Here is a 144179-nt window from a genome sequence, read left to right as displayed (position 1 = left end):
CAAGTGAAAAATAGAATAAGACAGTTTAAGGTAAGATGAATTGTACTGCAACTAGCTAGGATATGTGTTTTTAAACATGAAAATGAGATATTACATCTTGGATTTAAAAGTACATCACACATGGTTAAGTTTCAGTATTTAGTGTTTTTATCAATGAATTTATTATGAAAAGGAAATGGTGTGGTAATGAAAACTGGTGTTAATGAAAAGCCTAGAAGTACCATCACTGCAAATGGGAATATCAAATAAAAGAACTTGGCTGAACCTTTAGACTGGGATTACAGAGTGGGAGAGAATTTAATAGGGACTGATAGCATTACAAACTAGATTTGCCATTACAAGATTGCCATTACTAGATTGCCATTACAAACTAGAGATTTATCATGAGGAAAGGAGAGAAGAAGAAATGTGTGATGATCAATCACAGTCCTTTAGGTACTGGTAAAAAAAAAAAAATAAAAAAAAATAAAAAAAATCTAAAACCTACCAGATTAAATATTGCCACTGCATATAAACAAGTATTAACTCCATTGTACAAGCAGCCATTACAGTCCCTGTGGGAAACCAATTGCAACTCTGGTTACCTCATTTGGAAAAGAAACAACCAAAACAACCAAAGCCACGAACTCCAGCAGCTGTAGGTGCAGAGGAGGGTCACTCAGAAGGTCAGGGACTTTCTGTTATTTTGTGGGAGACTGGAAAGAGCTTGCCTGTTCAGTCTGCCAGAGCAAAGTTAGGAAGAGACTAGAGAGGCTGCTTTTGTGCAAAGTAGAGCTGGGGGTTAGTGCAGTACAGCATGAGGAGCTAAGATCAAGGGTCTCCATGCCACAAAACCAAATGGGCACAGCTCTCCATGGAAAAATCTAAGATGGGATTTTGGAGAAAGTTTGCATCCTTCTGGATATAACTAAAGTGGCTTAGAAACTGGGCAAGCATCCACATCATTTTTAATATAGAACAAGATAGATTTATGAATAGGTTTATGCAGCGTGATCGCCAGAGATAGCAGGGGTCTGGATTTGATGACTCAGAGGTGACACAGACTTGCAGCGTACTGCGTGTTCCTCCTATATTACAGGGCTAGAGGGGGTCAATTTATTTCTTTATTTGCTAGCAAAACACCTATTACAAGCCATGCAGTAGACTGTCCGGGAAGAATAGGAAAAAAAGCATGCACCCACCAGCTCTGCTCTCTCAAGAGACTTAGAATAAATGGTGTGGGATTACAAGGGAATAGACTGAAGCTTGTCAGCAGGCAAGGTCCTTTGAACGTTCCTCAAAGCCATCTTCCTCCTCAGAAGTTGGTTTGAATATCTAGATTTATTTTAAAGCTGCTTTGCTCCAAGTAACTGAGATTCTCTCCTCTTTATTTTTAAACTTTATCCTGGATTCAGAAAATGCACATTACTGAACCATCTGTATTATTCTCCTACCACTGCTAGATTCCAGGAATTTGGGGTTCTTCTGACTTTTTTTCTCCAGTAAAGCTAGTGCCTTTACTCATCCTTTTTCTATCAAATAAAGTAGATATCTTAATAAAATGCACCTGAACTGAACCTGACTATGGCAAGGAGCAGGGGAGGGAAGTTCACAAAGCAGAAAAATATTCGCTTTCCACAAGGTTTCTCCATTGTGGTGTGTCCTTGCCACCAAACTGCTTCTTTTCTCATTGCAAGCTGAAGATACATATTTACATTTTTATTTATTTATTTTTTTTTCTCAGTGTTAGTGGAGGGGTAAATGACCCTATCCTCTGCTTTCTGGTTAACCCAGTGATACCTTCCTGACACCTGAGTGTCATTCTTTCCACTGTTTCCCCCTAAAAAGGATGCCAAGATATGAAGGAAGAAACTAAGAAGGACTTTGCCATGTGCGGGAAGTGTAGTGGTGGTGAGCAGTATGTTCCAGTGAAAGCTTGACTTGGTGCTGAAATATTTCTCAGTGTACACGTGAAAGGTGTCTCTTGATGCAGAGCCTTCTTGAACAAAGGTGCTTAGCCAGCCACCTGAGACATTTCTTTGGTCATGTCCATGCTGGAGTTGCAGCAGAGGCCTACTTGAGCTAGGATGAAGTTGCTCAACAGCACCTTGCTCAACAGCAGGGCTCCAGTTTAGGCAATGCTGTGCTTATGCAATCTAACTCATTCAGGAGGATCTGTAGCCCATGATGAGCTCCTTGTTACTGCAGCTAAGCTGCTATCAGTCATGGCACAGTTGGAGCAGTGACTGTGTTACAGACATTTTCTTTGTTTGCAAAGCGTGATAAAGTTAGGCCCACAGCTGGTGCGGGGAGGCTGCAGCATGGAGCCTCTAACCCCCTCTGAATTTCTGATTGATGGAAGGGCAATATACTTGCACTGCTTGCTAATGTCTGTTCCTGTGATGCCATATAACAATAAATTGAGTTCTGCATCTTCTATTTGATAAAAGTTGTTTATCTCCAGCTGAGATGTTGGACTTGATTTATATTAGACTGCTTTTTCTATTTCTAGAGTTATCTACAAGACAAACCACCCAGGGAAAGGAAAAAAAAGCTTCCCCCACCCCCCCCCACCCCCCCCCCCACCCCCCTTTTTTGTTTGTTTCTTTTAAGGTCTTCCTCACTGCCTCTTTATACAAATGCTGGAGAATGGACTCAATTAGGATTGTACTGTAACCCAAATTTTAATGTGTGTTCCATCAAAGGTCATTGAACACAGGACTGCAAGAACACATGGTTAGGTAAGGCCTTACAGCATTTCTTAAGGAGGTTTGGTTACCTTCCCACAGGCTTTTACTGATGGACTACAGCACTGACACCAGTTAAATGTTCCTGGGGCAGTTCTCTGATCCTGAAACCAAAAGGTTTACACTTTGAAATTCTCCTGCCTTGTCACCATGGATGCTTCCATTGAACATGTCTGTTGGTAATGGTTCTTGGCCTATGTGAACTGCCAGACCACACCTGGGAACCCTTTGGGGAGTGTTGATGGACACAGAAAAACCCAGGCAGTCATCAGGGGAGATGGCTTAGTGCCCAGTTTTAGTATTGATGAGTTGCTATTATTGACATAACCTACCTCCTGCATTGACAGAGATTTCGTAATCTCTCAGGGTCATCCTACTTCCTTCTCTCCACTATTATCACAAAAAAGCATTCCCTATTACCAGACCTAAATAGTGTAAAGTTAGCAAGAACAACTTTCCAAACTGAACTTCATTAGTATTTTTATTTATTTATTTATTTATTTATTTATTTATTTTTCTCTGTAGATCTCCTTTACTAAACCTCCTATTGCTCAAATTTCCTTGTATTTAATTTGACTTAGCTTCAAGTGCAAAATCCAGGTCTGGACATGGTGCTCCAGGCAACCCTTTGCCAGCATTCTTCATAATGGAGGAAACTCCTTCCCTGTTTCATAACATGTATGATTTCTGTAACACTTCCCAAAATGAGAGTTGTCTTCCTTCTGCTAGACTGCTGTATCTCTACCCATTTGTAGCCCCTGTAAACCCAGCTCTTTCACTGACACACAGCTGTCTAGCTGATTGTTATCCCTGTTGATTTGCTCTGTAATAGCTTGCCAGGAATAGTGCCTTCCCATTTCATTTGAGGCGAAGATGGGCTGAATTCATCTTGTTGATATTGGACAACTACATTGCCAGATCATTTTCATTTTCAGATCTTCCACAGCTTTTGCCACCCTATAGCTGATCATTAACCAGGTTACAGTTCTTCTTTAAGTAAGTAATTAAAATATAGAGTAGAATGAACAGAGGAGAGACTCACAAGGAGTCACACTCAAAATGTCTTCCCACTCTGTCTCTCTGAGTGCGAACTGCTTTTATGATGTTTTAATCTAGACCTGATTTCCTAAGGTAGCTGTGGAAAGGTGTGCCAGACAACCCTGGAATTCGTCCCCTAGCCCAGGCATGTTGTAAAAGCAAAGTATATTCTTATCTTTTTCACTGGGTATGCATCCCAACCTGGAAAGAAAATCCTTTTCCTGCACAAGTTTCTTCCTGCAGGGAAGAGGCAATCTGGATGTGCAGTTACTAGTTCCAAATGTTCATCCTGGTAGACACCTTAGAGAATGTTTATTTGGGAATTTCAGTTAACACATGTTGTGTTATCTGCCACGGGATACAGTTTCTCATTGCAGAAGATAGCTGGTTTGTGTTTTCTGTATGTAGTAATGTTGTGGTTGGAGCTGTGATCCTCTGAAGATCAATCTTTTCTAAATTACAAACTTTGCTTGCCCAAACAGGTAACATTTGTAAGCAGGGGTAATATCTTATATGAAATTGGCTGATATAGCTCCTTTATAAAATAAATTATTACTATAACAGTAAAAAGAAAGGAAGAAAAGAAATTGTTTTCGTGCTATTATGGTAATGACTGCATTAGAAATGCATACAAAGAGCATCTCAGTGACTTAAGCAATTGCTCATGTAAACTGCTAGCTCTCACATTACTTTTATGGCTTTTCTCTTTTCTATGCAGTGCTTCTCAAAGTGCTCTAACCCTCTTTATCTGAGCATAGAACCTGGGGCCTTTTCCCCTGCAGTAGAAGGACTGTGAACACTATGTTCACCCTCCCAGGAAGGAAAAGGCAGGCTGCTCGTGACCATTGGATGCTCACTCCAAGTAGAAACCTGTTCTGTTAGCAATGACTCTCACAGGGAGATACACTTTCAGTTTTTCCATTTGCCCTCTAGTTGTCTGTCTGCATTTGAGAAGACCACAAGAAAACACGAGGTCAGTGACCAAGGAAGAGGTTGGCTTGTAGCCTGGTTTGCATGTCACTTAAGCCGTTTAGGATGCGATGTTTTCTCTGATAAACTGGATAGATGGCTCAGAATGAGAAATGGGGCCAACTGAAAATCTGAGGCCATGTAAGAGGCAAGTGGACATTGAAACATTAGTCCACCTCACAGCAAAATCAGTGCAGCATATCTTGACAGAACATTTTCCACATGCTTGTTGTTTATGGGATATACTTAGTACACTAATTGTTCAATACATGCACACCCCTGGGATCTGTTTACTACATAACTGAGACTCAGAGAGAGAGTGTTTATATGCAGCTGCTCTCCAGTGTATAAATCACCTTGATTAAAATATCTGTCACCTTGACAAAAATGTATGGACCTGGTTCTTAGAAACTATGGAGTGCTGATTGTGTGTTGACATTCTTTGGACAAGGCTTTAGTCCATGTTGCTTTGACAAGATTAAATGACAGGAAGAGATTCTTTGCCTATTTCTGTTCTTCTGCCAGCTTGCAGATCTCAGTACACAGCGTGTACTATTTTTGTTCTTGGGATGTGGTACAAACTTAACAAAACTACTAATAACTGCAGTTCACAAAGCTCACTTCCATGCTGTGATGTAGAAGGTGCTATATTATTTCTTTCATCAATTAAACCAGAAAACATAGATTTAAGGGTTGCTAGAAGGCAGGCTTAAACCAACAAAAGCCAAATTGCAATCAAGACATGCATTTTAACTCATTCATGGTTCAAGACTCACACTTAGAGCACTCAAGATGCAATTATGAGATGTTATAATGTAACTTAATCCCCTTTTATTGTTCAGCCACTATGCTGTGACAAAAGTTACATTTTACAATCTATTTATACTATGTGTATATATATATATTTTTTTATTTTATTTTTTCTTTTTCAAAGGGAAGGGCTGGAAGGGCTGTCTCTCTTGTTGGAGAGTTTGGCTAGTCTAGAGTTCTTTATATGGCTACAGTTGAAAAACATTTTCAATTTGGAGCTGTGTGCAAGTGACAGTCTTCTGACACATGCAGTCTTTCTTTCCCATCTAGTCAAGGGTCCCCTCATCATAATGACATACTTCTGTGTACATTGTCTTCTTTAAAGATACTTGTCAAGAATTTACATGTGCTCACACTGGTGCTCTTGATACTGTGCCTGTCTTGCAAGTTAGAGCAGTTTCAATTGTTTGGAAGAATAGTGTTTATGCTCCCTGAATTTTTAACTGATTGATCCTCTGAGCTGTAGGCAGTTTATGGAGGTCCTTGCTAGTCAAATCCAGCTTCTGGTGTCTTGCTCTTTCTTCTTGTAAAAAACATATGAAAGGACTATGAAACTGGATTTCTCAGTAAGATGGGAAAGGAGATGATCAGCATTTAAATACCATAACATACATTCACATGAAAGTTCGTGTACTTCTGTACACTGTCCTGTACATAGTGGTGCAACATTCAGCATGAGGTTTTGTATGGTCCTGCAACTGTGCTGGAGTAGACTGCACATTTCAAACCCTACCTTAAAATGCTGGACCTTGTTCTGTTTGTTGAAATTCCCAGCCCATCACTCCAAATCCCATTTGGAGTGACTGAAGCAGAACTACCCCATTCCTTTCCCTCTGCTTCCAGGAGTTTTGCACCTCCAGCCTTGCATGACTAGGGCTTTGCAGCCCTAAAAAAGAAACAGCCAAGAGGTCCTGCTGGGCAGGGAGTGGCACGGAGGAGGTTGGAAACTGTTGCTTATGATTCCTTCCAGTACAAGAACAGGGGACACCAGGGAGAGACAGAAAACTGCAGGTTCAAATGGCTCAGAAGGGAGCCTTCCACACAGTTCACATGGAAATGAACGTGTGAAAGGGATGTGCTGAAAGGTTGCCCATGACATGCTGATGGGTTGCTTGGGCCTGAAAAGCAATCACAAATCTGCGGCAGAAAAATCCAGCAAGGACTCCTACTTGTAATCATAGTACTTGAGAATATCTGGCTCAGGGAAGTTCCTAAACCACAAATTATTGAGCTTAGAGAGGTATTCTGGAGAAACTTTGGTATAGGTTTATCTTGTTATATACTTCTCCCATTTGCTGATATCTTCTAGCACAATGGATGCAGAGGTAGATCCAAAAGCACAATGATTAACTAGTGGCATCAGTAGCTGATTGGGTATGTTGATTTTAAAGGTACAAAGTTCAGTTTTGGGAAAAATTAAAAAACAAACAAAAGAAGAGATAAAAGGAATGGGAAAAACTCTCCCCATTGCCCAACCATGAACAGTGATGAGGTCTGGGTTGATAGTCCTCCATATGGACTGCCCCCAGAACTGCAGATGTCGAGGATGAAGGTAACAAGGAAAAGATGTGCCTTTTCAGTACAGCTGTATGTTTTCATCAGGACCTGCCCAGGAACACATTCCTGATAATGCTTCAATTAGTGCTGACTGCGCTGTGCTGATCAGATGCAAATTTTGCACACTGATCAGTTGTTAAGCTTCTGTGCACATACACTACTGCAGCAAGCAGGACCTCAGCATTAGTAGTGCTAAGGCCCAAAGGTGTCTTGAGCACTGGCCAAAACGTGGTGTGGAGCAGGAGGGGAGATGAGCACCCAGAGGAGCACTAGCAAGCAAAATGGCAGCAAACAAGGAGATGTCTCTTTGAAGCAAAACAGTGTTCCTGGTTTTCAGATACCAAATAACATTTCAAGGAGAGAGAGAAAAAAACATGTTGTTTTACAGTACTTAAAGGTATTAAATAAAAGAAAAAATGCACAGGCAAGAAAGGTACATTGAACAAGATTCATTTAAACTACAGTGTATATACTGAACTTACATATAATAAAGAATTAACAATCTTAAGAATGAGTTTGCCTATTAATCTGAGATCAAATTAAATGCCCCTGGTTTTCTCTTGCAGAAAGACAATTGGTTTCAGAGCAATTCAAAAAGGAATAAAAAAGTTGGAGTCTTCTATTTTCTTACTGACTGTGCCAACATGAAAAAATCTAGCCAGGCCAACTTGACATTATGCACCATTTGAGCTCCTAGATATTGTTTTATCAAGTGTTTATAATTTCATATTGAAAAGGCTGAGTTTCTGTTACACGAGTGGTACCAGGTGCTTAAAAATAAAATACTTCATCTTTTTAGCCCTATCTCAGGGCTGATGAATTTGAATATTTTTTTAAACAGCAGAAAGGACAGATTCTCACCTTTCTAGACCTTGTGTATTTTCATTCTCCCTGAAGCTTTCTCTGCAACAAACTACGTATACTAAGTATGCTGAAGTCAAAGAGAGAATCAGTGACCTGATCCAAGTGGATGCCTGCCTGTGTTTACCATCTATGTCTGGTTTTACCTTGTGTGAATGTAACACATAATAATATTTGTCTTAGTACAGGTTACAGATAAACAGAGACAAGCTTTTGGGACTAACAGGGTCAATGAGATGCAGGAACACACACCTACATTTGTGATATGCATAAACTATATTTTAAAATACTGTTTTGATGTCTTGGTTTTACAGATTTCACACACTACAATAAAGAAAAGGGGCAAAGATATCTACTTAATTTCTTAAGAATGGTAGCCTTTGGGATTCCTTGACAATTATATCTAAGTCAGGTGAAGGGTTTTATCACAGCTCAGTGATATGAGCTGACAGTTTAAGAATAAGCACAACAGACTAAAGAATCAAGATCCTGGCATTCTTCTGAGTCCTGAGAAATAATAAAGGCAGGGGGAGTATATTTTAACAGGAATAGTGGTAGAAACAGTGGAAATATATATGTGTGTATATATATATATAATTATTTTCTATGTGTTTAAGACAGGATTTTCAAGTATATATGAGGAACTATTGCAAGAATATAGATACATGAGTATATGAGTTACAGAAGTAGTACAGCATGTAGGCAGATAAATTCTACACCTGGCCCTTCTGCTTGTTTGTTCTTGTTTTGACAGCTCCCACAACAGTTGCAGAAGACATTTAAAAATATTAGTATACAGAATCAAGGTGAAATATTAATTCTTTGCTCCAAAGCTGGACAGAGACACTGATAGGAATACATTAACTCCAGTCTTCTTCCAAGCAATGAAGCAGCTGGAAGCTGTGACACACATGAAAGGACAGAACATGGTATATTGAAGAAATTTGTGCTATCTCATGTTTGGAAATAACCAGTCTTTAGCTACTTTTGGACCCAAATTTTGTTGTAGGATTTTCTTTGTTTTCCATCCCATTCTGTGAGTGGCATTTATACCTGTTACCATGTCCAATACTGCAACACAGCTGAATCTTTTGAAAACCCTTCAGATGGCAATAACTAAATCAATAATGTGACCTAAGAAAAACCATAGGTCAGATACTGAGTCCTGAATACACAGCTCTGAATAGGATTTAGGGGTCACAGTGAGCAAACAATTCAACATGAAATTCCAGAGTGGTGCTGAAGCAGAAAGCGCTTAAGACGCTCTTTGGATATGAAAGCAAAGAAATAGCACACCCTAGTAGGATGTAATTTTACCTCAGTACATAGTGTTGGTGAGCCCAGCATCAGAAAAACAGGCTGGGATTCATCAGCACTAGCTTAGAAGAGATTTTTCTCATCCGGAAATAGATACATGAGCTGGGAGAAGATGACTTATCTGCTAGCAGAAAGTGATTGCAAAGGGAACCTCTCAGAGCCTTGTAGCCTGGTGAGATGAGTCCCATCTTTGCTGTCCATGCTTTGCTTGCAGGGTGTTGAGAGGTTGGAGGCTGGTCAGAAGAGGGCCATGAAATGATTTAAGAGCAAGAGAGTTATAGTTACAGGCTCAATCTGTTCAGTTCATCAGAAGGAAAGTTGGAAGTGACAAGATTAGAATGTATATTGAGGAGAGAAAGTACGGACCCCGAAAGGTTCTTCATTTTAACAGACAAAGGCATAAAAGGAATAAATGGCTGCAAGCTCAAGCTTGTTAAATACAAATGAGAAACTAAGAACATTCATTGCTTGTAATCAATGGGAAACAAATTACCAGGATTGGTAGTGGATTCTTAATTTTCAGATAACTTCAAATTATGACTGCGTGGAAGATATACTTTAGGAGAACACAAGTTATTGGGCTTAATACAATCAAGAACTCTTCATTTGCTGTTGCTAATAGGAGCATTAAATCTTTTCAGTCACTGGGGTTCCAGGATGATACACTATCTACAGATCTTACTCTCATTTCTTTTTATTCAAAACACAAAATGTAATTTTGTTGTTTGTTTGTTTTTGCAACAATGACTGCAGGAAGGAAATGTCTGGGAAACTACAGTATAATAAATAAATAAATAAATAAATAGCACATATAAAATGCATTTTCAAATGTGGCTCTACTTCCCCTCAAGAGGCTTGAATCTAATATTTGTTCCAAGCTGAGGATTTCAAGTCCTTCAGCAAAATTCATGCTAATAGATCCCATAGCTTTGGATTCTGCCTCCACCACCCTGACATACTCAAGAATGTCATATTTAAACAGCAAACACAAGAGTAATTCCCATTATTATTCCAAGTGAATGAACTGCCTCAGAACCAGCAGAACTAATGTAGATGCTGTTATATGTATTTATTTACTGCAGTACTTTGTTTCTTCACCACACTAAACTTGCATTTTCCCTCTACCCATGCCACAATAACCCTGAAGTCCCTCAGGTCCTTGCCTGGCTTCCCCCACATTATCTCTAATTTCCCTCTTCCTTTGGACACAGAATAGCCAAAGAGTACTCTGTGTGGTCCATCCTCCCATATCCACAGTACTCTTATATCTCGGTTGTGTCCCTTTCTCTGTGCATGGGTTGACATCACGCATGTGCCTACTGACCAGGCAGCCAGTATGCGTGATGGATTTGTTCTCACCAGGTTGCTGGCAATAATGCTTAGACTCACTCTGCAGCCTTTCCCTCTTTGCAGGGCATTAATTTAGATCTCTCATCTGGCCTGCCACAGACTTTCATGAAATTTGTAGGAAATTCTTTGTCATTGATATCTTACCTTTCTGTCACGCTGGGCTGTAGTCAGCACATGATGGATGGATGGGCCGAGACAGCAAGATCGCATAAACTGTATTCCCCTGGGAAACCAGACCGAAAACACATAAGGTATGTGTTACAGAACACACTGCCTTAACTTTTCTGGCCTGTAAATGTGTTTAAAACATAAATCTTCCATGGGAAATATGCAAGTCAGTGAGAAGCAGAACAGAGTGCACAGAATGAGTCCAGGATGATACACTTAGTGTCTGTACTTCCAGAAAGTTAACTCTGCTTCTTTCCATTGACAAGTACTTCTTAAATATTGATTTCCTTAGAGTAATAACATATTTCATACACCATTAGATATTACAAAAATTCCTAGAAATATAAAAACGGATTTCAGAAGCTTCATTCTTCCACCATTTATAATCTGAAAATAGTTATCAAACTTTTCTTTCATAAGGCTCAAAAATCTGAGTTAAATATAGGGTTATGTGAAATATATTCTTCTTTTCTTTATTGTTGTATTTTTTCCTGAGTATCTTATGTGAATTTTTGTCATCAGCAGGACATATGAACGTAACTGAACATGGAGCAAGTGATAAGATCAGGCCCTAAATCTGCAATGCTGGTAGCTTCTATTCTAAAATTAGAGTTGGAGACAATAAGAGCCTTTGTACAGTCTTTGTACACTCATTTAAATCAAATGTAAAGTAACACTGTTTCAGCTGGACTGAGTTACTACTAGTTGCTCTAAGAATATGTGAAGTATTAAGAATGCAAATAGTAACAATGAAGTCAAAGATATGAAAGTCTGCAGTAGGCTGCATGAAGAACAACTTTACATCAGGAAAATGGCTTTGGCAGACCAACTTTTGCAAATTTCTCTGAAAAATGATTGTTAAAGATGTTAAAGTACAGATAATGAACGCCACTGTGAAGTCCACTTTGGAAGTAATTAAGCCGATGTGCCCTGAAGTTCTTGGAGGAGGGGATAATGAAGCAGAACCTAGAAAACCTAGATAACTGATATAAATGTAACTTGGATTTGAACTGATAAAAAATAATTACCACAGTGTATAAATAAGCCAACTTTCTAGTCTCCTACACAGACTAGATGGCATAAAGGACTATGTAGAGCCAACTAATTTAATTTAGGTATTTCATATTTGCTTCCATATTTTTACATGGCTGTATTTTTTAAAAAACTGTTGTCATGGAAATAAAGATATGTATATATATATATTTTTCATTTTATTTGATTTTTGACAGGCAATTTTATTTTTTTTAAACTAGAATTGTTCTCTCTCTGCCCAATGACCATTTCTTTCCTCTGTCAAACTCATTTTAAGTAGCTAGCAGGGCAAAAATATTTCATGCTAGTGAAAATGGGTACAGTCTCTAACACAGCTGGCATGCTAGCTGATGTTTTCCTAAGAAAACATTACTCTCTGAGGAGAAAAACAGATTATTTATTTATTTATTATACAGGTCCTTTCTATATTGCACATCCTGAGGAATTATGACTTTTTAAATGCTTATCTGTTCTTCTTTATATGATTTAAAAGAAGACATTTGATTGTTCCTGCTTCTGTTGGCTGAGCTAAGGGCTAAAATAAGGAATAAAGAACAGGTACAGAAGAATTTTAAGAGGCTCTACCTACCTGTGAATATACACTCAGCACTGCTCTCTTTTCTAGGTAGACACTAACCAGAAATGTTGGAACAATCACCTGTCCTGCCAAGAATTTTCTGCGAAGTCAGATTAAGTCTAAAGGGCATGATCTGCCATGCTCTCAGCTCTTCTGAGAAGAAAAAAGAAGTTAAAAGGATACAGCTGTAGAAGAATTAGTCAAAAACAAGTGACAGATTTGTTCTGGGATCAAGAAGAGCTATACCAATTGGTTACATGAACTAAAACAGCCCCATCAGGAGCCTACATGAATGCTTAAAACCATTTCCTATGAATGAAGCAGAGTAGGACCTTTGGCCTGGGTCTCCAGTATCCAAGGAGCAACTTCAAATGACTGGGATGATTTTCCCTGTCAGCCTGTTTGGGAAAAGGCAAGAAGCTGACACCAGATCCACCAAAGTATTTAGGCTTTCAGCTCTCACTCAGAAGCTCAATAAACTGCAAGGGTGATTGCAAAATCTTGGCCCCAGGGTAGGAATAACCCAGTGTACTAGTATGAGCTGGGGCTAACTGGTTTGGAAGGCAGCTAAGCAGAAAAAGACATGGAAGACCAGGCGGACAACCAATTGACCATGCACCAGCAATACACCTTTGCAGCAAGGATGGCCATCAGCCTCCCAGGTTGCCTTAGGAGGAACATTTCCAAAGGGTCAAGGGAGGTGATCTTTCTCCTCTGTACAACACAGTGAGATAGGTGTGGAGTGCTGCGATCAGGTCTTGGTTGCCTGGTACAAGAGAGACATGAACATACTCAAAAGAGTACAATGAAGGGCCGTGAAGATGATGAAGGGACTGTAGCATGTGACAGGCAAAGAGAGGCTGAGAGAGCTGGGACTGTCCAGCCTGGATAAGGAAAAACACAAGGAAATCTTAATAATGTGTATAAATACCTGATGAAAAAAATTATAAATAAATAAAAATTATGGAGCCTGTCTCTTTTCGATGGTGCCCAGTAACAAGACAGAAGGCAATGGGCATGAATTGAAACAGGAAATTTAATTTAAATTGAGATTTTTTAAATTTTTATTTATTTATTTATTTTTACCATAAGGATGGCCAAATACTAGCACAAGTTGCCCAGAAAAATCAATGAGTCTCCCTTCTTGGAGATATTCAAAACCCAACCAGACATGACCTACTCTAGTGTAACCTACTCTAGGTGGCCCTTCTTGAACAGGGAGACAATTCCTATTCTGGAGGCACTGGGTAGCCGGTGATCACGATCTTCTCTCCTGGCATTATTTTAGTGTTCCATAGTAAGTAAACTAAAATATAGTTTATCCAATTTTCTGTTCATTTTTCACATCATTTCCCTCTGCCTTTATCTTGGCTACCACAGATTTTCACGTGGAACTTTTCAGTCAACACCAATTAGACAGATCTCAAGCAGGGAAGCCGCGTTAGGCCTAATGCAACACCTGTGATGTGAAAGCATTATATAGACTAAGAGCTGACAGTCCACCCTTGGGAAAATGTGAAAATTGGGCTTAGAGCCTCAGTTTAAACTTGGATTTTGCTTGTTAAGTTCCCAGCAGGTCAGTGATTCAGTATATGCACTCAGATAACCACAGACAAGATATCTTGAAAATGACACCTTGTTACTTGCAGAGTGGAAAACATGGGATGAACTATTAACTTTCCTTCTCCTTCTTCTTCCTATTATTAGCTTAACTAGCTCATTTCTAACTCCTGTACCTATCAAAGGAAGAAGAAAAAATAACAATACTTATGTTCTGCATTATCATTGCTGTGACATGTTCCAAGCACATTCATGGACCAGGTAACCTAGTTAAAGTCTGGTGATAGACTGCATTCAGATGCTTCACAGTCCTTCACAATGCACAAGCAACCTTTTCCATTGGCTCGCCATATACAAGCTGGTGCAAAACCGATAGCAAATAATTTTTAAAAGATGAGAAAGCTTGCACCGCTCAGTGTGTTTTGTTTTCTGTTCTGTTGGTGAGGGATGTGCATCTCCTTCTCATTGATTAATGTTTATTTTTACCTTTGCAGGGACAGCCCTGGGAGTGCAGTCATCCTTCTTCACCACACAAAGCATTTGCCCCCTGTCTGCATTTCACGTTAATTTTAATTTACCTGGCTTCTGCTATGATGCAGATCAGGGGCTTGAGCCCCTGATGCAGGTGCTCAAGCAAAAATCACCCGGAGCCACATTTGGCAGCATGCCTGAGTCCCCATGCAGGTATGGGGAGAGGTGGCTGAGGTGACAGAAGGCACAGCACAAGCATGTCCTGATACTGGGGAAAGTCAACAGAACATTTTTGAGGATCACGTAGCATATATGCAAACATATAGGTCAGGGCTGCTTGTATAAACAGTGAGGCAGTCCCCAGAATGTTGTTTTAAAATGCCTTTGATTTAAACAAGACTAGCACATAGAATCATAGAATCGGGATCATAGGATCATAGAATCATAGAATCATGAAATCACGGTTTGGGTTGGTAGGGACTTAAAGCCCATCCAGCTCCACCCCCCTTCCATGGGCAAGGACACCTCCCACCAGACCAGATTGCCCAAAGCTCCATCCAGCCTGACCTTGAACACCTCCAGGGATGGGGCATCCACAGCTTCTCTGAGCAACCTGTGCCAGTGCCTCACCACACCTGAGTAAATAACTTCTTCCAAATATCTAATCTCAATCTACTATCTATTAGTTTAAAGCCATTTCCCTGTCCTATCTCTACACCCCCTGATGCAGGGTCCCTCCCCAGCTTTCCTGTAGGCCCCCTTTAGCTACAGAAAGGCCTCTATAAGATCTCCACAGAGCCTTCTCTTCTCCAGGCTGAACAACCCCAACTCCCTCAGCCTCTCTTTTTGTAAGAGAGGCACTCCAGCCCCTTGATCATCTTTGTGGCCCTCCTCTGGACTCATTCTAATAGGTCCATGTCCTTCTTGTGCTGGGCACCTCAGAGCTGAACATGGGACTCCAGGTGGGGTCTCATGAGAGCAGAGCAGAGGGGGGAATCACCTCCCTTGACCTGATGACCATGCTCCCTTGATCTTGCTGGTCACATGCTGGGTTCCTTTGAAATATTATGATTTCTGCAGACAACTCATTTGGTGATCTCCAATTTTCCTCCATTGCCTTGCAGGCTAAATCTCTCTTTTGTTGAAAAGTTACAGACCAGATTTTCAAGCAGCTACTTGATTCTGTCAGAAAGGCTTCTTACAAACAAACAAAAATCAAAACTCAGGAAGACTATCAGAGGAGGAGCTTCATGCCTTCTTAAAGAGAGACAGATCAGGAAATTCCTTCTATGGCAAAATCAACTGGATATTTGTTCACAGAGAAACTCATGTTCATCCCCTTCTAAGTCCTACCTTGAACTTGCAGGACTGTATTCCTTAATTCTATTCCATTGCTCCCCTTCTTTTCAAACTCTTGTTTTTGATAAACTGTGTTTATGAAAAAGAAAGTGCAAGCTAGAGCTCAATGAATAATGAAAAGAACTGAATTGAATATATTTTATTTAAACTTTTTTGGGGAAAAAATCCTTCTGTAAGTTGTGAAAGTAATAAAAAATGAATAATGTAGGGAAAAAATATCATTCAAGGCATTGAGTGACTTATTTGAGAAATGGTATTCAATAATTCTTAGGGAAAATAAAAACCACCTCACATGCCAGGCTTCTAACCTGACATACTTCAGCTTTCCTCATAGTAATCAAATCTTTAGATGCTGAATTTGGGACTGCAAGTGGATAATACACCAATGGGCAAAAAGACATGTTGGTAATGACTACTGTGGGAGGTAATTCTAGGAAAATGAGGCCCCATGCTCCCTGAAGGTGATCATTTCTTTTATTTGCCACAATTTTATTATCTTGTGTACTCTCAGAGCATTATACAGAGTCGTCTTCTGTATCTCTGTCCCCTGTATACTTGTGAAATGATCTGGGAAATCCTAAACTTTGTGGCAGCCTTTGGAAAAATCTCCCACTTTGAATTCTTCTTAGTTTAGTATTACGGGCTCTTGACAGACTGAGGGCAGACTTCCTGGAGCTTGACAGAGCAGGAATGCTTATTTAAGTGTACTTGAAGATTCTGTGTTTTGAAGTCTTAATCTCCCTGAATGTCAGTTTTTTATCTGTAAAATATGATCAACAGCCCTTCCTTTCTGCAGTCCTTTTCTGTTGTCTACTAAAACTGCAATGTCTTGAGGACAAGGATTGTCTCTTTTCTATTTATTTGTCTATCACCAAGTGCAATGCAGCCTCTGGATGCTGTCATAAGACATTTTAACAGGGTATTACCAGACTGAACTCCTAGACAATGCAATGAAAATTAGTATTATCCATCATAAACCTGACAATATTACAAAATAAAATGGTGTAGACTGGAATATGACATTGGCCTTTGAATAAACACTTGAGATTTGATGATTGACTTCAAGAAAAGGCTTAGTACGGGACTTGCAACAGACAATGCAGTGGAGCTGTCTATCTGATGTATTTTGATATGAAACTAGTTAATCCCCTGATACTCATTTCTTGTTTTGCTTGTTGATGCATGAGGACAAGATTCAGAGTGTATATGGCTGCTCATCTCTCCTAGATTTCCTTTTCAGTCCTCTACAAAGGATCCTTGTCAAAATTAGGTACAGTTGCTAGCAGCAGGTTGACTGCACTTAAAAGCACATAGTCAGCAAAACCTTTTTACCAAATACATGTGCAACAAGCTTTTCTGGGGATTAATTAGAGCATTTTCAGACCAGGGCTTTAGTGTTGCTAATCAGTGCTGCCCCATTCACCCAACTCATTCTTGAGAAAGGGCTGCAGCCTTAGCTATGGACCAAGCCTTATTACCATTCACAACACTAACCCCCAGATTAATTTTCTCTTTGTTTTCTCATGCACTTAGCTACCTTTCAAACTCAGCATCCTAGCTTAGAGTCTAAAAGCACCTTCCTGACATCAGAGTGCTCTCCAGGGCAACTGCCCACTGGGTCTCTGGGCAAAGAGATCCTTTGGGTGAGCTACAAGAGGGAATTTTGCATGTACCTTAGCACAGAGACATAATATTTCATTACTTCTGATGTTTTCTTTTATATAACCTTCATATGTTTTCTTTTACATAACTTTCTCATGCTTTCTTTTGAATTTTTCTTGCTTGAAACATGACAGATATTTTCTTGGTAGACCCTTGGAGGCCCATAGAGAGGCGAAGAAGATTGTGGTCACTGCTGTTGGCTGAAATCTAATTCTCTTTGCAAATCCTGTTATTTCATATCTACTTCTGAAGTGAGAGGCAGATTCTCAGAGGAAGACCAAAATCTTCAAGGGGGGCAGTTGTATGCCATTAAGCAATAAAAATAGTGCAAACTTCTTAACTGTTTTGTTTGTTTGTTTGTTTTTTATTGATGTTTAAAGCAATTACAGCACTGTCTTGCTATCCCCTGTGCCAATGTGATGCAATGTGTGTTGCTCCATAGGCAGGTTGCTGTAGCTAATTTTCTCCAGCATTTTTCTTTGGCACCAACAGCATCCCTCATTAGTTTCTTTATTAGTACATTTAAATACCTTCTTAGCACCATTAAGTCGGAAATGGCTTTATTCTTCGTTCAGCAGTATTTGTGTTCAACATATTTTCTCAGCACTCCCTATAAGGTTCCTTACAACAGATGTTATGACGCACTTGAAGGAACGTGAACCAAATTGTAGGTAATGGTCCGTGCTTATTTGTTTTGTGTAAACTGTGGTTTCTATAGCTACTGTACATCTGCTTCATGCCATTTGCTGATCATTTTCTGTAGCTGTCTCAGTCTAGATATTTAAAGCATGCTGTACTGATAATGCTCAGCACAGCAATCTGATAATGGCTTGATATGTGAACCAAGTTACAAATTTGGAAACATGTTTGAAAACAGCTGTTAAGTCTACATAGTAATTGTCTATCTACTACAGGCAAAATGGTCATCTCACCAAAAATCGTAGCACATGGAGGTCAGGTCTCAGCAAAGGACTGAAAAATTGAGAGCAATTATGCAAGGTCTCAAGCTGGTGCCTAAACAGGGCTCCTAGCATGGGAAGCCAAAGGCAGAGACAGCAAATCTCTCTGTAGACTGTTCTTCTACCAAAACAAAAAAACATCCCTAGCTGAGGCATATAGTCCTGCTGGGGTCAGTGGAATTACTTGAGACATGCCCCAAGGATAAATTTGACTCTGTTTTTCTACTGAAGTTTTTTCTTCTAGCATACAGTGGTGGCATCCCAGCCTTTCAAACTTTGCCTTTATTAAAGGAGTACCTTTTCTGTACTAAATGCTCTACTTCTCTCTCTTTGACATTGAAAATTTGGCTTAAACTACTGGTGGTGAAGAATGACATTGAGAGCTTTGTTAATTTTCTCTCTTTTTTTTTTTTTTTTTTTTTAATTTTTCCTTCCTCGTGCCAGCCTCTACCAGGCATCCTAGCTACTTTTTCTGGTTTAGGTAGGTTAGTGTGAGTTCATTTTTCTAAGTGTATAGTGGAGGCAAAAAAGCTGAGTATATCCATCCTGCCTTTATATCTTGCTTTTAAGAGGAAGTTGGGCTTATGTGATCTGTTTTTTCAGGTGCTTTATAATTTTTCACGTCAGCTAATTTCATCTGTATTTGACCAAAATGGTACAGATTTCAAAAGTACTACATGTCTACAGATTACCTCTCTTGGCTCTTTTTCCCCCTATAAAACACCCAGACTAGTTCCTCCACTGACAGAAAGGCTGTAACACTCCCAATGCTATGCACCACTGCAACGCTGTGGTATTGACAGCTGAGAATCCACCTGGCAGACAATTTCTGGGAACAGGACTGCTGAAATACTGCCATACACGAGCCTGCTGGTTTGGAATAGTGCTAAATGTTACCTTACTTTCCCAGGTAAAACTTTGGGTGTTCTATTCATTCTCAGCATTTTGTGTGTGTTTTTTTTTTTTTTTTTTTTTTTTTTTTTTTTTTTCAATGAATTTTAAGGTATTAAAGACCTTTTCCAATCTTTACAGCAACACAAGAAAACCTGAATCAGTTACAGAGTGCAAAAGTTTCTTTATATGAGTTTAATAAGCTTATTAATTTATATTATGATGAGAAGGCACCCAGCACATTAATTGCCTTCAGCAACTGTCATGTAATAACTGGCTGGGTTTTATTAGTTCATAATACTGGTCCTTCTGTCATAATCTGACATTATTGATTTTCTACATAAAATGAATAAAAACAAATGTTCCTTGCTCTCCTTTCTCTCCTCCTAGAATTTCAGATGCTCTCTGTATTTTCTTTCAGCTCTGGCAGAGCTCATGGAAAACACAGTTTGTGGGGAAGCGGAAAATGTTTGTTGTGTATCACAGAATCATAGAATGGTTTGGGTTGGAAAGGACCTTTCTGAGATGTTATAGCTCCAAAATAAATGACAAATTACATCCAGAATACAAAGAGAAATCAGATTCTTTAGGAAGTGTGTGAAATTTGGCAAGAAGAAAATCTTACAAAGATGCCACTTGTATGGTAGAAAGAGTTTGATGGAATTAATTATGCACATTTTAATCATGGAAACATGAGTTTAAGCTAAACATAGGTTAAGCAAGAGAAGTCCATCTGGCTTTGCACCCAAGTTAGAAGCATTTAGACCTGCGCTACCTGTTTAGTGCATCACCTTGGGCCATGGTTTGCACGGCTGCAGTGATGATCGTGGCAGGGTTTTTCTCCATTTTGCTCAGAAGTTTAATTTTTCACGCAGGAGAAGTTTCTCTGGCTCTTCTCCAGCAGCTTGTACCATTGATGTGGCAATAAGGCGTGTGACAGGCTTGCTTGTCATGCTGCCAGCAGGAGCTGCATGAATGAGGCATCCCCCAGGGAGAGAAAGGGACGCCGGGTGCTGCAGGAGGGAGATAAAACTCTTTGCTCCTGGGAGCAGCCAAGTGCCACCACAGGGCACAGCGGGGTAGTTCCTGCAACAGCAGCAGGAATGGGTAGGAAATGTGTCACAACTCACTCTCAGCTGCTTTTTGTTTGCTCAGGTGTTTGGTACAGATAGGTTCAGCTGTGCTGGCCATGGTGCTGCTGGTTGCCCCCCTCAAAAAGCAGATGGGCACCAAGGCAAAGGCAACTTTCTTAGAGGAGTCATTGAGCACAGTCAGTGACGGGGCTGTTCTCCAAACTCTCCCTGGACCGATTATTGTCCTGTTTGCTGCTCAAGACAAAGTGTGTTAAATGTAACCCATTTGCTTTTGTCAGCCACTATGTAGTTCAATATGGCAGACTGCAGAAGGGGGCGGGTGAAGCCGATAAAATGGTATTTGCTGCATGAGGTAGCAACATTGACTCAGATGCATGGATCAGATTTAATACTCAGTCTTTCATTTTTCTCCTCCCTTAGCAGCATTGCTTCTAATCATAATATATCATTGGTTATCCCAATATGAAAAGGTGCTAAATGAGGCAATGATTATTATTATTATTATTATTATTTCTTGGATGCATAGAAAATCCTGGCTATCATAGGTATGAATGAATAAAATGCATCATGATGCTAAAGAAGCACAACCTGATTTTATGTCTCTCTTTAAACCAGAATATAGAAAAAAAAATGTTTTTTATATAAACAAAGATAATTCAAATATTTGAAGCAAAAGTTTTCTTCCGTGTACATCACTGATGGATTTAAAGGAATCACAAGGTACTTGCTTGCTGAAATTCCTGACCTCGCTGAAAAAGCATGTCAGTCTAATTTTTTTTTTCATTTCTATTTTTTATAATACCCTACAGGGTATATAATTACAGTTTTATAGAAAAAGCATCCAGGCTATCAGTTATATGTTAACCAATGTTTCAAGAAAAAAGACTATATTGCATTTATATAAATCTCTTCTTCCAGTACTGAGCTAACTCTCACATTTTCCCTGCAGCCAGAGAGACAATGATCCAAAGCGTGAATAGACTTAAATGCATTTACTTCAAGCAAAGGGTTATGACCTGGTTTAACTATATCCTGGAGACTAGTTTGACTGGCAAACATGTCAGAATTTGTAGGGTTGGTGTTTTAATCCTCCAGGCCTTTCAGTGATATCTGATATTATATTCACTTCTTCAGGGCTAATAAATGCCACAGTGGATGATTACCTTTAAATATTATAGCTGTTGAAAGTAAATTATTGATAGGCTTTACCTCATTTCATTGAAGACAGCTTTTACTTACATTACATTGAAAAATAAATAAAATAACAGATGGATCAGATAATCTATCTTCTTATCAATGGAAAAAAAAGGTATAACTGGAGCTGTAGATACTTAATTTGTATGTGTATGCTAAACTGAATTATAAAGCTATTTTTGACAATTTCTCTTTATTCTGGTATTTGATTTTTCAAAGAAATCAATATATTTTTTGTTTCTAGAAAGTAAAATGGCCAGACATACATTGGTGAATCATTTTATGAATTAAATTTGTAAACTGCAAGTAGGTGTTGCATAGCTTAGTATTAAAATGTGTGCTTTCTGGTGCAAATTAGGCAATTTCTTGAAGAAGGTGATTTTTCTTCTCACTGTATATTTGGAAGAGTGTAAATACTGGAAACACATGCATATTTCTACACATAGAAATACCGAAGAAAGGAAAAATCTCTTTCTTACTGTTAGAAAGAAAAAAAAAAATGGTTTGAGGCAGTCAGGAGCTCTACCTTTGCCTAAATTAAGAATACAGAAAAGGAGCCAAAAACCCTTGTTCTGGAAGGAGAGTGAAGTAGCCACCTACATGGTTGGCTGCAGGAGGAAACCTTAGGCTACCTGTAGTGAGACAGTGAAGTGCTTCAAAGTGGTGCTCAAAACCAACTTATGTACTGAGCAGAAAACACACCCAGTGAGAAAACAAGGAAAGAGACAATCTTCCCTCTTTGGAGCTTATGCCCCTGACTCAGAGATGGAGAAAAATGTGTCTCTTCATTGAGGATTTACACACCACAAACCTTCCTTTCTAGCAAGCACAATGCTTGGCCACACACAGTGTTGGGCAAATCCCTTGCTCTCTTGCAGCGACCGGGGGTTACAGCATATAGCTCAGGGGTCAGCATGCAGCAGTATGGGCTTTGCATAAAACTGATGGGGAAGCCTTGGGAGGGCACTGAGCTCTCCATCAGCAGTGCCATTGGGACATCCCAGGAACCTGGCATCCTTTCTTTCAGTGCCAAATCTCTCTGAAACTCCTCACACTCTCTACCATAAATTGGGACTCAGAGCCAGAGCATCCTAGGACACAATTCTAATGTCTGCTAATCTGGGAGAGTGCAATTCATTATTTTAGTACCAGAAGCACTTAGCACAGCATGGAGAATCAAGAATTATGTTTCTGTATTTCAGATACTTACTCTGCATGAATTGTCCTACAAGGAAAAGCAGGAATCCCAATAGATGAAGAGATTTTCCCCTTCCTTTGCCCCTCCAGTGCAATCATATGCTGCCTCTCCTCTTTGAAGGATGCAAGGCTTGCACTCTGTGATTCCTTGCCTTACTGAGGCAAGGGTTTCTGCTCCCCAAACCTACCCTCTGCCTCAGTCAGTCACTCCATGGGAAAACCTCTTGGCTTCAAAGGGTGCAGAAGATTGAGAAGCACGTGAGAAATGCTGAACTGTTAAATCACTTAGTTTCTTTATTCACCCTTGCAGCCTCATTAGATATAATCTAGATTTTTTTCGGGGGGGGGGGGGGGGGGGGGGGAGGGGGGGGGATAGTGGTGGTTGTTTTTCTGAAGCAAACCACTTAGCCCTCTCTTTAAGGAAACATCTACAAACAATTGGCAGAACTTTTCACCCCACTCCAGGACAGAGTATTTGGGTATAAAACACACCAAGATTGTCTCTCTTCATTCATGATGGCCTTTTAACATCACCCTAGCAGGCACTGAACACTGTTCAACCTCCTTCTCACACCCAGGCAGTGTAACAAACCACTGTCATCATGCAGCCAGACCTTTCAGTTGCTACATGGAAGTCACTGGAGTGCGGGGCCAAAGGACAACCCCATGATGAGGAGATACCACATTTATGGTAATGCTGCATTTTACAAAGCTAGGGATTGTGATGCTGTTCTCAAACAGGGGTCTGAGACTTCGAGAGCACCTGCTTCCTCCTTAGCACTTCTCCTGTTACAACATTATATATGGAGAGAAATTGTTGGTCCATCTGTCTGCCTCCCTTCCTGGTTGATACAGGGATGGACAGGCCTTGCACCTGGACCAGTGGCCACAGGGCTTGGTGTCAGGCACTTTCACTGAAAATAAGTATGTGGCAGCTGCAGGAGGAGCAGCCAGAGGAGGCCTGGTGAAACAATGGGGCAGTGTGTGTATGGGCAGTCTGCTCCAGCAGGAGCCACCCCAGGCAGGATGGGCACTGGCCATTCCGTACCTTCTCTTGGCCTGGGAGCAAGCACTGTTCACTGGACCAAAGCCTTTAGCAGTGTAAATGTAGCCACAGAAGGAAATGGTTCAGATGCTCATAGATGCCCTCAGAAGGTGACCATCCCTGTTGATATGACAGGAAGCCTAGAATAGCCAGTGGATAACAAAGATGCCAGAAGTCGTTGAATAAATATTGGCTCCCACATCCCTTCTGGGTGCACTGCCTGCATAGAAAAGCAGGCACAATCGCTGTGAAAAACCTGATTGAAAGCGAGTAGAAATTGCCTCTCCATTTTTTGACTGCTGATGGACAATTTGTAGGCAGTTGTGCCAGATTCTCAGAATAATCTACCCGAGGTTGTGCATTATTAAAATAATTAATCAGACAACTAAACAGCTTTTAAAATTTATTTCCTGTGATATATTTCTTCTTCTGGTATTATAGGCAATTACCTTCTAGAAAGAGAGTAATATAAGCCATGGTGCCTCCGGACACCTTTTTCCCACCATTTACTTGCTGTAAGAGATCAGTTATGCACATCACCAGCAAGGCTTGCAGTTCCTCATATGCATATTGTACTTTCTTAGACATGTCTGCTCTGCTCTCTTCCTTCTGTTTCCTCAGATGTTAGAAACAACAAGATCATATCCCACCTCACAGTCTCAAGGCAGGTAAAAATAACAGCTGCCCTGCCTTCTGGGGACAGATCAGGACACCATTATCTCACATTTCTTCCCTTTTTTTTGTGTATCAGTACAAGCCCAAGTGCTCCTACTCCCATCTTCAACACACACAAAATTGTTGAAGTATTTTTCAGAATCACAGTACTGATTTTATGTACTTCTCAATAACTACAGAAAGAGGCAACCCTTTCAGGGTTTGACATTTCTTTTAACACAGAAGCCCAGGCCTTGTCTCTGTGAGTAGCAGCTCTCAGTTAAGGTTGCAGAGTACTCAAAGGAGGGCAAAAAGAAGCAAGGAACTGCACTCAAGCCTGGAAGCTGATGCTTCCCTTTGGGCAACATCCTATCCATTAACCATTCTCAGTGGTTTCTGGCTCTTGTTGCCTTCTGCAGGTGCTCTGGCAAGCCACCGTGGGTCAGCTGGTGGCTTGTGTGCCAGCAAGGGGCTTGGAGAAACCTGATGGGGAGCATTGCCACACTCAGCAAGGTCCATCAGCTGTGTCTTGTCTCATACAATTCCTCCTGGCATTGCAGAGCAGACTGCTTGCACAAAATGATACTATTTGGCCAAAAAATGAGATGGAGGGGCACAGTTATGCACTCATGTCTGAGCATGAGGGACGGAGGATATAGAACACGTGAGTGCAGGAAAGCACTTGGTGCTGAGCACGTTTTCCTAAGGCTACTGAATCAGACCAAAGCAGCTATATCTAGCTCAGATAATTTGAACAATGAAATTCTGAGCAACTCTCTCCAGTCTTCCTAGAAAATAGTCTTCTGGTCACTTCCTCAGCTATTGCTTTCTATTTATGAGTACATGCTCTTTTGATGAATAATTCAGCAGTTACATTTATTTCAGAGTATTAGACTCCCAGAGGTGTTCAGATGTCCTTTCTCAAATTCCCAGAGCAACCTAAGGAATTCCCTTGGGTCTACTCTCCTTTAACATCTCTGCTCCAAAATTTAATACATGAATGACTTTAAGATTGTAAAAAAAATAATAGCAGATATAATATCTTCAAGCTTGGAAGGATCAAGTTTTTAAATCTATATTATTGGATTCCCTATCAAAGTATTATTTTTGCTCTTGATTTTTCTGACTTGTATTAGTTATATTGGACTTTTTACCCTACAGCTGCTTTATTTTTGCTTTAGTATCTCATTTGAAATGGTTAGTCTTTGAATCATCAGGCTGTTCATGAAACCACACGAAAAGGGTAGCTAGACTGTAATTCTCAGTCTGAATGAGGAGACTAAGCCATTATCAGGTAGTAATAAACTTCTCATTAGGAAACTGATTTTGCGGTTTACTTCTCCCCAGTAGACTCCCCAAGTCTAGCTTTGCTACTGTTCTTGGTCTTTCCAAGGAGGATAATGTCTTACCTTATATAAAACAGGTTAATAGTGAAATACATCCAAAATAACCTGCAGAAGGGAACTCATCACCCAACAAAACATGATGCAGTGATTGAAGAACAGAGCTCTCCTACAATGGTCTGAAGTTTACCACTGTGCCACTTTCTATTGAAAGAGACTGCAGTATTACATCCAAGTTTGGAGACTCTGGAGAGGAGACATCTCCAAACTCTATTTCTCCAGTCAGAAGCATGGACAGGATAAAATCATGCTTGTTCTCTTCTCTGTGAGATCTGCCTGTAGATTTATTTAGTACGAGATGGAGCAGAAGCAGTGCCTATTATTAAGGTGGCTTAATAGTTTGGTGAGCATCCTGCTCAGTGACTGTACAGCAAATCTTTTCTGGGCACTTCTGTCACTGCTGAGAAATGAGTGATGCCACCAGAAGGAGTGGTTTGCCTTTATGTGAAGACTGCTTTGTTGGCTTGGCTGGAAGAGATGATAATAAAATACGCATAACACACCCTGAGAAACACAATATATGGGCCTTATGCTGCAGCAGCAGGATCACCTTACTCCTGCAAAGAGTATAGAAAAGTGTCAGAGGATGTAAGAGGCTACAGATCAAACTTGCTCCATGAGCTACCACAAGAGTGAGAGCAATATTGTACAGAAGATCTTCATCCACTGCACCAGCAGCAGTCAGTGTCAGCTGTAGGACAGGCAGCAGGGCTCCTGTAGGCTGGGATTGGGTATTTCCATTGTCTGAACCAACCCTGTGCTGGAAGCTGTGAGCTTTTGTGGGGGAATTAAAGATAAATTTCTGTGTCTAAAAGCACTCAGAAGAAAAAGGTGAACTGTGAGTCTTCAGCCTATGTTATAAAGAAAGCAGAATAAAATCTACGTAACCCTTAGTTGAGATTTCTCTGACTTAAATTGCCTGCAATACTATAATTTGGGTTTATGAGTATAAGAAATATCCTCTGTGTTATTTTTCACCCCAAAGCAGTTTGTTGTGCAAGGCAATGCTGCTCCCTCGTTAGAAACACGTAGGGGGGCAGTGACAGGTCACACTAAATAAAACTCGGCTGGATTTTGTACTTGGAGTATGATTTACTCTGAGTTTCCCTCATCATCTGCATCAGAAAATGCATGAAATTTCTTCTTTTGTACATATTCAAACTGGCCATAAATTTTTATGGCTAAGTTTACTGATCTTATACAAATGATACCAACAGAAGAACAAAGAGCACTGGTTCTTCTATCAGAGGTGACTCATGTTAGCTAGCAATTTATCATGGGATCTTCTGCAGGCCTATTTTTGGTCTGTTCTCTACACACAACCTTATTGAGGGCTCCCAGGTGTTCTTGCTCAGAGCAATGTGATATTGTGGGGATTGCCCTGAAACAAGGGAATGTGCTCATTAAAAATGATTTCTGGTATTAAACTAAGACAACTGGCAGTGAAAACATCTCCTTGTTTTGACCCTTTTCCTCTTTGTGGAAGTAGGATGCACAAATGTATTTCAGAGTAAGGATAGCATGTTCTTAGAAAGAATGAGTGGAGCCTGGAGGGAGAGGAAGAATTTTGTTTGTGTGTGTTTTCTTCAAGATATATATATATACCTATCTGCATAACTGAAATTGCCTATTAATACTCAGTTTGCTCTGGAGAAATTTTCATTTGTGAGTACACAAGAGGAATTGACATCGACTAATCAAATCAATAAAATGCAGCATCTCTCTGGGTGGATTAAGATGTAATTAAAATGGGATTTCTCTTTTAAAACTATTCCTTATAAATATGTGTCTTCAGATGGTAAAACTCAGCATAAATTGGGCTGGGATATAAAATTCTCTCCTCAGGATACCAGATTAAGAGGTTGAAGTAAATGATTTTTTTTTATAAGGTTTCATTTTACTTTTACATTATTGTACTAAATTTGATTAACTTTTCCAAGCATAATTAAATAAAGTGGATGTTCCATCATGTGCCACAAATTTCAGTACTAAATGAGGAAATTCATGCACCGTATATGTTATTTAACTGTTAAAATACAGATGTTACAGGCAAATAAATGAAAAGAGATCATTTCATGGTTACAAAGGCATATTAGATGTTCCAGCTGCTTGTTTTTATGTCTCTAGGCTCTACCCTTGAAACATGAGGCGTGGTCTGTCTTGAGGCTGGACTATTCAGTTTGAAACTCAGAGACAGCTGCATGTGATAAAGTTGTAAAAATATTTTCAGCAGTTTATCTCCCACCCAGGTTTTAAATGGGAATTACTGTCTCTATTTATTTAATTGCTTTGAAATATTTTAGTCAATAGAAATGACCAAAAAACTTGCTAACAAACAAAAAATGCTAAAGCAAGACAATTACTGCTAACTTTCTCTGTTTTTCCCTTTCTTCTGGTGTACTTCTCACAGGGAAGCATTAAGAAAAAAAAAAAAAAAAAGAAAAAAAAAAAGAAAAAAAAAAAGGAAAAAAAAAAAAAAAAGGAAAACCTGAAAATTCCTCTCTGGAAGCTTTTTAAAAGGGAAGTTATGAATGTTTTATATCAGGTATTATGGTATATCAGGTATATTTATATGAGGGTATTATGTTGTTTCCTCAGGAGGCTAGGTCTCAATGCGTACCTTTCAAAGCTCTGTAGGTTAGTTACATGCTTCCGCATTTGCTGTTTTCATGATCATAATGTCCCCTTTACTAGCCATGAGGCAATGAGTGACAAGGAGAGTAATGTCTTTGGCTGTAAGAGCATCTCCCTTAGAGACTATTATATTTGCAAATGAAGTGATCTTTCTGTCACCAGTATTATTATTTTTTTTAATCTTGCTGGTGATCACCCTGAGAAGTCTTTACGGAAAACTCTCATTTCCATTCTAAAGGTCTTCTTGCTCTAGTCATTAAATTATTAATTTAATTTAATTTAATTATTAAAGTTATTAAGTTATTAAACTATATTTATTAAGTTGTTAAATTAATAATTATATTATTGAGTTATTAAGTTAGTAAATTACATTAAAACATATATATATTTATACATATATATATATAAACTAATGAATCCCGTTTTCTCCCTGAATGTCTGTCATTCGCTCTTTCTCTATACGTTTACAAAATTCAAAGTGGTTTTACATCAAATGTCCAGACACCTTATGCATCAGTCAGAAATAGGAAGAATACTTCTTCTTCACATTTTTTTTTTCTTTTTAATATTTTATACCTGGCTACACTGGGACTGATACCACAGCTCTTTGTCAAGCAAAAGAACTGTGAGTGAACAGAGCTCTGAGTGGAAGCAGAGGCACCTGTGGCCAAGGACTCATCTCCTAACAGTTCCCTCTGGAAAACTGAAGGCTGCCCTTGCTTGGCTCCATGCAATCCCAGCAGACGGCTCTCTGCATCATGTGAGACCTAATTGGGAAGCACAGTCTCCAGATCCCATTCCTTCCCACTTCTCTTACTTTAGTCTCTGTGCTGATATCTTTATTATCAAAACAACACTGATGTTGGAGAGGGCTGGCACAGATTTTGGCCATGGTATTTCCAACATGTGTCAGTCAATAAGGCATAAGAAGTGAATTGCTTTAAATACATCCTGGATACAACTGTGATCACGGACCAGGAATGTTGGGGAGAGGTGAAGGCTTAAGTGTCAGGTCTCGCTGTTCTGAATATGACAGGTAAAAAGTAATTTGATATTACTGTTCAAACATTAATAGTCTTCGTTAAACTTCAGAGTTAACATCCCCAGCTATTAATGAGAATAGCTCCCATCTCTTAGAATTACATCCAGGGAACTCCAGGCCACCCTGCATTTGCAGATGATCTCTGTAACTGTAGAGGAAAGGTATTAATGGAAGCTAATTCATTAACTAAATCATGTAAGCTAATTACGTGGGAGCTTGAAAGGATCTGTGGAACTCCATATTGTGGTTGCATTACTTCACTGAACATTGAACTCTGACTTGTGCATACAGGCTTAGGGCACTAGACTATAGGCAGCTCTTACAGAAAAAGGGAGAAGAAATTTATCACATTTCACAATTATCTTTCCTTTAATGATAAGTTTTGGTTTGTCAAAAAACTTGTACAAAAATACATATAAATTTCATATGTATATAAATAACAATACAGCTTTTACAGTTTCATTTATTAAGTGCTTTAGAAATACTACCAGTGAACAACTCCATTAGGAAATGCTAATGAAACACGAACTGTCCATTACATACTTCACCACTTAAGAAGGTTTTTGTGCATTGTTTTGGAACTGAAGGTGGTGTTTGTTCTAGACTTTTTCTTTCACAGTGACATGAGATGTTGTTTGGACAGTGTATAGCACTAAAGTACGCATGCATATGGCCTATAGGACTGCTGGAAAAGTCCTCACTAAAGACTTTCCATTCACAGAATCTATGTAGTGTATGATCTGTCAGTTCAGTGTAGCTATTGAACTAACCCAAATGCTTTCCTCTCTGTGTCAGGACCAGGAAGAGAAGTTCTTACTGAAGCTACCCTGCAGAAGGGATAAGTGCCTTTACTCCACACGATCCCACAGCACAGGCCTCCTACTTAAGTGTTCAGGCCATCCCTCCAAAAGACAGCAAAAAAGATGTGTCTGTAGGAGTGGGCCTGGGCCAAGAATTGAGTCCCAGGGATGAATTTTCAAGAGAGCAACTTCATAAGCAGGGGCACACAGTCGCTTCAATTGCAGTTTGCCTATGTCTTCAGCTCACAGACACAAAAATCTCCCAAATGCATTAGATGTCCTCTAAGACACAGTTGTGTCCTGTGATTATTTCAGTCTTTCCTAAAAATACGCTTGTGTGTGTGTAATTATGCATGTGATATATAAATTTAAAACATATATATGGAAAGCAAATTAGCATTTATGTTGTAATTTGATGAGCAAATCATATTCACCTCAGTGGTGGAATTTTTAAGGATATTTAGCCATACATAGTACAAGAAGATGACTCTTAGGAATTAATGGGGCCTTTGGGTGATATAAATGTCTAAAAATTTAACATAAATTACATCATTAGAGGAGTACTGTAATTTCATTTTACTAAGAAAGTACTAACAATTGGGTTTAGTATTAGCATTAAATAGTATTAAGAATATTTTCTAGTGATGACTCAGAAGAATTATGAGCTAAATTAAGATCTGCTCTCACAGAACAGAAAATGATCTCAGTTGCCTGTTCTCTCCAAGTCTTCCCCCCTCATGAATTAAGAAACATCACTGATGTGAGGTAATCATAAGCAGAGTATGCTTGAACTATTTGAAGATAATTGAGCTACAGCGTCCAAGGAAAGCACATCTATCTGTTTTCCTTTGGAGTGGATTCAAAATTTACCAAGCACCACTATGAAAGGGAAAGCCAGACCCTACCTCCTGCTGCTATGTTAAGGCTCATTTACTTGGAAAAACAATGCATTGCTTTGTGCGTGTGTCATTCTGAAATTCAGGGCAAGCCTATGTGGCTGGCCAGGAGTACGAAGAGTTTGCTCAGGTATCGGACGTGCCTTTCTGAGCTGCTACCCACCTTCAGACACCTCACGCCCAACTCCCACTGGAGCCTATTATAGCTCCACAGCCAGAAGCAGACCTTGGGAGCTCCAGCTCCTTTGGGGAGGGTAACGCAAGGTGGCTTGCTGGAAAAAAGGGAAGAGACGGAGCAGGTGTGCACCTGCCTCGCTCAAAAGCCTGGTTGCAAGAGCTGCTGTGCACTCGGAAGAGCTCAGCTCCTGTGGAGGATAAATATTTGTTACAGCTAACAGACATCTGCATAAAATTAGCACATTTGGAAGCATGTGAAAGAAAATAAATGAAGGAGAAACACCGTACTGTTTACATTACTTTGATACAAATACTTCACTGCAGACTAGCTACAGCCCTTCAGACTTAACAGTCCAGAGCATCCCACAGAGGTTTCTACAAGGTCTTCTTGCACAGATATTTTTATCAATTTTTTTAAAAGAGGTAAGCTCACGACCCCATTCACTGCTTCACTACTCTGTGGGGATCTGGCTCTGAGCAAAGGTGCTGTGATGACTGAAGGACTGGGCATACATACCTCAGGGAACTGTCTCTCTTTCCAGAGGGGTGGTGGAGTCTGCTCCTTGGAGACCTTCAAGAGCCACGTGGGCCTGGGCAGCCTACTCTGTGTACCTACTCAGGTGTCCCTGTTTGGGCAGGGGCTGGAGCAGGTGGCCTCCAAAGGGGCCTGCCAACCTCAGCCCTTCTGGGGTTCTGGGATTCTGTTTCCAGAAAAGACAGCATAGCTTAACAGAGCAGGGGTTGATGATATTCAGAGGACTCCTGCAGAAAGTGTATTTCTGGAGCAATTGAAAGTACCTGGCGTGTTCTCATCCTCTTCCACTAAAGTCTTTTAACAGCTGCAATCTCAGTCAATAGATAGGGATTCGTTAAAATTATTTCTATATGAGAGTTTTGTCCTTCATTAGGCTTTTCTATATTTTCTTGAAGAACTGTTAGGACAAGAAAGAAGGCTTGGTTGTTGCTGTTCTTGCAAGAGGCAGCATCTCCAGCAGGGTAAATTCTCTCACAAGGAGTTCTGCAACGCCACAACCAGACTTCTCATGTGCATAACATTGCGTTTAAAGCCAGCTCATGTTTCTCTACATTAAACCATAGGGTTTCCCTGGTTTAGTAAGCAGTATTTAGCTGTCTGAGGAATTCTTAGGCCCGTCTCAAAGTATCTCATTTAAAAATCTCTTTCCTGGCAGAGTGCTATTATAATGTTGAGTGCTTTGTGCCGAGAAGGTGTTATTTACTTCATGCTAAGAACTGAAGGAGGATGCCTGGGTGTTGGGGGGTTTGTTACACTATCCCAAATGCACTGGTTTTGTTAAAACAGTAAGTGTACTGAGCAGCTAACAAGAAAGTGTGGTGCACTGCTTTGCATAGCGCTACCATTATTTATTTTGCAGCAACATTTGGATGCTCCTGACAGAGATCTGCAACCCAATGTGCCAGGCAATATAGAAATACGGAACAAAGCTACCCTCTACCCCAAAAAGCTCACAGTAAAAATGACAGCATGCTTCCGAACATATTTTTCTCAGAGCATTTAGAACGCCTACCTACTACTACTTTATAGAATTTTATTACTGAGTCAAAAAGTTATGATAATTTTTGCAGTATTAACAAGTCTCACTTTGCAATATCCATTAGCAAAAATGAAGCTGCAAATGAAATCAGGGTAAGTGTAGTGCCTTTTCTCTCCCTTTTTCAATGGCAATCTTATGTTGTAGTACTTTGTGCCACCAAAAAAGAAGAAAATAAAAAAAAAAAAGGACTGTTGATGGGATTGATGGGCTAAAGGAAGCTCTGAGAGGAACCTAGTGAAAATAATACCATGGAACATTTCCCCTGTCACCACTAGAGATCTGCCTCTCTGAGCAAACTCAAAATATCTCTGCCAAGAGTGATATACCCCCAGGGCTCAAGAACATACCTCCAAATCTTCCATTCTCCTCGTTGGAGTGCCCCAGGTCCCCCTAAGTGTCAGACATTTTTATAGTTTTGGAATAAGGACAGAGCTCCAGCCCTCCCATGTAATCACTCCTTTTGATGTCCCTTCACCTGTACAAAACAGCCACAAAGTCAGGATTACTGGCTGAAAGAGGATCACTGACATTGCAGAGAGACCCTCCAGGATCTGAAGTCATTGCTTCGCCACAAATGGGCAGTGTGACAGCTCCGGGTGATGGAAGGCCATGGAGCCGTGACACAACTTCTGGCACCTCTGTTCTGGCGGCTCTTGAGAGCTGAGAAGCATTGGCCTAATGCAGAGTCCTCTCCTTTACTGCCCAGCACATAGGTGGTGCAGTATTAGGGCAACTCTGCATCTTGAAGTCACCTCTGTGCACAGGGGTACCTGAAAACCAAGACCAACCCTTTCCAGGTATACAACCAAAATGTTACACCCAGATAAAGCGCTAACCATGCTAATACCCTTCCACGAAGCATAAATACTTGCATAGAGTATACCTGTTCTCCTACTGCTGAATGGTATTGTTTCCTGCTAATTATCCTTTGTTTGTTTTGACAAGAAAATGCAAGAATATCCCAGTCCCTTGTTCTTTTTCTCTGAAGGCATACAATCAGACGGAACTACACAGATTTTAAAGAGAAAAAAAATGTCAAAATATTGGCAGCATCTCCATGCTGAAGAAGCAATAAAACCCAAGTGGAGGCAAGGGAGTATTTTGTGCTAAACTATTCACCCAGGATAGGCTTCTGTCTGACTGTTTTACAAGTTATGAATTCTAAAGCTACTCATAAGATGTAATAGATGCTAAAAATTGCTGTGCTAACCTGCACTATCATTCCTGTTATCAAAAGTATTTATTACAAAATTTAACTGCAATAATGAGCTCTAAGGCATTAGACTTATTTCATTAAAAATAAAAAAATAAAAAAATAAAAAAATAAAAAAATACAGTGACCAGAATGTAAATAGCTTTTGTTTACCATTATTTCTAGAAGTCTGATCATAAGATAAAACTGAAATATTAATTTCCAACGAGAACTGCATATCCATCCCTACCTGTGTATAGGAAGCATGTGTTTTCATGCATATATTTAATCTAGAAAGAAGTTATAAATTTTAAAATGTATCATATAAATCTAAGTATATATATATATATGTACTTGTACATAGATATATAAATTGAAAATGTATAAAATTAATTTTATTTATTTGTGTGCTCATGAGGTGAAAAACAAAAGACCATGGGGATGTTTTTCCCTTTTCTTTTAAAGGCAGTAAGAGCAATTCCCAAGACAATGAAGTTGTCTGCACATCTCCCCTTGCACTCCTCATACACCTAAAGAGATTGCAAAGCTCGGATCAGCACATGCTGAGCTTTGGCTGATGCAGAAGAACACTAAAGCAACCCTGAGGTTCAAATGTTGCGTGTCCAGGGAGGCAAGGGGATGAAGTTCATGTCTTTTGTATCTGGATGGTGATCTGTTCCACTCCCCCAGAACAAGGCAGGCTTGGGCAGTGCAGTCTGCTGTGAGAAGCTGCAGTCACAGGCGGGAGGAAGCCCTCTGTGAGCAATACCACGGCACCAGCAATAAAATGAGGGGAGAAGTGGCTGACTGGCAGTTTTGGGTTAGAGAGTTCCTGTCTCCTACATCCTGAGATAAGGATTTGGCAGGTCGGGAGAGTGGTTTTGTACAGTGGGAGGAGGGGGGGATTCAGCCTGTAGGAGATGACAGCACCCACACCTGAGTGCTCTGGATATGGCCTGGCATATCTCAAGGCTCAGCACTGAAGGAAACCCTCGGAAAGGGCCTAAATCTGAAGCAAAACTCATGTTTTACTGTTGAACGAGTTTGTCCTGAGAGCTGGCTTGATCCTACCACCGGGGTGCTGCTGGAGTGCTGCTGCTGCTCTGAGGAGCAGCAGGGATGTCTGCGGCGGCGTGAGCTTAAGAAGGATGCAGGGGGAGTGGAGTTGTTTACTCTGAAGCAATTTAAGACCTTACTTAGTTGGTATGATTTTTGCTCTGTATTTCTTCACTGCTTCTAAACAACTATTTTCCTGTGGGCCTCACCAAATTTATGCACAGTTTATGTTCTATTTCATGATGCAAAAGAAAATTTTAAGACTATTATATTCCTTTGGAAAGATGAACATTTAGGACTAAATCAAAGAGGAGAAGAAAGTGTCTTAAACAACTTTTTCTTTGCAGACAAAAGGCTTTTTGCACAGGAGACAAAACTCTCCAAGCAGCAGGCGTTCCAAGGGATATTACTTTGGATATTGCAAATATCATTTGGAAAGGATAACACCTCCAGGATTTAGGAAATATATAAAACTAGTCAACCTTCTGCTTTAAGTACTAGGTGCTTTAATTTGCTTCTCTCCAAAACATGAGGCAAGGCAGTGCAGACGCTGTCCCTCAGACAGGGTACACGCTCCCCTCGGGAGGGAAGGAGGGAACAACAACTGCTTAAGGCATTGCTGGAAGGCACAGAGTGCACCACAAAGATAATGGAAAGAAAATGTGTAGCACATCCTGGTATCGATATCTGCTGGTGAGCTGGATTAAATGTTGATATGTGAACTAGCTGTGGCTCCAATAATACTCTGAATAAACCTAAGTAACCTGAAACTTCTGAAAGAAACTGCACCTTCCTCTGCTGCAGAATCTTTACCATTGCCACGTCATTCAGCTGACATTACACTAGGTTTTTGGCTCTGCCACATTTCTCTCAAACCGTTTGTTCTGTCAAAGATCTCTTTTCTACTTCTCCCCTCCGAATGGCAGAATAATGTAAAACAATACTGGGAGGGTCCTGAGCAGCTCCTCTGGAGCATCCACGTGGCTCCAGGCACTGCATGCAGCCCCAGCACGTCAGTGTTAACGATGTCCAATGTATAATGAAGAAAAATATATTTCTAAGATAAAATTTTCTTGAATTCTCATCACTAATGCAACTAGTAACTATTATGATTTAAAGATGAGACACTTTTTTGTCTGTTAATTTGACTTTTGCTGTTTGTTTTTTGATTTTGATTTTCTTTCAGTTGTCGTTTGCTCCAGTTTTCCTTCTGAATCAAAAGGCAAACATAGTTTTCTGTGAACTATTGGACAATTTGTATATGAACAAACCTAGAACTGCTGCCAGGAAGCAGGCGTTTTGCCCGTGTCAAAAATATTTCGGATATCCTATATGCTGTATCAACTGCTAAATTATGGGGACGTTTTGTAGTGACTGATACTCAGTTTTGAGGTTTTTTTCTTAGTGGTTAAAACAATGATCTAGCCAGTGGAAGTACCGGTATCATCTGCTCTAAGCTGGTGCACCGCAGCATCATGTGTTTGAAATAGGTCAAATCAATTCATGTTGCTCATTGTCATTTATCAAATGCTATCTGCTATCTCTGTGATTTTCATCAGAAAAATTGCTAAAACTACAAAATCTAGAGCGCTTTATTAAGAACAACAGTAACCCCTACTGGATTGTGACTGTCTCCCTGGAAACCTATGGAATAAAACACCTTGCACTGCTCTGTGGGAAGGCATAGCCTGCATAGCTACCAGGAGAAACAAGTCATTCTTCTGTTTGCAATAAATTTCAGTGTCATCATATCCTGGATTAAATTGGAAATCCTGCTGAATTTACACTTGAGCTTGCTGAAAGACATCTGTTCCTTCTAAATTCAAATTTAGAGCCTTTTTTTTTTTTTTTTTTGTATTTACAGATAAAACCAGGCTTATGCCAGCTAGTTTGTTTCTGTGTTAACACTGACAAGCACGAGGATGTGTTTCTTTATGTGCCTGAAAAAAAGTGCCTTCACATGTGATTATTAATCTAAACAGAGCACCACAACCTGCTGAATGCTTGTCTGACACTCATCTGAGCCCTTGTAGAGTTTATGGGGAACTATAGGAGGTTTTGGGGAGGAGACACCAGAGCCGAGCTGCTGTAAGCTATTGTGCTAGAAGTCTCCTGATCCACTTAAAACAGCACACACACCCATACCGCAAATTCAGCACTCAGTTTCTTTCTGCATGCGTAGGGTTTCTGACAAATGAAGACTGCATAAGCAGAGCTATTTTTGGTGCCATTTTACTATCCCGGGTGTCAGAAAAGTTTGAGTACTGTTTCTGCATATTTATTTTTTTTTTCTAGACTATTTTCTCAAACTGAAATCTTCTTTTGCCTCTGGGCTTCCACAGGAGTTTTCTGGTATGCTGGAAAACCAAATAGAAAGGGGCAGACAGGAAAAGAGAAAGCCATGTGCAAGATAACAACAGATATCACCTACTAACTTAGTGACAAACCTTCAATATTTGATTTTCTTTATTTTATTTGACTTGTTTCATAGGAATTGTACCTTTGCTTACAGAGTCAAAGTAATCAAGCTTGGCACAATAGAGAGGTGATGGAAAAAAGGGTATTTGGATCACAGATGATTAAAAAAGTGAGCTGGAGAAGAGAGAGGATATTTTGCATAGAGGTGTTATGGAGATCTCAATTAAACCAAGAAGCAATAAAGAGCAAAGACTGGGGGATTTGAAAAGCTCTTACATGTATTTATAGCATCTCTTGAGTATATACCGGACACATGCATTTTCACACTTTTTTTTTTTTTTTTTTCCCACTTTCAGTTCAATTCACCTTAAAGAAACAACCAAACAACGTGATTTTCTGAAAGGTGTTCCAACTGCTTTTGAAAACAAAGCCCCTTAAACTACCTTGAAAGCCGAACCCCAATCACTTTAGAAAATGCTTTAGAAAACCTTGGCTGCTTAACCCTGATCTGTGCCAAATTCAGTGCCAGTGCTAGTGTAAATCCCCAGCACTTGTCAGGGGCATACTTACCCCATGTGGACACTTTGATTCCCTTTGCAATGTGTGTGGAAAACTAGGCACCTAACCTAGCCAACAGAAAATACTGAAGATATTGGTGTGGCTTGGACTTTACTCCGCTGTTGTCTCGATTTACATCATATATATATTTATATATGAAAAATATGCATGCATGTATAAATAAAATGAGAATTCTTGTTTTTGATGTTTAAGAGCTCTCGATCTTCTTCAGGCTAACAAAAACACACATTCCTGAAAACACAGAAACAAAAGCACTGGGTAAAACCACTGGCTTAAAGGGACTCCATTTTTTATCTACAGGATTTGGCTACTATTTGTTCTTAAGCTGTTTAAGAGAATGAGTGAAGACACCTACCTGAGGATGAAAAAACAACTGTCAATACAGTAAGTATTTCTCTTTCCTTCTTCAAAACAATCTTATTATGTTGTTCAAATGCCCCAAAGTGGTGTCAGTCCAGGATCACTTACAGCACTCTTGAAAGGAATGGTATTTTTTATTATTTTGATATTTCACTTGCTTTTACTCAATGCTCTTACATTGCCAACATGAAGTATACCCTGGATTCTGTTAAAATGTCTATGTGACATTTGATAATGTCAATTTGACAAATGAGTTCTTTATTGCATAAATGCCCACGATTTCATGCAAAGCTACCGCAGGGTATTCCACATACAAAATTTATACTGGAACAAATGGAGTAGCTAAAGTAGGCTGTGGACAGATATTAAGACAACAGCCTGAAGATAAAATCTAGGATAGATCAGCCCATTCCTGCTAAAACTGAACATCCTCCCCTGTTTGGTGTCCCAAACAATGTGAAAAAACAGCAACAGCGTGCAGCTTAAATACACGGCTAACCAAGTCATCAGGTATACTACTGGGACAGCCCCCAGAAATTGCTCCATCCTGCTAAAATTTCAGACATCTGCAATAGCTATCTATGACAAGATGAAATGACATCTGCCCCCTTGAATTTCCACGTAGTCACAGTCCAAGTACTTACATTAAAAGAAGTTGCAAGAAGAAAATAGTTTGCTACCAGAATGATTTTTTTTTCTTTTCTCTGAAATTTTCTATTCATTCTCTGTTTTCATTCATCCTCTATTTCAGCAACACTTTTCTTTAATACTTCCATCACAGTAAGAAAATGCATGACAACAATAAGAGTGCCTCTACGTTTCACTATGTAAATAGACATTTGAAGACTTCAAAATACACAATTTGATATAGTCATTAAAAACTAAAAATCCATTACTGTTAAATTTAGAATCTGCAATGAACTTGAAAAACAGTAATGCATATACAAAAAAGAAAAAGCTATCAAATCATGTCCAAAAATAACAAGAATGGTTAAATCACAACTCCTTAAATTCACTGACGAAATTTCTTTCTAGAGAAAGTAATCATACTGCCTAGGTGGAAGTTGCTTTTTCACTATTGTGTCATGCAAATTCACAGTACAATAATCACTTTGACCTATAGAGAAAACACTTAGCAAAGACCTCAATATCTATGAGGACTTACAATAATTAAATCAACACTGATAACATATAACATTAATAAGCAATCTGATAGACATTTTATTTTATTGAGGTATCATTTTTTAATTATGAAGTAAAAGTTCAATCTGAAAAACTCACAACAGTTTCTTGCATATCTAAAATGTCTAGAATAGCGAAACATTCTAGAACACTAGTTGGATTTCAAAACTTTTCATCACTGTATGCACTGAAACAACATTGCTAATTTATTCAGATGCTTTCATGCATAATTACAGGAAATCACGAATCTGTTCTGTTATTTTGTTAGTCTGTTATCAGAAAGGAAAAGCTATCTAATGAATACTTTGAAAAATATAAGTAATTGCAAGTATTAGATTATTAACTGAAATACAAATAGTGTCTAAAGTACCATTTTAATTCTCTTAATAGTTCCCTATTTCTATTTAGGATAAGATTGGGAATGCACAGCCTGATTTCAAGCTTTGCCTACACTACAGATGACTTCTGGCATAGCAAGGTTTTCCAAGGATGCAACGACATGAAAATTGTAACGCCGTTGAGAAAGCAAAATTCATTTTTAAGGACATACTTATACTGCAGACCTATATTCCACTTTGAAAAGCTGGTGATTTTTTTTTCCTCCAAGCTGGGAGAGGAGTGCTGTTTGGTTTGTTGTGTCAGTACAAGGTACCACTTTTCTGCTACTGCTAAATTGACTCAAGAAACCAGAGGAATGCATTTAATTCTGCATCAGTAAAGGACCCTTGCCACCCACATGGTTTGTTTCTCTTCTTTAAGCATGTATGAGATATCCAGTAAATGTCATACTCCCCAAACAGACTGTCTTTCCCTCTGCTTTGGTGGGCTTTCATTTAAGTCAAGAGCTTTGCAACCAGCAAGCAGCACATTTATGAAAACAGAGCATGGAGCTGAGGGCCTCATTTAATCATTATTAAATCAGCAGAAACTGAATTAAATGCAATCTTCTATTATAACCCCCCAAAACACCTGCCTTGCAAATATTATAGGACGTGACTCCACCTGTTAGCAAAAACTCTATTTATAGCAACAGGAAGAAATTAGAGCCATACCCATAAACCATGACCATAACATAAAAGATACAGATTTTTCCTGTCGATAGTGTTCTGATTTTCAGTGCTGATATCTCTCTTTCCTTTATAAGCCTCTCCATTCAACTGTCTCTTAAAGAATATAAATGCCATTTGGAAGCTTGAAACCGAAATGCTTTTCTTACCAAATGCTATTTTCCTTCATCATATGCTGAGAATGAATGGTTCTTCTTGAACATTCAGCTGCTAAAGAAAAGGAGCATATCAGATTATCACTCTGTCCACCTCGACAAAGGCTCTTTTTCATGCTAAGACGTAAAGGGAAATGAAGATGCAAAACCATAAATACAGGTGCAGTCAGACTGATTTTTCCACCTGCGCAGATTCATGATACTCCTTTTAATGGATTTCTTGGGAAAATGAGGCAAAAAAAAAGGAAATTATGTAGATGCACAAAGAACAGAGTATACCACAGGGAAAATGCTGGTAGAATAATGAGAGTTGGGATCTTGGCACAGTCATCTTGTGAATATTTTGTCACGCCTGTCTTCAGTGACATCTCAGTCAACAACTGCATATGGGTCTGAACAGGCAGCTTCACAAGCTACCATGTCGCTGGGGATTGCCACTGGTTATTAAAAGGTAAATTACCCAGCATAAAGGTTTAAAGTAGTTGCACAAAGCTTCAAAGTACTTTTTGTGTGTAAAAATTATTGGCAATATTACGGCTTGCTAAGAGTAAAAAACATCAGGTGATCTAACACTGAGCTACCTTGGGTAAAGAAACATTTAGGGAATTTTCTGTTTCTTACTTGGCAACTGGGCGTATAGAAAATATTTACATATGATACATTAAAACAACCTCAATTCCTTGTGTTACTTCTCTAAGAAAGTTTTAAGCTCATTACAACAAAAACTAGTTTCAAGAGAGCAGTTGACCCTTTGACAATCCATCGTTCTTGCTTCTTAGCTGCGTTGCCTTCCCTTCAGATTTACCCACTCCTTTCTGTTTTACTCGAAACGTCAATGACAACTATGTCATGCAGAACTTTGGGGTTTTATGTATACAAAACACATTTTAGAGGCATTTAGTACTGCACGTGTTTTATTGAAGAATGAATGAATAAAACAGCCTGGCCAATTAAGCTGCTCTGGAAATAGTAATCAATTGAAGTTTTAGGTGTCAAAGCAGAATAAAATATGCTTCAGAAGAACCCTTAAACTAATGATATTTTAAATTAAATAGTTTTCAACCAAGCTCTGAAGCACTTTGGGAGCTACTTTTTATATGTCTTCTGAGTACCACTGTAACTATTTCGTAATAGGAAAGGAAAACAAATTTCAAGCACTGGCTATAGAAGGGGATTTAAGACCAAATGCATTATACAAAGCACCAAAGCATTCACTGTCAGTCAAACACTGTAAGAGAATGTCATCCATCACAATATTCACACATGCTAACTGTTATATCCTAACAAACGCACATATAAGCAAATGGAAAAAATAGTTTAAAGTCTCCATCACCAGGTCTCTAATTAAAGTCTATTACAATGAGGTTCCATGATACAAAAATAATAATAATCTTTAGAATAATAGGTGTGGTACAAGAGTTACACTTCTTCACTATACAAATACTCAGTCCAGTGGTGACAGACTGTGATTCAAGTCGTTGCCTATCCTTACACGGTTCTATAAATGCATGTCTGTTACATTAACACATTACAGACCATAGGTTTTCGCTGCAGTTACTTGAAAGCATCTGTTAAGAAAACAAACAAACAAGAAATTGCCCAAGAAATGTCTTTGTTTGTACATATTTTACCTATAACGTTAGAGGAGCATCTTAAGCAATGATGACACTCCTCTCCTCTTGGCACTGTATAGATGAGTGTAAATTGGTAATCTCCAAAATGACCAATACAACACAGCACACTGCATAGCTATTGTAAACTCTACCTTTTTGTATAAACTACTGGATGTATGCTAAGTATGAACAGTTTGCATAGTTGCACAGTAATAATTATTCACACCGGGCTCTTTTACACTATTCTTTAAATATGTGCAGCTAACATTCAGGCCAGCAGTTTGCTTTTAAGAATCCACAAACTTAAATTCATATGCTGTTATTCAGGTATTGCTCATACATTTAAATACAGCAGGAGGAATAGGCTATTGTTGAACACACATTAATTGTAGAATACACTGATTTATCAAAATATTGATTGTACTTAATGTTCTTTTTTACTTTCAAGGGCAAATGTACAAAAGCACATTGAAAAAAAAAATGCTGGTATTGAATAAAGCCCATTTAAAGAAATAGAAAATTAGTCTAAACCAACTTGTGCTACTTGTTTTGACAATATCTGAAGTTACAAGGAGAGAAAAATGCATTTGAATAATACTGATGCCCCAGATAGATTATATTTCTTCTGATTCCTTAAGGACTATTTTATATTTATGAGCTCTTACCAAAGGCATATATCTATGACAAAACTGTCATTTTTGAAAATGAAGGAAAGTTGCTGCTAATTCATAAAATTTTAGAGATGCTTAAGAGCTTCCATTAACAATGACCATAGAAAAAGCTCCACCAATATAGTGACAGATACCAATTTACATTACACTTTCACATTCGGTGTATTTTTTTTCATTAAAAATCTAAGAATGTATTAGGAAAAATGCATTAATTACTAACGGCCATTGGAAGGTTCTTGCTAACCTTTCAATATGCCTTCAGAATTAGTTAGTAAATGATGCATTTCTGAAGTTTGTCTTTGCATGCTTCATATATTTACATGAAAAAGCATTCCCAAGCAAGTAATAAGCATGAGAAATTACACAATACTTAAACATACCTGTTAGAAGTTTTAAGATAAATGCAAAGTTCCATCGAATTACTGAATGTAGTCACTACAGGATCGCACCGAGAGTTTAAAATCAAACAGCAAGAACTTAATTTACTAAGTGCTGCACTGACTTATGAGTCTGAAGCTCACTGACTACACGACTGAGCTGCATTTAATTTAGTTCAGGACCTGCAAGCATATCTTTTATAACAAACACCTCCATTCCGGTACAATTTTCTTTAGCTTGCAAACTCTGCAATTTAATTTGAATGTTTTTAAATTTGGTAGAGAAGAGCTTATGTAAATTCTATTAGCTCGTACCTTCCCAGCTAGATAGACACTAGCATCTGTCTCGACGTTTTGCAGTTGTTTCGGGAGAGCAGACTGGGGCTTTTGTGCCAAGTGGAACTACTCTTGCCGTTGATCAGTGTAATTCTTAAAGCCTATTTCACAAAATTGTCATAAATATTTATGTCTCTAAGCTACATGTTCATACAAAATTTTATTCGGATTACTACCGTAGGGCTATTACTCCAGAGAGTCTAAAGTTATTAACATTCTTAGATGTCCGTACATTTCTCATTAAACAGCAAACTTCAACACAAGTTCTTGTAAGACTGTTTATTGAATTTAATGGTTCAGACGGAGTCTAGATGCAGCTTATATAGAAAAAAAAATGTCTTTTCAGGTAAACTGCAATCAAAAATAACTTAGTATAAAATACTAAGAGACTAACTGAGATTGTAGATTTCCTAACATGTAAAACTATAAAGTATTTGTGCATGCTCACTATTTGATTTCCTTTGTTGTTACAGAGGACTTGTTAAAAGGAGTTTCTTTGTTTTTCTGAGACTCAGTGTAAGTCTATGAAATGGAATCATCGTCATCACAATTCAGATATACAAGACCAAAACTGGCACAGAAGATCGAAATCTTTTTTCCCAAAAAGTTGAGGCAGCTTTTGTTGAATGGTATCTGTGTGTGTATGCATATATATATGTATATATAACATAAACTCTGGTGGCTTTGGAGCATCACAGAGAGAATTCTTTTTTTCTTTTGAGATCTTGGAAAAAGCTTCCCACGAGTACCAACGAAAACAGGTAAGGAGGAAGAGAAGTAGCAGCTTGTTTCTTACATACAGCCCAACACCATGCGCAGCTGCCCAGCATCTCAGAACGAAGAGAGAAGGGTAATGAACATCATGTGGAGGCATATCCCCCTCGTGTTGCAAGCACGTCTGAGATTTCTCTGGGGAGAGGGAAGCAAGCACAAGGGTAAAGCATCAGTCTACGTTTCATGCATAGCTACTGTGCGTTGCCCCGCTTCCGCGGCGCTCTGTCAGACATCCGAGTTGGAGCTGAGGTTTGTTAACCTGGGGTCGGCATTGATTTCGTATCTGTAGTGATATCCCTCCATGTGATCCCTACAGGCATCTCGGATGTTGTGCATCCACTTTTTGATTCCTTTTCGGTTCAAGTACAAAACCAGGAGAAAGATGGCCCCGATGAGAGCCAAGACTATCCCTAAGAAGACGTAGGAAGTCTGTAGCTGGGAAGGCAGGTCTATGGGCACGGAGCAGTTCAGGTCTGAGGCATTGATCTTCAGCAGGGCTTTGCCCTGCATCTTCTCGGGGTGGGCGCAGGTCAGGGCCTCCTTGCCCTCGACCTGGTCGCTCTCCTTGAGCCAGGCCACCAGGTCCTCGATGGCGCAGTCGCAGACCCAGGCATTGCGGCCGAAGCCGATGCGCCGCAGGGCGGGCAGCCCGCGCCACTGGGCCAGGGTCCCGTTCCTCAGCACGCCCAGCGAGTTGTCGCTGAGGTTGAGGCTCTGCAGCTGGCCCAGCCCCTGGAAGGAGACGTTCCGCAGCCCCACCAGCGAGTTGTTGCTGAGGTCCAGGTGCCGCAGGGCGGGCAGGGCACCGAACATGCCGGCGGGCAGCAGCAGCAGCCCGTTGTCGGCCAGCTCCAGGCGGCTGAGGTTGCGCAGGGCCCCTGCCTGCAGCAGGGCGGCCAGCCCCAGCAGGGCTCCCTGGTCACGCAGAGCCCCGCGGAGGGCCAGCTCCTCCAGCGGGCTGCCGCCTTGGCCGAAAGCCTGCGGGCTGAGGGACGCCAGCGGGTTGCCGCTGAGGTCCAGCTGCCGCAGGGAGGGCAGAGCCGAGAGGGCGCCGGCCTCCACCACCCGCAGGTGGTTGCCGCTGAGGTTGAGGGCGCCCAGCTCGGCCAGGCGCTGGGCGGCGAAGGCGCCGGCGGGCAGGCGGCGCAGCGGGTTGCCGGTGATGAAGAGGTTGCGCACGTAGGGCGGCAGGTCGGGCGGCACCTCCGTCAGGTTGCCGTTCACGCACTTCACCGTCTTGGCCGCCTCCGAGCACTCGCAGCCGGCCGGGCAGCCGCCGGGCTGCTGAGCCGAGCCGCAGCCCAGCAGGACGTGCAGCAGCAGCCCCAGGCACAGCGCCCCGCCGCGCTCGGCTTCGCGCCCCGACATCGCTCCGACTCCGGCTCCTGCTCCGGTTCCGACACCGGCGGGCGGCGGCGGCCCGGCCCGCGACGGGACCTTCCCCTCCGGGCGCATTCGGCTCCGGCCGGCGAGGAGAGGAGAGGCGAGGCGAAGCCGGCTCCGCTCCGCGGACCTGCGGCGGGGGAAGGAAAGGCAGAGGGCAGCGCGGAGCCGCACGCCCCCCGCCGCCCCGTGCCTCGCCCGCCGCCCCCGACACGTGGCCGGCCCCGGCTCCGACCCCGCGGCTCTGCCCGTCCACGGCTCACGGCGGGGCGCAGGGCGAGACCCCGCTCCCCGTCCGGGGGCCCCGCGTCCTGGGGCTCCCCGTCCCCGGGCTGCCCGCCCCGGGTCTCCCTGTCTTGGGTCCGCCCGTCCCCGCACTCCCCGTCCCGGGGCTCCCCGCCGCGGGGCTCCCCGCTCCCGGCTCGCCCCGACTGCCGGTGCCGGAGCCCCGTCCCTCACCTCCCGCCGCCGCGTCCGGAGCCAACTCCACCGCCGCCGCCTCCCCCCCGGCCCCGCCGCCAACTCCTTGCCCACCCTCGCCGCGCCTGGCCCTGCCTCCGCTGCCAGGAGAAACCAAGCGCCGCCCCGGCCGGGGGGAGCCCACACCGCGCCCGCCCCACGCGGCCGGCACCGCCGCTCGCCCGGCTACAGACCCCGGTCCCCGCTCCTCTGCCCCGCTCCTGCCCCGGGGCGGCCCGAGCCGGGCACCCGGCGGCACGGAGGGGCCCGCTCGGAGCCCCGCTCCCCTCGGTCCCCCCGGCTGCGGTGGTGCGGCCGGAGGTTTACCTGGCCGCCGAGCGGAGCCCGGGGGGCCCGCGGCCCCGTGCCGTCGAGGGGCAGGGATTGGGGTGCCTGCGGGGAAGGGACGATGCCTGCCGGGGAGACCGGTTGTGGGGAGGAAAGTGAAATAAAAAGGGGCAGCAGTACCGCCAAAATGTCCCGAACAAGCCGCAAAACTAAACGGAGATAAAGCTGGCGGGACCTTTCGAGGCCCTGGAACAAAGGAATAAACCGGAGTGGCAAAGGGACAGCTTGACACTGAAATATAAGTTATACTGTGCTAAGGCAAAAGCCTCAATACCCAGCCACGTGGGAAACACCATTCCCCGCCCCCCCTATATATATCAGAGTTATCTTCCTTCTGCTTTCCTGGCCAGCTAGATTCCCTGCGTGGCCCCTCTGTTCTTTGTTTTTTTTGTCTTCTTTCAGAGTTCCTCCAGCAGGTCCCCCATGATCTGTGGAACAACCAGCTAAAGCCCCAAGTCTGCAGGACCGCTCTCCCCTGGTGGCATGGGGGTCCCACCAGACTGGGGTGTGTTGGATGGGAAGGTCCCAGGGAAAATGAAATAGGGAACAGCAGAAGTGATAGGGATGCAAGGCGGGGTCTTGGAGTCACGAGTGATCCCAAAAGTTTGGGAAGTTGCTGCCTGGATGTGTAGTTACAAAAGCAGTGGCACTACACCGCATGAGTTTTTAGTTTATTAAAGGGAATGTGAGTTCTGGATCCAAATGGCTGTAGTAGTATAAAGCTTAGAGAAGTGGATAGGTAGAGAGCGTCTGTGTTTTGTAAGAGAGGCATGCTTCTCTAGAACACTTTGGAAGTGGAAGTTAGAACACTTTGGAAGACTTAAAAGAAAAAAATAAAGTTGGCCTGTTAGACAACAGTGGAATTTGGTGGCCAGTAAGAAGTTTCCAGGAGTTTCCTGAAAGAAGATAGCCTGTAAAATAGTTAACAAAAAATATTAACAATTCTGAGGTCACACATAGAAAAAATACTTACTGCGTGTACCCATAATTTTTTTTTTTTTTTGATAAAACGTTTAGATACAATGTCAATTTTAATGTAATAATGCAAAGAACAAAAATACAGATCATACTGTGCTGACCAAAATTGTTCTCCTGGTGCTTCATGAGTGTCTAGATGCATCTGCGTCTCTGAATAGAGTGTTAGCTCCTCATGCAAGGAACTCCTTGTTCCATGTTTGTCAGTGCTGCAGTAATGCAAATAATAAATAACAAGGATTTTCCTATTAGCCAGTGCTGAATTGCACCTGCTAACCCTGCTTATGTTTGCAAGAAGAAAAACACTTTTTAATCTGCTCTGTTCTCTTCTTGTTTACATAAAACAGCTTTTCTCTGATGTGTACTCTAAGAAGGAAACTGCTTTCTGGTGAATACAGTTTTATTGAGAGGATTTCCTGGATGTGTTTACAATCTGTGCTTGGAAAGAGAAGAAGGAAAAAAATATAATAATAATAAATATATATATATATATACATGTTATGATTGATTGATTTGGGAATTTGCATTGCACAGCCCATAGAATCTCATCTCTCTCTTTTTTTTTTTTTTTTTTTTTTTTTTGAATAAAGCTTATGCAAAAATTTGTACTGAGATAAACACAGTATTTGAAAAGACACAGTCTGGACTAGACTCAAACTGGAAGACAGTTTACCACAAGCAAATTGTTCCTGTGTCTTTTATTCCTCTGGGTTGGCTGAGAAGTTTCTGTTAACAGGAAAAATCAGTACTCCAGTATTTCAGCTCCCCCAGCCTGAAAATGTGATGCCTGCCTAAAGGAGTGCAGAGAGTTGTAGAGAGAACTGGCAATAACTGATAGGAAAATTTATGCTTCTTCTGTGAAGTGTTTCTACATTGCCTCTGCAGTGCTTGAAGATACTCATAGGAAGTGGCCTTGGAAGGGTGGTGTTTGTGGTGTGCTAAAGTTTATACACCAAATGAGCAATAGCACAGGGACCAGAATTCTTTTCTTTTACCAAAAATATCTTCCCACAAGAAAAGGAAGAACAAGCTGCAAGTTCCATCTGCTTCCTCACATGGAGAGATCCAGCAGGTCCTCCAAAGGATACCTTCTGTTTCCCTTGGGACTCGGCTTCATTTGAAGAAACATCATCAGAATACTTAAAATGGTGCCGTAAAAATACTTAAGCAACCAAATTCTACCTTGAATTCTTTCGTGAATGCTTTATTCCGTACTCACATGCTACACACATAAACATTTATGTTCTGTTTGTCTTAAGTGTTAAGGTACACTTAAATTTATATGGTAGATTTATATGGTAGTTATTGGTTTTTATATAAATTGAAACAATACAGAATACAATCTTCACATTCTTTTTAACTAGCACTTAGTTCCAGACACAAAAACACCCTGCCCTAATGATCTGGTGACCTACTCTGGTTTTCACTGTCTATATGACAAATGCAGGATAAATCCTACGATTATTTTTGCTTCTCTGTGGAAATCATTCAGTCATTAGTCACTATACAAGATAAAACCATGTTTGTATTTTCTTACATACTGTTCATTTTTATGTTGAAGAAACTAGAAGCCAGTCTTATACAAACAATGTCAATTTTTAATACATTGAAAGCGTATATTAAATTTTCCTGGTACTATATGAAAAAAGATTTCAGCTATAAGTAACGTTTTTGTCTTAAAACATAAGTAAATTGGGAATCTCTAATAATGCACTCTTATGAGTTCTGGGGACTCCGGCATCCTTTAGGTGGAGATGGAAGGGATGATAGCAGACAAAGTGTCCTCACCTGAATATAAGCAACACCAAAAATTGTTAAGAGTTATAGAGATACAGCTCACCCCATCAGTTTCCACAAAGCCCATCTCTACTCCTAGTAGTGGTAGTAGTTTCTCAAATGAGGATGAATCTATGGAGACTCACCATCAGTGAAGCCGGCCACCTGAGCTGGGGTCAAGTATTCACTAAGAAAAAAGACCTAGGAGGAGAAGTCGCTGGGATCCAGGCTCTGCTGTTGTGTGCACATCCCTCTGTCCTACTCTGGCTCTGCATGACACACTCTTCCATGTTTGGCAGAGTACAACTGAGAATTCAACATGCTTAAACGGGTCAGGGTAAACGTTCAGTCTTGCTTTATTCTTCCCTTACTGAGGAATGATGCAGGCCATTTACTTTCTAACTTCCTTTGATATATTGCTATATGTATTTAAGAACGGTATTTTTTTTTTCGTTATGGTGTATATGAGTGGGCTTCAGCTGGCATGTTGGTGTATTGGTCATGTCCACCTGGGATGTGGGCAGAGCAGGTTGTCTGCTGGATCAGTGCCCCTCTGCACTGCAGTGACTGCCTTGCTGCACACAAGCACTCTCAGCAGACACTGAGAGCTCAAAATCCCATTTCTTGGGCCAACTTTGTCACAGTTACAGTATGTGAGGGAGGCACCTGGTTGGGTCGAAATGCTGGGCTCCAGCTCCCATCTGCTGCAGATATCTAGGAGACTGGAAGATGGCATAGGTTAGGGCATTTGCAGCTGGGGACAGGAAAGGAGAGCTGAACTCTGTTCTCTCCTGGCTCTGACAAGCAGAGCCCCAGTCTGCAAGAAATCTGGGCCGAAGTGTTCCTCTGGGCCTGCTCGCTACCCACCTGTGGGCAAGAAACACAGGGCAGGAAAACATGGCTGTGCAGGCCCACGTTTTCACAGCTGTGGGGTGCTGCAGAGTTCCCCCATTTGCCCTGGTTTTCTGGTGATCAGTAACAAAAAATGGCATAGAAGAGGCTCAGCAGGTTTGGGAACACAGTGGGTTTGATTCCCCACCATCTTCTGCGTTGTGTTGCTGTCTGTGCTCTGGCAAGGTGAATGCAAAGGGCAGCCTGGCTGAGTTAGGACTCGCCTCCCCTTAGTGACAAGCATGACTGAAAAATCATACTTGTATGCAAGTATGCAGGATTTAAAAGCCTGGTGAATCAGTTCCCGACCTCTTTTCCTCTGTGAACATTGATCCTTTGCGACCTGTCTCTGGCCACTGTGAGGTCTCTAAGCTCTTGAGGTGTGTAAGTTCCTCGTCTACTGAGCTCTTTTGCTTTGCCTTCCCAGCCTTCTCCTGCTTTATCTCAATTCCTCGCATCTTAGGGTTTCCTACGCCTGTGTTATGAAAGGAATGTGTATTTAGGAACTGGAAGGGAATGAGACCAGGAAGACAGCAAGACAGCGTTGTTTTTTCACTCTGCATTTGTATAGTGCATTCAGACAGCTAGGAAGGAAGATGATACTTTCCCTTCCCTCCAGCACCAGCGACTCCACCTGAAATACTGCATTCCATTCTGGCATCCTCCAACTAGAAAAATTACAAGAAAGAGTGAAGAAAGAAAGAAAAGAGCAGTAAAAGTGATTCAGAGGCTAGATGTATGCTGACTTATGTGGAGAGACTAAGTTAACTTTAAAAAGCTTGCACAAGCAAAAGGCCATGGAAGATATCTCTGTCAGAAAGCAGACTGTAAAACTGAGTGAAGAAGGGAGTTGCTTATAGTTAGTTATTCAAGGTAGGGATGATGGGATAAAATGCAGAAAAGAAAACTGCATGACTGGTATAAAATAAGCTTGCCTACATTACAGAGCTGTCTCCTAGCATACTGTGCTACTGGTATTCTATGTTAATTAATTTTAAAAAGTACTTCAGAATTAATTATACAATCTCTGTGCTATATTCAACTGAATAAACCCGTGAAGACATGACCAGTACATACCTGTGTTTCTGCCATGCTGGGAAAGAGTCTTAAAGACCATACCAGCTGGTGAGTGTTGGTAAGTCTTGATGTATGATAGGTAAATCTTGGACTTTTCCTGACCACTTCTTACAGGTTTGGGAATTTCTTTCCCTTAGATCATGGTTGTCAACACTTAAAAATTGTATGCAATTTCTCACAATTGCTTCAATCTAAGAACCTCTTCCTTAGGTCCAATCTTTTTATCCTGTGGAAGTCCACCATTTGTCTTTAAGTCCACTATGGTGAGAAATAGAAAGGTTATGCAGTAACTGAGTGTTTTGAGAGGAATACATATCCTCAATTTTCCCTTTGTCTACTGCTGTGACACTGTGGCCAAAAATCACAATGTCCTCAGAAATTCCATGTAGAGTCTATTATGTGTCCATTCTGTCACTCTCATTCTGATAAAACTAATATCAGGATCAAAATACATCAGCTTTCTCTGTCCAAATTTGTCTGCTTAAAATACAGTAGTTATATGGATTTAATACAATAATGAACCTGATGTGTGTCATCACCAGCTAGCCATTGAAAGTTAATTTTACTGCACTTACTGAACAATTTTAATATCTTTTATGGGTACCACATGCATTTTACATTAGAAATTCAGTTATAATTATGAGCCTGATGTCATAAATGGCTTGAGGTCTGCCCCATTAGGTTTATTATTCATGAATATAAACTGGAAAAAAACTTCAGTCACAGATAAGGAGCCAAAGTCTTGCTCTGGATTTGGAGCAAGAGTCCACCTAGTTCAGCATTTTGCCTTTTATGGTGCCAGCACAGATTGCTGAAGAAAGACTGTAAATTCCATGCAAACGTGATCTCCTCAGTGCTTCCCAGGGCAGAGCTAGAAAAATGTCAGAACATGAGCACTGTTAGCTGATTTTTTTTCTACTTGAAAGATCTTCCCAACAGAAAATTCTTTCTTTGGTGAAAAATGGACAACCTGTCTCAAAAAACAGCTGAAACCAACCCTGTGGTTTGGACAAGAACCAAGGAGCATCTGCGTCTGCACAAAGGCAGGAAGTCAACCAGTGGTGATGAAGAAGAGTTATCAGCCCTCATTCCCATGACCCCCTGGCGACCACCACCAAAAGGCACTGTGCAAGTGCAGACAGGAGGAGTTTATGGAAATGACTTCTTGGAACTAATTTTAATATGAAGTGGGGATAGGTTATGCATATGTATAGGCATATTGGGAAAGTTCATGAATACGTAACTCTTTACGGCATATAACCAAGGCAAGTTGCCGCGTTAAGGTGTGCATGCCTTTGGGAGCTATCCCGTATGTGCCCAGTGCCAAAATAAACCACATACCTACTTTATAACTCATTTGCTTTGAGTTGTAGAGTTCTTCCACGAATCACTTAATATTGTGGATGTTTAGAAAAAAAGCAAATCAGTTAAAATTTTACAACTTTTTTTTTTATTATTTTTTTTCAGTTTCAAGCTCTGAAAGGTTTTGATCTCAGGAAGGATCAAAAAGAATGAAAAAAAATGGAAGTGTAGCAGTGTATCTAATGAATTCGATTACAGTCTGTAGCCAAATAAAGGGAGAGACATGAAAATAATGGGCAAAATTATAATTTAAAAAAAATAATAATTTTTGAACAGGAAGAGAAACAGAAAACATTTAAAAATTATTTTTCATCTGTCTTTCCCTGCCATGTAACTAACACGACAAGAAAAACTATTTGAACATGTTTCTGAAAGATTTATTTTATTTTATTTTTTTGACCATTTGTAGTTATGAAATTCTTTGTTCGCCTGCATATGTTTATTAACAAATATTTATTAATAAATTTAAAACTTCCAGCTCTTACAATTCAACTGATGCCTTAATGCCAAGCCCATTCACTTTAGATTTTGATCTATACATGGTTATCAATGCATTTCAGCTCCGTAGTGTGTGCTTGATATTGTTGAGTAAACTCTTGGGAACACACACCATGTAAGTGCTGCAGATAAAATTGCTGGGTTGTTTCTTTGTTTTATTAGGACTTCCTTGTGCCATACTCACAGGGTAAATGTGCCCTAATGGGTAAAATGGCTTTCTGAAGCCTCCTCCCTTCTTTGGGTGCAGATGACCTCCATGGAACTGTGATATGGACATGCAAGACATCAAAGAATAGTATTAGGGTGAACCATGTGTACCTGCAATTTCTTTTGTGACGATTGAGGAGAGCAGAAAATAACTGAGACTGCTCTGACCGATATTTGGGACAGAACAGTCACAGTCTACAGTACAGACTGGGGCTATCATTCCCCACGTCCCTTTTCCTACTGCTCATACCCCAGAAAGGTAAAAGAAAGAACTGAAAAACAGCTTCCATCTGCTGCTAATCTCAAGGCAACATGAGCATACATGGAGTTCCCACAACTGGGAGAAATCTGCTTGTACAAGATGTTTTGAAATGCTGAATTAAAATATTTTTTTTGTGATCTCATGTTGAAAAAAATAATAAAAAAAGATGTATCGCTTAAAACACAGCAGAGCTGGCAGTGTAACAAGTGCTGGCCTGGCTGAGCCTCCAAAGGTGGTGGTGCAGGCAATGTAGGAAAGATGTTCTTGCTCAGACTTTCCTGCTTGCAGAGATTTATGGCACAAAATTAGATCCAAGCTGACAATAGTTGTTTCTTTTACAGCTAGGTAAAATTATTCTGAAGTTCAGGATGATGATAGCAAGTAAATAAACGTGACATTTTAAAATTAATGTGGTGCCAGGGAAAATGGCCAGGAAACAGTTGTTAACATGGTTAAATCATCTTTAAGTCATACTGAGAAAAAGATCCCACTGAAGTTTTCAGTGCTGGAAATGTTTTATTGTTTTTAATATAAATCTGCTGATGATGGTTATTACCATAACTGGGGATTGATCACACTGGGTTGGGAGGTCTTGGGTTCATTTAAGCCGGGGTCAGGTATTAGGCTGCCAATGCTGTCTTGAATGGCAAACATTTTCAGCATTTACTATCAACTTTACTGTGAAAAACCCAGTTCTTAGTATTTACAAAATACAGGGACATGGCTTGTTACATTTATATGTTCATATTCTAGTGAATAGTACTTTGGCATTAGTGAGGCTACAAGTAAACTTTTTTTTTTTTTTTTTTTTTTTTTTTTTTTTTCCTACAATTCTACAGTCCCAGAAAAGCAGCCTGCTCACTTTTTCACACTTTCAGTATTTCATTTATTCCTTCCAGTCAATTCGTCCTTTCCAACATGCTTAGGCAAACTGCAGACTCACGTATCTTCAAACAACTGCTGCAAGCCAGAACCAGATGAGGCAGGAAAAAAAAGGACCAGGATGCATTCATTTGTTCTTCACTGTGTTTCCAATGGAAACTCAAAAAAAAAAAAAAAAAAAAAAAAAGGTATTAAAACGTAATCTTCTGTTGCTTCTACATAAGATAAAGGTAGCTTTTATATGCTATGACAGCTGAAACTCCAGTCAGTTGGTATTTTGTCCAGCATCCAGTATCAGTGTGAAAAATTCCTCCACTTTGCCAATCTCACGTTGCCAAGTCACAGTTCAGGCTCACAGGAGAACAAAAGCAAATTCAATAGCTGGAAAAATGCAGGAGAAAAAAGAGTGGCCTTGGACAAAATTTCATTTGACGCTGCTAGGAGCTCTGGTGTTGGCTAGACCTGCTTCAAAAGCCTGTATTCTTGTGCTGTTCCTTCAGGAAAGAATACATTTGTAGACCTCAAACCCAGAGGAGCCACCCAGTGGAAAACCAACTACACAATGCCCACTGCCAGAGGCTGATCTTCGGGGCTGCGCTGAGAGCTCTAAGTATCTCAGTTGACTTGTTTTGAACCAATTCGGGTATCTCTACCCTTACACTGAAATGTACAGTAAAGATTCAGGCTGCTTCATTTATGCTTCTGACTTTTGTTTTCAGAAATGAATGACACCTGCCACCCCTCCACCCACTGCTTGATAAGTGTGGTTTCACTGCAACATAGGCTCTTCTTACCTGGCCGTGTGAGAAGTAGCACTTTGGGATCACTCTCTTTGTAATGCTGTTCCTTGAGTTCAGAATGGTCACCAGTCTTTGGGATCTCAATCAGTTGTTCCTGGTAGAAGGATTAATTGGGGATCAGAGCTTTGTGTGTCTTGAGTATCATACTTCATCAAGTTCTGGCAGTTCTCTGAAATGAAGACTCTGTGAGTCCAGCCATGTGGTGGAAAAAGAGCCCTGAGAGCCTCTTAGCTTCCCACCAGGGTGCTCAGCTGTTCCTTCCATTCCTTCCCACGCAGGGCCAGGCATAGCCTCTGCTGACTCCTTTACTTGGGTATGTGTGGTTTGTCCTGGGGAAGTATTCCAGATCACAGCTTGACTTTAAGTGCTATCATTTACCCCCACACAGAGGTTCTTTTAATCGCTTTTATCTTGAAGTCTAAACAAAGAGCGGCATTTTCAGGGATGGGTACTTGTAAAACCACACTCCCTTCCAGTGACAGCATGGTGCTGCCTTACTGGAGCATACACCACACTTTTTACGAGCCAGAGACTTTAGTGCCTTGGTAAAGCAGTAACAGTTCCCCCCAAAAAGGTGGGTCACTGAAGATTTTGTGCTTTGCCATAACTCTCAGCATCTCATTAGTGGTCTCCTAATTCTCTCTGAAAGACAAATAAACCCTGGCTGTGTGATGCCTGCTGATGGAACATTACCTACTTGTATGCTTGTCTGACATGGCACGTGATTATTTTTTAAAGGTGTTGACCAAGTGAATAAAATGAGTGAGTAAGTAGAGATGGAAAACATGTGTAGAAAATCTCTCAGGAAAAGCTTGAACTGGCATTTTAACCAAATGTGCATGTGACAGACAACACTGTGGAATCATGAATGCCACAGGTAATGTGACACTGCAGGTGTTTTTAGTGGGAGCAGGAGCTCAGTAGAAATGTTTTCATCTGATTACACAATTATTCACATTGTAGGCTCAGAATTAAATAGTTTTTCAATTCAGACAGGATGAAGTAATTCCCAGGTTTTTATTTTTTTTAAACTTTTTTTTTTTTTTTTTTTCAGATCCTGATTTTGTGTGAATATGAATTCATGCAGAAAACAGAAAAACAAACAAACAAACAAACAAAACTCTCACCTTAACAAATGTTAACCTTTTGGTTCCAGGAGTTTAATTTATTCAGTGTAAGTAGATAAATTCTTGAGGCAGGGCACTTTTTAAGACTTCTAACTATTTCTAGGTTACAGAGGTACTTCCATCCTGATATTCACAGTCAGCATCTCTACAAGGCTGATTTATACTGGTTGCACTTTCCTGATGACTAGAATAGCACTACTTAAGAAATTAATATGCTATGTATAATATCAAAATATCTCCTTTGGGAATAGGGAAAAAACAGAACTAGCATTTTTTGTTGTTGCTTAAATTTTACTATTCAGCCTATAATGAAGAAAAAAATATATAAATTGGGTTACACTTACTAAATCTCATGCTTTACCTTGCCAAATGTAGTCTCCAAGAAGGTTTATTCATTGTTTAGGCAATGTCTTTAATAGTGAAACATGAATGGGGAGAATGTATCCTGGACTTATTTTTTGGCAGCTTCAACTCTGAGACAGAAAAAAAAAAAAAAAAAAAAAAAAAAAAAGTGTTTAAATCATTTAATCTCAAAATAAAAATAATTTGTAGAAAGCAATACTGATTGTGTGAGAAGGTCAGACAACGTTCAACATTCAACATTCTGTTGAACTTCAGAAGGCAAGAGATCTAGTCATGGCTAGGTAAATCGTAATTGTGTATAGTGCAGATCTTTAGTTGGATGGGGAAGAGAACTAGTTTTTCATTCAATTAATTGAAAAAATAACATTACCTCAAAGTTTGGGGAAGATCTGAACAAACCATCTTTTCTGTGTTTGCATTATGTTTGCTAAAGGCTGAAACTATTTTTTAAGCAAAAATGTCAAGTGAATTTTGTGAGGAGAATTTTTAGTTAAGACCACTATTGACTTTCTACATCTCCGTGGTTGGCTTGTCTACCTGCAGGAATAAAATGTTTCTGGTTCGGGAAAACAGTCCTGTCTTATATTTGCACAATCAGACTCATTTATATTTTTGGATTGGTACAAACCTACTTTCTCATGGATAAAGCCCCCTTATTTTAAAGGAGAATGGGTCCACATACACCTCGATTGTATGTGGAAGAGAGGAGGTCTGTAGTAGAAAGCCTTTGCAATATGGGTATCTTAGCCAGTAGCCTCAGCCACTACACAGGTGCCTTTTTGCAGTACACACTTTCTCACTGGCAGTGACATTTGCCTGCCTGAAACTGGACTTGTTGTGAAACATGGAAATGTTGTTTTCCCATCTACAAGCTATGCTGGGCTGTTTCATGCACTGTCAGAGAGCCTTGGCAATCAGTGAAGTGGTCTCATTCTGTAGTTTTTAAATCAACCAGAACTTCTCATTTTATTAAAATACATCACTTACACTGTCTTCTTTTGTTTTCTATACTGTTTGTTCCCTATTGACCTGCTACAGCTGTTTTCATTTCTGATGCATGCCAGATTGCTTGGACTGTGTATTATGGGACCAACTACTTTTATAGGAATGGATTGCAGTTTTCTCTCTCTCTTTTTTTTTTTTTTTTTTTTTTTTTTTTTTTTTTTTTCTGTAAGCATGTAAAATAAGATACCTTGTTCACCTGTTTCTTACTGAAATATTAATAACTTTGAATATTTTTCATTTTTGATGAGGTAGTTCTTATCATGTTCATTTTTGCTAATGTAGCATTTCTTCAATATCAGATACAGCTGCTATTACAGTTTCGATTGACTTAATTATGGAAAGGAAATAACTCTGCTAGGTCAGAATGGATTTAAAATTACAGAAGTTGTTTGACTAAATTTCAAACTGCTCCATATGTTACATTTCAGTTCCTAGCTGTGTCCCATGAAATGGGCTGCATGCCATTGGGTAGTATCTCTCCAGAGATAGAAAGATCAGACCTGTGTTGGCATTTGTATCAACTAAAATATATCTACTTGCCCCACAATAAAACTTTCCTCTAGGAAAAAAAGGCAATGAATAAGAAAGGATTACAGGTGCTGCTTTCAAAAACAAAAAATAAACAAACAGAAAACCCAGACATCTGCCACGCATTGTTCCTCTGCAAGGCAGTGATTTCCATGCAAGCAGAGTCAGGCTAATGCTGAACTTTTTAAATCATCCCTATCCCTTATGAGTTTCTCCCTTCCACTTCTGGACTTTCTTGGGAGCCTGACTAAATCTGTTCACCAGATAGCATTGCTTAGATCATAACATTTTGTTACTGAAGTTTTTTTTGTTTGTTTGTTTTCAGTATTTTGGTATTCTGAATGTGTCTACAACTTCTACAGCTCTCTGATACTCCATGCTCTGACAAAGAAACTTGTCAGCTTTTAAAAAGGTTCTGCGGCAATGTGGAGAGCATCCTGGAGATAACCAATGTTTTCTTTAACTGACCATAAAGAGCAGCCTCTAGACAATATAAAAGATACATAGATGCATGAAGTATTAATGTTTCATAGCAATCAATAGATTTGTGAACACCGTAACACAGTTGAGTCTTTTTTTTTTTTTTTTTTTTTTTTTTTTTCACTATCAGAACTTCTCCCAGGATGGCTTCAAAGCTTACATTTTGGAAAAGTTGACAGTTATAAGCTTGTGCAATTTATTTATTTATTTATTTATTTATTTATTTATTTATTTATTAATCTATGTCCTTCATAAAGAGTATTACGGTTTATGTGTTTATCCTGAAGACTTAAAATGTTGGTATATTTGGTGGGCAGGGAGGAAACAAGAAAGTATTTTGAGGTGAAACAGCATTAAGGGCCATAGCTGTCACACATTGGTGGGTGACAGTACATTGAGCCAGTTCTGTTTAGGGGCCGGTATAGCATTTGTGTATATAATTAGATTATAAACTGTATCTATGTACATCTGAAATATGTACAAACACCATAAATGAGAACTGCTGCATGAGTACTACAGATACTGGTAAAAAAGACCAATTAGGCATGTGAGAGGGTCACAGACCCGAGCTTTTCCCAGCAGCTCAGCCTCACGAGAGTCTGTCTTGTCCCCTTCCTTTGCTCTCCTCCCTCCCCATGCAAACAGCACAGGCAGCTGGCAGATCAGTTTCTTACTCAGAATCTTTCCAGTACTTCTCTTGCAGCTCGATAGAGGCACTGGGACTATTCTCTCTTGTGCTGAGAGAAGAAATTAGCTCCCTACCAGTTTTTCAGGTGCATGAGGCAGATGCCTAGTGTTTCAGCTATATTGGAATAGGCATTGCTGTGCTTGCTGTCCACAGATAAAGACTGATTAAGTGCCATGTAAGCATGCTAGAGAATGAATCACTGCTGCCTCTGAGAGTGACCTAGCACTCTGCTGAAGGCAGGGGGATCACGATGGTTCATATGCTTTCAGGAAGAAAACTCCTGAAAACATTTTAATGGACTTTCTTACATGAAATACTTACATCTTGGGATCTGTGAAAAGCCGTCGTAAATGAAGTGTCTGAGTCCACTACAGATTGCTTTTTTCTGCTTCCTTGAGTGATGGGAGAATAATAGTTTTGTTTATCTCCTGCTGTCCTAGTTGGCTGGCAATTCCTATTCTCCTTTTCTCTCTAGATTGTTTTTTCCTCCTGCAGGACAGATGGGATACAAAGACCTAATTTTCTCCTGCTTCATATCCCATGCAGCCACTTACAGGTGTGCGTGTAGTGTCACCTTACCCAAATGGCAATGTTTTACAGAGGTATAAATTAGAAGGTACAAGCAGTACAAGCAATATAAAGAGCAAGACAGCAGATAATCAAGTCCCGGCATGAGAGAGAGACTATGTTTAAGTCTGATACCATCTGGACATGACTTTTTGCAAGTGCTTATGAGTTTAAAATATCTGCAGGTGCTGAGGCATCTGAAGGTTCAGTGGCATATGCCATTTTCATGTGAGAAGCATCTGAGTCCCAAATCGGAGATTTACTAGCTGCTAACGGGAGACATTCCGTAAGAGACTGGAGCAGACAGATTAACCTTCCTATGTTTCAGAAGAAACAGCCTTTATAATTTCTATTATTTTCCTCTCCTTTAGCCTGGCCTTTGCATAAAGCCACGCCAGCTTTGGTATCGGGCTATGTGTGAGGACAGGGAAAACGTGGTTGTGCAAGGATGTTGTCTGCACTGGTAACACAGGGCTTTTTGTCAGGAGTTGAGAAAAACCTGTCTGTAATCTGCTCAGGCTGGAAATGGCTGAGCACAAAGCTTTAAGTCACATAAAGGCAGGATGCAGAAAGAAAAGGACCCAGAGGAAGGCTTGTAACAGCAATGTCCTCCAGGGTAACCCGTGAATCATCACACACTGCACATTATCATTAAACCCCATCTATTTGGGTCTGTTTATTACAAAAATCTTGTATTGTGTCTCATCCCTTTCACAGCAGGGCAACACCAATCACTCGAAAACTCCTTAATGTGACTCTAAGCTCCCAATACCACCTTTGAGTATCTTTTGCCCCAGCCTTTCCTTTTCAAGTGCTTTGGTGGAAGAACAGCATAACGTCACTTAGGCTAAAATATGCCTGCACTGGTAAGGACATAATAAAGGTTTTGTTGTGCTGCTGTGTAGCTGAGCCAAGACATAAGACAATGCTGAGGTGAGACATTGCTGAAAACTTTTCACTAAGGGAACCAAAAGGTGTACAAAAATAATTTCTCACAGGTCAGCTCATTAAAGATGTTACTGAAGTATAGGAAAAAAACTGGCTCCTGAATTACATTGCTCCTTTCCTTTTATTTATTTATTTATTTATTTATTTATTTTTGGGGGGGTGGGGCGAGGGGAAGGAGAGCTGAATCAAATTTGCTTAATGAACTTCGACATGAAAAATGATCTTTTTTTCTTCATTTGGATTGTTTGCTACAAAAATAGAGCTGAGAGAGCAAGGAGGGCTACCTTGCAAACAATTAAGTCTAATCACTAGGAGAGAAAAAAAAAAAAAAAAAAGGAAAAATAACACTTCCTACTGCTTCCTACTGTCTCTTCCTTGAGATAAAGCAAGTGTCAGGACCCAGCAGGGCCAGGCAGTGGGAGCCGCAGGCGCTCCCTGGGAGCAGGGCAGGTCCCTTAGGTTTTCTTCTGCCTCTCCACCCTGTCCTCTGCCCAAGATGCTCACTCCCGTGTCCGTGCTGCAGTTTGCTCTGCTGTGCTAAATTAGGTTTGTGAGGCTCTGGTGAAAACAAGATTTGGTCTACTTTGGGTTGAAAAGGAGAGTACTTTTGAAATCCACATCACTTCAGGATGCAGTGTAGGTCTTGTGATGTGGGTCTACAACATCCCCACTGACCTGAGCAAGTGCTTACTGGTTTGGTAAAAACTTAATTTGATCATGCATGTAATCTGCCCTCCCAGGTTTATTCTGTTTAAAAAAGGTTTTAAAAAGCAACAAGCTGATTAGACTGTTTTCAAGAAGTAGCAGCCTCATGTTCTGGAAGCAATTTGCTCCTGACCAAATTCGTGAGCAGCAACAGGGAGGATATATGCACAGATATATTTAAAAGTCTTTAAAAAAATAAACGAAAAAAAGAATAAAAAAAAAAAAAAGAAAGAACAAAGAGAGAGAGAGACTTTTAAAATGAAGAATGAATGAATGCCTCTGCATTTTTACCATCTTTTAAAATTTGAAATACTACAGCTTTTATTTCACTCTTTGAAGTAACTTTCATTAAACTGCTACTTAGAGATTTTGAGCACAAGTCCTTTTATTTGCCTCATTAAAACAGCACTGTGTTTGCTCAGAATGGGATCAGAATTACAGCACGGGGTTGCTGTTTCCCTGTCTGCACTTCAGGTCAGCCTCCTGCTCTGCCAGACCTCCTGAGGCTAGAAATGATCCCGCTGCCTGCAGTGCACCTCGTCAAGAGCTGAGTAATATTTAGCATGAGGCTAGCTGTTCAGATAACCACTAGACCAGACAAATGTGGGAATGTGTTGACACATCTTCATTCAGAACTGCACATGACTAAGGGGCATTTGCAGTTTCCAAGGTCTAGAAATAGGATTGCAGGTTTGCTTTAGATAATCTAGATGCATTTACATGCACCAGATAACTGATGGAGTCCTTCTACTCCATGCAAAACCTGCAGGATAATGGGAAATTTCTTATTTTCTTCCCTGTTGGGAAAAGCAGGGGGAAGAATGGTCCAGTTTATGGGCTCCTTTCCTTTTCCCCTGGCTGCTGGTTATTAGCTCTCTGTCTTATGAGAAGGAATGGGAGTTTCTCACCCAAGCAAGGAAGGCATATATTCCCAGACAAGTGGACCTTGGCAAAAACTAGGGAAGAACTAACATTAAATAGAAATCTCACTTTCTGTTCCCAATTTTGTATCTGTAATATTTGGATAGGTAGTGATTAGGTGAAATGAATTCACTGGCTCTAAATGGTACCACAACTATTTAAAATGGCTAAATACAAAATGAAATCATTTACTTGCAGTAGTCTGAAAAGAATATTCCTTTGTTCTTGTTCAGTACACTATACCATGTTCACTAGAAAAATTATTATTATTATTTTATTATTTTGGTTTTCTTGACTAACTTTGGAGAAGCAGGATGAAAAGAAAGCAAATGTGTCTCGACAGTGGCATCTAGTGGCTAACCACTGTACCAAACACAATGAACATTCAGTAGCATATGAAAATGAATTTTTCATGATGAGAAAAATACTCATAAATTTTCAGTAACCTTGAAGACGGTAGCCACGGTTCTGTGGTGATAAAAAATTTACAGTGTATATTTATGCACTGTAAAGCAGTGGTTCATAAATACGCTGCTGCTTGGCATTGTAGTTAGAATCTGCAGCAGAAAAATCAGACAGATGCATCAAAATTGCTATAATCAACCTTGAAATCCATAACAAAAAAAAAATCAATAATGCATTTATTTTTCAAATAAATATTCTATATATTTCCTGATATATTGTCTGGAATATAAATGTGCATATGCATGACCTTTTTAAAGTGGTCCTAGATGATAGCTGGGTAAGCTGGAATTACTTGAGAGTGGGATTACTTTTTAACACCCCCCTTTCCTCTGCTCTCCTCCATTTTGGCACAGCTTTGTTTTAAAAACTGTAGAAAAAGAAACTTTTCTCATGCCTTTTATATTTTTGCCTGCATCTTCATTTGTACTTTCATTATACACTAAAGCAAGTGAATCTCAAAATGTAAGTAGTGAAACGTTTATTATTTCATATACAGCCTTTCATTCACAGGTTTCAATACAATTTTGTACAAACAAAATCATATTCCATCCTATTTTGCACTGAGTCAGTGATCAGAAACTGGCTCATACAAGGGACGATTTAAAGCAGGTAAGTTAAATTCCTGTTTTGAGCAGTCCTAGCTGAGGAGCCTACTCTCTCTCGGATTTTGTATGGAGACAGATCATGCTGGGAATGAGGAAATATGAACATGCCCCCAGTATCTAACACAATACTCAGTGTGCCACTGGCAGAGCTGGGATTAGCTCAAGAGAAGATCCTTAAGTCCTCGGACACTCAATAAGCTCCGAGTATGAACAAAACAGCAGTGCTCTCAAGTTTTGTTGCAGAATTACTCTGCTAACTCTGAGCTGCTAACCAAATAGTACTGTGGTGTCATCTGTGTGTCACACGAGTTTTTAGACTGTAGATGGCACTGCAAGGTAAGTGCAAGGTGTGTCTACTGGCTGTGGAGATTTCATTCTCTGTACATTCTCTGCAATTCTGTACAAAGGCAGGACTGCTTTCTTATTGCACATAGTTTGCATTGCTTGTGACTGTTTCTGTGTGTCTGGACTAGCATAGTAACATAAAATATACCTTGGATACCAGAAATGCTGTCAAGGTCTAATTTGACACTCTGGAGATCTCACACATTAAAGAAGAGATGTTAGAGTATCTGACATGCCTTGGCTACGCTGGAGTTCCCAGTCTTGCACGGTGAAGAATCTGCTTTGCTGAAACTCGTTGAGTGATAGCTCCTTGGTACTCACTGCATCTTCATTTCCTACTTTACCTTCACAGGGAAGCTCTGAAGCAGACTGAATAGACTTCAGGGAGTCTCCACACGTCACCATCCTCCTTTCCATGCTATTTTATCCTCAGACTTCTCCACATTTTCTCAGACACTATTGGTATATAGAATTCAGTAAACCTGTCTCTCTGATTTAATAGGGTTTCTTAAAGCAAGATGCACATTTGTTTATGGATTTGGACATCCTTTAGTGGTAATAAATATAGCTTTTTTTGAATGTGTGGCTATCTGATAAATATTTATTTATTTATTTATTTATTTTTCATTGCAAAGCACAAGCTTTACCTACTAAAGGGTGCTATAGTGAATCTTCCTCTGTTAGCTTTGTAATACAAATTTCCAAATATTTTATATTCTTCTGCTCTTTTCAAGTTCATAAAGCAAAAAGATCGCTGGAAACTTATTTAGTATCAGCAGTAGATAAGCCTGGAGTTGATTATTTTTTTTTTCAGAGGAGAGTATTACTGCTGCCAATAAGAATTATTACTCAAGGCTCCAGAGGACACTGGTAATAATTAGGCCATCCGAGGCACATAAATAGAAATTTGAAGGCAGAAATCCATCAGCAGATTCTTAGTGTAGCTGAAATGGAAAAAGATTAATTATGTTCCTTTTTGATATATAGTCTGAACTTTTGGATTACTGGCTGATAAAAGTAATTACTATCTTTTTTCAACATTCAGAATCAATTTCAATAATCTGTTATGAGATTGTTACAGTGATAGCACAAAGTGCAGAGTACATTTTTTCTTTACAATGACTTACACCTTCTCCCCTAATTCCTCCATTGACCTAAGCTTGGTGCAGCAGAAAAGGCATAGAACTTTACCTCAGTATTTCAGCAGACTGTTCTGGATGGATGGAAAGGATTCATGGATTGCTGGAAAGCTGCCTAATGGGATAATGTCTGCCCTATAGCCTAGGTTAATCTCCCCTTACCTTAAATGAGTATACACATTTGGAGCACAGTCAATCTACAGCTCCCTCAACAGTCAATGAACTGAGATGCATACTAACACAAAAAAATACACTCTGGAAGCTAATTAAGACTCTAAACTGTTGCTCCTCAGCAAATTATGGAGATGGGTAAGTATACTGTTTTTCCTTTTTAAGTATTAATTTTTCCATTTCTGAGGGATTTTTGGCTACAAGTCTATTCCTACTATAAAAGGTAACAGCAATGGTCAGAGACACATTTTTTCCTATCCGACAATTACATGTTTATTTGTGATAATTCAGACCTTGCCACCATAGCCTGAAACAAAAAGAAAACCAAAAACAGTTCCAAACTCTCAGATGCGTACTACACACTTCAAGAATCCCAAAATCTTGATATATTGGATCATCCACTTAGAAAATACTCTTCAGTGTTTTGCTACAGTCTTTTAATATCCACTGTTTGGAGATGAAGCCTTCTGAAAGGCTTAAAATAGTATATTTTCCACAACGATGTTGTAATTTTCCATTGCTGAAAAACAAAAACAAAATGAACAAAAACAGTAATTTAAACAGAGGTTTGAGTTAGCTTTTTTTGTTTAATTACAAGTTATTTTATTGCCTCAAATCAAACTACATCATCCTGATACTGTGAATTGCATTCATTAGTTGTCTGCTCTTGCAGAGGCAATGCAAGATAGAAGGAATTTCTACTGCTGGCCTTTGAGCTGAAAGCAAGTAGAAAAGCCTCAACAATAAACAGTAGGTAAACTAGTTAATATTCTGCCTTTTTACCAAAATATTAAAACTCCTGCAGAGAAGATCAAACTTTTGCTTTGAAACCCGTTGCTGAAAGACTGTTGGTTATTCTGCCAAGGTTTAGTCTGACCCAATGGACTACATCAGGTCCTATTCACAACTCATAATTATTTTCAAAGTTTTCTGTGTCCCCTGTAGTTTTCTATTTGTTACAATTGTATTTTGAGCTGTGTGAAAGAGCAAGTACCTAAAAGGCACTCCAGCATGTTAGAATTTTTTTTTTTTTTTTTTTTTTTTCATATAGAATTTACCACTGTTGTCTTGGGCCTTGTTCTGTTTTAAGCTCCTTGATCTTTCCACTGTGCTGTTTACCTCTCCAAAGGATGCCTGCCCAAGCTATTCACTTGAATTTATTATTGTACAACAAAGCATTGTTTATGGCTGACTTCAGCTGTATTTGGACCTCTTTATCTCCCCAGATGGTCATTTCTGTTTGTAGGCCAGCTGGCAGAATACTTGTAGCAAGGCCACCTCTGAGACATGTTCATGACTGAAGCAGAAAGAAGCTATCACTAGGAAAGTAATGCATAAATAAACCTCACACAGCATGCAGGGTTAGTTACGAAGAGGAATGACTGCTGGCAAACTGAACCTTTGTACAGTGAAATTCAAAAGGCAGACTGCAAAGTTCACATTAACTGGGGCAGATGGCCTGAGTAAAAAAATGCCTGTGATTCACCTACACACAATTTATACTCAATTTTCCCCAAATTAAACTGCTGCTGAAGAATACACATGAAGTTTTTTTTTCAACTTCAAATGTTTTGTGGTTAAAAAACAACTAGGTTGTTTTAAACTCCTTAATGCTTTCACTACTCTGGTGATAAAATTGTGGCTTTAAATAAATACAGAAAAATTCTGGCAATTGGCATAAACATTAATATAGCCTGTCTTTCCTTTCTGTTTTGGAAAAAGTGATGTGCTTTTTTTTTTTTTTCTATTTTACACTGGGTACTACTTGTCTGGTTCCTTGCTTCCCACCCAAAAAGGCAAAACCCAAATCCTATTCCAGATTAAACTGTAATCTGCACCTCCTATTACATCATCCTTCCCCCCTCCCCCCCCCCAAAAAAAAAAAAAAAAAAAAAGAACAGGAGTTTACTTCAGATACTTTCTAAGTAGGTGATTTAGAGAATTACTTTGCAAGATTGGTATCTGAAATCCTTGTGTACAGGTTTGCTTATGAGACCGCCCTGTGGGTTGGTGTCAAAAGCCTTACAAAGATCAAGTCGTATCATATAAAGTGGACCACTCACAGTGTCAGAGTGAGAAATTACACTGGTTTGGGAATACCCATCTGGATAAAGCCTTCTGGATGCTTTCTCTTAATTCTTTATTTCCTACAGATCCGCAGATGGGTTATTTAATGATTTGTATTTCAGACCTCCCAGAGAGGTACTGCCCTGTCAGCAACCTTGCTCACATCCAGGCAAGCTGCATCTCTTCACCTTCCTTTGGGACAGCCTCAGATGTTGATAATAATTCTCCCGAAATGGTTTTAACATTTTTCTTAGGCAGGGGCCCGCATCCTTTGCCTGTTTCATTCTACCAATCGATAGTGTTTCACGACATCGCAGCCAGCACTTCTAGCTGCGTGGCCACAATTTTCCTTTTCCCATGAAAACTGACATGAAAAACCCCTAAAACACCTCAAACATATTTCCTCCACCCTCTCCTTCCCGACGACCCTTCCCCACACTCAACCCCCGCGGCCGCCATTTTGTTTAACCCTTGCGCGCCCCCCCGTGGCAGCACGGCGGCCATTTTGTTTAACCCTTTCACACCCTCCTCCCGTGGCAGCACGGCGGCCATTTTGTTTTAACCCTTTCCCGCCCCACCGCCGCGACGCGCAGGCCCCGCCCTCTCCCTCCCCTCCCTGTCACTCAATCCGGGCTCCGCCGCGGGCGGGCCAATCAGCGCGCGAGCCGCGGCGGCGCCTCGGCCAATCGCCTGCTGGCTTCTTCAGGGGTGCGGCGGTCACCGTCGCTTCGCCGCCCGTTGCTCCGCTGGCACCGGCCGCCGGCGCCGCCTCCTCCCGCTGAGGTGCCGCGGTCCCCGCAGCGGCCTGGCCCTGCCCCGGTGTCACTGAGGATGAGCCCTCGCGCTGCCCAGCGCGCCTCCCGCCCCGCCCGGCCGAGCCCATTCATCTAGCGACTGGTAAGGGGCGGGCCGCCGCTGTGTCCGGGGGGACCGGGACGGGGACAACCGGGAGGGGGGGGGGCTCCGCTGAGGCAGCTCCGTGGCTGGTGAAGCGGCCGCCGGCTTCTCTACCGCCCCCCACAGCCTCCGCTCTCCTTAGCTGGAGGTTCCCGGCAAGCCTTTGCTGTGTCTGGCCCTGCCGGGGGTGTTTGTCCGCTGCTTGTGGTAGCAGCTCACGGTGTTGCTGCCGAGCCGCAGCTTTGAGCGCCGGGGAGTTGAAATCGCCTGGCTGGGCCACAAAAATGTCAGTGCGTGGCTCTGTTGGGGCCGGCCACCTGATCTCCGGCGTCCGGCCCTTTCCTTGCTGACGTGGTCAATGTGGTTGTCTGTCCTCGGGAACCGCAGCTTGGGGCTTGCAAAAAATAAATATAAAAGTACACAGGAACATCTGATGGGGGTGCTTTGTAACAACGGTTTACTAGAAGTTCTGAGTTTGTACAGAAAAGTCTGCTAAGTCTAAGACTTAATTTATTTCTTTCATGGGGCTTTAAGTACAGTGAAATTCTAGAAGGCACTTTTGGTTCATTACTCTTCACTTTTACTGAAAGACAGATAAACTTAAGATCTGGAGCAGGATCCCAGTGTATCGTGGAAATGGCTGTAACTATGCTTCTGTGTTACCACTTTCTCTGCGTTTTAATTTTTTGATAATGTTATTAAACTGTGTAGTTTTCATTGCTTCCAGAAAAGCGAAGCACAGTATTTCACAGCTTCCTGTTTGTGAACTGTTAATGGAGATACCTCATAATTTCTGACAAACTGAACTTCTCTGAGGTGTTGCAGCTGAATTTAGCCCTCAGTGTTACTTTGGTGTTTGTTTGACAGTCTGCCTTCAATTCAGAGTGTTTGTTAGCAGTTTTAGCGGCAAATGGGCTGGAGTTGTTGGTATTCTCTTAAAGAAAGAAGTTATGTTGAGACGCTGGATCACTGATTGTCTCATCCACATAAGGATTGTGTTGTCCGCACTGTGAAGGCAGAAGTTGCAGAAAGTCTGGAGAACACGTAAAAGCCACCAGCTGCAGGGTTTCTAAGCGGTAGCAGAGAGGCCCCAGCCTAGTAAATGTAGCAACTTGGATCTGCCATGGCTGAGGGAACATAGGGAACCTGTTATTTTATAAATGCAATTGGATTTCATCCGTATCTGTACTTCTAGGCAGGTGACATCTATTTAAAACTTGCCAGGTTGCTTGTCTAGTCCGTTTTGAGAATACCTGTGGGTAGCCTCATTTGTGATCAGTGTATCTTTTGAAAGTGATTCCTGACTTAATCTTTTATGAAGTTTGAATGAATGAGTACTTACCCATTGTCAGGGGTAACAGATTGATGTTTGTTCTTTTTGTAAATAACCTTCCCGTTTGAAGACTGTGGTCTGTAGGAAACACAGCTGAGGGATAAAACAGATCCTGTTTGTTCAAGCTGTACTCACAGGTTGTTTTGTAAACCTTTTGAATGCTAATGGCTCTTTCCACAGTCTTGTGGAAAGTCAAAGAGCTTGCCATGCCCCATTAAAATTATTGAGAAAGATCTGTTTTTATATTTGGGACCATTTTATTTCCAAATCACCTGGAGATGGCATATAGTTTAAATTTCTTAGATTTCCCCTTTTTTGATATTCAGATGCTTTTCCCCTCTCGGCCCCCCCCCCCCTCCCCCAACATATTCAAATAATATTTTTCAAGGGGTTGAATAATCTTGATTGATGTTCAGACTTCCAGCAAATGTGCAGAGGATTTCCACATGGGTTAAATGCTTTGTGGAGATATAACCTCCTGAGTAGGAATTAGTAATCTCGCTCTTCTTTAAAGCCTTGGTCAATGTGCTGCTTATAGCTGAAGGGTGCGTTTGCTGTTATTTATCTAGGAATTCATCTGTCTTCAGTGGGTTCTTGCTATGTATCCTTGGGGATACATTGCTTAATGTCAGTGCTCCATTATCACCTAGCTTCAATTTGCTAGTCCCTTTTATCAGATTCTAAACCACTGCTCTAACGTGTATTGGTGTCTTTAAGTAAGACTTCAGTGATCAGAAGACCCTGGAAAATCAGTAACATGCTAGCAAACAGCCAGTCTTCAATTCTATAAACTGTAATCTCTCTTTTTTTTTTTTTTTTTTTTTTTGATTACTTCACAAGGCAGATTACTTGATTAGGAAAGTTTTTAGGTTTCCCATGCTGTTATGTCTACAGGTCTTCAGTGATGTTATGAAACCACTGTGAATGGACTAACTTGGAGAATATTATTAAATGTCAGCATACAGGTTCAAAAATCAAAAGAAAAGCAAAACACCACCCTGGAAATCTTTAAGAACTCTCAGTACACGTAGAAGGTTGGATTTACCTTACTGAAGTTTGATGTTGCCAGTCACAACTCCTTGTTTAAGCTTCTAGCAATTTATCAAAAGTTCAAACTTATCAAATGATCAAAAGGAGTGAATGAATTTTGCATCTTCTTAAAAGCAATGTTATTTACACTAATAAAAGGAGGGATATTAGTCTTGACAAAGGAAACTCTAGTCTTCTTTCTGTTATGAAAAATAGAAACCATTACATGCTTTGGTTGTAGGAGAGCCCAAACTCAGGTAGTTTTTTCACCAAGTGCATCCTCGATGCAGTTGGTAGTTAGAAAAAAATCAATACCGCTTAAAAATAAATTGAAAAGAAAAAGAAACAGTGAATGAGTGGATAAGGGTAGGTTATGCTAATTTAGTGAGTAAATAAGGTCTGAGGAAATACGTTCCTACTAAAGCATCCAGAAGCTGGGTTTCAAAGCCATATCGCTCTTTTAACAGTCGAGTTACTGTAATGCAGTGCACATGGGAGATGCAAGCCCAGCGATCTGTCCTTGTGGAGCATTGAATTCTCCCTGCTGGAATCTCTTCTTGTTTTCTCTTCTGTGCCAGGGCCATTGTCTTTTGTGCTATTGGGAACAAAACAAAAAAACCACCCAACAGTTGGCACTGCCTTGGTATGGTGTCCGCGTCCATGTTAGCCAGATTTTGCTAGATACAACACTTCTCCTTGTAGACATAATTTCTGATTGTTCGATACAATAGGCTGTCCTCAGGAAGAATCTGAAATACCATAGACGTGAATTCCAGTATCAAATGCGTGCCAGTATCAAATGTATCCTAGGCTGGCACTTTCAGTGTCTGTTTCTGGCAAATGCTACGTAGGTGTTCGTTGCTCTTCTGGGAGCACCCCTGTACTTTTAAGCCAGGTGTGTGTGTGGAAACACTGTCTAGAGAAAAAGGAAGTGCTAATGGAGAATAGGATAGTACAGAAGTGGCTATGAGCAGTCTGTCATTCTCCTTCATCCATTAGTTCGTGATCTCTCTGTGCTGACTGTCAGCGTTCCAGACATCACAAAAATGTTGTTGGAGACGCTCTGCCATGGCTGGGTTTGGCTTCTGAAGACCGTGACCAGGAAACAGGGAGTTCCGAAGGCTGCTTCTATTCTGGAACCTCTCTTCTGGCTTTATTGTTCGGAGATTTATGTTACCAGAATGTAATTGATTATATATTTTCCTCTCTTCTGGGAAGTTTAGATAATGAAATAGCTCAACAAAACCCTTGGACCAGAAGACCCCTAACCCACCAGTACTCCCTTGTAAACAGATTTGATATGTTGCGAGATTTCCAGAGCTCCCTAGTGGGAAGCTGCTTCTGCCTGCTTTGTTTATTGTTCCAAAGATTGACCAGAATCTCGATATTTCATCTCTGCACTCTGATGTTTGCAGGAATAGAAATGTACCATTGTCATCCTTAGTTGTTACAGGATTTCTTAGCTTACTCTGACAGATGTGTAGAATCTTAGTTTCATACTTGGAGGGAGAAGTGACAGTCTTGATCTTAGACCTCTTAAGAGATACACATTTCTGCCTATTTGTAGCAACTCCTTGAAAGAAACAGGAATTTGGGACAGCATGTAAGGTAGAGACTTTTCCATCTGGAGGAGTTCTGACTCTGTAAAGTCAGAGGGCTCCTATCTGTCTATAGCCCTTACACTGGGTAGCGTGTAAAGAGAAATCATTCCTTTAAAGCCTCTCTCTTGGAGGGAGGCTGGCAGCTGAGGTGTGGTGCTGCTTGGCCCTCTCTAGGGGAAGAGCTGAGTGGGAAGGCTCTTCTAGGAGGCCAGATACCGCCAAGGCTTTGTTCCTGCTTTCCAACTGCCTATAGCTTGGCTGTAATCTTTTTAAGTTTTCTTGGGCTGTGAATACATGCATTATACTAAGTAGCTCATGTCTCTTGGGGGAAAATGCAGAAAACCACTTGATGCTGAAATAAAAACGTCTTTGAGATAGTCTGTGTGTTTTTCTAATTCCTCCATTTTGTGTCAACTTTTTTTCTCTAATGAAAATGATAATTAAGAAGAATTTGAATTCCAACCCATTGTATCATACATAAAAATGTTTAAAAGGTGTTAACCTTACTTACATATTTGCCTTTCAATAACTGCAGTGTTAGGAAGATACTAGTGTTATTACACGAATTTAGATAATGGTGAAAAGTCTATAGAAGTATCTGCAAATATCTGCTGGTACTGTACCTATTTTGAGCTTGTTTTCAGTGCTGGTTGTTCAGCTGAGACATATAGCAGAACTAAGCGTTTTGACAGCAATCACAAGATTTTCACACAGACGTGAGCATCACTTCACAATTTTAAAGTTGAAAGGTTTCACTTAAAGACCTACTTCGTATTTCAAGATAGCTGGATCTGATTGTCAACTCCTTTCAGATATTGCAATAACGTGACTGTTATTGGTGTGTCATTGTTGTGGAGGGTTGAAGCCGTGATTGACAGCCATCTGTCTTGAAATACAAGGTGCATGTATCAATGTACCAATATAGTATCTAGTGTTGTAATGTTTATAGAAAAGGAGGGCTGGGTTAGGATGACTTACAAAGAAGTAATTCAGCAGAGTCACATTTCACATAGCTGCAGTAAGTATCACCATAGTGGCATTCATGTCAGGGTTGTGTCTGTTTGCAGACTTTTTATCCTTTTGATAATTGGTTTGTTGTCCACAGTGTTTTGGTGTTTGGTCTCTTAGGCTAGAGCTCAGGTGCTTTAAAGGAGCAGTTTTTCTCTTGCCCCTCTGTTCCTTTCTTGTAGTGGCACATGTGTTTTTGGAGCCAGGATGTACATTCTCTTTTTACCATTTACCTGTGCAGTTCAGTGCTGTAAATAGATGAGTACCGAAAGGGTTGTTAGACATTGGAACAGGCTGCCCAGGGAAGTGGTGGAGTCACCATCCCTGGAGGTCTTTAAAAGACATTTAGATGTAGAGCTTAGGGATATGGTTTAGTGGGGACTGTTAGTGTTAGATCAGAGGTTGGACTCGATGATCTTGAGGTCTCTTCCAACCTAGAAATTCTGTGATTCTGTGAGTATTTGCTGAGGGAAGGCACACCATGGGGCATGGCGGGGCTGCTGCCTTGGGTGGTGGTGCTGTTTCATTCCACTGGGCCTAACAGATTAGTCAGCTTTATTCATGACTTCCCTGAGGATTTTTTCTTTGTGCTTTTTATGTTTATTTTTCTTCGTAGCACTACTAGCAATGTCTTAAAGAATAATATGTAAGATGTGCTTCACAAGGCATGAAGTAAAATTCCTACTTCTTCCACAGCATGATCTTATTGCCTAGTGGAGTATTGATGAAATGTGACAAATTGGTTTGAAGGTAATAATAGCACTTGTGATGTTTTTCCTACAGATGTCCAACTAAGTTTTAGAATGATTGCTGTTTAGAAGAGTGTGTGATGCACTGGCAATCTAAGTCTGAAACATTTCTAAATGTTGCTCCCAGACAGAGATGAGGGACTGAACTATAGGGAATAAAGACTATTTTTTTCCATTGCTCTGAGAAATTGTTTTGAAAGTACCTAGTGAACAACTGTGATCTGTAGATTTCCTAACCAAGCATTTAATCCCTTCCGAATGAAGAGGAAAAATAATCATTGGAGGCTTTGTCATGAGATGTTTAAATGCCCTCGGATTAGAACTATGGGTTATTTTTGTTTGTTTATTCTCTCGAAAGTTTAGATTCCATCACTAGCATTTGTTTTAAACTCTGATGCAATCCATGATCATTCTTAAAACAGGAGGAGGACTGAGATTTCTGATTTTTCCTCCAAAGTCATTTTTCCTTGACATATCTTTTCAGATAGAGGCAGTAGCAAAATGCTGTTATATGTTCAGTGCCTGAGAACAATGGAAGCTGAGATGGACAGGCTTTTGGGGAGAGGGCAAGGAGTGGGGTATGCATGGCTATACCTATGCAGGTCTACATTGACTGCTGAGCTGGAATGATGGCAGATTTTTTTTTGGGAGGGGGGAAGGGAGGTTGTTAACACTTTCATTTATCCATCTTTCATGGTAGCATTCTCTGGCTTCTTTTGGAATATTTTACTCATTGGTAGAACAACTTTAAACTGTGGTTTGAATAGCGAGCAAAACCATCAAGGAGTTTGATGTGATTTAACACACCTTGACTCGTTTTGATGCTTATGCTTGAAATGCTAGTGTGAAGTCTTCTGGGACTGAATAGCAGTTTGCTTTATGCAGTGCACTGGTGATGCATGTACTTCACTTTTTCTATTTTAGATGGTTTTATGTGTAATTTTTATTCTCTCAAGTTTGTGTGCTGTGACACTTAAATTTAACTGCAAGTTTTTAATAGGCTAGATGAGTACTTCTGTCAGGCTTTGCTTACAGTTCTTAAAGTATATGCCAAAGAAGAAAGGTAAAATACATGTAATACATACGTAATAATGAACATGTAATACATACAATATGCTAAAATACAGTAAGCATATCCATAATATCTGCATATGAAAGTATACATAAATAAGTGTGCAGATGTGCTCCATTCCCATTCAATCTAGACCATCATTTCTTCTTGCCAGTTCCAGGAGCTTTCGACCTTTGCCTTGCATGACTGCAGCAGTCTGAATTCAGTCTCTTGTACTAGTCTCTTGTACTAGTTGCTTTTCTTTGCTTTGTTGCTATCCTCCCTCTCACCTTTGTTAGTAGCTCTGGGAGTGGTGGAGAGAAGCCTGCTTTGTGGGGAGATGGGTGGAAGTTCAAGCCAGGGAAGACAACCTGAGGATAATACTTCATTGAAGTTGCCAAAGGAGACTGTGGTGGTCCCTCCCTTTGGCTGGCTGGGACTGAAAGCTTGTGTCAGCCAAGATGTACTCAACACCTGTGTGGGTTTTTTGTTTCATTGTTTTCCCCATCTGTCTTTGCTTTCTGATCACAAAGTAATAATATAATTAGTAAACTGTTAGGGTCCTAAGGAGGCTGGGAAGGAAAGGGTTATTTTTTTTGTTGTTGTTCTTTAGGTTACTTTTTGCAGCAGTTCACTGTGTAGCCTCAGACTTCTGTCAAAGGAAGGGAGGAGGTATTTTCTGGGGTGGGGAAGGGAGTCATGGCTTTTCAGACTGGCTGAATGCCTTACTTAAGCTCAGATGGCATGAGGAGTCAGTTAACCCTTGCCACATTGCTCTTGTAAGCTCTAGTTATGCATTTAAGTTGGTATAGTTGATGGGGAAAAATTTTCAGTTTACTGATCTGTTCTGTTTTGTTCTCTTTCAGGTCTCCCTTGCAATTATGGAGTTTTAGAAGAATAAGGGTGTGTGGAGGGGGAATCCCCCTCCCCACATGTGAGGCAGTTCTCTTTGGAATTTTTTATGGACAATATTTGTTATATATAATGGTGAAATAAGACTTCTTAAAATATATATTTATAAATATTTATTTGGATCAAGTGCCAAACATAAGTTTTCTAATGGCAGCTCAATAAAACTGGATTTACATCCTTGGAGTTACAACTTTTTGAAGGCACTGTGTTGTATACTGAATTGGAGTGCCTTGATATACTTGATGGTTGTTCCCCTTAAGGAGAGGAGCAGCCTCCGAAGTGAAGATGAATTCTCTCATGCCAGACTGCACGTCAAAGTGTCGATCTCTACAGCATGCTCTGGATGTTATTTCTGTAGTAACCAGAGGAAGTGAAGGCCAGATCAAGGCCTTTCTCTCTTCTTACTGCTACAATGCTGCAACTATAAAGGATGCCTTTGGTAGAAACGTTCTACATCTTGCTTCGTCTTGTGGCAAAAAAGGTGTGCTAGACTGGTTGGCTGAGACCAAAGGAGTAGATCTCTCGGCAAAAGACAAGGAGTCTGGATGGACAGCTTTGCACAGAAGTATATTCTATGGGTACATCGACTGTGTTTTGTCATTACTGAAGGTGAGTAATTTGCAGCTGCTGTTTTCCTTGGTAGCTACAATTTTTAGAGTTGTATCACTTCTAGAAATGTAGATCTTTAAACTTGATGGAAAGCCTCTTGAGACTTAGTCTTAGTGCACTGTGATCTCAACATAAACTGATTTTCTTGAAACTTGTCTTTGTATTTACCAAAGGCGTCTGTCTTTGCCCATACAGAAATCAGCACTGAGTCAGGCTCCTTGATCAATCGTAGACTTCCTTAAAGACTGGTTTGTATGAACAGTATCGGCACTAGGATCTGAAAAGTGCAGAATGAACGTGATGTCAGACTAAAGACGTTGCAAAAATAGACCCGTCAGTAATTATACCAATTAGTATTTTTAGAGAGCGTGAAATAATGAGCTTGAAAGGGGTAGTAATTAGCAGTGGATCTTATGTTTGGGAGAGAAGCAGTTCAAGATGCACAGCATTTTATTAAGTGAATCCCCATTTCACTTATATGTTAACCAGGGCTTTCACTCAGTCCCCTTCCTTCCTTTCTTGCATTGCTGTTTTTTCCCTGCTTCTTAACAAGAATAAATACATATTTCACGTGCTGTATTCCTACAGAGAGAAGATGTTTTCTTTTCAAAATAAATGTTTTTAGGAGAATTGTGATTCTGTTCTTTAGAAAACTCAAAGCTGTATGTAAAGTTTGGAAATGTATTCTATCCTCTAACATGTGTCTTTGTCTGTATCTTTGATACTTGCTTATATGTGATCTATGCTGTTTTCCCCAAATGTATTCTTCTTTTCTATCAGTTGCATAAGTGAGTGAGGTTTTTGTGATAGGTGTCTCTGTGTTGATATTCCTCTAAGAAGCAGAACGAGTCATGGAGAGTGCTCTGCCTTCCAGTTCCTTAGCCAGTCTCTCTGCTGTACTGTGTTATTAAGAGCGAGTGTTCTTAAGGTATTATAGCAATGACAGGAAGGGATTATAGAATATAATTATAAAATAGCTGAGCTAGAAAGGGTGATCATCTTGTCCAAACATCTGCATTCTGGTGTTCTAACACCAGGCCAATAATAATATTTTTATACGTTTAAATTGAATTTCTTATATTTCAATTTGTGTACATTGCCATGTGGTTTATCACTGGGTACCACTGATAATACCTCTTCCCCCATCTCCTATCAGGTATTTTTTATACCTGTTGATAAGATTTCACCTCTCCCTCCCCCCAGTAAATCTTCTCTAGATTAATCATCTTGTCTATCTGGTCTGGCTATTTGCATCCTCTTGCTTTTTTTCTCAGCAACTGTGAAGTACTGTTCCCTACTTGTTTTCAAATTCATGGTATTTTTTTTCAAAATTTTCACTTCTCTAGCATATCAAAACTTTTAAAACAAAAAACAAACAAAAACAAACAAACAAAAAAACCGTGACAGTAGAAGAAAATGTATTTTTCAAAGATGATAAAAGCATTTTTGGTAAGTAGTTGCCCTCTTGCTCTTTCTAGATGGCAGTGCTTTACTTTCATTCGGGTGAGTTTCCTCTGTGTTTCCCTGATTCTTATTGCTCAATCAGTTTTCATGCAGTAATTCCTCAGTTAATGAACCACCACAAAATGTGTGCAGCTGAACAGAATTAAACTATTAGTGTTTTGTTGTGTTATTTTTTTCCCCAGATCTACTTAAAATTAACCATAAATATTCTGAAGATTTTATTTTATCAATATTGAAGTTCAATTAAAGATTTATTTAGCTTTGTAAATGTTTACGTGGTTTACTTCAAGCTGTGGAGTTAACCTTAGCTTTTCTTCTCTTCCCCTTCTCTGCTTCTATTTCAGCATGGTGTTAGTCTGTATGTTCAGGATAAAGAAGGCTTATCAGCCTTGGATCTTGTGATGAAAGACAGGCCAATCCATGTGGTGTTCAAGAAAACCGGTAGGAAATCAAATAACTTAAATTGTATTTTACAAGGAGATATATGTCAACAGCATATTAACATATATAGCAGCACAGACGCTATTTTCAGTTCCTGACTAGAATCTTATAAGTTATCAAATACCTGAAGATGTGGTGTCACTGATGTCACAAGACAGTAGATGCAGAATGTAGATGCTGAATGGACAAATAATCACTGGTTTAGGGTGTTTTGTTTTGTTTTTTAAAGGGAGAGTGGCCTGGGGGAGAGCAAGTGATTTAATAGGTTGCCCAGAGACATTGTGGAGACTGACCTTGGAGATATTCAAAACCTGAGAAGGATGTGGTCCTGGGCAGCCAGCTCTAGCTGACCGTGCTTGAGCAGATAGGTTGGACTAGATGGTTGCCAGAGGTATCTTCTAACCTCTGCTATTCCACAATTTTTCTCTTTATCTCAATTCAAGTTACCAGAGAGGCTATCAAGTTAGCAAAGACAATGTCTTTGAATTCATCAGGGTAGTTTACATTACTTCTGTATCTTTTGTGAAAAGAGAGGGAATATGTTCTTGAATCTTCAGAATACATTTAAGGTAAGATAACTTGGTACATTAGCTACAGTCACTCTAAATACAGTAACTTGAAATAGGAAATGATTGAGTAAGAATAACTCATATCACACAAGCTTTTCTTGGACAGGAAACAAGTTTTTCCGGTGTTTTTTTTTTTTTTACTTACTTTTATGCTGTTTTATTATTTTTGTACCCCTCTTCTAGGTTCTTTTCTCCATGTCTCCAAATGTAGTGTGGTTGTACATTGAAAGTCCTTTTCAGCTTTTTTTTCCAGTCAATTTAAGTGGTTTTGGTTCTGCAAATCCTGAATTTCATGTATTAATTTTACATTGCAATGTATTGTGAAATTCTTTAGTTCTTAAAATAGTAGTGCAACATGATCGAATGTGCGTTGGTTTCCTGGATGTCCCTGTAACTGAGAGGTTATTTAAAAAATAATAAAAGATAATGAAGGTGCTTATGGCTTCTGTGCATAAGAGTTTCTGGGAAAGGCTTTTTGCTAAATTGAAAAAGAAAAGCGCATGTAACCTAAGGTGGTAGTAATGATCTTCTGAAAAGATCTACAGTAAATCTACTGCTGTGGAATGCTTGCATTTTATGCAGCTGGGAAATAAATGTGAGTAGTGGTGGTTTTCTGTATGTTGTAGTCAAAGTATTTTGTTGTAGCATCTTACTTTTCATAAGAATATCTTTTTAAACAACTTTTCTCTTCAAATCTTTAATAGAAACAGCAGGAGTTACTTTTCAAATTCAGTATGCATGAAACTGCTATGTTGACAAGCTGCAGAGATAATATTTTTCATTGCAGATCCCACAGAAGTTTACACCTGGGGAAACAATATAAACTTTACTTTGGGTCATGGCGGTCAACAGAGTAAACATCATCCTGAATTGGTGGACCTCTTTCCTCGGAACAGCATTTATATCAAGCAGGTATTCTTGATATCTTGATATTCTTATATCAAGCAGGTATGTCTTATGTAGGCATCTTACTCCGTGAACCTGGAGGGGTGTGTAGGGGGAAGCAACTATCAAAAATGTCATCAACTTTTGAAAGTATACAGAGGAATAAATTGTTGGGTCTGATTTTTATTTTATTTATTACATTTTTTCTTCCTAGTTATTTTTCAGCAAGCAGTCTCCATTGATCTGGCAAGCAGCTTAGAGCAGCCAGGAAATGCTTGACTTGGCCTGCTGTATTATGTTTTTGCTGCTCTACATCCCCATATCCCCCAGTGGGAATTATGGTTCTCTGTGTTTGGTGGGGAGAATGTTTTTTGATAGATATTGATGATTTGCCTTGGATATATGGCTTGTAGATGACTAAAATAATTCAGAAGTGTGATGCTTCTGTAAATGTTTTAGGTTTCTCACTTCTAATGCAGCTCCCGTAGTGAACTGAAGTGGGACAGTGAACTTGTTTGGTATGTGTGGAATTAAAAGTTGTCTTGTGTTGAAAGCAGCTTGTGCTGTTACAGCACTTCTATTAATGTAGTTTGTTCCTAATAACTTGTGACTTCAGTTTAAGAATAGTTTACAGTACAGATTGAACAAGCATTTAGTGCAAAATGCAAAATCTGCAGCAGTTTTAATGTGTTTCTTTCAGCAAATCTGAGTCGGTATTGTTGCCCTTAAAACTGAATCTTTTGGGCTTCTACTAGCCTGCAGGGCCATGCTTGAACAGATTTTGATAAATACAAACTCTTGAAATAAGTTAAGGCAATATATATTAAATTTAAAGCAGGTGTTTTGTGTTCCTTGTGACTTGATATGGTACTGCCTGTGCTGTAATACTGGAATCTTACCCATATTTTCATGAAAAGGTGAATCATAACCTTAGAGAGTATTTGTTGTATCATTTAAATCTTAGCTTTTAAAGAGGTTTACGACACAGGTAAAGCAGTGAAATAACGAGAAGTGTGCCTAAATCTTGTTTTCTGTACGTGAGTAACAAAATCCTGGCAATAGTTTTATAAATTGGCCTACTTTCCTATACTGTGGCCTACACCGTAGTTTAATCTGTTCTGGGGACTCTGTGTGCTGTGGCCAGCCTAGTCATCAGATTTGTATGGAAAGCTGCAGTAAATTCGCTATCTAAGCAGAGGTCAGGGAAATGCATGCAATAGATGCATTTCACTTTCAGTTGAATTCTCCCTTTCTTTGTGAGGTTGTTTGCTGTGGTTATAGTGGTAATAGAAAGAACTCATGTTGGTTAACTGAACTAACTTCAGGGCAGGTTTTGCAGGGGACCAACAGCGTGAGGCTGTAATCATGCCTCTTCACTGTGTTTTTACCTATTCAGTAGCAACAATTTCTCTTTTTTAGTTTGTTAGCGTTCACATGAGTAATTATAAAAGCATGCTAGAAAGGATACCGTAGTAACAGCTTGGATTATTTGCATTTTTGAAAACACTGCCTAGGTTATTTAAGCCTTGGGTTGAAGATTCTGTATTGCAGCATTGGATACGGATTTACGAATTCTGTTTGTATTATGATAAGTTATCTTTAATAAAGTTGGACTTGTTCATGTGGTAGTTTTCACAGGTGTTTTGGGACTATCTAAGAAAACTAATGTGTCCTGTATTCCCCCTGCCCTGCTCTTTTTTTGTCCCTTTTCTTTCAGGTGGTACTCTGCAAATTCCACTCAGTGTTCCTTTCCCACAAAGGTCAAATTTATACGTGTGGACATGGACAAGGAGGACGTTTGGGTCATGGTGATGAACAGACATGCCTGGTATCTTAGTCCTGTCTTGTGTGTAGTCTAGCATGATATTTCTTTGATATCAAACAGGAAGTCTGAATTAGAGTTTCTGTGAGTGTACTCTTAACTTTTTTTTAGTCAATTTACTGTTGATTTTAAATAAAAAACATCACCTTTCCCCACCAAAATAACAGAAGAAAACTGCTACAGTACTAGAAGTGATGTGACAAAGAGTAGAAGAACAAACATTTAAATGTATTATAATTTAAGATAATTTTATACTGAGGTGAAGCTTTTGGGTTAGGTTTAAGTTGGTCCAAAAGGTAGAGGATGCCAGATAAGTGGAAGCAAATGGTTTTCTGCTGGGCTGGTCTTTTAAATAGATTTATGATGCTGTCAGATAAGTGTCAAGACTGGCAGAAGCAGTTCTGTGGAGTTGGTAGCGATGGTAGGGTTGCTTCTTGTTAGACTTGCACGGCTATTAAGTGAACTCATTTGAGTAGCAGTATTGCAGTATGCAAAACCAAAATTTGAGAAGACAGATATGATGGCAATATAACTCAGATTTCAGTATCTTATCCTGTGTACCTGGTAGTGTGTATTTAGTTTACAGCACAATACTTCTAATTTTTAAGAATTACTAATATTGAATATCTGGTAAAACTTGATACTCTGTTGCTGGATGCTATGGTGAAGATTGGAGATCTCTTTTGAACGTTTTTTTTAAAGGATACAGTTCTAGAAAATGAGATTTTCTTTTCAAAGGGGATACAAACTGTTTACAAAATGGGATGTTGCTCAGTCAAATAAAAGAAAATTCCAGGTAGAGGGTATAAAGCGTCAAAGATACAGAACTGCTTCCTTATTCTGTGTAGTTTTCTTTGGATTATCCTGTATTTGGGTGGAAGGGAGAAACCATTATTGCTCACTGTAATTTAAAAACGAACAAAAGATCTAACAGTTAATACACTTTTACCTTCCTCAAAATATAGTTCCCACCCTGATTTCAGAGCAGGTAGTTTAAAATCTCTCCCTTGATAGCAAAGGATGTGTTACACATACCTCATGGAAAGTAATTTGTCTCATTGCATTGGATGTGGTAACTTTGTTAATTAGTATATTGTATTTTCACATTGATTTTCATCTGTATTTCAGTATTTTATGATGTTCTGTTTGTGTCACTGTAGTTAATTATGTGGCCAATGACTAATATAAAACTTTTTTTTTTTCTTGTTTAGGTTCCAAGACTTGTGGAAGGCTTAGTTGGCCACCAGTGCTCCCAGATAGCAGCAGCTAAGGATCATACTGTTGTTTTAACAGAAGATGGATGCGTTTACACGTTTGGTCTAAATACTTTCCATCAGTTGGGTATTCTTCCTCCTCCTGCTAACTGCAATGTTCCCAGACAGGTAAAAATAAAATTAAACCACGCCACAAGTTTTTGGCTGATGTTGTTTTGTTGGTTTTTTTTTGTTTTGTTTTCTTTTAACAGAAAGTGAAATAGAAGATGATACAAATAACTTTTAAAGTTTTTCAGGACCGTAGAATGGAATCTGAGTTCAGATAAAATCTGTTACCATACATCTCAATCTTAAATACTTACTTACCTATGTCCTGATTTACATCTCAGTTTGTAATCTGGAAAATGCTAAAGTTTTTAGTAGCAAGTACAATACAAGCTCCAGTTTACAAAAACCTTTCCCCCCAAATAGTTCTGTAGCTGAAATGGACTAAGAATAATGAGTATCCATTACTTGAGACTAATAATCCTAAAACTTTTTGGATTACTGAATGATGGATCTAAGAGTTTGACGTTAGTGTACTTTGCTGGAAGCACTGATTCTGGAATTGTAGTACTTTGGGAAGAATAGAAACGGGGAGGAGAAATAACCAAAGAGAGCCCATGAGGCTTCAGGAGAGGTTAAATACTTGCAACTTCACTATATTTCTATGCTTGATCTATATATATTTCTAAAGGAAATTAGAATTATTTCACCTTTGATTGAAAAGAAGTTTGATCTGGAGTAAAAGAAGTAAAATAAAATTGTACTGCTAGTATTATAAAAGTAGGGAATAATATTTGGCAAAAGAGCAACAGGGTAGTGTTTTGGGGTGCAATGGGATGCCCTTCAGTTGTGTAATGATAACTGTTTATCCACAGTATTTACTTTAATCTCGATCATCAAGAATTATCTGGAATACCAAATCAAGTTTGACATGTGGAATTAGTATTACAGTGTGTTTAGGGCATTATGGCTTACAAGCTGAAACTTCAATTGACACTTTAGCAGCACCTGAGTTGTCTTTGCCTGTCTTACACGTGTGCTGTGCCGTCCTGTTTGGCATCTTACATATGAAGACAGCCTAAGAAGATTAGATTCTAGTTTTGATGAGATACTGAAAAGAAAGATTTTTTTCATCTCAAGTGTCCCACTTGACAAACTTCTGAAATAATCCTGACTTATTAGACTGTACATGGATACTGTACCAATACTGTATTCTTAATGACTTTGGAATTTAAATGTTGTCAGAAGTTTGTACATGTGAAATTCACCCGTTGCTGCTTAATATTAAGATGTACTTTGGATTTGTGCTTAGGTTCAGGCAAAAAACCTGAAAGGTAGAATGGTGATTGGAGTGGCTGCAGGCAGATTCCATACAGTGCTATGGACTAAGGAAGCAGTGTATACCATGGGGCTGAATGGCGGCCAACTAGGTAAGGTAGAAGTGTTCTGAAAGTAAAACCCAGCCATTAAAAGATGTTACTCATACTAAAGCTGTTGTTTACTTCTTACAACAGAAGCTTGGTTAAAGCTTTCTCTCTTTATTTTTTTTTTTCCTCTTCCAATCTGGTGATTTCAAGCTTCCACACTTCTTTTGGAGAATATTTTTTATTACTGGCAATCACTTGCATTTTGAGATGATGGGAGCTAGTCTGACTCTAGCTCTGGCATTTGAATTCTTTATAATTCATTTTCTTCCTGTGTATCTTGAGTGGTTCTGCTACTGAAGCCATTCAGGAAACAATGTTACTGTTTGTGTTGCAAATTACCCCAAGTCTCATTGATACTGTCCTTAATAAATCATAAACTAGCTTTTATCAATCCTGCCTATGTCCTTTTTTTCCCCGTGCGCTGTAAACAAGCTACTGATAGCTTTTTGTATACTATCTTTTTGAAGTAAAATGCTTTCCCGTTTGTAGATTTTTTTTCAACATCATTACCAGAATCTTCACTTAATTCAATATTATTCTGAAGGAAAGAAAATGTTAAAAAAAATATATATATATATTTTGCCAACTAGTGAACTTCCTAATTTATTGTACGAATGGGATATTTTAATTGCATTTGTCTTTTCTAATAAACAGATGTTGCAGTTTTGGTTTAGATTTTGCATTTCCACACTTCTGTATCTTTGTGCATACAAAATTTAGCTAGCTTGGTACTTACTTAATGGTACTTAGTTAATCTTTGTCGCTTCTGACATCAGGTTCAGACACTTTTGTATTCAATTTAAGATTAAAAAGGCATGTGAAAAAACATGTCTGTCTGAGAAGTATCTTACTATTGCATATTTGTTCTTTTTTTTTGATGCATTTTTGTATATGCATCTATCACATTTCTTTGTGGTTGCGTGTGCTGTTGAGATTCTTCTGATATGCACATGGCCCAGTGCAGGACCATATGGAGACAGTAGCTTGTATCATAAGTGGTATAGTTTTATCAGCTGGGAACCGTGATGGATAATAATAACTGTGGTAATAAACTTCCTCCCTCTATAGGAGGTTTGGGCATAGCGCTACCCTGTCAGAACAGGGCTGCTTTCATCTTTAGAGGTAGATCTGCTGCATATTCCTGGATTTTTGTACCCCAGTCCACTCTGTGGTGCAGACATAAGTGCATGCAAAGCAGGATTGTGCTGTGTACCTTTTCATAGATTATTTGTTTTAGGATTCTTAATGCAGCAGAGCAGTAATGACATGATTTTTTTATGTTTTCGGAGTTCTTACATTACAACTCCAACCTTGTCTTTTCTTTCACATTAACTCCCAGCCTTAATTTATGCCAGTGTGATAGTACTTCTAGTGTCATGAACTGTAATGTGATCAAACAAACGGTCTTTCTTTGGAATGAAAGGCAGTACGACTGTAGAGTCTAACCATATTAAATAGCTGGCCCTGTAGCATAGGTCTTACTTTATTATTTGTATCAGATCTTGAATATTTTCTAGTATGTGTGGTGCATCTGTTACCTGTCTTACTTTGAAGATAAATTATCTAACTACCGAGAAAGTCTTACAGAACTTAAAAAGTTCTTGAAAGTAGCATAACAATGTCCTCTGAATGAACAATGTGTGGAATGTGAAATGATGCTTTTGGGGTGGGTTGTATTTTCTAGGTTATCTGCTGGATCCTAATGGTGAAAAATGTATAACTGCACCTCGCCAAGTTTCTGCTCTGCACCATAAAGATACCTCTGTGTCCCTGGTGTCTGCAAGTGATGGTGCTACAGTATGCGTCACTGAAAGAGGAGATATATATCTGCTTGCAGACTACCAGTGCAAAAAGATGGCTTCAAAGTATGTGTTACTTGTCTAATTTGTCGTGAATTATGAGGTGTGGATTTCACTGTAGTCTTATGCTTGCAACTATTTTAAAGACTTTTGTGTATAAAGTAGGGCTAATACAATGTTTCACCGAGTTTTCTTCATTTGCAGTTCTTACATATGAACCGGAGCCATCCTTTTTTTCTTTGTTATTAGATGAGCCTAAGATCCACTCATAGTACACCGAGGAAGTTTAGAAAAGCATATTAACAAGAAATATTCCATGCCATGGGTTTTAAAATTTTGAAACTGGTATTTCTTGTTCATCTGTTGACCTCAGTTTGTATATATTTGTCTTGGCAGAGGCACTGAAGGTGTGCTGTTGTATTTAGTTATGTTGTTATGATTTTGAGTCAGTAAGTTTGGCTCTGTATTTAATAAAGAACATGTGGATGTATCACGCTACGCGGAGTAATTTTGGTTTGAAAGGGTGACCTTGTGAAGTCATCTGGTCCATGTGCTAAAACTGGAATGTAAAACCTGTTGAAGAAACTAGGCCTATGACTCATAAATTACTATTATTAAATCATATGGTCCCATTCTCTCTGACTTAGTTTACATTAACTATTCAGAAGAGGTGATTAACAAATTTTGACAGCTCCCAGTTATATATTTTCAGCTATGATTAAAATTGTAGCAATATTCATATACATGTGTTAGCTTAAGGGTTATTTTATACTTTATTTTTTACATGTTAAATAACAGTGCTGATACTTGGAAAAACTTAACTCCATTTACTACAGTCTTGTATTAGGAAACTGAGAAGTGTTATCTTGCATGGTTCTGATCAGTTAAAAACAATGCCCCCAAAGAAAGTGAGAAACAGCTTACTGGGATAGAATAGGTCTTTTAATACAAACTGCTAAATAAAACTCTTAAGACTGTAGTTTTTGTAATGCCTAAAATCAAAGCTAAACCATACAGTGGTTTTCACTCATGGAATTTTGTGAAGAACGTGTGGATAGGATGCAACTTACTTAAAAAAAAAAAAAAAAAAAAAAAAAAGGGGGGGGGGGGGGCAAAAAATGTAGTCCACTAATAGTATTTTATTACCAATTGTTAGTTATACCAGCAGGGGATAAGTAAACTTAAGTAGCTGTTCAGTGTCACTACTTCAGCTTTTTTAAATCGTTTCTCTAAATGAGCGAACGCATTTTATCATAGGAGCAATATCTGTACATGAAGAAGAAATACTACTTTAATATTTTGCGTTCTTTCAGACAGCTGAACCTGAAAAAAGTTCTGGTTAATGGGGGCTGCTTGGAATACAAGGTAGATACCCAGCATCTTAAAGAAAATGGGGGTCAGAAGATTTGCATTTTAGCACTGGATGAAGCTGGAAGGGTAAGTTGTGTTCCTAAAATTGTTATTATATAGTAAGCTGCATAAATAAGCTGATTAATAAGAATGAAACCATTTGGGCTCCCTTGGTGAGCCTGTGTTTTGATTTGAGAATTGAAGTGAAACTTACCTTGGGTAGGAATTTAAAATGCATGCTGAAACAATAACCAGATAACTGTATCTTTATTGTTCTACTTTAAACATAAGTTGGTGGTACAAAATCATTCATAGAGAATATGCAATTCATTTAAAAAAAAAAAAAAAGAAAAACCAAACCAAAACAAAACAAAACAAAAAAACACACGAAAAAAAAACTATGGGATGAACTGTGTAAGTAATGTACAGTAGTTTATTTTTAAATTTGTAAACATCTGATGTCTTTTCATTGGAGGTTGAAGCTCTTTTATTTCTGCCTGCAGAGGTGGTTATAGCATGCATGGTCTTTTTTCTTTCCTGTCTCCTTTTATCCTGCATCCCTGGTCACTTTTACACCTTCCAGAAACAGTTTCAGAAATAGCCTCTGACATGTTTGCTGAAAAGCAGCATTTCTGTAGATGAAATGTCCCTTGTATTGCAGAGAAGTTACAGCTAAACCCAGTGAATAGCTTAGGATTTACAGCTAAATGTAGACACTGTGTTTTCTTAAAACTGCAGTAATATGGAAGATTTATTGTTTTCTTCCCTTGTTCTCTCACAGAGGAGTAGTTTATGGGGTACTTCAGTAGCCTTTTCTAGCATAGGTCTGTTCACTGGGAGACCTAAGCCTTCAGTGCCATCTAGTGGCATTTGAGAAAACATGTTGTTACTGAAGTGCTGCTTTCAAGAATGTTGAAAAGTGACTTTGTGTATCAAAATAGAGATCAGTGTGTGTATTTTCCTTTCTCTCCTTGCATTTATTTGAATAGATCTTATCAGTTTATTAGGTCGTTAGTTGTATCAGAGATGATAAACTGCCAGTTCAGTATTTGCTCATATGGGGCTTAGCATCTCTAGCATCTGTATTATTGGTAGTGCCCTTTTGACATTTTTGTGATACTACTTTGACAGAGAGAAACTACTTATCTTCCTGCATCAGTGGAACTGTCAACCTACCTGGCATACTTCCCATGCTAAATGCTGGCAAATGCTAGGATTTGTGATTTAGTGATGTAGGCATTATGGAGTAAAGAGAGGGATGGGATCTTAGTACTTCTTTTTCCTGTATCAACACTTCCTAGTCTAGTACTATCTTCAGGAGAGTGCTTCTTAGCCAAGAGAAGAGAGGCCTTGGAGGGAATCTCAAGGAGGTTCCCTCTGAACATCAGGAAGGTTTTTCACTGTTAAGGTGACTGAGCATGGATGTAGGTTGTCCAGACAGATCGTGGAGTCTCACACCTTGAATATGGTCAAGCCATCTGGCCATGGTTCTGGGCAGCCTGCTGTGGTTGGCACTGCTTGAGCAGAGCACTTGGACCACTGATTCTGCAATGCACGAGAGGGAAACAGTTCAGATTCCTTTGTCTCTTCCTTACGTAGGTATTGACAGACCTTTGCACCTCCTTCAATGGGGCAAGAAGAAAGCCCAACTTTAGCATCACTGATGTCACATCTGGGCTTACTTTCCACAGGATTGTTGCTGTGTGCGCACTTCTTACGGACACCCACGGTACACCTGTGTATGGGGTCCTGCTGTGCATAAAATCATAGAGTGGTTTGGATTGGAAGGGACCTAAAAGATCATCCAGACCCAAACCCATGCTGGGGGCCAGGACACCTCCCACCAGACCAAGTTGCCCAAAGCTCCATCCAGCCTGGACTTGAACACATCCAGGGATGGGGCATCCACAGCTTCTCTGGGCAGCCTGTGCCAGGGCCTTGCCACCCTCTGAGTAAAGAATTTCTTCCTTATATCTAATCTGAATCTACCCTCTTTTTGTTTAAAGCCATTACTCCTTGTCCTATCCCTGCACTCCCTGACAAAGAGTCTGTCCCCAGCTTTCCTGTTGGCCAACTTTAGGTATTGGAAGGTTGTTCTAAGGTCTCCCCAGGTCTTCTCTTCTCTAGGCTGAACAACCCCAACTCCCTTAGCCTGTCTTTATAGGAGAGGTGCTCCAGCCTCTTGATCATCTTTTAGGCCCTCCTCTGTACTCATTGTAGTAGGTCCATGTTCTTCTTGTGCTGGGTGCCCCAGAGCTGAACATGGGATTCCAGGTGGGGTCTCATGAGAGCAGAGCAAATGGGGAGAATCGCCTCCCTCAGTGTACTGGCCACGCTTCTTTTTCATGCCTGTAGTCCTTCATGTTTGTGTTGAATGTTTTCATGTTTTTATTTGTTTGTAGTCTCCGCTGCAGAACCTTGGATGCTACAGAGAAACTTAAGATTTTTGTCAAACAATCAGCAAGAAATGTTTTATGTTTTTGCTCTGTTAGCTTTGAATTTCCCCTGATTTCTAAGCAAACCAGGGGAAAAAACTTGTAAATCAAGAATTGGATTAAGCTTGTTGCTTGACTTGACTTGTTACCTTTTGCTGTCTGTACTGAAATGGCAGTAAAAACTGTCCTGTAAATAAATGTTACAAAGATGTTTAAATAATCAGAGAAGCTTTTCAAATGCCCTTTGTGGGCAAATAGATTAGATATCGTAATAGGGTTTCCCCATTTTACTTGTAGGTTCTTTGTAATAGATGCTCATAATGTTTTAGGATAAGACTTTAGAGGACATTGTTCTCTTTTTATATGTGACTTTGAGGTGGCGTGTTCTTGTGTTTAAAAAATACTGTGTTGTATAATATCAACTGTCTTTATATTGTATGGGTGTTTTCCCATTCTCTGAAAAAATGGTACTGATGTTACAGGTTTTTTGCTGGAAGTCGTCTAACAATTCCATGAAGCAATGTCGTTGGGTGTATGGCCGGCAAGTCTTCATGTCCGATGTTGCTTTAAATAAGAATGAAATGATGTTTGTCACACAGGATGGTGAAGCCTTTACTGGCAAGTGGCTGGAAGAAGGGAAAAAAATGTCAGAAAAGAAAGGTTAGTTACGACTTTCTAATTTGAAGTACTTAAAATCAATAAAAAAAAGTTTGATTAAACTTTTACAGTCTGTTTCTTGCTGCTTGATCTAATGGTACTATGTGTCAAGTTCTTTCTTTTCTACATGGTTGGTACACTGACCACTACTGTTTTCTTTCATCAGTAATCCTAAGGCTTACGCTTTGGTTAACCTTCAGGTGGAGATTTCCAGGAAGAAGAGTACTTCTAAAAAATCAGTGATAGTACAGGTGTCCAGCATAACAATTTTGTCACACATTAAATGACCAGTCCTAGAAAACTAGCATTGAATTAAAAGAGGAGCATGTACTTGCTTGTCATTGCTCAGCTGGTGAAACCTTATTTTGCTTCACAGACCCTTATCTGAAAGTAGTATGGTCTCCAGAGCACTTTCTTGCTTATTCACTTGGCTCATATTGCTGAGAAGAGGTCCTAATGGATTGTTTTTCTGCAAAGAACATACCTCTCTACTACAGGATAGGATTTCAATTGAAACTGTGGTCTCTATTTATTTAGATATCTTAAAAGCCTGTAGATAGCAATGGATCTAGTCCCAACTTGGGATGTATTTGAGCTTTACAGATTTATTTCGTAGTTCTGCCTCATTTGATATCTAGATTCCATCTTTAATTTTATGCAGAAATTAGCTTATCTTTTGACAGCAAGAAAATCCTCTGTTGCTCATTGCAGAGTTGCGTACTAGTTTTGTTCTGTCATTACTTTCCTTTATTCTACATCATATAGTGGTTCCCAAACACCTTTTTGCATTCTTTGTCCTGGTGCTGCTACATATCTGTAGGCACTCTGTTCTTTCTGCTTATTGATGTTCGTTTTGTAGCTTTAGTATCTTTAAGGAAGCTTCAGAATTCAGATCTGTTGACTGGGTGAATGCCTAGTTGACGTTCTGATTGCTTTGTAATAAATTAGAGCTTTCTATGTATTACTGTTTTTTGAAAGTTTTAATAAACATGTTGATATGTGAGCTGAAATCTTCAGCATAGTCCAGACTTTATCAGTGACTGCATCAGTGGACTTAAAAGAAGGCAAGATTTATGAAGATTTATGACTTCTTTAGCAGTTGCACATTTTAATTAGTTTGACCATCTTGTGTTCTTTTTCACATCTTTTTTTTAGCAGAACTTGTATCAAGCCCTCAGAATGCTTCATGTGAAACACCTTCTTCATCCGAAACAAACAGCGTCTATGAAAGAATTCGACTTCAGAAACTTACTTTTGTCCACCGAGCAGTTAGTGTTGCTACAGATCCTAATGGATGCAACTTTGCTGTTTTACAGTCAGATCCTAAAACCAGGTATATTTAAAATACCAATGAATGTATTTCTTCCTCTGTGTGTCTGTGCATGTGATAACAATTAAATTGTTCTGCTTTTCAAACAAGCCTAATTTTCAGCTCATATAGAACTCACAGTATATGTGGTTATCTATACTGCCAGAGAATAGCACTTGTTAGTAATCAGCTATGTTATACAAATGAATAAGTTGAGTTCTTTGAGTAATTAAGATAGGTAGCATTGATATCTTATCTGAAGAGTTTAAAGCAAGCATTTACAATGTAGTTCTTAGTAAGTTCTTAATACACTCTGAGAGCTAAGCACTGTAGAAATTCATCCATTCATCAACTTCTAAATGAAAGAGAAAAGTGGATCTCTGTTTGGAAAAATGAATAGACTACCGAATTATGTTCCTTGCACTCCTGTAATAGTTTCTAATATATCTGATACAGGAGTAGATATTAGCTTTTTTCCTACTGCTTTGAACTGTAATGTGAAATACAGCAAATATTTGTGTCCTGTTGTTGGAAAATTGAGAGAGATCTGAAAATACATGAATACGGGCTTAATTATGAAGATGAAATGCTGGTTTTGATATTCTGAAACATGATGGATTTTACATATGTGGTTTAATAGTCTAAGTAGCATATTATTGGTTCTTTTAGTAAAGAATAAGACATGAAATTGGTTAGTCCAGCAACGTAAGAAAATAATAATAAAAAATTATTAAAAAAAAAAAAAAAAGAGAACACCCTCACAGCTCTTCACTAACCGTACTGTGTAAAATTTTACGGGATTGTAAAAAGTAGATTTTCTTATGGGATTAATTTTTTTCTAGTCTCTATGAAATTCCAAGCGTGTCATTATCAAGTTTTGGAGAGGATTTTGGCAAGCTGTTAAATGAAACAGATGAAATGGACAGCATCCATGATGTGACTTTTCAGATTGGCACAAGAACTTACCCTCTGCACAAATACATCTTGGCTGTACGCTCTGACTTCTTCAAGAAGCTGTTTGTTTCCAGTGATGATCAACTAGACACTCCAGATGTCTACCGTAAAGATGAAGATGCTGTTGGATGTGACCTTTATGTAATCGAAAAAGTTCATCCAGATCTGTTCGCATACCTTCTGCAGTTCATTTACACTGATACTTGTGATCTTTTGACTCACGGTTATAAACCAAAAATCCTGCATAAAGAAAAATCAGAAGAATATGAGAATACTTTAATTTCTAACCTGAACAAAATGAGCTTCGAAGAAGATATCAACAGAAAGTCTTCATTTCAAATTTACAGAAATAATCAAGTGCAAGTTCTAAATGAAAAACAGAAGAACAAGTCTAAAAAAGGCAAAATTGTTGGTGAGGAATCTAACCTCATAAAAATGCTGCAAAGTACTGCAAAAAAATTTGGACTCAGCAATTTAAGTGGAAGGTAGGTGAAAGGAAATATGGTTATATTCTGGCAAGCTCTTCGTGGTGTATTATTTAAGCTGATTTAACTTGTTATTAATGTTGAAGACTAGTTAGGGTTGCTGAGTCTGCCTTTTTTGCTTTTTTATGTTTTTAAGTCTAAAAGCTTACAGCATACGCTATGTCACCTCTTTGAAGCACCGTCAGTTTGTTCTGATCTTCTTTTGTAAGACAAAACATACATGACTTCTTTGAATAATGTCAGAAGCAGACTTCCTTAGTGCAGTCCTGTACTTAAAGCAACATTTTCCAGTAAGCTTCTACACGCTGTGAATGTACTGTTGGCCCTAATTCTAAAGGCCAAGACTCGACATCTGATGCAAATGACCTGACTTTCCAAAATGATTGTCCTAAAACATCTCTTTTGTAAGAGTCAGCGGATCTGATTGAGTTTTGAGTTGATGGATTTCTATGCTGTGGTCCATAGTCTACCACTTTTTTCCACAGACAACTTTGCCTTGTTTTATTTATTTATTTTGTCCAAATTCCTGTTTAACTGATGCACTCTTAGTGTTGAAACTAATGAAAGTGATATCAAATATCTCTAGAATTACATTACTCATTTTTTTTCCTGCATTTGTCTTTCTGTTTTGGAGGAGGTAATGAGCTAGCTGTTTTATGGCAGTTGTCTTCACTGTATTTTTCACAAACACTAGAATTAATCAGCAAAGATGTAAAGCTGCTGCTAAATCTGAGTTTCGAGGTAAAATTGCCATGATAAAACATTTTCTCATTGAAAGTATATTGCTGTGTAATCCACCAGCAACACTCTTACATCTTCCCCATTCCAACTCAAAATCTTTTTTATAAATTAGGATGTTAAAAAGCCTGCGCCGAAACATACATCTCTTCCACACCACTGTCTTTGCTCAGATAACTGACTGGTAGTAGAATATATAACTCTTAGATTTTTGGCTGTGTGATATTGGACTTTGGCCTTAAGTATAGCTTAAGTATAGTGTTCACTAAAGATAAGAGTGCTGAGGTGTAGAAAGGTCAGTTATATTTTACAACTGGCCCTTTGCAGTTTTCTGTGAAAAATTGTTTTAATTCTTTTTCATGTTTACAGTAGTAGCCCACTGAAGTGCTATTAATTCTTGAAACTGTTTTTCTTAATAGTTTAGACTGTATACTAATTATATTACTTATAACTGATATTAATGATTTGCAGATTGGATGGAGTCAGATTAGAAAATGGAAAAATTAATGTTATCAACAGGAAGAATGGGAACAAACTGAAGTTTAATCAGAAGAAATGGTAAACATTTAAAATTAAGTTTTCCTCAGCTCTGCCATCTTCTTCTTCTGTCATCTCATTACCTGTTAAGTGTATGCTAAAGTTGATTAGGTATGTTTTTAGCTTCTGGTGTACCCTTGTCCCCTTCACGGTGATGGGTATTTGGAAGTTCTCTAGATACGCTGATCTGTGATTTGGTAATCTGGGATAGGTTATATATAGTGTATATTGGCTTCTTTCTCCTGTATGTTACTATGTTGTGTTGATTAACTGTCATAGAATACTATTGCCAGGAGAAATCTTGTGGGTAGTTTGACTTCTTGCAAATATGCTTGCTATGACACTGAGATTACATGGATTTGGAAATAAGCAAATGTGTGATGTCCTTTTCTAAGGAGAAAAATCTCTGGAATATATTTCAGTAGAAGAAATTCATTACCCTTATAAAAGGGCTCGTTGTTCTTTAATTCCCTTGGTATGATGGGCTTGAATAGCCTGCTTATGTAATTAATAAAAGCTATGTTGTGCAAAAGTAACTTTTTTTTTTAAAGAAGTAGGGTTACTTTACTTTCAAAATGCTTTGCCAAAGCTTGTAGTAGGTATTAATTTAACAGAAATAACTAACTTAATATAGACCACTTGAGATTAACTAAAATTAGCCATAATTAATTTGGTCGTAGCTGTTTGGAATAGTATTTGACAAAGTTCTGAAGGAAAAACCTGAGATGGGATTACTGCCTTTTGTGAATCTTTTCTTTGCCCAAAAAAACTTTCTCCCTTGAAACTATCATATCTTTACTGTTAGGTTCATTTTATTTAATGTTATTAAAATTCAAATGTACTTTATGTGAAGTCCTAACTTGCTCAAGTAAGAATGTATTTGTATAGTATACAATTGACAGTCTCCTGAACAGTCACGGTTCTGATCCTATTAAATCTCTTCTAGCTCATACGTCTGTGATGTGACCCTGAAATCTTCAGATGGAAAGGAATTCCCATGTCATAAGTGTGTACTTTGTGCAAGACTTGGTATGTGTCTCTCTGTATATTAAATTTATATATTTTTTATTATTTCAAACTGAACTTTTATTGCATCTTCAACTGAAATGCCTTTCTTTACAGATTATTTTCACAGCATGTTAAGCAGCTCGTGGATTGAGGTAAGCTTGCCAATAAATGTGTGTGGTAGTATGTTTTGTAACAGCAAATAAGTGACAGCTTTTCAGTTTTTTCTAGACTAATGTGTCTTCAGTAATGGGGGAAGGGAAGGGCTGGATTCTTGGCTTCTGTTTGCAAGAAAAAAATGTTTGGTTAATTGACATTTGTACTGTTGATTTTGTGTTATGAGAATAATAAATGTAAGAATACATATCAAAGGAGATCAAATTATTACTTTGTTTGCAGTTTATTTTGAGCTAGTTCATAGGTTGATGCTGGCCTGTTCTTATAAGATACTGATGCCTTTGGTTGTATTATCATATCTTTTTTGTGAAAGATTTTACAATATAAGTAGTATGCATTTTTGAATAGCTTTTCACAAGTAGTGAGTGAAAGGTACAGTAAAACTGAAAGTCACTGTGTAGAATCTCTATTTGACTTCTACTGTTAATATAATAGAGCATATCAAGGGCTATTCCACTAAAGTCACCAGATGCTGATTCAAAAGGTGTTGGTATTCTATATGTCTTAGTTTCTATTTGCTAGTTGTCTGTCAGTGTCTTTTTGATCCTGAACATCAGGATTTTACTAGATGCTTCTGTTTAAGCATCTGTATACTATTGATAATTTTTAGTGGATGAGTGGAAAGATGTAGATGGATGAGCGTCTTCTAGAGACTGAAAGCTGAAGCAATGTTCAAGACTTTTTTCTCAACTTTCCGTAGCTTTTTGCCAATGCTTGAATCTAAAAACATGGTGAAATACTGGCAGCTTTTTGCTGAGTAACAGAACTTTACAAATCATTTAAGTTACTGTGCTGCCTCAGTCATCCATGAGAAAACTTATCTGAAACACTGGGAGATAAGTGATTATAAAAAGTGTTGAGCGTCTGTGTTAGTGATGGCTGTATCAGCTGTATGTAGATTGTCAGTTGTCTATTATTTCATAAGCAAATCTAAATCATACTATATTCATAAGTAAATCTTTTGTGAATCAAGTGCTCTAGTTGTTGTATAAAAATCTTAATGTCTGTATGAGTTTTTTAAACCTAAGGTGGGAAATATGTCAGTACCAGTAGTGCATTCTTAAGCAGAAGAAATCTTTTAGTATCAAACTTTGTTTCAGCACTGACTGAAATAAAGAAGTTGTTAAGCAGTGACGTTGAATAAACTTGAACGGTGACAGTTACATGATTTAATGGCTAATGTTTGCTCATATAAAAGCTTTGCCTATGTGGTTAGAATGGTTCTTCAAATGAACAGTTTGATGAGGACCTTATTTTCTGTGGGATTAACAGTAAAAGCTAAATTAACCTTACAATTCTTTTCTTAAGTGGCAACTTGTGATTTCACTAGATCTCCTACCTTGAAAGGAAGGGAGTTCAGTTCTTTACTTTTAAACAGTTGTGGGTAAAATAATTAGTTATAAGAGGATTGTTAGAGAAGACCCTTGAACTGACAGAAAGCACTGAGCAATTTCCTGGTTATGCAGAAGTCTGGGCCGACTTAATTGTTCTGCTTCAATTAGTTCTTAAAGAACTTGAAGAGATTTTGTCCAAGTGCTTAAATAATTGTTTAACATGGAAAATGTGAACCTTTGCTAAATACAATTAGTCTTACTTCTTTATTTTATTCTAAGTAGTCAACTTATTTTACCCTTTTTTTCCCTCTCCTTTTGCATTTTAGGCTTCCTGTTGTTCTGCTCTGGAAATGCCAATCCATTCTGACATACTGCAGATAATTATAGATTACCTGTATACAGATGAAGCTCTTGCAATAAAAGGTGCCAGTAACATATTTTCAACTCAACTGCAGTTCCTGTATGTTTTATATTTTTAAAATAGAAGTTCTATTCTTGCATTAAAGTTTTATGTAGAAAATCCAAATTGGTATGTCTTTATTTTGAGACTGTTTACCCCGAACTTTGTTGTACCTTTTTTTCCCAGTTTGTCAGACACTCCAGTTTCCCTTTTTCCTTCTTCTTTAGCTTTAAAAAATAAATAAATCACTTTATGCTTTCCTATTTAATTCCTTGTGTTGTTAAAATCTCCAACAGAATTGGCAGAGCCAGTACATTTGTCTCCAGCTAAAATCTTGCTGAAGCTCTGTGTATTAGTTGTTCATGACTTGCCCCCATTGTCTGTGATGCTTTGTTTTCCAGATTCTCAACATGTGGAATTCATATGTAATGTTCTTGTGGTAGCAGACCAGCTACTTATATCCAGACTAAAAGAAATGTGTGAAGTAGCCATTGCAGAAAAACGTGAGTTCTTCCACTTCTGTTATAATGGTTCAGAGATGGAAATACACTTTTTTTTTTTTTTTTTTTTTTTTTTTAGATATTAAAGTTCTTGCCTTTTTGTCTTTATCTCAGCATGGAATTCCTTGCTTATATTTCTTTGCTGTGGTTACCTTCTGCCGTTAATTGCACAGTGCTAACTGTTGTTTCTTTAGTTTGGGTGAGGTTCAGGATTAGCATAATCAGTATTTCTTTAAGCTTCCTTTTCTTCATTTCACCATCTTCAATTATTTTTTAAAAAAAGGAAAAAAAATCATAACAAAAAACAGACTTTCATCAGAGCTTTATTTCTGCCAATGTCTGTTCTCTTTTCATTAAATTCAAATTTCTTGTCTTTAAAACATTACAAAATTTATTTTGTTTCTATTTCTGTCCTTGCATTGAGTTCTCCTAGGTATTCTGTTTAGTTGATGCAATAGTGTTCCTACATGGCTATGAAGTTCTGTCTCTTCTAGAAAACATTAGATGTTGCTCAGCTTCATATGCAAAGTCAGCATACAATTTTTGCTTGTCATTTCTTGATGACTTCCCTTTCCCCCCAGCTTTTTTTTCCTCTCTCCCACCTAAAGGGAGATATGGAGATTAATGAAGAGTTCTATGCTCTGTATATGAAACTTGCAGTTTTTAACTTTTTTTCCCCTTTATAGTGATCCACTGAATTTCAATATACTGAAATTAATTCATAGGTAGGACCTCTATATTTCTGTGAAGTAGCCTTTGCATTCAAGCTACTATGAAGTTATGTGGAGCTTGCTGTAGTTTATGACTATTTGAGCATTAGTGTTTTTTCTAGGAAGGAAAAACATTTCTTTTCTTGATGTTTAACTTGTTTTTGCTGTGCAACAAGTCTGAAAAAATGCTACATGAGATAGCAACATTTTCCAGTTCGCTGTGATTCTATTTAGGGTTGTGGTGTAGTGGGGAATATTGGTGGTAGGGGGATGGTTGGACCAGATATCTTGGAGGTCTTTTCCAATCTTATCCAGCCTTCATGATTCTATGAGTTTAGTTTGTTGTGTTTTCTCTTTGCAGTTACTTTAAAGAATGCTGCTGAGCTGCTGGAGTTCTCAGCCATGTATAATGCTGAACAGTTAAAACTGTCCTGCCTGCAGTTCATAGGACTCAATATGGCAGCTTTGCTTGAAGCAAGGTAAGGAGAGACGCATACATGTTTGTGTACTAGCTGTGTAATTCAGATATTGCAAAAAGGCAGCTTTTGCAAGAACTAGAAGGAACAGTTACATGTTGATGTGCAACTGAATGCTGCTCCTGTAAAGGAAGGCTCATTTTTGCCAAACGGAGACAAACTAATTACATATCTGTATGTACTCTACAAGTACAAAAAACTCTTACAATCTTGCATGAAAAGCCTGAATTAGAGGGAGAAACTTCTATTTACATCTTCATACATATGAAGTCATACCCAGTCATTAATAGGTAGCAAGAATTCTGATCTGGTTGACCTGAGACAAAATTTAGCCATTATAGCCTTGGGCAAGGAGAGCTGTTCATGCAGGCAAGATAGAATTTTGCTACAGAACTTGTTATAGTATTACTTTCTGGCATAAATGTCAGAGGATATTGTGGCTGAGTTTTACAGAAGAATTTGCTTAGACTTGGATGTTAGATATGTGTCTTTCTGCCACGTATCTATGCAGAAACAGGTAAGGCAATAATCAGTTCATAGTAATCTAACTACGTAGGTCTGTGTTGGCTGTGGCTTTAAGGAAATGCAGACTGTCTGGAAAGGTTAGGGTTTTAATCCTGCCTTATAACAAGAGCATTAACTAGTTTATACTTCTATTTGTGTGACTACTATGGATGTGTAATAATGCATCTAAGTGAGATTTATTTAGGACATGCATTTGAGCTTTTCATTAATGTAATTTTTATTTTTATCTTTTTCAAGCTAAACTTACCTTAAAAGCTTGAAAAAGCAGTATTTGTTTTTTTGCTTATTTTTAAGGACTCTGGATGTCTTAAGTGATGAAGTTGTAAAGGATCTTTCTATTTATTACAGGAAAATGGTAAGTTGAACAACTTGAGTGTAAGGTGCTCAGGTTTAAAGTGAGAACAGGTAATGGGTAATACATACCTGCAGGGTCTATAGGTGACAGGTTGCAAGTGGAACATATGACTCAAAAAATGAAGGTTAGCTGCTGCTATTACCACTCTCATGGAGCTCATATTGCCTTATTTATTAGCCATCACTACAACAGTATAGTCCTATAAATCCATTAAAATATACCTTAAATGTATTAAATAAATGTATTAAATGTTCTTTAACAGTTGTTGTGTGGGGAAAAATTAAGGAAGATTTGTGGAAAAGGACATCCCTTAGAAGAAAGGAAATCAGTGAAAAGTACAGTGTTCTCGTTAGATCTTAAGGGTAATGAGAAAAATAATGTGAAAGTTGAACTTCTATACGTAAGGGTCTAAGCAAATTCTGATTTGTTCTTAAAAACCTGAAGCATCTTCTGTCAGGAGTTATAGGCAGCTCAAACATATATATACATTCTGAGTCTATCACTTAAATGAAAGAATTCTTCTGTTCTACTTAGAGAAGTAACTCAAGTTTATAAGCTGGTTAAATAATCAGTTACTTAATCTATAAAAATGTTCTAAATAACTGTCATTTTTGGTCCTTCCACAAGAGACCAATTATTTACTAGCAAGCAATTTAAGAGCAACAATTTTAACAGCTTTTACAACTACAGATTCCAGCTATGGTCAGGAGGGTAATTACTCCATATCCAGATGGACCTGATTTGAGTTCGTTTGAGCCTGAAGATGGAGAGAACTTTGTTTTTTTAAAGGAAGAAATGAATACAGAACAAAATTCTCAGTAAGTATCTGTTTTACATCAACATTTGTAACTAAGTGAGGTACATATGGTATTTATACCCCTTTGTATGGTGCCTGACTGACTCCCTGGATAGGGAAATTTTCTTTTAAAAAGAAAAATATTTTAAGGTTACAGTATTGATGCAGGAATGAATAGGTTTATATATATATTTATTCCCCCAAAGTAGAGAAGAAGTTGGGGGTACTGTAGCTGTGATTTGCTCAATTGTGAATTTCTAGTAGTATTGTTAAAATAGAGTCCTTTCATTTGATTCTGTTGTCCCTAATATTGTAGGGTATGTTGGAACGACTGACATTTGGGTTACATGACCACATACCTACTCTTGTAGTTGTAGTGCTAACTTTGTGTCAGCATCTGTGCTGGGCATAAAGAGTTACTTTGCTTTCTGCCAGTTGTTGTGATATGTAGCAAGCTTAATCTGACCTAGGTGGCAGTGCCAGCCTATGCAGCTGCTGTATCTTCCACTGTCTCAGCAGAAGTGTTTGTGCAGTGGAACAGATCAGAGGCTAGATCTACATAAGAGAGAGTTTTTCTTTTTCTCCTATTATTTTCCCCCATGAATCATTTAGTAAATATTTATGCCAACACATGAACAAGGGTAATGCCAGAGGAGGAAGAAGCAGCTAGTGACAGCTGATGGGAGCAACTATTACTGCTTAAAGTATAACCACGGCTGTTGCCTGAAAAGCTTGACATTGATACTTCTGAAACTAGACTTCCTTGATGGTTTAATCCATCTTGTATTTTTCTGTTTTTAACAGGGAAGCCCTTTTCAAAAGAGCAAAAACTAAGGCAAAAAAGAAGCCACGGAAACGCTCTGACAGTTCTGGGGGATATAATCTATCAGATATTATTCAGAGCCCAGCCTCTACAGGTCAGTAGGAAAGAGTTTCCTTTCAGGTATTAAAAACAGAGCATAAAGTTTAATATCCAATGCAATTTTTATACTTCAACCATTAAAACTTACAAAGATCATTTGTCTTCTAGTAAACACCACAGCTGAATTTGAATGGTGAATTCCTAAGACTAAGTTACTTAAAGGGATGGTTGTCATCTTAAGCTTGTGTGTGAAGTTTTCTGTAAAAGCATGGGTTTTGTAAAAAGAGCGCTAATGGACACTTTAATGTAACAAATTATTTATTTTTTACCCATGCTATGTAGTTAATAATTTTTGCTTTGCTTTTTTTAAGCATTGTTTAGTCCTGCTTTCATGATATAATAGTTTTACTTCCTGTTCTTATTTCTTAGGCTCCATAAAGCTGGATAAAACTAACTCTGTAGAATCGCTTCCAGAACTCCTAACCTCTGACTCTGAAGGTAGTTATGCAGGAGTGGGTAGCCCCAGAGACTTGCAGTCCCCTGACTTCACAAAAGGATTTCATCCAGAGAGGACTGAGGTTGGATCTATTTGTTCCTAGCAATTTATTTTTATGTTTATCTAATCCATCAAAAGCAGGGCTTGCATCTTTGGAGTGTTTCTGAGAAACTGTCATCCTTAATACGGAGAGACTTGCTTAACTGGCAAAGAAAAATAATTATAAGTTAATTCTGCCTACATTAAGTGTTACAGCTTTAGAAATGAACATCTCAGAGTAAATATTCCATTAACAAGATGGACTTAGCTTGATTCAGGGTGAAGTGCGAAGTAAAAAAAAAAAAAAAAAAAAAAAAAAGGGAGGGGGGGGGAGGGGTACAAATAATAGCCTGAGCAAGGATTCACTTTTTTTTTTTTCTGAGGGGAAAAAAAGTGAGAATATTTGGAGAATATTCATGCAACATTTTTTTTGGTCTTTTTTTAGATAAAAGACAAAGCATGTAGTCAGTCCATGAAAGCCTCTCAACCTAACAAGGAGATGAAGTCATACAGGGGATCGTCAGCAGTGGTACAGTCTGTTCCACAGTTCATTCCCAGTACCAAAAACAACTCTGCAACCTCTCCCAATTGGGTAGCAACCAGTTTCAGGTGGAGTAATAGTTGCAACCTGTAACCTATATAGTTGTAACCTAAGTTACAGTCAGTAGTCTTCATTTGCTGGTGAATGCTATTGTCTGCAAAGTTAATTGATCTCAAAATGATCATAAGTTACTTGACACATGTATTAAAAATGTTGGTAGCTTTATTGAACTGGTATTTATTCTTCGAGAATTTTTCTTTGAGAAAAGCTAACTTTGAGTCTTACCAGTCTAGACTTGTGCAATCCTATTTTAAAGAGGCCAGCTTCATTAACCTCTTGTAAAATACTTGGCAGTTTTCTGTCAGATGATGCTTGGAGCCATTGGAAGCATTATTGTACTTTGGCATTTTTAAGCCATTCCTTTAAACTTAAACGGTCTGTGAAAATCAACACCTCAGCTTTAACTGGTACAGTAATAAAATAATTGAATATGAATTTTTTAATCTGTAGTAGTATCTACATATGAAAGAGCAGCAGTACTCTAATGGGCTGAAGCTCCATCCTGCTTTATGTCTGGGCTCTGACAGTTGCCAATAAAGGCTGATGAGGGAAGAAGTCAAGGATTTAGGGAATTATATAGCGATAACTTCTCAGAGTTTTCCCAGCCTCTGTTGGCTTGTGTCTGATGGGCTTTGTGAATGCAGGTGATAAAGCTGTAGGAATTAAAAATCCCAGCTCTGAAGTACATGATTCAGCGTGCAGGGTCCATTAGGTCTTGGCTTTTGTCTTGTCACGTAGTCTGTGCAGAGAGGGTGACCATCCCCCAACTGAATCTTTAGTGTTCAGACTAGTTGGAAGAAGTACCCCCTTCATTTTCTGCCTTACACTTCTTCTGGGATATATATTTTTTTTTTCTTAGAGTTACATGGAAAGGGAACAAATAAAGCCAAAGGACTTTGTTTTAATATCCCTGTACCTTTATGGGTTTCCCTTGTACTCCTTGGCTTTTTCTTGTACTGCTAGTACGTGGTATCCAAAAAAAGGCAGGCAGCACTGTTCTGTTGAGCGTTTTAAGGATTAATAGCGTAGCATATTTGGTTGAAGTACTAATAAGGAGCAGTGATGACAGGGTTTGGTGTGACTTCCTACTGATTAATTCACTACTTAGTCCATGGCAGTTGGTTTTATGTAGAGAGAGAAAGCGCTGCTTATGTCTGATTTCAGGGTCTGTCTTTAAATGTAGTTAATTTATAAAATCTTCAGATACATAGGTTTTAATTTATAGTTTTACATAAACATTGGAAATGTCTGGATTCAATTCATGTTCGTTTCTATGGAAGTTTAAAAATAGGTAATTTACAAGAAAAAAAAATTCCTAAAGTTTGACAGTGTAGCTAGTATTTGTACAGAGCTTTAACTGGCAAAGAAGGTTCTGTGCCATGTGAAATATTTTTAAACAAGTTCTTCAAAGAAAGATATTTCAGCCTACATGAAGAAGCTATGAACAATGCTCCTCTAATACTTAACACGAACAGTTGGCTACTAAATAAGTATCCTGGATTTAGGTTCCTAATTTTTGAAAGTAATCACAGTTCACATCTTTTTGTTTCATAGCGTAATGAGTTTGAGAGTATTTTTACAGTACGTTCTTAAATATGTATATATTTATAACAGTTTTGTCAGGAACATTGTGTTTGAGGTTTGCCATAATTGAGGAAACAGACACAAATTATACATCCGGTTACCAATCTTATGTATGATTTAGAAGATTTCAGTGAAGGTTGGAACTGTGGAATGTAAGTAAAAATGAGTGCCTTGTAAGGTAACTTTTCATTTTTCATTTAGTCCTGCCAGCCCTCCTGCTATGGATCTAAGAACTATCATGGAAATTGAAGAAAATATGCAGAAATGTGGAACCATGCCAAAGACAAATTCAAGGTTGGTAAAAAACCAAAATCTATAAAAGAAAAGTGTGATGGAATAGGCCATTATGAATTTACTTAGTGGTTCTGGCAATCCAGAGATGAAAACGAGGAGGAGAAAAGATGTCCTCTTTCTTTTTTGAACAACTTTGTTTACTCACATTACAGTTCATTATAGTGTTTTTTTTTTGTTTGTGTTTTTATCATTCAAAATGTATCCCCTTATTTTCACTGTAGTCTTGCTTGGTCAACTACTGTGAAAACATGTCCTAGCTTTTGAAATGAAAAGCAAGAAAGCAAGGAAGTGCTGGGAAGCTGCTGTCTTAAATAATTGGTTTGCTCTGCTGAACTTTACTATTTTCAACCAAAAAGCATTAACTGTTGTACATAGGACTTAAGAAATTACTTGTGGACTATATTGTAACTGATTATGAAGTTTTATCTTGTCTCACATTCTTTCTGTTACATTCTATCCCCCATCACCTCATCATATCAATATGTTGATACTGACAATTCTTAGTCAAGGGTGGTTCTTGCTCTGAGAAGCACCTCAAAGACATAGTGAGAGAATTAACCCACGCGTTTATTACATGGTAATGTATGGAAGAGAACTGGAAATGACTTGCATGGCCTTTGAAGTGTGACATTCTTGTAAAGGAGAGCTAGGAAAAGAGTCCTAGAGCCCTTTTATCAAGTTCTTTCTCTCACGGGAGAGAAATTTATTATTCAGTCAATAATATATGCTTATGGTAAATTGGAAGAAACTATTTGTTGTGGTCTTGTTTTGTTGTTCTTTGAGCCAAGTAAAGGATTGCTGTGTAGGTTGATTTAGAAGCTGTGAACCAAACATCTGAGAATGAAGAATCCAAATAATTTAGAAAACAAATTACTACACATAGGAAAAAATGGCTATATTCTGTTGTGTTCATTTAAAAAAAAAAATAAAAAAAGAATGTTTTTGGTTTAAGGGAGCTAAATTTGTCAGTCTAAAAAGTCACAAAAATTGTCTTAGTCTGGTGGAGGATCTCTCAGAATTTTTCCTACCCTATATTTTCTTTTATAGGAATTAGAATGAGTTGTTGTTTTATGGTGCTTTTCTTTCTGTCGCTCTTGATACTGATCCTCCTTTTGCTCCCCAGCCAACCAACCCCTCTGCCCATTGTCACCCCACTGGATAAAGTATTTTGGTCTAGGAAAGAAATTTCTCAGTTTAGTATGCAATTTTAAAGGCAAATCATCTGAAAGGACACTGATCTTATGTCTTTCTTTGCAATATCAATTCATAGCAGAATGGCTTCTCATGGAATCAAGCTTTCTCAGAAGCAAAGGAAAATGATTGCCTTGGCAGCAAAAGATAATGGTTCAGTAACTACCAGCACGGAGCCTACTCCACTAATAACTGCACCACCCACACCTACAAAAGTTGCAAGACTGGGGAACGCATGGTATGTTACAAGTCAAATATCACTTCTGGGTTTTGGAGGGTTTTTACATTAGTGTTTTAAAAGCAGTTTCTTAAATAAAAATGACCTAGATTCCGTTCATTAAAAAGATTAATGTTATTTGTATCTACATTTGGTAGTAATCTAGAAACTTGAAGGGGGAAGGGAAATGCAGTGGTTGCTATAGTGAGTCAGAGGGTTGCATCCCATCTGGCTCTTGCCTGCGTGTGATGTGGTATTTGCAGATGTTATCAAAGTGACGTATAGAAAAAGAAGGTAGAACACAAGCTCTGAAACTTAGTCAGGAAGAGGTTATTAGTAACCATTAGCAATGCTGTTTTTCTTTGTCAGGAAAGAAAAAAGTAAGTTTGTTCTTCCTGGGGGAAAAGGCTAAAATGATTTTGGAATAGAGTAAGGGAGTGATGGATGCTGCTATTAAGGATCCCTTAAAGTGGGAGGAGGTATAATGTGTGTAATCAGTATTAAAAGTAATTTTAAACACAATTTAAATGTTCAAGTAAATATCAGTATATCAAACAAGAATGGTTTATAGTCTGCTCAACAAACTGAGTTTACAGCAGTGAGCGATTACAGCTAGCCTGATTCACAATTTCTTTTTCACAATTAGAATTGGTGTTGTATGATGCATAGAGGCATAACTGAACAAGTAGCCATAAGCTTTGTGAATTTGGTGTGTTGAATTACTACAGAATAAATGCTTATGTGCATGCTTTCATGTGGAGGCAAGTGTTGAACGGTTCTCCTGCTTTCCCCATTCAAGGAGGTTTTTCATTAAAATTTGCTTCTGTACTTATACAGAATACCTAGGAGAATTTAAGGTCGTTTACTTTCTCTATAGTTTACCTTTTTGTGCCTCAGTGGGAACAAAGCTTGCTGCATACCCACTGCAGTAACCTTTTTTGTTTTTAAATGAATTGTTCTCTAGACGGTTTAGCTGTTTTAAAAACTTATGTTGTAGTTTCATATTGAATAGATATCAAAGTAAAATTGCAGTATGTCTTTCTAAGGACAGACATGCTTTCCACAGGTAGAGCCACCTGCCTCTTGTATCTTCGGACTCTTTTCTTTGATCCTCTGTATATACTGCTTTCTCCTTTCAGAAATAAGAGTAGTGTGCATCTGCTGGAATCTTTGCCTGTTTGCTATGTAAGTTGAAAACAGACATGTAGCCTGTTAGCTATTTAATGAGTGTAAAGAGAAGAAAAAAAATCACATGAAGAGCTGGCTGAGGAGAAGATACTGCCAGAAAGCAGCGTAGTTGCTTACTGAGAGTTATCCTGTGTCAAGAGATTCACAGTAACATCTAGAACTTCGTGCTTCCTCTGTTCCATTTCATGTATTTATCTCATCTTTCTTGCACAGATGTTAATATGATAACCACCTTGATTTTGGAGTGCCCTTAGATTTATTAGAGATTCCACATAGATTTATTGGTATGCTGTTACCGTAGTTTTAGACCACAGTAAAAATAAAAATATTCTTGAACATAAATAGCAGTAGAGTAGAGCTGGGGTTACAAAATATTTATCAGTAACTCACGGGAAAAATTTGAGAGCATGTTGTAATCATCTCAAAACCATGCGCTTTAAATCAGATAACAAGTGGTTCTAAAAATAATAGCCTACTTCAGTTACGGCACCAGAACAAGCTTTGCTTCTCTAGTGACAGCATGTAGTACATTCAGCCTTATGGTGAAAGGGCATTAGTATTTTATAGGGCCTTTCAAGGTTCATGTCAGTCTGATCTGAAATGGAGTACTGCATAGTAGATCAAGGTATTGTGGCATGAAGTGTGACGCATCCTTTAAATAGTAATTCTGACAAAAAGTCTCCTCTGTAGGCATCTGTTTATCATGCGTTGATTATAACTAAAACATAAATTGTGGCGTATATTTCCAGTGTCCAATGTACAGAGGTATGTTACTACAATAATTTTTATGTACTCTTTTTAATCTGACTGCTGGTGTTACAATTATTCATAAACAGTGTGTGTAACCCAACATCTACAGTGATGATGTATGCAGTCTTAGAACCACAAATCACTCGGGCTCACTTACACGTCAGTTTACGTGTTCTTAGAAACCCACCACATTTGTACCCATCAGTGACTCAGTGTGGCAGCACCAGGGAAATGATGCTCTTGTGCACCAGCCGATGGGTGACTTGGGGGATGACCGTGCTGCCATCTGTATGGGCATCTGTCTGTCTCTTCTTCCCTTCATACACAGCTTTTTAGATACAAAACCTGAAGTAGGCTTTAGAGGACATACATGTAGAGCAACTTATAGAGTTACCTGAATTTCTTCGGAAGTTTGTGTTCCTGAAGTCCTATCTCTTCATTGTAAGATAAATAACTAGAAGTATTTGAGTCAATGAACTGAGCATGAAATGGGTGGCTTCTAATTAAATTATTTACTTCGGAATACAGGCAATGAATATCAGAGAAGCACTGATAAAAGGTGTATCAAAATATACAATGTAACTTCATTTGTTTGACATCTGAGTAAGCTATTATCACTATTCATTTGCTCTCCTGTAGATAATTCTTTACTTACTGGGTGGTGTTCAGTTTTAAGCTACCAACTGCCCATGAACTGTTCCTTACATTTAAAAAGCAAGTATGGACTGATTTTTGAGTATATCGAATAACTCTCTCCAGAAAACATACTGCATTCTTAAGGTTCTGATTTAGCAGGTTTTGAAAGTAGCGGGGCTCTACTGTGTTACACACAGAATCCGAAGAGGAAAGGCCAGCGTCTGCTTCAGAAGGATGGAATCCAGTCTAACGCTCACCACACACGATTCTGTATGTTCCTCAGCAGTGTTCCACTGGCTTCTGAGCTGGAAAATGCTGCTAGCTCAAGCAAAGAACCAGTGGGAGGTATATGAATATTTAAATGTATGCCTAGCTGCAAAAAGAGCATTTGTTGAAGAAACTTCAAGCAGCTTCAGGCAAGCCAGCAATTATTTGATTGCCCCTGCTAGTTGTTCAAAGTGTTTTTTGTATGTGAAATAGAAGGGTGTTACTGATCTGTGCTAACACCATATTTGCAAAGTTCTATTCTGTAGATTCACAATGGACTGTTAGAGTGTGTCTGGCAATGGAGTGAGATTTCCATGCATGCAGTATAGTCAAAGCCATAGAACTCATGTTCCAATGAAATGAGATACTCGTCTTGGATGCACAGCGAGAACACTTGCCAGAAGGGTGTGGGACCTTCCGGCTCTTTTTTCGTTGACTAAAAGGCACAGTATATCTTCTACCATGCCCTACCTTTTCTACCAAAAGTAACCTACGGTTTCATAGTTTTGGGGGGGAGTGAAGCTATGCTACCTTCCCCAAAGAATGGTGGAAATTTAGGGGGAGATGAGGTGTAAGAATAAAAAAAAAGACAACTAAATTACTTTGATCATGATTGTGGGTGGTTATTTTTTGTTTGCTTGGTTTTTAAATTCAGGAGAGCCAATGGCTTTTCAAGAACAGAAGCATAGAGAAATTCAAACTTTCTCTTCAGAATTGATTTATATGATACTTGTCTATTTTAATGTCTAGGTGTTCAGCTTGTCAGAATTTCAGCTTACTCTGAAACATCAGCTGTCTTGGAATTTCATGCTTTGATGTTTTGCAGTTAAAACTTAGAGAAGCTTTTTTTAAAGGATGATGTTTAAATTATTTTTGAATGTTATACTGTCATTTCTGTCTAATTTGTATAAGGAAGAGCAAGCTTAAACTTAGAAACTTTCCCAACAGTATCACCTCCAAGAGTTTAAGCCAAACCATTTTAAGCCATCTGTATTGTTTTGGATAGGATCACTGGAGAATGACACAGTTGGGTTGTGGGTTTTTTTGGTGGTGGTGATGTGTTTGTTTGTTCTTGTTTTTTTTTGGTGCAGTATTGCAAATGGATCTGATTGCAGTACAGAATTTTCATGAAGATAGGTAGGCTATTTAGATGGTATCAGAGGAGGCTTCTGTGACGGCATATCCTAAGAAAACCATTTGCCTACTCAGTATAGTAAGTTTTGGGAACTTCTGGTCAAACACTTGCCCAGACTATTGGATGCCAGCTGTTAGCACAAACAGAGGATGTGGGGAATGGCTCTGAGTCCTATTTGGTGGTTCCCATTCTGCTTTATGTGTCTACGTATAAAGTGTATGGCATATGTGCTGCTGATGCAATAGGGGAAAAAAAAAAGCAAATAACGCTGGGTAGTCTAATGTGGTTTAGATATCATATATTGCATTCAGATGCTTTTGTTGTAACGTTTTAATTGCCTAATGTTTGTTTTCTTAATTTATATACCACATTGATGTAGTTCAAACATCTTTGACATCAAGTGCTTCCCTTCTTACAGTAGTTGCACAATTAATTAGCATCGTATAGGTAGCTTGTTCTACTTCAATGGTATTTATAACTAATCGTATAATTAATCTGTTATTTCTTTGAGTAGATGATGAGCAGATGGGTTCTAAAATGTATTTCATGTTTTTGATGTCAATGTGAATATTTGTTTGAAATGAATGGGACTTCTCTGGTTACTAAGGTTAAATGTAAGCACATATATATAGAGTTAAGTCTAAAGCCTTAATGGGGAGGGGTGAAACTGAGGGTAAGTACCTTAATTTCTGTAAATAAATCTTTGGATCAGAAAGCGTTAAGAGTAGCTATAACTTTAAATGCTGTGTTTTCATAAAGCTTTATTTTTTAATGATGATATGCAGGCTCTAGTTCAGTAGCAGTGTATGTTACGCTTATGCAAGTAAAAGAAAATGAAGCGCATGAATTTTGTGAATTTCTTCTTAGGTTAAGGGATTTTTACAAGTAACTCGTTCAGTATCTTGGTTCTGCTTGACAACTGTGTCTGTTAATTCTGCAAAAGTCCAAAATGCTTAAGTACCTTAGAGTAATGAACTTATCTGATGTTTACCTGTTTGATCCAAAGTGACGTTTTAGTGGATGGGGTCTAGCAGGCATAAGGGTTAGATGCAGAAGCTAAGATCTATTACTTTATATGTGTATGTATTTATTTATGTATTTATTTAAAAGGTCATCTTCATCATGTTCTGCTTTGCCGAAGTCATTCCGTGATCTTGTAATGGAAGAAGAAAAATGTGTGAGTGTGAATAATTCACCTGGTACTGGTATCAAAAAGGCTGGATATAAAGGAACTGAGGATTCACCGGTCCAAAACACCATAAAGTAAGTCTTTTCCTAATTGAGAACTCTTTTTACAAGAACCACAATAACCTGTTTAAATTTTTGCTGGAATGTGAAAAGATGAAATTGCCATTTTTTAAAATCCTGTAAGCATTCTTCTAAGGATTCTAATGGCTTTAAATGTCAATAGGATTTCATGAAGGAAATATTATGAATTGGAAACTTAAAATAGACTAAAGGAATTTAATGCTGCTGCTAATATTTTGTTTGAAGTGTTTGTCTGTACATATACACACTTTGGACTACAAACAAAATACGCATCTGTATGTAAATAAGTACTGGTGGGAGAGAGATGGGATTTTTTTGGAGAGTGTGTGTGATGGAGCAGTGTCCTTCAAAAACAGGAATAAAGCTGAAGTTACTGTGGTAAGTGGAGATGCAGGAAATAATTGAAACACAAATCTGAAGAAATAACAGGTGTCAAAAGTTTAATTGCTAGCAAAATAGCAAAGGTTTTCATCCCATGGGAGATGGTGTGGCTGGTGATAATGGAACTTGCACAGGATGCCATTGCTAGTTTTGTCACATGTGGTCTGTGATCTCCATAAAGTCACTTCATTTCCTTTTGCTTTGCTTTGTCTAGTCTGTGGAGTCTGGCCTGTCTGCAGGCTCGCAAACTGGATTCTTAGAGCTGAATCCAGGCATGATACGTTAGTTGTCTGAACATGATACGTTAAGCTAGTGGGAGCCTAGATGACCGACTATCATCAGTCGGAAAAGAGGGCACTTCCAGAGCTATTTCAGGTTGTTTCGAATCGTCTCTGAAGATGCTTATTTCTCTCTATTAGGTATAAAAAGCCTAGGTGACTAGTTCATCCATCTGAAAGTTAGGAATTGCATTTCTACTTTGAGGTAATTTTATTCGTTGATTGTACAGTTCTTGTCACAGCAGGCTCTGACTTCTGCCAGTGGCATTCAAGAACTATTTCACTGAAGATTAATTATCCGCATCCTTTCCTCTTCCTTTTTAAGAAAAGGAAATCGAATGTGTGTAGAGCATAAGTAATTCTCATCTCTCTCTTGATGTCAGACTTACTGATACTACACAGCTACTGTTTCTGCTTTTTCTTTTTTTTTTCTTCTTCCCTGGGTAAGCTGTGTAGTAATTAAACTAAAACTTATTAAGTCTTAAATCTAAGAAATTTTGGGGGGTTGTATAAATGTGCTTCCATGCACTGTCTCCTTCCAGTTTCTGCAATCCAGAAATTTTCTGTAGATGAACAATGTCATGAATGTGGAGATGTGAACTGGATGGGGTCCAGAGGCAGATCAGTGTTGTTTCCAGGGACAGCTCAGCCTTGGGAGTTACGCTGCGCAGCTGTGTGTATGTAGCTCATAATGCAAGCTAAAAACATAGGCCTGACATGACTTAACTTTGTTGTGGCAGCCTGGGTTGTCTTCACTGTGTTACTCCAGGGAGCAGTGAAGAGTCTTAGTGGAAACATGTCTTTGGCTTCGCATAGGAATGGCCTACTTTTGGCTTGGCTAATATTGAGCTAATAACTAGTGCATGAGTGATACGGTACAGCAAAACCCAAGAGGTTCTGCAGGAGACCAGCCTCTGTGTTCTTTTTCTGAGAGTCATTAGGTCACGGAGGCACCAGACCTGACATGGCTTCAAGTGAACAAATCCTCAAGAAACACTGGGAAGTCGAGTGTTGGGACATGTCGGTGGCTGTGCAGGAGTCATGGCAAGTTCAGCCAGCTGGGTTAATCAGGCTGGTTCAGTACTGATATTTGGCTGCTTTGTTTCCATGCAGAGCCACTTACATCTCTGCATCAGTCTTTAATTTTCGAGACTTCCAGGTTTCCAAGTTTGATGTTTTTAGGGCTCTTTTCCATTTTTCTATATATCCTTGCTTCCCGTTTCCCCTCTGTTCCTTTTCTCCTAGTCATTTTGGTGCCAGCTAAGGAATTAATCTAGCATGTTGAAATATCTGCAGTTGATTTAATATCTGGAATAAGCTAGCAAGAAACACAGATGTACGTATGTATAAACAGCTTCAAAATATCTGGACTTCTTCCTACATTTTAAAGCCCTACTTATATTGAGGTAGATGACACAGGTACTTAAACTTGTCATTTAATTGATCACTAGAGTGTGCTGTGACACTGGAACTGTGACTGGCAGTTAGTGGAAGTTTGTGTGTGTTTTCTTTTCTTCCTCTGGAGAAAAACTCTTTATGCTCTAACAGACTGGTTAAGTACAGCAGTCTATCTTGACTTGTTTATGGTAGTGCTGTGAGTTCTTTGGATTTTGAGTGGGAAGGAGAATGTCTTTCAAATGGGCTGGATAGGTGCAGATTATTGTCGATGTGCAGGAAGGTGAGCATTATTAGAGCGGGTGGAAAAAGGGAAAGTAGAGATGACACCAGAATAAAGGCATTCAGTAAGCTGTACAAACATGCTCTTAATTAAATGAACTAGCAAGTTCTAAATTAACTAAATGAACTAGAAAATCATCTTTTCCTGTTCTCTGCCCTTCCTTTTCTTTGATTCTTTCCTGGTTTTTATTCTTGCTTTATTTTTATGATCTGTAGTAAAATCTGGAAGCTGATTTATCTAGACTTCAGACAAAAGTAGTCCCCCTGTATTGAAATCATAGAACAACTTATAGAATAATTTAGAATCTGTAGTCCAGCCTCCTGCTCAAAGAGGTCTAACTAGATCACGTTGCTCAGGGCCTGGCCTAGTTGACTTGTGGTATTTCCAAGGATGTAGATACCCCAACCTTTCTGGGCAACATGTTCACGATCATCTCCAGGGTGTGTTTTTTTCCTTACATCTTACTTGGACTTCCTATTTTGCAGCCTGTATCTATAGTCTCTTGTTCTACCTCTGTGCACCTCTAAGAGGATTCTTCTTGCATCTTTCCTCAACCCTCCAGTGAGGTAGTTGAAGGCAGCAATGAGATCTCCCCTTTGTTTCCTCAGTCCTAGAAGGCAGCAGTTCTTTCAGAGTGCTTCCTGCCATGTGTCCCTAATCTTGGTAGCCCTCCACTGGACTTTTTCCAGCATGCCAACATCTGTCTTGTACTGAGGAGCCCCAGAATAGGTAAGATACTCTGTAGCCACATAAATGCAGCACAGAGAGGAAGAATCATTTCCTTTGATTGTATGGCTATTTTTGCTAGCCCAGTATGTCATTGGTCGTTTTTGCTGCAAGAGCATGTACTGGTTCATCTTTACCTTGCTGCCTGCTCAGACTTTGCAGGTCCTTTTCTGCAGAGCTGCTTTCTAGCCAGTTAGCCCCTGTCCTGTACTGCTCTGTGGGGATATTCTCTTCCAAGTACATAACTTTACATTTGCCTTTGAATTTCATCAGTCCTCATTTGCCCATTTCTTCAGCCTCTTGAGGCCCTTCTGAAGGGCAGCCTGGCATTCAGCACGTGGACTGCTGCATGCACCCCCAGCCTGGCCCCATCCATCTCTTTCTTATTAGGAGCTGAATGTGCACACCATCCTTCCTTCCAGATAACCGAAGACATGAAACAGTATTGGTTCCAGTATCAGTCCCTGTGAACCACTACTAGTAATTGGTTTCCAGTTGGACTTCATATATCTGATCCAGCACCCTTTGAGCCTTGCAGTCCAGCCCATTTTCCACATATCTCATAGTACGTTTACCCAGTCCATATTTTTTCAAACTGATTGCAAGGGTGCAAATTATGTGAAGGCCGCGTATAACTATTTGGTTTGCAAAAGCAAAAAAGAAAGATAATGACATCATCTGCTTTCTGGTTGTGTCTAGAGCCAGTCACTCTTTCATAGAAAGCAGGTTTCCAGATAATTTGCACTTGGTGATAAATTCATGCAGGCTCTTCCCACTCACCATCTGGTCTCGTGTGCTCAGAAATGACTTGAGGAACAACTTACTGTACAATGTTCCTGGAGATAGAGGTGAGACTGATCAGTCTGTAGTTCCCCACATCCGTCTTTGTGAAAAGTGGGTATTAGAACATTTAGCTGTTTGTAGTCATCATGAAACCTCTGTGGTTGATTGGTTGTTTTTTCTTCCTGTTATTATAGAAGCACTTCTCTTTGCCCCATACATCTACTGGTTGCTTCAGCTCCATCTGAGCTTTTGGCTCTTACAACTCTGTCCCTATACAGTGAAGTAATGTTTCCATTTTCCTCCTGTGTAGTCTGTCCCCATTTTGACTGTTGTCCCATTTGTATCTGAACTCAGTCTAGAGTTGCCTGCTCATTCATGCCAACCTCTGCCATACTTACTTGCCCTCAGGCACATTGGAATGATTGGTTTTGTATCTGGAGGAGGCTGTTCTGAAGATCAGCAATCAGTCCAGATCTTGTCTGCGAAGTACAGTTGTATTCCCTCTTTTTTTTCTTTGCAAGGTTAGAGATTACTTGTAGGCTCTCAGAAAATGATCAATGGAAAACTCAATGCCAGTTTTTCCTTCTCTGCATTTATGACAATTTAGATTGTTCTTCATGGAATCTAGAAGGCAATAACTGAAAGCTCTTCCAAATAATATTCGTCCTGTGTGGTATATGGTGGCAGAAAGATTTATTTCAAATGGAAACTTGTCCAACATATTTCTGAGTCAAGATTTTTCTCCCAGCCACATACTTCTGATTCGTGATCAGTACTCCATGGATTCTCCTCTTTCTCTTCAAGCTGAAAAATTCCCATCTTAAATAGCTGCACTTCACACAGTCTCTTTTGCTTGTACTTCTGAATTTTCTTTCCAGTTGCTTTGTTTCGCAGGCACTCTGTTTACATTATCCTTTCCTAAATTAATAGTAACTATTAAATTGGTTTATCACACTTACCTGGCGTGACCTGATACCTTTCTTCAATAAAGTAGGACTGTATCCTGCTATTAGTTTTCTTTAACCAAAGATAAAACAGAAGAAAAAAAGTTACTGCTTTTCTATTTCTTTTCCCCCATCTATTCTTCAATCCTTGTGGAAAAAGAATTAAAATTAATAATATCACTTACTATAACTGTGGCTCTATAGATACTCAGTGTGGAGACTGATAAAGCAGATTTGACCTCTTTTGCCATGCAGCTCTTATTTGTGTCAGTTCCTTCTAATTTCTGGAACAGTGGTTATCCAGAAACACTCAGTTTGGAAGGTACCACACCTTTTTGGCTTCCTCTCCATACAGTGTCTCACTGGCTGTCTTGCTAGAGTCTGATATGATCAGCGTTACTGAAAATGGAGGCAAGTGATCATCTTGGCTCGTATGAACTGTACTTTTCCAGTGGAAACACAGAAGCAATATGAGCTGGCAGAAGGTAGATCTGCTGGGTTTGATTCATGGGAGTGACACTGCAGAGATCCTCTTTTGAAGTCCAGTGTTGTGCCTTGGCAGATGTTAATGTTTGTGTTCATTCTGTTTATTGAGTATTTGGCTGTTTGGTGGGCAAAATTAGCTTTTGTGACGAAAAGCTGGGCATGGTTCATTTAAATGTCACTTTTGGTGATGGATGTTTCTTTCAGCTTTTTTGACATCCTGCTCTCATTGCTTAGCAGTAGGAATCGTGCTTCTTGTTGTCCTTGGAGTTTTGTTCTGGGGAAAAAATTCCAGGCAGAGAACTTAGCAGTTACTGGAATTCTCTTAATAGATAGCATTCTATAGATGTTTCCTCTTTTCCAAGAGTTTGTGGCCACTTACGAAGGATTACCAAAGCCTTGAAGAAAATTGAGACTGATTTATTGAAATACCAACACCATTAGAGTACTTCAGTGCCATAGAATAATTCAGAAAAAGTCTGCTAGCATTTCATATTATGCTATAACACTTTATTAGACTTCTGGAAAGTGCACATGTTGCCAAAGATTTTAAATAACAAGAATAGGTTTCTCTCATCTTATTGATGTAGAATTTTTTTGACACACATACTTGTCTCTTAAGGCATAAAATACACCAAATGTGATTTCTTTTTGTAGACAGGTTAACATTTTACAAAGGAATAAAATGTCTTCTTGTTGGGAACTCTTTATTGGTATTTCAGGGTTTGTTTTTTCAATTCCATAAATTCTAGTTGTATGCTGTCCTTAATGAATATAGGAGGTGTTTGCAGGCTACACACTGAAAGTCCATAATTTCTGGTATTACACTTCAGGAAATAATTTGCCAGTGCTTTTATAGTACTGGCTCTTTTAATGTTTTGATTTGAATACAGGGGTTTTTATGCCTTAAAGACATACTCTTTCCATGTGAATTGCAAACAGATCTATACTAAATGCTGTTAGTGTATAATTCAGTTGACTATTTTCCACTTTAAAAAAATAAAAAATAAAAACAAAACATGTTCAAATGCTCAAAAGTTGGGAAATGCCAGTTAATGCTCAAACTGAAAATCTGTGAAGTTCTGGTAGTCAGAAATGAGTATCAAAGTGTCCCCACTAGCCACAATGTCACACTTAAAGACAAACTCATCATTACTTCGCAATGACTATCTTATGGAGGAAATAAATAAATAAAAATTTGTAACTGGCTACTCTGAATTCATAATTCATTATGATTTAGGAGAATGCTTTGTCAGTGACTTCTCCTTACTGCCTTTTTCCAGGTGGACAGCTAGAAGTAGCCCAAGTCTGGAAGACCATGTTCTGGATTCTCCGCCGCTAGAGAATCATAAGTAAGGCATAAACTGGCATAAACTCTGGTGTTTGCTTTCTGTGTTTTGTGCTGACCTTGTTTCTGATGTTGCCTCATAATCATTAGCTTTTTTTTCTTTGCAGTCCTTGGTTAGCAACATCGCCAGCTAACTCTCCTGTGATGGCACCCGTCATGTTTGCATCTATTGTAGAGGAAGAGCTCCAGCAAGAAGCTGCTCTTATTCGGAGCAGAGAGAAACCTTTGGCTTTGATCCAGGTAAAGTGCTAATTTACTGTGGCTGGGTAAACAAGAATTTTCCACTGGTTGTTACAGAGATGAGTTTTTAGGACTAATTATGTATTGATACACTCAGTATCATGTATATAATAGTAAATATAATTTAATAGCTTCACATCGCTGTTTGATGAGGCAGGCCTACATTAATGTCTAATTGACTATTGAGCCCACAACTGATCAATTCATAGAATCAAAAAGTGGTTGAGGCTGGAGTCTCCGTAAATTGTCTAGTCCATGTCCCTGCTCATAGCAGGATCAGCTGGAGAAGGTTACTCAAGGCTTTTCCCTGACAGCTTTTGAATATCTCCAAGAATGGATGAATGGATGGAGACTCCACAGCCTTACTGGGAAGCCTGTTCCTGTATCCAACCACTCTCAGTTTAAAAAAAAAAAAAAAAAAAAAGCTTGAATGCAATTTTCTGTATTTCAGACTGTCACTGGACACCACTGAAATGTCTTGCTCAGTCTTCTTTACTCTCCCATCAGCTGTTTATACACACTGCTTAGATCTGAGTTTTCTCCATGCTTAGCAACTGTAGCTGTCTTAGTTTCTCTCCCATGTCAGATGCTCCCATCTTTTTGCTGCTTTATTGTTGCCTTTCATGTCGCTTGCCAGACTCAACTCCATCTGGCCTTCTGCTTTACTAAATCTGTTGTGCATGCTCAGACAGTGTCTGTGTTTTTCTTCTGGGCCATCTGTCTCTGCTTCCACCTTGTATGTGCTTCCTTTTTGTGTTTGTTCTGTAAGGAGTTCTTTGTTATTGATGCAGCCATCCTTCCATTCTTGTTTGACTTTCTGTTCATTGACAGACCATTCTTGAGTTTAGAAGCAGTGATCTTAAAATCAAACAGCTTTTTCTGGACTCTTCTTTCAAGGGCCATGTTCTATGATTTTTTTTCCAAGCAGATCTTTTATCAAATTGTCTGTTCTCCTGAAGGTCTAGGGTGTTGTGATTCTGCTATTTGTCTTGGTCCCTTCTCTTGAGATCCTGAAGTCTGCTGTCTCAGGGTCACTGCAGCCAAGGCTGCCCTTGAGCTTACCATTCCTGAACAGTCCTTCCTTGTTTGTGAGTCTGAGATCCACCAGTGTGATCAACATCAGCTGGCTGATCACCTGTATTAGGAAGTTGTCACCAATGCAAATGCCCTAAGAGCAGATATTAGGGTGGCTTAAGTTTCCCATGAGGACCAGGGCTTGCAGACACGAGGCTTCTTCCAGTTGCATGAAGAAGGCCTCATCTACTGTTACTTCCTCTTGAGGAGGTCTGTAGCAGACATTCTCAGGGCCCCAAAATCCTGTTTGTAACTGTGGTGTAATTACTGGTATAAATGTAGATCTGGCACTGAAATACATATTCTTTTTTTCCTTCCAGATTGAGGAGTGTGCTATTCAAGACCTATTAATGCACTATGAAGCTTTTGACAACCCTGATGAATTTGTGACTGTTGAAAGGGCTCCGCAGGGACCTATGGCAACACCTATGTGGAACAAGCACTAATTTGTACTGTTCACAGTCCATATTATATGTGCACTTCTGAAATCCTAACTCTTTTACAATTAGAATGGGACTGGAAGAACACAAATCATGTAACTTTTAACATCAGCATTAAAAATTGCACATAATCAGTAGGTATTTGGTAGAGAAAATGGAAATAATTTGTTCACTGTGTCCTTTACCCACAGTATATATTGTATGTATGTTTTGAGAGAATTTCTTTAACAAGGCCTATTATTAGTAGTGTCACATGAAGCTGTAGATTGGAAATGCGTTTGCTAATTTAAATTGTAAGGGTTTTTTGTTAAATTCACAGGTGGCTGAAAAGCAAGTGCTTATTTTGTGATTTAATGTGGAATTGATTGTGCAGAATTATACATCTTTAAAGTTTTTTTGGGGCGGGTTATGTTCTTCAGAGCATTCTGGCAAATTGGGAATATGATAAAAAGTTTGTGCTTGACCTTAATGTAAAAGTACAGTTTGATAATGCAGTTTTTCCTTAACTTCTGTATGTAAGCACTGGTTCTCTTACTGCTGTGACCAGTACTCTTTACTGTTATGCTCCACAACGAACCTCGATGCTGTACCTAAGTGCCCAACCATTGCCTGCTCTCAGTTCAGTTGTGCATGTTTTTTTCACTTGTTGTGAGACTGGCCTTAGAGCAGTCAGTTCTGTTGTGAAGTAAAGTACACAGTTGAATGCAACATGGTGGCACTTAATTAGCTCATCTATAGTCTTATTCTGGTGAATATGGTACAGTTTTAGCACCACTGTGTTTAAGGTACAATTCACTTGAAGTGCTGAGGAAGTACAAGACCCGTTTGTTCATTGTTAAAGCTATGGGGATGAATGCTTGATTGTGGAATTTGCAAACTCCTAACCTGCAAAGAGTATCATAGGTGGCTTTCAGTATTGTGTTTTCTGAAGTTCTCTGTGCCTGGTTTAAACAAATTTATATATATATATATATATATATATATATATATATATAAAGAAAAATGGGGAAAAAAAAGGATAGCCTTATCTACAATATTCTGTCTAGTTTGTTTGTATAGGTGTGTTTGAACTTCCACTTTTTCAATAGTGTCAGTACTCATGAACTCTGGAAAACTGGAATTGAGAGAGCTACAGAAGATGAACGTAGAGAATTGATCACTGTGTGATAAGAGTTGAATCTTGAAAAAAAACAACTGTGTAGATATGTCTAATGGTTTCAGGTTAAGCTACACCAAAAATCCCCCATGGAAGTTGTAAACAAATGCAATAAACCATAAATTCTTGATTTACACAAAGTTAATGTACTTTTTTGTGCTGTTTATGTATAATCAATGCTTTAGGTAACTACAGAGTAATATAAAAGTTTGTGTGTGAAACAAGAACTATAGGATCTGTGGAGCTACACAGAGAACAGAAGATGCAGATGTTAGTTCTGTTTTAAATTCTACTGCTGATTCATCGATACATTGATGAGGATACTTTCATTAAGTGCTTTGCTTGATGAACTGCTGTGCCTTAGGGCCTGCTGAAACTATCCTGAATTAAAAGAAAGCTTATGTACTGTGAGAAATAGCTATAAAAGCACCAGCCTTTTCCAGATACGAACCCAATTTGTTCTCAAGTATAAAGTAGTCACTGTGTAAAGAACTCACTGGTTCACTTTGGGGATAGCTTATACGGTACACATGAAAGCCCAAACAAAAATCTGTTACCTCAACAGACAAAAACGTCTTTCTGTGGAAGTGGTAGAACTTTAAATTCTCAGATGCATACTTTGCTTTCATCTAAAGCCAATATCATTTCCAGGGATTAATGTGATGTAGGTGTATATATTTTATATAGACATAATAATCACATCATCAAGACTGAGTGGAACCTCTGGAGATTGCCCAGTCCGAATGGAGACTCCACAGGTTCTCTGGGTAATCTGTCTTATGTTTGACCATCCTCACAGTAAAAAAGCACTTTCACATTTCAACAGAATTTCCTGTATTGCAGTCTGTGCTTTTTGTCTCTTCTTATGACACGGTGTACCTTTGAGAAGAGTCTCTCCGTTTTCTTCCCTGTCCCTCCCTATCAGTTATTTACACACATTAAAATCCCTCTGAACGTTCTCTTCTATGGGCTAAACAGTCCCTGCTCTTTCAGTCTCTCCTCATATGTTGGATATTAGGAAGAACTTCTTTACTGAGAGGGTTGTGAGGCATTGGAATGAGCTGCCCAGGGAAGTGGTGGAGTCACCATCTCTGGAGGTCTTTAAAAGATGTTTAGATGTTGAACTTAGTTTAGATGGTTTAGTGGAGGACTTGTTAGTGTTAGGCCAGAGGTTGGACTCGGTGATCTTGGAGGTCTCTTCCAACCTAGACGATCCTGTGATGTTGGATGCCCCAGTCATCTTTGTGGTCCTTTGCTGGGTTTTCTCCAGTTTGTGCAAGCTCATCACGAGAGGTGTTTTACCAGATGTCTTCTGAAAAAAATATTCAGGAGGTATTTTAAGACTTCTAAAACTTGATTCTATTTATACCTGTTTGATATATAGCACTGGATCTGTATTCATCCAGTGAAATGTGCTGAGATGTGCTGCTCACTTCATTCAATAGGTAGGTGGCTGTATGATTTTAATGATCTATGTAAACGTGCCTGTGGACATTATGCTACCTTCTTCTCTAAATGAATTTTCGTATGACCTTTGAAAATTTGATGTCACAATCTTTTTTGGCAATCTTATTTTTTTGTTCTAGTCTGTCAGAATTCTTAAGGCCAAAGAAATAAGTACATTGTATATAAGGAGGAGATAAAAGCAGAACCATTGAACTGGCTAGAGATTTTATACATGTCAGACAAACAAATGTTCACAGTTTAATTTCTTCTAGTTATTTTTCCTAGACAAATTAAAAACAAAATCCCACAGGGACATTTTCCTGGGTGTTTTACCTTGATAAAACTGTTTTTATACGAAGCAGAAAGTGACAAGCTGAAATCATAGTTTAAGTCATTGACAGGCATCCATACCCAAAGCTTGCATGTAAAGAAACATCACATTTTAGTTGTCTGTGCAACTGCTCTCTTGTATCCAGTCTACACAAGGAAAATGCTCAGGTTTGAGGGAATAGTAACCAGAAATTAAATGACCTAGTGCGTGTGCTACGTTTTCAGCAACAAAATCTGGCATTTTCTAGCTCAGATGCCTACGTTTGAGTTTTTTTCTTGTAACGTTAAAGATGAACTCCATCTTTGATTAGCTCTAACAACATCTAGTCGTTTCTGAGCATGTTAACTCCTTTAGCTTGCATCAGAACAGCATCTCTATCAAAACTTGTTGCTAAGTCAAGGGTGGAATTCCCAGGTCCTAATGAACATAAGGCACCATGTGGAAGGCTATTGTGAGAATTGTGTGTGTATATAGGTAGCATGTTGGTGTATAAATTTCCAGGAGATACTTTATAGCTACTTGGCTCAAGAAAAATGAAATTGGCAAAAGCTTTCTTACGAAATAGTTGCTATATTTCAAAAACAGACCGTCAAAACTTTGTTGAGCACAGGTAAACGCTTTTTTTTCCTCATAATTCATTATCTCAAACTTCAGTTGCTTTTTAAAAAAATGTAAGGATAAGTAGAACTTCAAAATACTTTAACATTAAAATTGAGACAAAATTGCATCTCAAATTCTAATACTGCTGCAGTGTCTTCAGCACTTATTAAAGTCTGTGGCAAGGCATTTTTGAAACGTATAACTTCTCCATTGTGTATTGAAATGAAAATGCAGGAAAAGTAGGTGACTTAGTCAATTAAAGAACCCTTTTGAGCCTTTATTCTCTAGGAAGAGAGGCTATTTCTAGAGAATAAATGGACTAGAGTTTTGTTGAATGGAATCTCTGTAAAGACTGATTTTGCAATTTTTCATAGAAGAGCATTAAGAGAAAATTACTAATCTCACTTGTGTTACAAGTCTGGATAATACCTTCTTAACGCATGCATTTTAACCAAATTTTTACAGACCCCCTCAGCCCACAAGAAGGGTAAATCTTATTTACAAGTGACAACAGGAAATTTTAGCTACAAATTCCTAAATTTCTTTATAAAGGCTCTAGCAAAGCTTTCTGTTGGAAAAGTGAAATTATGGTACTTCTTTAAATGTTTTGGGACTTTAAATGGTTTTGTCCCCCTGTCCCCCCCCCCCCTTTTTTTTTTTTTAAACACTTGGAATATAAAAATGATACAAAAAGTGACTTTGTGTTCAACTTGAAAAGTTCATTTTTTGTTCCATTATTGCGAAGGGATTGGAGAATGTCATTTCAAAATGAATCTTTTCCAATGCCCAAAGAAATGCTTGCTCTAATGCTTACAATTTTGCTCTAATGCATACAATTTAAGTCAGGATAGATCACTGGATTACTAGATCTTGTTCTAAACATACAAGATTTATACTGGAATTAAGCAACTTCAACCCTGAATATTTGACTTGGGTGATACCATCTGAGGATGGGCAAGATTGAGGTGCTACCATTACAAAGACCTTTGCAGTAACAGGGAACTGGTTAGCAAAGGTAAAGCTCCACCAAAGAGCCTGTTAGGTTACCTAAGGGAAAATTCTTTCCTTTACAAATTCCAACGCCTGTGACCCTGGCCAAGTGAGTTATGGATGAGGTATCCAAAAGGTGAGTCCCTCCTGTCTGGGGTCTAGCTGTGGCAAACCTCAGAAATGCTGAGAGGGAAGGGACCCAGCATAGCCGGCCAGTTGTGCACTGGAAGACAGAAGTCTTTCTGCCCATGGAGCAGTATGGTGAAACACAGAAGTTCATTGTTAGTGTATTTCTATGCCTGCAAATGCTTAAACCCAATGAAAGCGATGTAGATATATTTATTTCTATGTATGCTCTTGAAGGGATGTTAACAGGCAGGATCTGTTGGTACATTCAAGTTAGTTTTTGGTCTTTCATAGTAATCTGCCTTAGAAAAGCATCTTTGAGTGTCGCAATGGTGATTCCCATAGGAAGCTGGGTGCCTGCACCTGTACTTGGTGTAGGTGGTGGAACAGCCTGTCTGTTCTCTGATGTAAAACTGGAAGATTAGATTTGAAGTAGTAATTACCATCGATTCTTGAATGGCTCCTTTTGGCTCTTACTCATCATGTTATCTAGAAGCAGCAGCTTTTCATACAGCAGCTGCAAGAAACCATGCCTGGCAAAAAACACATTCCACTGTCATCTTGTGTGTGTGTATATATATTATATATATACATATTATATATATATATATATATACACATATATTTTCCCCTTGTTACCTGCTTCCTAGGTTAACGTAGCCTGGAATGCTTATGCTCCTTCTGGAATTATTCTTGTAGTGTCATTTCAGGTATCTAGTAACTGCTTTCACAAGGTTAATTGTAGAAGGTTGATAAATTCACGACTGCAATATATGTTTTATATATGTATGATAATGTTTTAATAAAGCAAAGGAATTCTCTTGAGTTCAGCCTCGATTTAAATCAACTCTTTATTGGTCTATAGAATTTCTTTAAAATGCATACTTTTAAAAAACATTGCAGGCCAATTTTCCCAGTTCTTATGTAAGTTTTTCAAATAGCAATGGGAATAACACTGTTAGAAGTCAGTCTTTGGTTATAATTTTGTTACAACAGTTTTTTTTTATAACAGTTTTTTTATAATTTTGATTTCCATCACATGTCAAAAACTGATCAAAACCAGCAAGCACACAAAAAGCAAGTTTATATAAGAGCACACTTTAGCAGGTCCACACGGTTTTCTCTCAAATAATAATGTACAGCTAGGAGGAAACCAAGAGTTGGCTAATGTTCTCTTCTTATACAAAAAAATAATAATGAAATGTTTTCAAATAAAGTAGCAAGCAAGGAAAATTGACACAAAAGTGACGTTTATGGTTCTCTGTGCTTCCTGCCATTTTCTTTCTTCCTATTCCTTGAAAATTTATTCTAGGAAGATAGGGGGAATGCAACAACCCAGAATGCCCTGAATTCTCAATCATTTTCTTTGGTGCTAAGCCGTTTACAGATCTACGTCTCCTCCAACTGAAGGGGCATTTAAGTAGATGAGCCTTAACCTAATCATTTCACCATCCTGTAATTCCACAGAAATATGTCACATCCACTCTTCAGCCAGTAAACCCTGACCCCAGGGAAACGGCTGCCTGATTTGTGGGTTATGCTGTTCTAGGTGGGAGAATGCCGGTGCTCTTTGCTTTACGCACAGGAGCTGTGTCTGCTCTGTGAGTCTGTCCGTGATCTCTGTACGCTAGGTGAAGAGTTCATGAGAACTGCACTGTGAATATGAACAACTTGCTGCGGCTCAGTGCTCTACAGACATAGCTGATAAATCATTGTTGCTGCCTTGCAGGATGACCAAGCTTTTAGGGTTATTCCTGTCTATAGGTTTGTTGTGAAGCAGGTGCTACCTCTCTTCTGCTAAATGTCACCGACTGTGGCACAGTTCATTGAGAGAACTGTGCTCGTGCCATCTGCTGACACGACACCTGGAACAACCTGGCAAAAAACCAGACAAAATCAACAAAGAAAAACAAACACAAAGATTATTAAGCACAAAGGTATCTCGTTTTCCTTATGGAAATTTCCTTAATTTATGGATTTTGTTTTGTTTATCCTGCATTTTAAATGCTATCTTTATTGAAATGGAAGGGGAAATTTATATATACATGTATATATATATATACATATATATATATATATATTTAAAATCCTAGTCCTTTTCCAACTGTATATTTTAAGATGTTTTCAAGACACGCTGCCCACATTCAAGCATGCTGTGAAGATGAAATGAAGCTGTAAGGCTGTGAACACAGCAGGGTTTTCAGGATCCCATCTTTGTCAATGTATTGCAGAAATGGCCGATAGCATCGGGGCTGACAGAGGATGTGTGTGCATAACCAGAACTCTTTGTCTGATTTGTTTGTACTTGTAAAATCGACTTATTGCACTGCTTCAGCAAACGGTTAGTACGTTATCTGTTATCTCCATCTTTATGTACCGAGTAATCTTTTCATTTGATAGTGCAGGCACTAAAACAGCAGACTTTATTTTTCTTAATATACATAAATTGGTAGCGAACCTTTTCATCTGAGCTTTATCTCTGCACTTCACAAAGCGAGGGGATCTGCTGCCAGAAAGTGCTTGTCTGGGCTGCCTGGCCTGGGCAGCGCCTGATGGAGCCACATGCCCTTCTCAAGCTGGTCAAGCCACAGCTCTCTGATCCTGTAAACTAATATTCTTGTAAAAGAAACATTTGAGAAGCCTGTGATGATTGTTATCAGGCAGTTTTGGCGTGGTGGTTTCACTTTAAGCAGGGACCGGTGGGGATGATTTCCTGGGAGGAAGGCACCGAGATGTGAGGCCCGTGCTGCTTGCTTGGAGGGGCTGCTCATGGCATGACTGAGGGTGAACTGCAGGGACAAAAACCGAGTTTGTGTCCTCTGTGGCTTCCTGGTGACCATATAGAAAAATCTAGTGGAGAAATACCTTGTGAATCAATAAGAGATTTTTTAGCAATAAAATCAAAATGATTACTAAATACTTAAGCTGGGCTTGAGGACACTAATGGGGGATGGGAGGGGGAATGGCAAAACGATACAAATGTAAAATCATAAGCCTGATTTCATCATTTAAGAAAAATAATAGTATTTGGTTACTTTTCAAAGCATGTGTTGTCACTGGATCTGTGTGAAGTTTCAGAGCAGCCTCAAGGGCTGGGCGTCGATGCGAGCGGACAGGGGTGGAAACCACTCCCAGGGCTCTCCTCTGGCTGATGGCATCAAAAAGGAGGTTTTGGCTGGGTTTCTGAAAACTCAATGTGAATTGCAAGCTGCAATTGTTTATGCCGTCCCATGATCATTCTCATCTTACAAACTCCAACCTCTCCTTTCCAAGAAACACTAATTCTAGGATTTACTCAGTCCTTTTCTCCCTCTTTTGCAGCTTTATAATGAGCAGCAATAACTAAATCACAGTTTTCATAAAGCTTTGGTGGAAAAGCAGATGTGATGATCTATGTGACACTATGCAGAGCAAACTTGTTCTGTGGAGCCTACTGGATATGTTAAATATGCACTAGTTGCTGCAGGATTTGCAAGGCTTTGATGGCAATGATGAAATGTGTATGTGATTTGTTATTTTTATTGTAATTAAAGAGTGGACATAAACAGTTCCCAAAGATTACTGATGTTCCAGTAGGAAAGTCTTCCCTGCATACCTGTTGTTAAACTATGCAAATTTTACATTGTTCAGAAACTGGAGCTACCGCTTTAATTTCAGTAATGTCCAAGTACATACGGCTCTGAAGCTGGATTTAATTTCTCCTGGGATGTGCTTTCATTCATCATATACTTAAAGCATAACGAAGTCTCCTTCTTTGATGATCAAAAATTCAGATCATTAAGGGGATGAGATTAAAAAAATAAATAAATAAAGAAGGAGCTATATAGAATGACATTTACACTAAGCAGAGGAAAGCCTTTATGAAAACAAAGTAGCAAAAACCTGCTGGATCAGAGGCAGAGTAACTACCTCCTGGCTCTCAAAGGTGCCTTTCTCCTTGTCACTCTAGAGCCAATAGCCTTGGCATGGTGTCTGCAGTGCTGGATATTTCAAATTAGCTCTGTCAATTTGTGGCTGTCCTAGTAGTTTTCTTCTGAAAGCTCTGATGCTTTCAGTCCGAAATATAGGAGGTGCTTGCTGATTCTCACTGGATGGACACAAAGAAATCGAAAGGCACACTGATGTAGCAAGGGGCAGCTCCTGCCCTGGGTGCAGTGGAGTCTATCTCCATCACAACATCATAAATCTAATGGTTTTTGTTGTTGTTTTGTTCAGCGGTGTGCAGTGGTGGTGTAACACGATAGAGTTTTTATGTTTCCATGAATAAATTTGTGCCGATGCTCTCAAACCTTGCAGAATGCTGAAGTGTTTCTGCACTTGTGCAGTGGCCCTCGGTGCTTGGGCTGAGCAGAAACAGGGGGCTTGGAAGTGGAAATTACACAGCCTTCATGAGGTAACAGGCTTCTTTTCTGCTCTTAAATGAATAATGACCAAATATTTCCCTCTTGATAACGTTACCTTCATAATGAATGAATTTTTTGGTCCTTGTTTGTATGATACTGTGTTCCTGTAGCTCAGCTGCATTATTTTCATGCATGAGCATATGTGTGGGTGTGCATACACACAGAAATCTACCAGTAAATTTCTAGTTAAGATCTCTACCTGCTGCAAGCTGAACCACTACTAGAAATGCCATTGGAATGTAGTGGGCATCCTTAGAGCCATTACAGATAGTATCAAAATGCTTTTTCAGTTAGTGAGATACTGAAAGCTGTTAGTCAGCCTTCTCACCCCAAATGAAATTACAGGTGAGAAATGAGTGAGAGATGTCCGCTCTGGTTAGTGGTTGTGTAATGGCATATAAAGAGTCTCTTCCCACTTCAGCTGAAGGAAAAATTTGGCTAGTTTAAGTAGGAGTGGGATTGAGTTATGCCTTGCATTATTACTTGTACGCTTATTTTCAGGGAGGATAATGGGACCAGGTGTAAACCACTAGTGATGTCACTCTGTTTCATTTTTGTCAGTTCTGACATTTGGTAAGAGAAAGGAACTGCTGCATGTTTTCATTCTGCAGACACTACTGAGAGCTCAGAGTAGCTAGAGGGGATGCAGTAGGTAGCAGAGGAGACTGTGAACTCACTGCAGTTAAAAGATTTGTCATAGAATAAAAGCTGATGATCTTTTGTTTATTGAAAACTAATTAATCAAAGCCCATTCTGGAAGGAGGAAGATTTTTTGAATAGATATCAAATATTTCTTTAATTAACTCATTAAAAGTCACAGCACCATGCTTGGGGTTGGATGTTTGTAATGCAGTATGCTCACATCCAAGAGACTGCAGAATTAACATTTTGGTTCCCACTCTTGTCTAAATATTTCTAATTTTTAATAACATCTCTTTGGACTTTACTGATCACAGTGTCATGGTGATTAATTTCAGTTGCTGGATGTTAAATTCCTTTTAGCCTTGTTGAACAGTTCATGGGGAGAGAAGCTAAAGTTTAAGTTTTGTGAAGTTCAAATGTCAGACACAGAAAATGAATCCATAATGCTGCAAAATCCCACTTCCTTTTTTTTTTTTTTAATTTCCCCTGACCTGAGGGAAATGTCTCCCCTGAGACAGTGTCTCTTTTTATGATGCTTCTGTTCTCGATGAGCTACTCTACCGTTTACTTAAGGCTTTCAGGTTGGCTCAGTTTGTCCCTACAGTTCACATCTTTATGGGAACAGACAAGGCTTCCTTCCTCTGCAGGGTCAGCCAGACAGAGCGATGAATACAAGCACATGGATACCTCTGCTTTATTTTGCTGTTTTGTTCCGGCACCAGCCTTGAAACTGTTATTTAAACTGTTGTTTTATGCTGCTTTCTATTTGATTGAGAGTTTCACGTTCTGCTCGGGTGATGCATTCTCATATAGCAGGGCCGCTCAGTCTCAGCAATCAGCTAGGTACCTCTCAGTTCCTTTAGTGAAGTACTTGTGTTGTTTGTGGTATTTTTGATAAAATCAACTAAAAACCCACAACAAACAAATAACCCCTCTTACCACCCCCTCCTGTCCTTCCGCCCAAACCCAGTAATCAACTAAATGAGAAAGCAATGAAAACAACACAAAAACAAAAAATCCCTCCCTTTCTTCCACTGGCTATGCTCCTTCTCTGGCAGTTTTTAAAATTCTGGCAAAGCTTTTCTCAAGCAGGCAGTTGTTTCAAGATGTTCAAGTATTTTTTGATCATCAGTTGAGAAGGAAATTGAGGTGCAAGCCAGCCAGTCTCTGCCTCTCAGTGGCGCGGTGCTTCTGCTCTGCCGGGCTGACTTCACGCTGCGTGTTCATGGCCTTTTCACTCACCGCTTTATTTTTCAGGATGTGGTAGCTGGCTTCCATCTCCTTTCAATACGCAAGTTGCAGCATGCTGAGGTAGTATCTTGTAGAAGATTACTCCATTTGTTGTCACAGGTGGAGAATGTGCTTGGAGGTCTTTGAGTATCAGACAGCTTGAAAACCCCGGTGATTACTGAGCTGATAATGCTCAGGACGGGTACCCACAGTAGCATTTTTACGTCTTCAGGGTTGATGAGCAACAAATCTTTCACTTCTGAATTTGTGACTGACTCACCATCTTGCTTCTGTCTGTTATTTGTCTTATATTAAGTTTAGTGCAAGTAAATATATCCACTTTGTTTTTGTTGGAAGGTCTGACTTCTCCTCCACCCTTTAGGAAATTTCAATCTTTTTACCTTTTGGCATGTCTAGTAGTTGTTTGAAGATCCCTTTACCATCTTGTTGTACAATTTTAATGTTCACTAATTGGTACAGGTTTAAGCACGCTGCAAGCCTTTCATTTTTCTCTCATTGGCTTCTGATTCCTTTGCTGCTGTTTTTATTTTCTTTGTTTGGGGCCGACAAACCTTTACCTTTTATTTTTGCAGTATCTTACTTGAGGAATTTCTAAGTCGCTGACTTTTTTTTTTTTTTTTTTTTTTTTTTTTTTGCTTGTTTGTTTGAAACCCTTTACAGAATGACTCTGTGTAAAGATTATTCTCATTAAGGTTTCACAGAGCAAGAGCATCACTGGTTTTCTGGTTTTCTTCTTGTGCTCTCTTTGTATCTTGTACATTTGGTACTGAGTGAGTGCCAATTTATTTTCCATGCTAGTTTATTTTCACTTGCTTGCTGCCTCCTCCTCGGTGTATTGTCTCTGCCTCTGTTTGATTTGTGGCTTGTGTTTGCATGTAAGCTTGTTTATCAAGTTGGCTTGATACTCTGGTGTAGAGTTTGGATGAGCTTTCTGTGCTTTCATTTCAGCTACTGCCTTTTCCATTTCTGTTACTAATGCCATCTGTTCATCTCTGAAAACTGGGTAATTACATGAGTCAGCCATTTCATGTAGCTTGGTGAAATATTATTGTGTGGTTCCTTCAGCTTCTTGATTACACTGTTCAGAAAAGTCTTTCATGCATGCCATTTTTTTTGTGGATTTAAACTGCTTTTGGAGAAATCCCAGGGTTCCCCTCCCTTACCCCCTGCTATCTCCTGGTTTATTTAAATGCTCTGGTGTTATGTAGCAGCATTTTTAAACTGCTGCTCCTTCTTCCACTGTGTTTGCCTCCCCCTCTCTTTTTATCTCCTCTTTCTGCAATTTCATAGTGTCTGCCATTAGCTAGGGAAAACTTACTTATTAAACATTTTCCCTGTAAAGTTCATCTGCTTGGAAGCAATTATCAGATCAGCTAGCAGATTCTCATTGGTTATATTTTATTTACATATGCCTTTGCAGTATTCATAATGTCTGTTTTCATGAGTGTTTCTGGGACTTCTGCAGTGTTGTATCTAGCTGTATTTCTACCTTTGATTTGTTGTGAAGCCAAAATCATGTGCCAGCTTTTCTCTAAAGCAATGCTCTCCTCCCCTCCCCACCTCCCATTTTAGCCCACATTAAAGTGGTTTTTTTTTTTTTTTTTTTTTTTTTTTTTTTTTTTTTTTTTTTAAACACAATTTAGAAACTGGATTAAATTTTGCTATCTATTCTGTTCTCTGTAGAAAAGTCTGTACAACTGCAGTTGGACATGTCTTGGAAACAATATTCTGTTCCCACAGTATTTTGGTGATGACAATCCAGCACACCCACCTGGCAATCCTATACTATACCATCTCACACATATGTTTTCAGTAGTTAGTGCTAGTGGTTTTAGTAGCTTAATTAAGTATACCTGAAATGAAATTAAGAGAAGTCAATGACATTTGAGTGAGATAATGTGAATCAATAGAGGAACCCTGCCAGCCCAAGAAACTAAAACAATCTTTCAGCAACTTCTATTAGAAAATTGCCAGCACCAAGACTGATTCCTGCATTCTGACTCTTGTGCAAACTGACATAATTTTGGAGAAAGGAGATCCAGGTTTTTATGAGCTGATTCTGGAGGAGCATGTGTCAAAATTGTTATGGGAAGCACAACAGTACTGTCCCAGAAATGGTGTCTGGCCATACTGTGGGCAGAAACAAGTAGTTCAGAAAGTCTCTGCTGTGTTGTCTCTCCTTGTGGGCCTGACTGCAAGGTGTAGGGAAGGGCTTTCTCCTGTGCTATGGGATACTCTACAGAAGTCAGAGATGTTTGTTTTTTTTTTTTTTTTTTCTTTGTTTTTTTTCCCCTCCTGGTACAAGAATAAATAGAGGATCACAGCAGACTGTAACAGGGAAATGAAAGGAGCACTAGCGAAGTTTTGTTGGTTATCAGGAAGGCTCACAGTAAGGTTTTGTTTGTGATTTAGGTGGAGGCTGGAGTCAGATCCTGTAATGCTTTTGTTTCCTATCTTTGCTGTTTTATTAGTTATTCTCTATCCGTTTGGTGTGTTTGCATATGACATTGGGGGATAATTCATAGACTCCTAGAATGTCCCCAGTTGGAAGAGTCCCACAAGGATCATCAGGTCCACACAGGAGCACTCACACAGAGCATCTGCTGCATTCAGGGAGCACACTGGGCTTTCAGAGCACCTCCTGCTATGCCTCTGCAGCAAAATGGTGGAAGATGGCTGGACTTGCTTTCCTGTGCAGTTCCTCTGGTTGAGATGGGCGCACTGGCTATCAAGAATTATTTCAGGTGTTGAAGATTTCACAACTGAGGAAAGGCTGGAGATACTGAAGTAGTTTAACCTCAAGAAAAGAATGGTAATGGGCAACGGGAATATACTGCACTGTGGGAAAAGCAACACCTCTCATTGATGTCCATGGTGAAACAGGAATAAATATGCTGGAGTGTGAAGGACTGTGGTTAAACAGTGGTAAAATCATTATAATAGCAAGGATGGTGAAGTCTTGCCATGACTTTGCTAGACTTTCTTAATCACTGAAGTCTTTAAAAACAGACTGGATTAAGGCAGGTGTAATTAAGCCAACCTCAGGATAAAGAGGAAGAGGTACAAATCCAAACCATTTATTCAATTTCTCGTGCAGACACCCTCCTGATCAGCAGTAAGCCTGAAATCATGGCCAAAATCCTCCCAAAAAGGAAGAACTTTCTGCCTGTGCAGACATCTGTATGAAACAGAGACCTTTGCATAAAGATAGTTATTATGAGAAAAGCTTCTGCATTAAAGACTGTTATTACTACAATGAACTTTTAGTATTTTTTTGTGAGGAGTTTTAATAACAGTTGATATTCATGAATCATGCAGCTAGGCATTCAGACTCACCACTTATTAAGAACACTGACAATTTTTTTAGGACAAATTATTTTAGAGTAATTGATAACAACCCTAGAGAGCTATCAAACCTCCACAAATCTGTGCTTGAGGGGAAAACAATTAAAGAACTAATAGACATCAAAACATAAATCCAATGTGTCGTGGTTGAATAACAAGATTTGACTGGCCTACCAATTTTTACTGCTCTGAAACTGCTTTTCTTTAAGCATAATCAGGAATTATTATGATTATTTCAATTTATTTCAGCAAGTGGCTTTTAATATGCATCTATGCATTTGAAGTGCCATTCAAAGGAGCTAGAGCTTGGTGTTGTCTCAATGGAAATAATGTACTAACACTACTATGCCTGTGTGAATTTATGTAAAACACTCATTTTTAAAACCCATTATATTCCTAAAAAAGGGTGACTATGATTTTGAAAATCTGGTGACTTGTAGAGAGAGACAGGTGCTTTTATCTTGGGAATCTGATGCAAAAATGTAGAATGCAAGTACCTGGCTTTTAGTGGAAATGTTCAATAACCATATGAATGTGGAAGTGCATATGGAAAAGTAAAGGAGGTTGATGCAAACAACAGAATGCATCTGCTCTATTTTACATAGTTTACTGCATGATCTCTTTAGCCCTGACCTTTTTCATATGCCACCCCCAACTTCCTCAGTTACAGAGTATTAATTACTGGACACCTTGTTAACACCTTCTTTTGTGTCAAATCGTCTGCAGAAGCTGAAAACAAGCCATGTTGTGAAAAGTGCCCTGGAGTGCCCAACCTCTTAATTAGGAATTGTAACTGTGTGTTACAGATTAAATAAACCTTCCCCAAGTAAAACACAGGGTTTGATACTGTTTTGGTAAGAAATCATGAGGTCTTTCAGAGTTTATGCTTACAGGACCTCATAGTTGGCTTTCTGGTGACCTTTGCATGAAAACAATCAAAAAAAGAAAAATATATATATTTAAACACAGTGATTTATTCCCAATCACACTTTATTGTGATATTTTTATTGTAACTTCATTTCTTGTGGTGTTGGCTTCCTGAAGTTTTTTGTACTTGGTAGCATTTATGGTTAGCTCAGTCAAAGTAACTGTAGCTTGGTTCACTTTTTTTCCATTAAGGAAACGCAAAGAAATGAAATCTACATGAGGGAAATAAATTAATATTTCTTGAGAAATGCAAGAGTGAAGCTGAGAAGGTACTGAAGGAACACATCGTTTTATTTGGAGATTGTTCCAGCTAGAGACCATAGCAAGAGCTGGCCAGTATGCAGCACCTGTATGCATTGGTGTTATAGGTTTGGTTTTTACAAGTACAACCAGTATTAGTCCCACGTTATGTGATCTGCTTGTGCTTGATCTCAAAGGGTTGAAGGAACAGTCACAGTGCAGTACAGAGAGGGCATTTAGACCTTACTGTACAGCTGCATGTTGTGTTGGCCTATGGACAAGGCAAGTTTGTGAATAACAGGGAGAGCTAAACAACATGCACAACACACACACACACACACAAAAACACAACAACAAACAAACAAACAAACAAACAAAACAACAACAACAACAAAAAAACTGAAAAAAAGGCAAGAGCTACTTTAAAAGGAACCCTCTCCATCTTGAGGAAAGCTTCTGTTCTGCCTTCAGATATCTCTTCTCCTTCCAGATACCTCCAGTACTTACATTTTACCATTAATAGCATCTTTTATGTCTGTGCTTTGCAGCCCTGTTTTTTTCCCCTCTATTGTTAGAGTAATGGTAGTTGCAAACTCTGGAGAGATTTATATGTTGCCTGATTTATCTGATTAAAGTGTCTGTGTGGAGGGTTACAAGATGAAGTTTCCTATGGTGCCCCATCACATCGTTTGTGCCCTCTGCTCTTGTGAGGAGATTTAAGCAGACCTCTGGGTCAGGAGCTGCTACTGAGTCTAGGCTCTGAACTTGGAGGTAAACCCCTGTATAAGGTGAAGAAGGATCAGGGGCTGGAGCATGGATCTGGTGAAGGGTCAGTCTCCCTGTGCCAGCACCTCTGACACACACCAATAGGACTGAGAAATCAGAATTTACTTTTAGGGGTCCTCTTCTTTTAAGCAAGGTTGCCTCAAAGGCACAATGGTTAAGCAGGGATATTTTTCATACCAGCAAGTGGATCACATTTACTTCTTGGCCTACCAGTTCGTGGTGCTTTAGGACTGTTTCTCTGTTAATCCTGACTATACCACATGTCTAGAAGTTTGACCAGTTGTCAACACAGGGAAGTAGTGAGAAAAACAAGAAAGCTGAAGGCTAGACATTTCTGAAATGCCAAAAGTAAAAGTTCCTGCCATAACATAACTGCTGCATATGGCAATTTAGCAAGTGGAAATGAGGAGGAGAGCCAAAAAACCCTTTAACCATTCAGCTGTCCACACACCACGAATAAGCAGTATGTTCTTGGTCTGGAAACTGGGATAGAAACTGGATCAGCCAAGCCAGCCCAGAACAAGGGCTTCTTGCTATGTGCTCCCATTGCTCCCTGCCACCACACACACAGGCACACACCTCAGAAGTCACCACTCCAGTTAAAGCCTGTAAAAGGTACAGGCTTAATTCTTAGAGATGTTTTTTCATAGCTCTATCCTCTAAGTCAGCAGAGGAAAGATTCAGACAGTGATGGTTAAGATGTGGGTAGCTGTACAAGCCTTACACAGAGGTAAGACCCTGTGTATTAACAGCTATTAATAACTTGGAAAGAAAGCTAGCATAATTTTGATCATTGTGGATGAACAAAGTCTGAACACATTCTGCATCTATTTCTGTTTTAACCTGACTTTGAACATTACCTCTGGAATCTAAACCTCTTACAGATTCTTGCAAAAAGAGTTCTGCTGTGCTCCCTCCTTTTAATTCCTGGTGTATTTTATTTCCTCTTTCCAATGCAGTGTCTTTTCTTTTACGTTTTCTTATCATATTGCTGCATGAAGTGCTTCATCCTTGTTTTATTTTCAGAAATGTGTTTTATAGACAAAAAATATGCTGCGGCTTTCAAAGGTCCCTCATTGCTTCCTCCTTGCTGCTTTTCTGCATGCTACATCTCACATCTCTCACCTCTAGTATCTCAGCAGGTATGTTTAAGATCCTCATGTTCATTTGATATAACCAAAGTGGTTTTACTAAGTCTGATGCAGACACATAGAACGAGGATCAAAGTGTTTTTGCAGTATGTGCAGAGACTGATGGTAGTTGCTCTTGAAAACAACTTTGCTCTCTGCATAACACCTAGAGTTGTTATTTCATAAATTCTGTACCTTCTCTAGAAATGTCAGGGCATAGGGTAGCAGCTGGAAGCCATGGAAAGTTATGGCTGATCCCCTGCTCACTGGCTCTCTGACTGGGTAGGGGTTTGCAGCCACTTAGCTTACCACTACGAGCACATGGAGCAGTTTGAAAGTCTGGGGGAGGAATGTTTCTTCTTCGATTTTATTGCTAAATGGAATTACAACATCTTTTGTTTATGTTTATGCCAATTCATCCCCTGCTGTGGTCTCAAGCAAGCAAGCAGCATCCTCTCAGCATCTGCTGTCTGTGTTTCTCAGAAACATGGATTAGACAGGGAAGGTCCCAGGAAAGGATGAACCTGCCTTTGGCTTGTAGGTCATATCCCTGGCACCCTCAGGATGTGTACCTAGCACCCTCATCACTAGCCAGAGCTCATCACTAGCTCTGGGCAGGAGTAACCAAGGTTGGGTCTGAAAGCAAAGCCATATTTTCTGAATGTTCTGTGTCGTGTTAATTTATAGCAAACCACATTGTGAAGCCATAAATTATAGACTAAGAATATATTCCATGGAGAAGAGCTGTGTCTAAAGCTCCCATCAGCTCCCTGGGGCTGGTGAGAAGAGATCCACAGCTCTGAGTCTATCTGTAATCTCTACCACTTAAGGATCTAATAACTGGTTTCCTGTCCAGCTCTTTTATTTGCATCAAGAAGGAAATAACCTGCCAGTCATTTGTGTAGGCTTCTATAAAAATTTGCATTTCTGAAAAAGTGAAAATACTGAGTCATGCCCACCTACAATGGTCATGTTCATAAACTACATTTTTGTATTTATTAACCATGGTTTATTTTCAGTGCCTTGTCAATTGTCAGATGAAAGGCTGATGTTCAATCAAGCTAGGCAGCAAAAATTTCTTTCCTCACCACAACATTCTGGGCAAATGAGTACTGAAACAATATTGCGTGGTTTGGAGTCAGATTAATCTTGATGAAGCTCATGCAGTACCAAGCCATCAAGCTCTCTACATGAAATCACTGTAGGATTTCTACTGCTTAGAGAGAAAAGCCCCAAGAAGAGCTTCGTAATTTATGGGAGAGAATTTGTCCTCCCACATGGAGAGACTTGATTAATGTGGTAAACATGCTTTGAGAACATTTCTTCCTTATGGATATTAGCCTTACTTTAATGTGAAAGGTAAGAACATTTCAGGCCAAGTACATATAATCATTATCTTAGTTAATTACCCACCCAAAATGCAAACATTTAAGGATAATCACCAGTTTGCAGTTAGAGATGTTAATCTGTTCTTACACTTTTCCTGCACAACACACATCTCTTACATTTCTTTAAACTTTCTTCCTTTCTTCTGTCACATAATTTGAGAATCCCTTTTATTTCCTTATCAGATTTGATACTGTGTGGGAGAATGTATGTGCACAGAGTGGGTGCTCTGCAGGTGGGTGAGTGTGCAATGATAAATTACCTTACAGATCAACATTGATGCTGATAATGTTAGTGGAATGAGTACTGAAAGAAAAATAATCTTTGCATGTAAACAAAAAATAGTAGAGCCTGGGGAAAGCTATGTGATTGGCAGATGTATAGATAACATCTTCTAATCTCCTTTTCCATGTAGTTTAGTGTTCAACAGTTGGTAACATCACATACAGCTGGAGATGCTTTTATGTTCTTTTTTTCCCCATCAAAGATATCTCATACTTGGTAGTCTTATACCTTTTTTCATAAACTATGTTTTTAAAGTGTTTTTATAAACATAGTTTATGGCTCTACCACTATCTTTCAAACAGACATTCAGAAATCTCTCTAACTTGAGGCAAAAAAAAAAAAAAAGACTTTCAGTGGAATACAAATAATTAATGGAATAAAAAATATAGCACTTGAAGAAGGCTTTCAGTAATCATGTTCTCTGTGTGTTCACCCTGAATGTTAGTTCTCCCTTAGATGAAACCAAATGACTTGTCTGGTGTAGCATTCAGAGCAGCATTGCAACAATCTCAGCAAATCTAACTCTCTCCCTCTTTCACCTGCAAGGCTAGAGTTTTATAATGCCTCATATCCAGATGGCACAGTTATTTTTATTGGTTTTAAAAGGCCCTATTCACTGTCAGTGTTATTAAATAAAACACACTGTGAAATGAGTCTCATGCTTTACACTCAATAATGACCTTACTGTTGTTTTGATGTTTTGTCATTATCTGCAGAAGTGCTCACTTTAATACTGCATTATTCACAAGCTCATATCAGCAGTGACTGATTCAACATGACGAGCTGACAGCCAATGCTTAGCTCCCTACCAGCCAGCTTTGCTACTCATGAATGTTAATAGCAGCACTGTGAAGTGATGTGTGGAAGAACAGGCTTGTGTACAGCCCGCGTTGCTGCAGGCATCTCTGAACTTACCATTTTTATTAGGTTGCTTAGGAAGTGATGAATTTCAAATGCAAAAGATATTTTACAGGGCACTGCTAATAAAGTGTGCTGTGAGATATCTGTGACACTTTTGATTGCTTTAGGGCTATGTCTAATGTCGTGAGCCACTAACTCAAGTATAGAATGTTCCAATGCCATATTAACATTAACAAGCAAACTAAAATTACCAGGAAAACTGAAGACAGTTTGAAAACACCAGTAATTCTTCCACTTGTAATTTTGATGAAGTAATGGCTAACTGGGCATTGAAAAAGTTAGTGTGAATAAGACTGTAAATTTCTCTTTCGAGCAGTAAATTGTTTGATTTATCAGATTCTTTTGGTCATTTGGACTTTTTTTTTCCCCATTTTGACTTGAACACCTCTGTATTCTTCCAACATACTTAGCAAGTCTGCAGTGAAATAGCGTACACTTACAAAAAAAAAAAAAAGTAATCTTATTCTTTGAAAATTATTCAGACACAATTACTGGAAATGTTACAAGATATTTGTTATGGAATATATACCATCTCTCACCTGAGTCCACTAGCTTGGAAGTCTGATCCTGCTTTTGTTCTTAGGGCTAGTTGCAGATGATGCTGCCAATCAATGCAGCCGTGGTGGGTATGGTCCTAGAGAGCTTAAAGTTCAGTTGTGTTAGCTAATTAGTATATTATTTTTCATTTATATGGCCTTTCTTATGATCATGAAGTTTTCAAGATAATTTCAGTAATTTACACAACTTACCTCTTAAAACTTTTGCCTAGATTTAGCTCTATTCTGAAAAAAAATGTCTGCCATAAATGGGGAGTTCTTTAACATGTTTTTCAGGAGCGGGGGATAGTCTTCCTTCAGCCACTTAGTTTTCCTACCAGTATTCAAGACATAAAACCTGCATGCCTAATTGGTGAGTGTCCCTGTCTGTCTGATGATAGAGCACCACTGACAGGCAACACTACATTTGAGAAGGAGCTCCATTTTGGAGGCTGAATGGTTCTGAAACTGGTGGCTTCTCGGTCTTAAGAACATTTTGGTAAATCAAACTTAGCAGGATAGACAAGCTCAGAAATGGGTATATCTTTTGTAGAGCATCCCTTACCTGTTTTGAAGGACATCTACAGTCCTGAAATTTCCAAAGTAACTTGGTCCAAATTCTGAACACTCCACATGTGGCCTGTCCTAGATTGGATGCCTTTTCCAGAATATCAAGTTTAAGGAAATCTTCACATGTTTGGAGTTATGCCTCACACTAACTGCTAGGTGGGATCCATGTGTGTAACCTCTGAAAGAATACAGAAGGCATAGTTATCCATTTGTGAAGTGAACCTGTGAAGTGTAGGTGGGATTCTGTTAGGGCCATGATTCTACCATACGGCATTTGTGCATGACTATGACATGTGTTCCTATATGCTACATATCATGTGGGCAGATATCTCAGACCAAATTCAGCACTAAATTCTTGGAAAACTTGCACCCATGACCTTCCTCGTGATGCTTGGAGAACTTTACCCGTTCTGTCAAGAAGCATAGTGCTAACAAAAAAACCTGTCAGGAGTCATTGCAAATGGCTGCAAAAGGCATGACTTGGTTTACCACCATAGTTGCTGAACAAGCTTAGCATAACTGGGAGTCCAACTGAGGCCATAACTTTTGGATAATTAGGTTTTCTATGGAGTTTCCAAAAGTTTATCACTTCAGAGGTCCTTGAGGATATTTATTCGGGTAGAATGTCTTGTTCCCACTTTTGCATTAGTCTGCATCTCAGTACATATTTTTAAAACACAAGTCAAATGATTCAGAGGCTAGAAATCCAGGCCAGAGTTGCCATTTGTGTAAAAGACTTCATTCAGCCTGTGGCAGATGACACGCCATTTTTGTTTAATCATCAGTTTTTATTGTAGTGCAAAAGCTGTGTTTGTCCTGCCTTTTCCATTTCCACTAGTAGCAGTGGGCTTTGGTAGAAGTGAAGTCTGAGATATCAGGCAGTCACATTAACATGACACACTTCCTATTGAGATATATTTGTTTATTATGGCTTTTTTTTTTTTGTTTTCTTCCTAAAGAATTGTAATAATTGTATATTCGATGGCTGTCAACTATATCTGAATAATTTTCTTTGCCTTTTTAATTAATAATGGTGATATTTATGCAAGGAAAAAAAAGTTGGTTTTGGTCCTCTGTGTTGGTCCTCGCTACTGCTAGAGACTTCCTACAACTTTACTTGTTTCTTAGGAGTTTGAACTTTAAAAAATGAGTAACATCACATGTCTTTCTTTTTGAAGCTGCGTGAACAAAATATACATAGTATTTTATTCCTTGTTGGGATGAAGTCTAATACTATAATATGGGAAAATGCTCTGCGATGAATCCATTTGAACAGAATGAAATTTCTGTTTAAAACAGCGCAGCCATTCATGTGGAACAAAAAAAATAAAAAATAAAAAATAAAAAAAAATAATGGTCTCCTAGTCCATTAGAACAGCTCTGTCTGTAACCAGAATGCTGAACTCATCTAATGTAAACATAGTTTATGATGATAGCAGAACAATTTTGCTGGCAGAACTTCACAGCGCTGCAAGTACAAACAAAGCAATGCATAACTGAATGACCTCTCCCCCTCATGATATAATTGAAAAGTCATTATGATTTTGTCACTTAAAAAAGAAATAGATTGTCCCACCCACACCCTGCAATATGAGGTGGTAAAAAATCTAGTGCAGACCTGGGATGATGCAGTTAGAGGAAAACAGAGTAGAGACAGATAATAAGACAGAGTAGAGTCTAGTAATAAAAATACTCCTATCAATGTATGAACCATGAAAGAACTCTTTCACAGCTTTAAAAATGTGCAGGACAACAACCAGTCTTTTTATGTTTTATTTTATTTATATATGCATTTATTTTAGCTATACTTAAGCTAGCTTGATCTGTAGCTGATTCTTTGAAAAGACTGGGAAATGTGGGAGTGATCTAGTTTAATGACATTCAGCCATTAGTTGATTAGAATTAGTGAACTAGGGAAAACTTTTCAGCATGTACCAGGCTTTACACAAGATCTAACTGAAATCATTAAGGAATGTTTGTATTACGCATAAACCAAAGCGTAATAAGTATCTCTCTATATACATGTATTTACTGGGTCTCTCTCTATATTTATTTAGCACTGTTTTATGATTAAAAGAAAGGCCCAAAAACCATTTTCTCTAGTCTAAAGGGTAACTTTATTGTCCACCATTGGAAAGTTCATGTTGGTGCAAGAAGGAGGATTTGGGCTTTGTTAGAAAAACAGGTTTTACTGCATTCTGAGTAACTTCCATTGGCAAAAATAATACTTTTAAAAGAAGGGCAAATAACACTTTGTGGAGCTTCAGCACCTGTTGTGGAAACCCATCTCTCTTCATTAATTTACAAAAACATAAAACTAGGAAATGTTGCTGTTGTTTGTGTGTGGATTGCTGAATTATTGAGAGTTCAGATGCTGTCTGTAATTCTTAACAACTATCAGCTTATGTCTGCTGATTTATGTTGATATACCACCACGCTTTGGAGACTCTGGAGAATCTCCAAAATTTAATTTACCTAATTTATCTAATCTGAAGTGTCAGATTAAATGGAGTAAATCCGTAGAGCAGAAATGGATTGGTCATCGTTTGGGGCCATGAGAGGCTGTGCTGTGTGCTCCCTGAGATCCCCAGTGTCATTGGGGAGAAATGGAAATCAAAAGGACAGCTGGGCCTATTGTGGGACATTTTCACAGGAGTTATATTCTTTTAATGTGTTTAGCACTGGTATCACTGTTTGTACTAGATCATCCTGTTTACGACCACATACCTCTAGTAGTGTTACTTAAGCATAAGGTTGCCTGTGTG

The 144179-nt window shown here is 39.0% G+C and overlaps 2 protein-coding genes across 4 annotated transcripts; one reads left to right on the top strand and one right to left on the bottom strand.

Annotated features, from left to right (window-relative positions):
• Positions 1–41922: 41922 nt before the first annotated feature.
• Positions 41923–46714, bottom strand: TPBG (trophoblast glycoprotein). Its single transcript, XM_084512563.1, has 2 exons — positions 46640–46714; positions 41923–46310 (listed from the first exon to the last, which is right to left on the bottom strand). The coding sequence occupies exon 2, from the start codon at positions 46250–46252 to the stop codon at positions 45023–45025; it is 1230 nt and encodes a 409-aa protein (XP_084368689.1). The 5' UTR covers positions 46253–46310; positions 46640–46714; the 3' UTR covers positions 41923–45022.
• Positions 46715–68568: 21854 nt separating this feature from the next.
• On the top strand, positions 68569–121639 carry IBTK (inhibitor of Bruton tyrosine kinase). 3 transcript variants are annotated; one of them, XM_084515622.1, is made up of 29 exons: positions 68569–68738; positions 76376–77030; positions 78839–78935; positions 80292–80416; positions 82107–82217; positions 83423–83593; positions 84783–84900; positions 86582–86762; positions 88010–88133; positions 90964–91141; positions 92297–92471; positions 93290–93886; positions 95096–95182; positions 96108–96190; positions 96284–96321; positions 98004–98100; positions 98479–98580; positions 99649–99766; positions 100583–100643; positions 101334–101461; positions 102244–102356; positions 102731–102879; positions 103282–103445; positions 105223–105315; positions 106586–106744; positions 111810–111962; positions 118525–118593; positions 118697–118829; positions 120224–121639. In XM_084515622.1, exons 2-29 carry the CDS (start codon positions 76707–76709, stop codon positions 120347–120349), a joined length of 4074 nt encoding a protein of 1357 aa, XP_084371748.1. In that variant the 5' UTR covers positions 68569–68738; positions 76376–76706; the 3' UTR covers positions 120350–121639. The 3 variants fall into 3 exon arrangements, with proteins under 3 accessions (XP_084371748.1, XP_084371749.1, XP_084371747.1); XM_084515623.1 differs by having other exon boundaries at positions 92294–92471; positions 106589–106744; XM_084515621.1 differs by having other exon boundaries at positions 92294–92471.
• Positions 121640–144179: the final 22540 nt, after the last annotated feature.

Source organism: Aythya ferina, assembly GCF_964211825.1.
Source record: "Aythya ferina genome assembly, chromosome: 3".
Classification (NCBI taxonomy): Eukaryota; Metazoa; Chordata; class Aves; order Anseriformes; family Anatidae; genus Aythya; species Aythya ferina.
This window is presented reverse-complemented; position numbering and strand designations above follow the sequence as displayed.

What these genes read in the sequence shown, in the direction of transcription:
- TPBG (XM_084512563.1), bottom strand. Translation starts at nt 46,252, where the DNA reads ATGCGCCCGGAGGGGAAGGTCCCGTCGCGGGCCGGGCCGCCGCCGCCC.
- IBTK (XM_084515621.1), top strand. Translation starts at nt 76,707, where the DNA reads ATGAATTCTCTCATGCCAGACTGCACGTCAAAGTGTCGATCTCTACAG. An exon ending in GTGATGAACAGACATGCCTG is followed by an intron (nt 82,218 to 83,422) that starts GTATCTTAGTCC and finishes TTTCTTGTTTAG; the next exon opens with GTTCCAAGACTTGTGGAAGG. An exon ending in CACTGGATGAAGCTGGAAGG is followed by an intron (nt 88,134 to 90,963) that starts GTAAGTTGTGTT and finishes CTGATGTTACAG; the next exon opens with GTTTTTTGCTGGAAGTCGTC.